At 42.5% G+C, this 144179-nt stretch overlaps 2 protein-coding genes across 6 annotated transcripts; both read left to right on the top strand.

Moving 5' to 3' along the window:
* Positions 1–1253: 1253 nt before the first annotated feature.
* LOC144600947 (factor VII-activating protease-like) lies at positions 1254–34806 on the top strand. 5 transcript variants are annotated; one of them, XM_078412841.1, is made up of 8 exons: positions 1254–1379; positions 1904–2012; positions 3059–3173; positions 4262–4286; positions 6087–6194; positions 19454–19625; positions 28287–28416; positions 34715–34806. In XM_078412841.1, the coding sequence occupies exons 3-7, from the start codon at positions 3165–3167 to the stop codon at positions 28291–28293; spliced, it is 321 nt and encodes a 106-aa protein (XP_078268967.1). In that variant the 5' UTR covers positions 1254–1379; positions 1904–2012; positions 3059–3164; the 3' UTR covers positions 28294–28416; positions 34715–34806. The 5 variants fall into 5 exon arrangements, 3 of the variants coding, with proteins under 3 accessions (XP_078268967.1, XP_078268969.1, XP_078268968.1); XR_013548205.1 differs by lacking the exon at positions 6087–6194; XR_013548206.1 differs by lacking the exons at positions 6087–6194; positions 34715–34806 and adding an exon at positions 33090–33199.
* An 18057-nt stretch (positions 34807–52863) lies between these two features.
* LOC144600833 (uncharacterized) lies at positions 52864–143901 on the top strand. Its single transcript, XM_078412723.1, has 27 exons — positions 52864–53090; positions 54296–54314; positions 63323–63421; positions 65137–65205; positions 66986–67093; positions 69633–69749; positions 72714–72830; positions 74675–74846; positions 80243–80337; positions 82023–82302; positions 85845–85987; positions 86092–86226; positions 86330–86472; positions 88395–88541; positions 96374–96478; positions 96755–96779; positions 104424–104510; positions 106593–106700; positions 114418–114534; positions 117962–118081; positions 119329–119500; positions 123633–123727; positions 128057–128351; positions 129056–129198; positions 129637–129771; positions 131005–131150; positions 143613–143901. Exons 1-27 carry the CDS (start codon positions 52989–52991, stop codon positions 143766–143768), a joined length of 3450 nt encoding a protein of 1149 aa, XP_078268849.1. The 5' UTR covers positions 52864–52988; the 3' UTR covers positions 143769–143901.
* The last annotated feature ends 278 nt before the right edge of the window (positions 143902–144179 follow it).

Below are 144179 nucleotides of genomic sequence, written 5' to 3'. Positions count from 1 at the left end.
CATCCCATTCAGTCAGCTTCCCTTTCCATTCCTCCCCCCCCCCCCCCCCCACCTCATTGACTAGGCTATTTGGCACACTTGCTTCTCCCAGCAGTGAGCTCCACATTCCAACAATTCTCTCAGGAAATACATTTTTCCTCATTGCATTCACGAATACCAATCTTAGATTGACTTTTAGTTCCAGAGTGTTGACTACGATCTTAGTTTTAGATTTTCCCCCATCTAGAATCCACATCTGCATCGACTGTTTCAAACCATTGAATTATATCATCAGAATTGTACAGCACAGAATTGAGCCCTTTAAGGCCACCCCGTCCATACCAACCATGATGCCTATCAATACTAATCCTATTTGCCTGATTTAGGCCTGCATCCATCTGCAGTTTCCTATCCAAGTACTTGTCAAAATCCTTTTCAAACTAAATTATATCTTCCTCTATTACTTCCTCTGTCAAGTTGTTTCAGATAACCACCATTTATTGTGTGGAAAAACTTACTCTTCAGGTCTATTTTAAATTTCTCCCCTCTCACTTTAAATCTGTGCCCTGGGAAAAAGACTCTGACAATCTATTCTAACTGTGCACATAATTTTATAAACCTCTATATAGTCATCCATTAGTCTTTGCATTCCAGTTAGAATAAATCCAGCATATTAAATTTCTCCTTATAACCATAAAAAGTAACTGCTCCATTCGAGGTAATATCCAGATTAATCTCTTCTGCTCTCTCTTTACTGTTACTGTTCTGTTGCGACCACATCTTTCCTGGTGACCGGAACATTACGCAATACTCCGCAAAGAATTCACATCCCCTTTTTTAAGATCTACATCTTAGGTATTGTCACCCATTCCTTCTCTCCAGAGATGCTACCTGTCCCGCTGAGTTACTCCAGCATTTTGTGTCTATCTTCGGTGTACATCTGCAGTTCCTTCCTACACTATCCCCAGTGCCATCCAATTTATCCTCTGCCCAATGAAAATCCAATCACTTGTTTAAAGGATTTAGTAATTCTGTTCCCCAACCACTTTACATGCATTGAGGTCCAGATCATAACTGAACCCAGAGCAAACAAGGAATCAATCCACCTTGTACTTTTGCCCCAAATTTTAAACCTGTGTGCCGGGACCTTGCATCATCCACTAATGGCAACAGCTTCCTCTCTTTGCTAAATAAGATCCAGATAATTTTTATTTAAACAGTGGTTAATGGAAGACTCCTGATCAAATGAACTTTGATCTTATAAAAACTATCAACAGCTTAATAATTGTGGCAGAGGCCACTTGCAGACTCTTCACATAACAGTCCCATTTTCTCTGCGCTTGCTTCTAACTTACCCTCTGAGGATGTTTTTAGCTTGGCTTGCAATGGTGTCATTGACTGTAAGTACATCATTGAAATAATTTGTGCAAGTAATTGCATTGTCCTTTTCATTTTTCAAGTGTGTTCTGTTTAAGATGTCAGTGCTTCTCAGAATATGTATTAGGAATTTGGTGATTAATTTATTAATTTGCCAGCTTTGGGTCAAAAGGTATGAAGTGGTTATTTAAATTGATAATTTGGTTACAGAAGTCAAGGGATATATATTTTAAAGTGCATTTAAAGCTGGAAATTCTGATTGGAACAGGCTGAATATTTCCTATAGGTTCAGAAACTACTCTTGGAGTAGATATTTGGTGAATATTGCCTCTGCTACCAAGATGAATTTCAGACAACTGACAAATTCTGATGAGAAAGACTCAATTGTCTAAACTTTGCTTCCAGAAAACCAGTGAAAATAGCATTGTGTGGAAAAATTACATCATATGCTTTTCCTGGGTTGGTTGACCTTTACTGTGGTTGGCAGCTTAAATGTCAAATACAACTTTTTTTCTATAGTTTTTATTTCCTTAAATTTATTTTCTAGTTAACTACTTCGTTTTGAGACTACCTGATGTGTGCAAAGATGCCCATCTAAGGTGTTGGCATTTTAGACAGATGTGCCCATGTGCTTGCTGATGCCTCCACATCAAAAGGTAAAGATAACTTCTTTATGCAAACAATGGGAACATTTCTATTCTCAAAGAAAGCCTGGACCAAGGATTGAATAATCACAAAATTATATGAACATCTGACAAACTATAATCATAGGAGTGTTTTAGTGATGAAGGTCACTTAGCATACTGGTACACTTATAATTGGCATACTTTCCACATGTCCCCAGCCACGTCCACATACGTTGGTGTGTCACACCTTATGGTGTATGTGGATGTAGACAAGTGGAGATCTAATCCTGCAATATTCTATCTTCCACATGCATAACTACACCCACTGTACAATACAGGTCCAGTACGTAATCATTTATCGCCACAAATTGGATCTGGTCACATTGCAGGCCCGATGCAATACCATGGGGGTGGCACAAGAAACTACCTTCAAGGGTTCACCTTTCTAGATGGCATCTCCCATCCAGCAGCCATTAGCAGAGACAATGATGTAAGGTGAAGTGAGGGGGGAAGCTCCTTCATATTTTATTTATGAATTCCTGCCTGCCCACATCCTGCGTGTTCCTGTTCTTGTATTTGTTTGCATCATCTTTATCCTTAACAAAGCTTGTCAAATGGCTGGGACAACTTCTGAGCCTTTCCCAAAGTTTTAGTGTGTTTATTCCTCTCTATTCTTTGAATTGTTTGTATTTCAAATTCACATCTTCTTCTACTGTAACCTTGCAGGTGGCCTCGTGATCTACTGGTCCTGCTGAGTTAGCCTAAGCATCCTTCCAAACCATCTAATTGTTTCCCTAGCTAAGGCTTGACAAGTGGCACAGTTAATTTGGCTGACAATTCCGTTTGAGCTGACACAGTCTGTTTAACCCTTACATTACAACCACATGCTGCACTTGCTTGTTAACGTTTCTAGCTCCCTGTCTATTTGATGGAGAGGGATCACCCTCATTTGCAATCTAGATAATACTCTGCCTTTTGATTCCTCCTTTCAAAGGGCACAACATTATATTTTCCAACATTAAATTGCATTTGCCAATTTCACAGGTGCTAATTAACCAATTTGTATCCTATTGCAGAGTCCAATTATACTCATCATACCTATTTTCATGTCATCAGCAATTTTAATGTGTTATTGGACACATCATTCATTAAAGATGCCGATTGTCTCTCAGATTAAACAAAATGGGAAAGGTAAGTTATTCCCACTGGAACTTCAACCCCTTTTTAGTATAGTGTGAACATGTAAATATCTGAACCAGCCAAATTCACTTTTGTATTTGCATGAGCAAAATACCAGCCCTTCCTTCTGTGTGTCTCACAAATCAAAGGAGTAATGAGCGAATTTGATAGTTTAATAAGAGCTTCATTGTTTTGTAAGAAATAAAATTATTTTTTTTACAGCTTTTCGCAGAATTTACACTTCTAAGATTTTTTTTAACTAAAAACAGAACATGTTGGAAATACTCAGCAAGTTGAGTATTAATGATGAGCAATGAACTATCATCAGAACTGGCAAAAGTTAAAAAAATAATTAAGTTTGAGCATGCAGAGAAAATGCGGGAGGGTTGGGAAAATGAAAAAAGAAGGATGGAGCTCAGGAGTGACTAAATCACTCAAGTGTTGATGGTGCCAGTTGAGAAAGGTTGGTAAAGGCAAGTGAGTAACACATAATGATTCTGGGAATGATCTTAATAGGAAAAGATGAACAAAATGTGAAATACCAGAAGAGGACAAAGAAAAAGGAAATGAATGCAGGGTTTGTGAGGTACAGGGGTGATTACCTGAAATTATTAGTGTAGGAAAATAACTGCAGATGCTGGTTCAAATTGAAGGCATCACAAAATGCTGGAGTAACTCAGCATCTCAGGGGAGAAGGAATGGGTGACGTTTCGGGTCGAGACCCTTCTTCAGACTGAAATTTATAAATTATTCAATAAATTATTCAATAAATATTGTCACAAAAATTATTACAGAAGTCGAGATGCTGAGACGTGGATGCCTTATTACAAAGAAGAATTGAAAAGGAACGTGAGTATCCCATTGCAGAGAAAAACAGAACTCCTTCAAGATGTCTGAGGGTCGCGACCCAAAACGTCACCCATTCCTTCTCTCCAGAGATGCTGCCTGTCCCGCTGAGTTACTCCAGCATTTTGTGCCTTCCTTCAAGATGGACGATTCTTTATTGCTCAGTACTCTTAGTCAGTATAATAACGTTAAAATAGAGTTAATACTCATATAACATTTTTCTTACGTGAGGATTTTGCTTTTCCTTCATACAGCAAGCCTCTTCAAATTCATCATTTGGTAAGTTCAATTTTTCTGTAGATACTAATACAAATTATCTGAATTATATGAGGTGATTTTTATGAACTATTTTGATTGAAGTAAGTTAGGCATATTTCTCACCAAGCATATCAGTATCAAAGAGACTGCTGTTAAATAGAAGCTCTTCGCAAATTTAATTTCCAGTGTTAATGAGGCTGAGAAATCGCAAAGTCAATTAGTCTCATGTCACAAATGTAGAAAGTTGTTTCTTTTAATCAAACTTTTAAATTTCTACAATTTAAAGTGCACTAACGAGGAGGTTACTGATGGCTCCCATTGAGATTTCCATCCTATTAGTAAAATAATATTACAGCTTGTTCATGATACACACCCAAAACACAATTGATTGCAAAAGCTGCAATTTTACCTGTGTGGGTGAGTTTAAGAAAGGGAAACTCGATTTAGGAATCTAAATATTATGTGTTCATAACATCAGTTTCATAGGGCAGAGGATATTTAAAGGGTTTGAGTGGTTTAAATGCAACAAAACACAGCGAGATAAGGAGCTTTAATCCAATGGAGACACAAGGAACTGCAGATGCTGGAATCTTGCGCAAAAAACAAAGTGCTGGAGGAATTCAGCCGGCACTCAGCATTTGTGAAGGGAAATGACAGATGACGTTTCTGACCTGCACACTTCTTCAGAAGGATGGAGTAGTGGGGAGGTTGCTGGAAAAGAAAGATAGAGGTGGGTTGAAGCCTAGCCAACGAGTGGAGTAACTGACAAAGCCTATTCATGAAAAGGAGGAAAAAAAGGTGTCAGAAAAGGAGAGACGATGAGGCATGGAATTATAATGCTGGAGGGAGAGATATGGGCTGAGATAGTTCTAAGGGGGGAAGGGGTAAGATAAAAGGGCAATAGGGGAGCCAGGGAAGTTAGATGAGCACACGAAGGGAAAAGGAGCAGTTTAGTTTAGAGATAGAGCATGGAAACAGGCCCTTCGGCCCACCGGGTCCGTGCCGACCAGCGATCCCCGCACATTAACACTATCCTACACCCACAATGGACAATTTTTACATTTACCAAGCCAATTAGCCTACAAACCTGTACGTCTTTGGAGTGTGGGAGGAAACGGAAGATCTCGGAGAAACCCCACGCAGGTCACGGGTAAAACGTACAAACACCGTACAGACAGCACCCTTAGTCAGGATCGAACCTACTTGAAATTAGGGCATTCAATGTTGCACGATTGGGTTGTTGACCAAACGGTATATGACGTACTGTTTCTCCGATGGGTGAGTGGACTCACTCCGGCAATGGCGGAAGACAAGGACAGAAAGTTGGGTATGGCAATGGAAGGTGAATTAAAATGGTTTGCAAGCTGGCCTTGGTGGATGGAACGCAAGTGTTCGGTGAAAGGGTCGCCTAGTCAATGCTGTCCCGCTGATATAAAATGGACACCGAATGGATATCGGGAGCACCGAATGCAATAGATGAGATCGGAAGATTTCTCACCTGGAAAACCTACTGTGGTTCCTTGATGAAAGTTAGAGAAGAGGTGCTGGGACAGCCGTTACATCTCTTGAGCTCTCAGGGGAAATTGCTTGGAAATGTGGTAGGAAGGAATGAGTGAACCAAGGAGTTGCAAAGAGGGTGGTCTCTCTGGAGAAGCAAAGAGGGATGAGGAGAGGAAGATGTGACCGGTTGTGAGATCACATTGAATGTGACAGAAATGTTGGGGGCAGTTGGAAAATTACAGGAACCTTTCTCAGACAGGAATGTGAAGATCCCATGGAAGATCCAATTATTGGGAAATGACATTAAAATAAATCTTTCAGATAATTGCCATCCAAATCCTTGCTGGAATAGTGGAACCTGTGCACTGACAGAAAATGGCTACAGATGTCATTGCCCGATACTATACAATGGATCCCTTTGTGAAATAGGTAATTAATAATGCTAAGTGCTTGTTAAAAATTGGCAATCAATTTACTGGTTTTGGCTATTTGATAATAAAATAAGGTTAACCATTTTTTCAGTTCATAGCAGTTTTCAGGACACCAACATTTTTTCAAACTCTTTTCTATTTATATTTGGCAAGATTAAATGTGCCTTGTAATGAATTTTAAAAAGATGTATCCGATTCACAAAGTGCAGTGATCTTAGTTTATTTCAGGAAACAAGTCCTTCAGCCCACCGAGTCATCATCAATCACCCGTTCACACTAGTTCTATGTTATCCCACCTTTGCACCCACTCCCCGCACACTAGAGGCAACTAGATATCAATTAAATAGATATCAATTAAGCTACAAACCCACACAACTTTGGAATGTGGGAGCCCTCAGAGGAAACCCATGCAGGTGCAGGGAGAACCTGAGATCAGATAGAATCCGGGTCTCTGGCACTGTAAGACAGCAACTCTACCAGATGCACCACTGTGCCGCCTAAATAAATAAATAGTGAAATAAAGATAGACAACATTGGTCAGTAGACTGAGGAACAGGCTTTCCCTCTACAGGTGCTACCTGATCTATTGAGTATTTCTAGCATTTTTTTTCCAAACATCAGGTCATTTTCCCTTTGTGGAAATTGGATAAAAGTTCATATTGCACTTGTTCTGATATATAAGCTATTTTATACATTATAAATTATCCTTTATCTTCATCTAAAGTCCTTCTGAGAAAAGCTACCAAGGCTGGCATTACCAAATCATTAAAAACATTATCTTGTATTGTGCTGCTGGTTGAGTACAACTGACAGGGTTCATCATTATCACCCTGTGAAACCGTCTGTGTACTGTATTTGGACCTTCCACGTATGTGCAGTTAATTTGGGAAATTCTGATGCGGCTGTCAGCAATTCAGCCCCCTCCTACTGATTGCACACTTTGTAGCCTTCTCCAACAAAAGCAAGAGGAATCAGTTGAACCAATTAGAATGTCATTGTAAAATTCCCTAAAAATATTCCACTTTATCATATGAGATCTAAATGAATTCATGTTTGTGTGTGAAGCTGTGATTTTTGGCTGGTAAATTATCTCAACTTAAAAAAAAAACGATTTCAAGTGTGTAGATATTAATTCCCTCAAGTGCATACATCATTTAAAAAAAAAATTGTCTATGATATTTCACACGTATGCTCTACTCTTTATTGTGCAGCTTGTAAAATGTTTGAACCATTAACTAAAAATTACGCTTTATCTATCCTGGCATGTTGTTTGTGAGTTTTCTTTAATGTGGTTGTCTGCTCAACGAGTTTGATAATATCACAGCTGCTTGTTCACAGGCATTCTTTTGAATTCACACCAGACTACAACAGGTAGCAGCAAAAGGTTAAACCCACGTGACAGACTTCACTAATCCCCAAGTAGGCAGGAGGGTCATCATTACCCAGCTCACCAAAAAGCCCACACCAAAAAGAAAAGAAACAAGGAACTACAGATTTAGTTTTAGTTTAGAGATACAGCGCAGAAACAGGCCCTTCAGCCAACCGGATCCGCGCCGACCAACAATCCCCGTCTATTAACTCTATCCTACACACACTAGGTACAATTTTTACATTTACCAAGACAATTAACCTACATACCTGTACGTTTTTGGAGTATGGGAGGAAACCGAAGACCTCGGAGAAAACTCAAGTGGTCACAAGGAGAATGTACTAACTCCGTACAGACAAGCACCCGTAGTCAGGATCAAACCCGGGTTGCTGGTGCTGTAAGGTAGTAGCTCTACCGCTACACCACAGTGCTGACCTTTGCTGATAGCTGATACCTTATGCTGAAAAGCTAAGCATGAACAGAAATACCTGATTTCTTAGAGGTTTATATCAACCCAACTGGTCAAAGTTAGGACCTCAACCTCTGGAGGCCAAGATTTTGTAAATTTAATGATGTGAATCAACATATTACTTTTAAAAACTTGGAAGACCTGGAATAGATCGGGTAAATGCACAGTCTCTTGCCCAGAGATGGAGAATCAAGAACCAGACAACATAGGTTTAAAATGAAGGGGGGAAGATTTAATAGGAGGGGTAACTTCTTTACACAAAGAATGTTGGGTATATGGAATAAGCTGCCAGAGGAGGTAGTTGAGGTATGTGCTGTGGCAATGTTTAAGAAACATTTAGACCGGTACATGGATAAGACAGGTTTAGAATGATATGGGCCAAACGCAGGCAGTGTAGATGGGACATGTTGGTCGGTGTGGGCAAGTTGGATCGAAGGGCCTGTTTCCACACTATATGACTGTATGAACAAGATTGAGTCTTTATGACTGAATTTGCAACACTGGAGATTTCAGCATAAATAAACAGCTGGATGCAGGAAATGTGGAGTAACTGTATGGTGTACCTACCTGGTGCAAAAGTGAGATGACCTTTCATTGACCTTGCAATCCTGTGGGGCCCACAGCCCGAAAATGTTACAGGGTGTAAAATTCAGCGTAAATGCTGGATTTGTGACACAAGGAAATCCTACTCTTGGGCCTTAAGTAAGTATTCTGCCCTTGATACAAATCTCGCTAACTACCACACTGGGTCAAGAACATTAGCTCCTGTGCCAGGTTAATTAAAAATCAAACTGCATCCACTTCTCTCTCCCATGTTGCCAACAACTTTTAGACTTTTATTATTTTGGATGCTTACAAAGAAGTAGTGAAACAGCACGGGATTAATTTTGGAAGCTTTAAAATGACTGAACCGCAAAATCACATGAGGAAAAATATATATTTAGTTGGTCTCTGTTCAAATAAAAGATAACTGTCAGCATGTTTAATATATTCTGTTTCAGAGAATGACCCTTGTAAGAATAACCCATGCAGCCATAGACTGCCTCATCATAATTGTGCCTCCTTATTATAAATGTAAATGCAGACATCCTTATCAGCCTCCAACATGTACCAATGGTAAGCTGTTGCTTCTGACTGGAAACTTGCCAGAATGTATAATCTCTATTTTGCTTCTTAAAATTAAGGCTACGTTTCAGGATTTATAAATGTACGTGTACTTAAATACAATTTTTAATCTTCCACATCCATTTGTTAGCAAAATAAATGCTGGAACTCCCGTGGCATTTTAAGATAATTTAGGAGTTAGAACTGGGGCCAGGAGTGGGTTGGTGTTACTTTTGACATCGTAACAGTCGAAGACTGAAGCAACCAGAAGTGACATGAAACAGATTTGAGGGTAAACTGAGCCACATCTTGGGAATGTAACCTTCCTAACTCTTGATGCTTCTCATCCCAAGTCTGTTATAGATTTAGAGACCATTCCAGACTACACCGCTCACTCGACAGTGCCAATTCTGACTTGAATCTGCCTCCAGCCCAATAATTTGAGGGCAAGGCTCACATTTCCACTGCTGATTATTTTGAGAGTTTGAAAGGAACCAGATCTTATTCTAAAAACCACAAACTATGCGCACAGTTAAAAGAAATAGGGGAAGACCATTTCTCAATTCAGTAAAAGCTGAGATGGGATTGGCAATGTTCATGTAATGTCTCATATGTGACAGATGAGACGCAAACTTTGAACAAATTCATGCAGATTAGCCCGTTTAAATACGTGTTCTCAGTGTGTTTTACACAGGGGGACTCTGTAAGGAAAACTAGTCTATGAAATAAGAGGAGCCACAGATTTTATCGGGATGAAAGGTGGAAGATGGTAATTGGACAGCTCCATGAAGGCGAGATATCAACTCTGTTTCAGATATGACAGCTCTTCTCAAGCAAAGTAGAACTTCCCCTGCATGCTGCTGTTTCACATAAATGGCTGGAAGTGATGTATTGAGTGACTGCTGCCTCTCTTACTGTCAATGAAGCGTGGACCTGCTACTCCAACGCTCCATCTCATCTCTTTTTTTTGCACCAACCTGCATTTAATATCACCCCAAGTGCTTTTGGCAGAAGAGATATCAGGCATTAGTGATGGTACATTATAACAGTAGTCGATCTTCTGATGTTGCTTTGCTGTGTAGTGAAGATTCTAAAGCTTAACATAATAGGTAGTCTAATGTAGTCAATTACGGATAATTCATTACCTGAGGGGAATGCAATTTGTGGACATTTAGAAAGTTCAAGAATATTCTGTTCTACCATCCAGTCAGCACTACAGGCTCATCTTTTCCTTGTAACTGTGTATATATGCATGAATATAGTTTCATTCCATCTATCCTATCAGTTCAATTTACTACCTTGAAAATAGTAAGAAAATCAAGAATGGAGAATATTTATTTGTTATCTGCATCGCATATTTTTATTTATTTTTAGATTTAGAGATACAGCGCAGAAACAGGCCCTTCGGCCCACCGGGTCCGTGCCGCCCAGCGATCCCCGCACATTACCACTATCCTACACCCACTAGGGACAATTTTTACATTTGCACAGCCAATTAACCTACAAACCTGTATGTCTGGAGTGTGGGAGGAAACCGAAGATCTCGGAGAAAACCCACACAGGTCACGGGGAGAACGTACAAACTCCGTACAGACGGCACCCGTAGTCAGGATCGAACCTGAGTCTCCGGCGCTGCATTCGCTGTAAGGCAGCAGCTCTACCGCTGCGCCACCGCGCCACCCATATGAACCACAATAATGAAATTCTTACTTGCTGTGACAGCAAAAACAATAAAATATATACAAATAAAACTGATTATCAATGATTCTAAGTGAACGAAACCACAGTGTTGCAAAAACCAAATCATGCGTTAACTTTCTAAATCCCTGTAAGTATAACCCCATTTTTAATAATTCCACCTCTTAGTATAACATGTGGGGTCCAGATATCATCTTAGCAGATCTACACTGTACTCCTTCCAAATCTAAATGCCCTGCCTATTCGCAATTGTCAGAACTGGTCTAAACACCCAAGTATGTTTGAACCAGGGATATGTATAACAGTAGCACAATTGATGTTGCACGGTGGCGCAGCGGTAGAGTTGCTGCCTTACAGCGAATGCAGCGCCGGAGACTCAGGTTCGATCCTGACTACGGGCGCCGTCTGTACGGAGTTTGTACGTTCTCCCCGTGACCTGCGTGGGCTTTCTCCGAGATCTTCGGTTTCCTCCCACACTCCAAAGACGTACAGGTATGTAGGTTAATTGACTGGGTAAATGTAAAAAATGTCCCTAGTGTGTGTAGGATAGTGTTAATGTGCAGGGATCGCTGGGCAGCACGGATTCGGTGGGACGAAGGGCCTGTTTCCGCGCTGTATCTCTAAATCTAAATCTAAATCTAAAATTGCCCTGCCGTTCAGCCCACTGGACCAAGCCAGCATGTCACTGGTCTATTTGATTGTTTTCAGTACGTGTGCATGACATTTTAATGATCCATGCAGATGGAATTCAATTTACTGATGCCTCCTTCGCTTTGCAAAATCTGTCACTGGAAAGAAACATGGAGATGAGATCTCAGCCACTCGTTTAATGCCTGAAGCTGTCTTCAGTAATATTCAAGTGTGTAGGGACACAGGGACTGGTCCAGACCATCGAACCCTCTGATTGGTAGAAGAGGTGAGGTGGTGCGCAGGTAAAGGAACTGGGCAGTCTCGTTTAGTCCTCCGAAGGAGACAGTAAGATTTATGGTTGTCTGTCGTTTGGTGCGTTGGTTGTTAATATTACAATAAACGTCTACCTCAACGTACTTCGCCTACGACTCGCCATAGTGGTGACCCCGACGTGATCACAGATCACCAAGATGTCCCATCGGGAGGCATCGACGCCAAACGCAGTCGGCGTTCATCTCCCCCCGTTCTGGGCCCACCAACCACGCCTGTGGTTCGCCCAAGCGGAGGCACAGTTCCACCTCCGGGGAATACAGGAGGACGCGACCAGGTTCTACCACCTACTGAGCGTCCTGCCGTCGGAAACGTCCGCACGGGTCGCACAGTACGTCACCGACCCGCCAGAAACCGACAAGTATGCGGGCCTCAAGTCGCTGCTGCTGAAAACCTTCGGGCGCAGCCAACAACAGCGGGCCAGCACACTCCTGCACTTACCTGAGCTCGGGGACCGACCGCCGTCGGTCCTCATGACGGAGATGATGACTCTAGCGGGAGAACACACCAAATGCCTCATGTTCGCCTCAGGATTTTTCTGCCAGCCTAGAGGGTGCCACGGTTTTCTCAAAACTGGACTTAGTCCGAGGGTATCACCAGATCCCGGTTCGCCCTGCAGACATCCCTAAGACCGCCACGATCACCCCGTTCGGGCTTTTTGAGTGGCTGCGGATGCCTTTCGGCCTCAAAAACGCCGCCCAAGCGTTTCAACGCCTCATGGATCATGTGGGTCGGGGTATGCCTTTTGTATTCATACATCTGGACAATATTCTCGTGGCAAGTCGGTCGGCTCACGAACACCGGTCCCACCTGCGCTCCATATTCCAAAGGTTGCAGGACCACGGTCTGATCCTACACCCGTCCAAATGCCAATTCGGACTATCCTCAGTAGATTTCCTGGGTCATCGGATCACACAGGCTGGTGCCGTTCCCTTGCCCGAGAAGGTGGCTGCTATCCGCTCCTTCCCCCCGCCCCGACACTATCAAAGGGTTACAAGAGTTTGTAGGCATGGTGAATTTTTACCACCGCTTCGTCCCGGCGGCAGCCCGGATCATGCGCCCCCTTTTCCAATGCCTCGCGGGTAACCCCACCGAGCTCGTGTGGTCCCCTGCTGCCGACGCGGCTTTCGCGGCGGCCAAGCTGGCCCTCGCGAACGCCACCATGCTCGTCCACCCGCGCTCCTCTGCCCCCACCGCCCTCACCGTCGATGCCTCTGGCGTGGCGGTGGGGGGCGTCTTAGAACAGCAGGTTAACGGCCTCTGGCACCCTTTGGCCTTTTTCAGCCGCCAGCTCACTCGCCCCGAGATAGCTTACAGTGCCTTTGATCGGGAACTCCTGGCCCTCTACCTGGCCATCCGTCATTTTCGCTATTTTTTAGAGGGTCGCTTTTTCGTGGCTTTCACTGACCACAAGCCACTGACGTTTGCTTTTTCGAAGGTTTCCGATCCGTGGTCGGCCCGCCAGCAGAGACACCTCACTTACGTATTGGAATTTACCACCGACGTTCGGCACATTGCGGGAAAACTAAACGCCGTGGCGGATGCCCTGTCTAGACCGGCGGTTTCCCCGGTTGCCGAGGTAAGTTCCGGGGTGGATTTCCAGGAGCTCGCTGAGGCTCAGCGCCTGGAAGACACCCCCTCCCTGTACCCCCACACCACCTCGGGGTTGCGGTTGGCACAGGTAGCCTGTGGTCCCACGCGTACTAAACTCTGGTGCGACGTTTCCCTGCCGCGCACCCGCCCGGTAGTACCCACTTCCATGAGGCGCCAGGTTTTTGACACTATTCACGGCCTGGCACATCCGTCCATACGGGCCACTTCGGCTCTGATTGCGGCTCGATTTGTCTGGCACGGGGTGCGGAGGCAGGTGGCCGCTTGGGCCCGCTCCTGCATTCCGTGCCAAACCTCCAAGGTACACCGGCACACTCGGCCCCCCGTCCAGCAGTTCACGGTGTCCGCAGTCCGATTCCTCCACATCCATGTGGATCTCGTCGGCCCGTTACCCCATTCCAGGGGCTACACCCACCTCCTCACGGTAGTCGAGCGGTTCACCCGGTGGCCAGAGGCGCTCCCGTTGTCCGACATCTCAGCAGCCTCCTGCGCGCGGGCTCTGACACTAAATTGGATTGCCCGTTTCGACGTCCCGGACGTCATCACTACCGACCGGGGCGCCCAATTCACATCATCCCTGTGGGTGGCTCTGACTCAGCTGTGCGGGTCCCGATTACAGCAAACCACCGCCTATCACCCCCAGGCCAACGGGATGGTGGAACGGTTCCACAGGCAGCTTAAAGCCTCACTCACGGCCCGCCTGTCCGGCCCTGACTGGGCTGACCAGCTCCCATGGGTTCTCCTGGGTGTCCGCACGGCTTCGAAGCACGATCTCGGAGCTTCCTCGGCAGACCTGGTCTATGGCTCGCCCCTGCGGGTACCAGGCGACGTTCTCCCCCAATGTTCCACCCCCCCTCCCTCCATGACAGCACTCTTAGCTTCACTCCGAGCGCGGGTGGGCTCCCTGGCCCCGGTCCCTGCTTCTCGTCACGGGGATCCCCCTTCACACGTCCCGCCGGCTTTGGGCGACTGCGAGTTCGTTTTCCGGCGCATCGATGCCCACCATCCCCCGTTCCGGCCAGTTTACCAGGGTCCGTTCAGGGTAGTGAAGAGAAGCACAGTCACCTTCACGTTGGAAGTGGGTACACGACAAGAGGTCGTCTCGGTGTCCCGCCTCAAGCCCGCCTATTTGGACCCACAGCCCGTCACAGCGTCTCAACCTCCTCGCCGGGGCCGCCCTCCGGCCGCGGCTCCCGTACAGCAGTTTTCCCCCTCGCTGCCCCCGTTCGGGACTCCGCTTCCCCCGGTCTCCTTGCCACTGCCGCCTCCGGCTCCGGCAGTTTCCCCTCCTCCCGCGGTGCCGGTTTCCCCGTCCCCACCCCCGGCAGGGCCCCCCTCTCCTCTCCGCACCCGCTCCGGTCGGGTGGTCCGGGCACCTGCCCGGTACCGCACCGAGAGTTCTGGGGGGGGGGTCATGTAGGGACACAGGGATTGGTCCAGACCATCGAACCCTCTGATTGGTAGAAGAGGTGAGGTGGTGCGCAGGTAAAGGAACTGGACAGTCTCGTTTAGTCCTCCGAAGGAGACAGTAAGATTTATGGTTGTCTGTCGTTTGGTGCGTTGATTGTCACGGTTGGTAATGTTACAATAAACGTCTACCTCAACGTACTTCGCCTACGACTCGCCATAAGTGAACCAATAGATGACCGAGTGGGCCATTTGCTCAATAGATGCTGCTTCACAATGCAAAGTAGGGTTTAGATTTTTTAGATTTAGATTCTACAGCTTGGAAACAGGCCCTTTCGGCCCACCAAGTCCGTGCCGCCCAGTGATCCCCGCACATTAACACTATCCTACACACACCAGGGACAATTTTCACATTTACCCAGTCAATTAACCTACATACCTGTACGTCTTTGGAGTGTGGGAGGAAACCGAAGATCTCGGAGAAAACCCACGCAGGTCACGGGGAGATCGTACAAACTCCGTACAGATGGCGCCCGTAGTCAGAATCGAACCTGAGTTTCCGGCGCTGCATTCGTGGTAAGGCAGCAACTCTACCGCTGCGCCACCGTGCCGTCCTCTGGTCATTCTATGGTCAGTCTCTGGTCATTCTATGGTCAGTCTCTGGTCATTCTATGGTAAAAAGGGATTAGCATTTATAAATACACAGTAAATTAAATACTTTGCAATTTGGCAAACATTTTTGAGAATGTTGTAAATTGCACGTCCAAAATATTTGTTTTTTTGGATGACAATATAGGTTATTCTGATTCTGATTCTGATTCTGATTCTGTTTCTGATTCTGTTTCGAAATGTTTTGCTTTTTAACTGCTATTTGTGATCCAAATCCATGCCGTAATGGAGGAACATGCATGCAAAGAGAGAACAACACAGCGTTCAAGTGCATCTGTCCAGTTATTCCGGGGAGGGCTCTGTGAAATAGGTAAGGTCATCAGTCAAGTCAAGTCAAGTCAAGTCAAATTTATTTGTCACATACACATACTCGATGTGCAGTGAAATGAAAGTGGCAATGCCTGCGGGTTGTGCACAAAAAGAATTACAGTTACAGCATATAAATAAAGTTAATAAGTTACTAAACATAGCACAAAAAGTGTCGACAAAAATTTAGTCTCTGGGGTTATAAAAGTTGACAGTCCTGATGGCCTGTGGGAAGAAGCTCCGTCTCATCCTCTCCGTTTTCACAGCGTGACAGCGGAGATGTTTGCCTGATCGTAGCGGCTGGAACAGTCCGTTGCTGGGGTGGCAGGGGTCCCTCATGATCTTGCTTGCTCTGGATCTGCACCTCCTGATGTACAGGTCCTGCAGGGGGACGAGTGTAGTTCCCATGGTGCGTTCTGCCGAACGCACTACTCTCTGCAGGGCCATCCTGTCCTGGGCAGAGCTGTTCCCAAACCAGACTGTAATGTTGCCGGACAGGATGCTCTCTACAGCCCCAGAGTAAAAGCAATGAAGGATCCTCACGACACTCTGAATTTCCTCAGTTGTCTAAGGTGGTAAAGGCGCTGCTTAGCCTTACCCACCAGTGCGGCAATGTGCGTTGCCCACGTCAGATCCTCTGCGATGCGGACTCCCAAGTATTTGAAACTGCTCACCCTATCCACAATAGACCCATTTATCTCCAGTGGCGTGTACGTCCTTGGATGTTTAGCCCTTCTGAAGTCCACAATCAGCTCCTTTGTTTTAGTGACATTCAAGAGGAGGCTATTGTCCTGACACCAGAGTGCCAGATCAGCCACCTCCTCCCGGTAGGCCTTCTCATCGTTGTTGGAGATCCGGCCCACCACCACAGTGTCATCAGCAAACTTGATGTAGCAATGTAGAACTGGGGTCACTGTTTAAAAATACATAGTTACTCATTTAAAATAGAGATGAAGTGAATATTTTTCACCCATCGATCGTGGGTCTTTGGAGTTCTCTTTCTCAAGGTCCCTTTGAATATTTTTACGGCAGATTTGGATCAGTGTCAATAAGCAGAAGATGCATGGGAAAGGATAACTGTCAGAACAGACTCGATGGGATGAAGGTCTTTCATCTGCTTCTAATTCGTATGCGTTTTTTGGGTGTTGCAATTAATATTTGGAAAAGTCAACTAACAAAGATGATGACTGCCTGGCGAGGTTCATCTTCCACCAGCCAAGGCTCAGTTGGTAGTTCTCACACATCTGAGGCAGAAGGTTGTAGCTTGAGACCTCCAAGATCCTGTGCAAAAAAACAAATCAGGTTATCGTTTCAGTACAGTGCAGGAGGAGCGCTATATTAGTGGAGGTAATGGTCTAAAATAGAAAATAGAAGCCACCAAGCTCGATGGGCCAAATGGCCTAATTCTGCTCCTAAGACTAGTGAACTAATGAAAACCTTCTGTTGATTTTTGACTGTTATTACATAGCTCCCCATATGCTGTTTCACAAAGCTCTTAACAGCTTGCAGGATTTGTTGCTGCTGGTGAAAAGAATAGTGCTTCCTGTTTCTCTTGTAAGACCACTATCTTACGGGCATTATTAGTTGGATTTCTCACTGCTTCTAAATCTTCAATGCACATCCGAGAACTCATTAGGCAGTCCTTAAAGTCACCAGCACCAGCAACTGGAGAGTACTGTTCCCTCGACCAGCTTCTTGAGGGAAGAGAGCATGTTCATAGGTTTATTAAGAGATTGGTGAGTCATGTCACCTGTAGGAGAGAGGGCTTCTGTTCAAGGGGGGCATTCTGACAGAGGCAGGAGGATTTCTAAGGGGTAGAATGATGTCTATAAATGCCTGAACCGTGAAGAAGCCTTCAATCCAGCCAATTCCCTGCAGGGGCAGGGAAGGTGGCACAGCGGTAGAGTTGCTGCCTTACAGCGAATGCAGCGCCGGAGACACGGGTTCGATCCCAACTACGGGTGCTGTGCTGTCTGTATGGAGTTTGTACGTTCTCCCCGTGACCTGCATGGGTTTTCTCCGAGAACTTCGGTTTCCTCCCACACTACGTACAGGTATGTAGGTTAATTGGCTTGGTAAATGTAAAAATTGTCCCTGGTGTGTGTAGGATAGTGTTAGTGTGCGGGGATCGCTGGTTGGCACGGACCCGGTGGGCCGAAAGGGCCTGTTTCCGCACTGTATCTCTAAACTAAACTAAAACCTTTAAACTTTGCCCCTCTCGCCTTAAACCTATGCCTTCTAGTATACGAAATAGTTCTGACTGACGACCATATTCATGCCTACGTATGTTAATATCATTAAAAAAAAAGATTATTCAATTAATATTGCGAAATTGCTTGTTGGAGTTTGCTTACTTGCTTCCTCATCTTCGTCGGGTTTTTTTGCATGTTTTTCATTGGGTGTCACCACTTTGGTATAAGTTGAAGTCATGGTAGGTGCTAAAAAAATACGTCTTTTTTATGCTCACTACCACATCTATGTTTGGGAGTTCTGAGCTTCCTTTTCCTTTCCTCTTGGTATTCAAGGGCTCAAGAAGGTTTCCATCATGGCACAATGGTACAGCGGTAGATTTGCTGTGTTACAGCACCAGAGACATGGGTTCGATCCTGACTGTGGGTGCTGTCTGTAAGGAGTTTGCACGTTCTCCCTGTTATCGCATGTGTTTTCCCCGAGTGCTCCGGTTTCCTCCCACACTTCAAAGACATGTTTGTAGGTTAGTTGGCTTCAGTGTTTACTGTTGTTACTCTAAAGGAGTTTCTTTAATGAGGATACTCATCAAACTGTCAATGCTGAGATCTTGACAAGACATCTGTGGACAAGTGGAAAGACCATGTTTTGGGTAGCGATTCTTCTTCAGGGCCTATTTTGATTCTTTGTTTCAGTGTCAGGGGCTGCATGAACTTGGAAGATAAAGGGGTTGGTCTTAAATTTGGGTGGAGCAGAGAGAGAGTTCACACCTGCCTTCTTGACAACCCCGCCATGTGCCCAGACTTTTTACTTTGAGAGCCAATGTTGGCAGCACCACCACTCTGTTGATACAAGAAGGAACTGTAGGCTGTAACAAGGGATTAAACTGGAAATATTGTTGTCAGTGGAGGGGATGTAACATTTTTTGAAGGTGGACAGGACAACTGCCAGAAGTTGTTTTCAGGGTCAAGAACTGAAACATTATTTAGGGAGTAGACTGGAGGTTTCCACGAGTAGTCAATGAAGAAAAGACCAGAAATTTGGATCCTTAATTGTTTGACCAAGTCCTTACTGTGGATGGAGTGATGTTGTTGCATGCCACTTCCATGAACACTCCTGGATGATTTGCTACCAAGTCATAATGTGGAATAGATGGAGGCACAAGAGACTGCAGGTAGAAGAGGAAAACATAAGGTGAAGTGCCACTCTGTCGTGGTGTCTCATTGATACAGCTAGCTTATGTCAAGGGGCTTTGCAGAAAGGTGGGCAATGGGTCCAGTAGGAACAGTTGAAAAGGGTCATCCTTGCATTGATTAGGTTCTCTCATGGAGATTCCTATGATGGCTGGAACTTACACCGTGCTGAACAAACAAACATACCCGGGACCATATATGCTTTTCTCTGCAAGAGATTAGGCACAAACTCAAAACCTCCTATTTCAGTATAATTTGGGTAATCTATGATTTACCTTCTCCAGGAATCGATGACTGCTGCAAAGAAGATAATGAGTCCACATACCAAGGACATGCAAGCCATGCCAGACATGGAAAGAGATGTCTATATTGGAATTCCCACATAATTCTGTCGCCACAAATGATTCTCCAGATGCAAAATAATGGAAGTGAATTTGAAGAACATAACTACTGCAGGTAAGACTGTTGTGAATGGTGAGATTTAGATGTCTAGTGCAGTAATTTTCACTCAGTTGAAAATTTTGATCACCTTCATCTGCATGTCGACTTTTCAGGACATATTCATTGAAGATTTGCACACTTAAATGTAGAAGAGAATTGAGAACCTCCTCAGAGGTCTCGCTGCCTCAGCACCCTATAGACATAATCTCATCCAACATGGTGAAACATGTTACCTAGCCTTCAATAACGCCCATCTTTTGCCAGCAGCACAGGATCCAAGGACCTTGATGACTTCTCTCAAAATTCTCATTGTCATTCCAAATTTAGTTTTGTTCAGTTTATTGTCACGTGCACCGAGGTACAGCGAACAGCTTTTTGTTGCGTGCTATCCAATCAGCGGAAAGACTACACATGATTACAATCGAGCCATCCACAGTATACAGATGAAAGGAATAACGTATAGTGCAAGATAAAGTCCAGTAAAGTCCAGTATAGTCAGTGGAAAGACTATACACGAACACAATCAAGCGTACAGATACAGAATAAAGGAAACAATGTTTAGTAATAATAATAATAATGCATTACATTTATATAGCGCTTTTCTAACACTCAAAGACGCTTTACAGGGTTTACTAAAACATAAAAGAAAATAAATAGATAAATGAGTAAACGAAGAGAAAAGGAAAAAGAAGGTGAGGTGACGGTCAGTGGTTGAAGGCAGTGCTGAACAGATGAGACTTCAGTGATGTTTTGAATGTGGTGAGTGAGGAGGAGTCTCTGACGGTTTGGGGTAGTGAGTTCCAGAGTGTGGGAGCAGCGATGGAGAAAGCCCTGTCCCCCCAGGATCTGAGTTTGGTCTGGATGGTGGGGGGGGACAGGAGGTTAGCAGCAGCAGAGCGGAGGGTACGGGTGGGAGTGTGTCTGTGGAGGAGGTCAGTCAGGTAGGATGAGGCCAGGTTATGGAGGGCTTTGTATGTCATGAGGAGGACATAGTGCAAGATAAAGTCCAATAAAGTCTGATTAAAGCTAGCCCAAAGGTCTCCAATGAGGTAGATGGTAGCTCAGGACAGCACTCTATTTGTTGATAGGATGGTTCAGTTACCTGATGGCAGCTCAGGGCCTTCATGGTCTTGCCATGCCCTATCTCCATGTATTTTTCCAGTCTCAACACATGAGCAGCATCCTCCAGCCCTCGTCCAACCTGCGGCCACTTGTTTTGCCCCATTCCTTCCACTACAGGACAGCAAGTCACTCAGCCACTCTGTTCCGTCCATCGGAAACCTCGAGCTCAGCCTTGCTATTTAAACACATTCTTTTATCTTCAAATATTCCGACAGTTTCCCCAATGTCTCCCCTTTTTTCTCTTCCCATGCTGCTTGGTTTCCATTATTTTATTTGTCTTCGTAATGTGCAATTTTGATTCTTGCAAATGATAAAACATAAATCACCACTGAGCTATTGAGTTATTTTTAATTTCAAACCATTATTCCTAGTTATTTAGGCAGGTAACCAGAAAGTACAGTATGCTAAAGATAAAATAATGTAACCTCATAAACATGATCATTAAAACCGTACTCAGATCAGATTGGAGAAGGGTTCTGGCCTGAAACGTCACCAATCCTATTTCTCCAGCAACCTGACCCATTGAGTTTCTCCAGCGCGTTGTGTCTATCTTCAGTACAAACCAGCATCTGCTGTTCCTTCCTACATCATTAAAACCTTACATGTTTATTAAACATTCCATCTCTCCGGCTATTGCATTGCCGCAAAACAGTATAAAAATGTATCTGTTCCCAAGCCAACCTTATTCAGCAGTGAATGTAGTCAGAGCTCATTCTGCCTTCACTTGCTGGTTCATGATTCCTTCACCTCTTCTTTATTAAACTACCTGGGTGGGAAATAGGGTCAATCAACTACAGAAGCGGAGAACCCTATCATCACAGCGGATGAAATAAAGAATGATTACCATGGTAAGCGCCTTTTACTTCACTGAAAGATTAGTTCTCCCTGTCGGTTTATTGCTCCTGAAGCATAAAGTGGCCCATTTCACGAGGAGTGCTTTTATCGCTATTTCAGTGGTTGTTACAAAGCTGGATGGTCCTGCAGTGCAAAAGAATTAAAAAATGGCATTAATAATGCATTTGGGATACAGCGCAATATGCTCATTTTCATAATGATTATTACAGGTTTTTCAACTCTTCTCCTAGTGTCTCTTGGCACACTACTAAAGCCCCCTTATGCATCCACTTCACTGGAAAAATTAATTTTATTGAAAGGTGGGCAGGTTTATCCAATAATAATCGGTGATTCACACTTAATGTGGTTCATAACATTTAAAATTATTGTTTATGCTAATATCGTTAATTAAGCATTGTTTAAGATTTCCAGGCTTTGTATAGCACTGGGATTTGACTGAATTCCTTCTGTACAAGATAGCGAGCTCTATCATGATTACACATCGAGTTATCCAAAGATGTTAGGTTGCTGATTGAGCATTTAATTTGGACACAGTAGTTCAGACTTGCTGATGGTGGTGTGGGGAGAGTGGGGGTGTGGGGAGGGGGGCTGGGGTGCCAAGAGAACAAAGGGACTATAATGAATACTTTGTAACTTTGTCACTGCCCTATACGTGGCGATTATTTGCATACCTTGTGTATAGTATGCCAAGCAAAGAATTTCACTCTCCCTAGGTACACATGACAATAATCATCACCATCACCATCACCATCATCATCATCAGCACAAACCATCACTCAGAAAAGATGAGCATCAGACAGAGGAAGCACTAATCTGACGGACGAGCCCTTGAGATTTTGTAGGAAGGAATCAGGCCCCTGGGCTGGTTTTCAAGCTTTGAACTTTGATCGAGTAGCTTTGCCCCCACTTCACCTCTCCGCAGCAGATGTTGGAAACTGGGTCACATTTGGTGCAGATTGAGAATAGTTATAGTGTATGTCTAGTATTCAAAAATATTTTGCAGCTGGGAGGATAAGAGAGCAGGACTTAAAGAAAATTACCACCAGAGAGGAGGAAACCACAGATAAATTAGTCCAATTAGGGGCAGTTTACAGGAGCCAATAAACCTACAAATCTACACGTCTTTGGGATGCAGAAGGAAACAGGAGCACCCGGACGAAATTCACGTGGTCACAGGGAGAATGTGCAAACTCCACACAGACAGCGCCCCAGGTCAGGATCAATCCTGGCACTGTGAGACAGCAGATCTACTACCTGCTCCACTGTACCGCACTAATTAGAGTGGGAGTGAGGTAAAGAACTCGTGGGTCTCAATATTGAATTCAACAACCTCCGGTAATTTGTTATATCTTTCCATATGTTTATACTAAAATGGCAGCACTTCGAGCACTTCTGCTGCTGTGTTTTCAGCCTGGCATCTCTCCATTCGCATACCCTCCTCTTCAAAAAAGCAAACAGAAAGAGGATTTCACAATGCCAGTCAAATTGCCAATGGCAGTGGGAGCATGGGAGGAGAATGACAATTGTAAACAAGTCAACGTCAAAATCGATGACAACAGCTAAAGAGAAGAAAGAGTATTGAGCAAAGATCTTTCTGATGCTGGATTTATAAATTCCTTCTTTCAATCTTCTTGAGAATGATGTTGAAACAGTGCAAGTTGAAGCACTGATGGACAATGGGAGATATGATGCTATAGTCCATCTCAACTTTAATAATCTTCACGACCGAGGTGCTGCGTTTCCTACATAACAACTTGTTGAGAGTACTTTGTTGGTTGTAAGACGCTTTGTGATGTCCTCAAAAAGACGTGAAGGGCACCTTACAACCGCGAGCATCATTCATACGCAGCTACCAGAAAAAAAAGACGGACCTGCTGTCTGTGTCCATCAGAAGCAGGAGCAGAAAATGGGATTGGCAAAATGTCGGCAGAGTTTTGCAATCTGTTCTGCCTGACTGGCACTTATTAATCCGGTGGAACCAATTGGAAAATCCAGACTTATCTACAGAGTTTAACAGGCATGAGATGAAATTGCAGAGCATGTGAATAATGCCTGGAGAATCGGCAGTTATTTTTCCTCTCAGGGTGTGGTTGTGGCTTGCTGTGTAGTATTCTACAATTGCCCTGAGGACTGAGAGGGTAAATGGTGTGGTGTGGAATTGAAGTCAGATGCACGGATGTGAGGTTTCCTTCCCTGCGGGACATGAGGAAACCAATTAGGTTTTTAGGCAAAATAAGTCTTCATGGCTATTTCCTAGTCAAAGCCTAATGTTCCACTTTAAGTTCGAACCACTGATTTACAAGAGCTTAGAATAACCAATTGCCTGACTTTTGCAAGAATCCTGTTTTTATTTAGCAGCTGCATAAGCTTTTCCCACCATCTTCAAAGTTTTGAATAAATTTGAGTAAGTTTCTTTGTTCCCGCACGTTCTTCAAAAATTTAGGTTTTAATGTTACATTAAACCTCTGGTTATCCTTCTCTCCAAACATGTTTGCAGTCCTTAATGAGAAATCCTTCACCTATTGATAAAAGCCATTGACAGCAAACAGCGGCAATGCCTGACTTGAAAAATCCCTGCTTGTTGGACCAAGGCGATTTCTCTATCAGAGCAAAGGGTGTAGCCATCATGGGACGGTTAATCTCCTTTGTTTGTCTGCTGTGTTGTTAATAACAGACTGCTGGAGAAACCCAGCGGGTCAGGCAGCAACTGTGGAGGAAATGGAAGGAAGATGATGTTTCAATACAATACAATACAAAATATCTTTATTGTCATTGTACAGAGGTACAACGAGATTAGGAATGCGCCTCCCATACGATGCAATAAATCAATTAGCTAGTCAGTATTGGGCCCCTTATTCAGACTGTGTTGTGAACAATATAAAAAGAACACAAAGTGCTGGTGTAACTCAATTGGTCAAACAACATCCTTGGAGAATGTGGATGGGTGATGTTTCAGGTCAGGACCCTCTTCAGACAGTCTGAAGAAGGGTCCCGACATGAAAAAACACCTATTCGTGTTCTCCAGGGATGTTGCCTGACCTGCGAAGCTACTCCAGCACATTGTGCTTTTTTGTTTTACCAGCATTTTCAGTTCCTTGTTTCTACTGTAATATTACAATAGACAATAGACAATAGACAATAGGTGCAGGAGAAGGCCATTCAGCCCTTCGAGCCAGCACCGCCATTCAATGCGATCATGGCTGATCACTCAATCAGTACCCCGTTCCTGCCTTCTCCCCATACCCCCTCACTCCGCTATCCTTAAGAGCTCTATCCAGCTCTCTCTTGAAAGCATCCAACGAACTGGCCTCCACTGCCTTCTGAGGCAGAGAATTCCACACCTTCACCACTCTCTGACTGAAAAAGTTCTTCCTCATCTCCGTTCTAAATGGCCTACCCCTTATTCTTAAACTGTGGCCCCTTGTTCTGGACTCCCCCAACATTGGGAACATGTTTCCTGCCTCTAATGTGTCCAATCCCCTAATTGTCTTATATGTTTCAATAAGATCCCCCCTCATCCTTCTAAATTCCAGTGTATACAAGCCCAATCGCTCCAGCCTTTTAACATACGACAGTCCCGCCATTCCGGGAATTAACCTAGTGAACCTACGCTGCACGCCCTCCATAGCAATAATATCCTTCCTCAAATTTGGAGACCAAAACTGCACACAGTACTCCAGGGCCCGGTACAACTGTAGAAGGACCTCTTTGCTCCTATACTCAACTCCTCTTGTTACGAAGGCCAACATTCCATTGGCTTTCTTCACTGCCTGCTGTACCTGCATGCTTCCTTTCATTGACTGATGCACTAGGACACCCAGATCTCGTTGAACTCCCCCTCCTCCTAACTTGACACCATTCAGATAATAATCTGCCTTTCTATTCTTACTTCCAAAGTGAATAACCTCACACTTATCTACATTAAACTGCATCTGCCATGTATCCGCCCACTCACACAACCTGTCCAAGTCACCCTGCAGCCTTATTGCATCTTCCTCACAATTCACACTACCCCCCAGCTTAGTATCATCTGCAAATTTGCTAATGGTACTTTTAATCCCTTCGTCTAAGTCATTAATGTATATCGTAAATAGCTGGGGTCCCAGCACCGAACCTTGCGGTACCCCACTGGTCACTGCCTGCCATTCTGAAAGGGACCCATTTATCCCCACTCTTTGCTTTCTGTCTGTCAACCAATTTTCTATCCATGTCAGTACCCTACCCCCAATACAATGTGCCCTAATTTTGCCCACTAATCTCCTATGTGGGACCTTGTCGAAGGCTTTCTGAAAGTCGAGGTACACCACATCCACTGACTCTCCCCTGTCAATTTTCCTAGTTACATCCTCAAAAAATTCCAGTAGATTTGTCAAGCATGATTTCCCCTTTGTAAATCCATGCTGACTCGGAATGATCCTGTTACTGCTATCCAAATGCTCAGCAATTTCATCTTTTATAATTGACTCCAGCATCTTCCCCACCACTGATGTCAGACTAACTGGTCTATAATTACCCGTTTTCTCTCTCCCTCCTTTCTTAAAAAGTGGGATAACATTTGCTATCCTCCAATCCACAGGAACTGATCCTGAATCTATAGAACATTGAAAAATGATCTCCAATGCTTCCACTATTTCTAGAGCCACCTCCTTAAGTTCCCTGGGATGCAGGCCATCAGGCCCTGGGGATTTATCAGCCTTCAGTCCCATCAGTCTACCCAAAACCATTTCCTGCCTAATGTGGATTTCCTTCAGTTCCTCCATCACCCTAGGTTCTCCGGCCCCTAGAACATTTGGGAGATTGTGTGTATCTTCCTCAGTGAAGACAGATCCAAAGTAACGGTTTAACTCGTCTGCCATTTCTTTGTTCCCCATAATAAATTCCCCTGCTTCTGTCTTCAAGGGACCCACATTTGCCTTGACTATTTTTTTCCTCTTCACGTACCTAAAAAAACTTTTGCTATCCTCCTTTATATTATTGGCTAGTTTACCCTCGTACCTCATCTTTTCTCCCCGTATTGCCTTTTTAGTTAACTTTTGTTGCTCTTTAAAAGAGTCCCAATCCTCTGTCTTCCCACTCTTCTTTGCTATGTTATACTTCCTCTCCTTAATTTTTATGCTGTCCCTGACTTCCCTTGTCAGCCACAGGTGTCTCTTACTCCCCTTAGAGTCTTTCCACCTCTTTGGAATAAATTGATCTTGCAACCTCTGCATTATTCCCAGGAATACCTGCCATTGCTGTTCTACCGTCTTCCCTGCTAGGGCCTCCTTCCAGTCAATTTTGGCCAGCTCCTGCCTCATGCCTCTGTAATCCCCTTTGCTATACTGTAATACCGACACTTCCGATTTTCCCTTCTGCCTTTCCATTTGCATTAATATTGTTCAACAGACACAAATATACAAAAAGAAAAATGACTTATATCTAGAGTTAGAAAACTCAACCAAATTGTCGAACATGTTCTTTCTTTCTGCTTGTGGCAGAACTGGCCATTTTTGCTGTTGTCTTTTTGATTCTCTTGCAATCACATGTCCTGGCCTGCTGGGCATGTCACCACATTAGTAACACATTGCATTGACAAAAATACCAAACTGCTCTTAATCACCATGTTGTTTCACACAATCAAAGAAACCTGCAGGTTTGGGCCCAATGGGTCCACTTGGTCTAGTTTTCTATAAACTTGATGAGGCAGGAACATTATTTTCCTTATCGGCCATGCAACATAGTGTTTTCATTACTAATTTCCACCCTGACTGCTTCATCTGATATGAGATGATGGTCTACCCTATGCTCTTTCCATCGTGATGTTCTTAAAGCTTGAAAGAGTAAATAACTGGAAGAGTTATTACAATACTATTTCAATGTTAGATCTTGCACAAATGTTGCACCCTTTATCCTTTATCTGTGCACTGTGGATGGCTTGATTGTATTCAAATATAGTCTTTTCTTTGAATGGATAGCACAAAAACAAATGGTTTTCACTGTACCTCGGTACATGTGACGATAATAACCTAAACTAAGCTGAAGCTGAAGCTACTTCTGCCATGTTTGTTCTCACTTGACAGCTTATGAAACACGGCAAGAGTGTTCCACTTGCAGTTTGTAATCCTAACACTTTCCTGCTGGAATCTCCCACTACCTATTCACTTTGTTCATTTTCTCTTGCTTTCTAAAACACATCATTGGCTTCCCTCTTTTTGTCTGACTGAGTTGCTGACAACATGTAAAAGTTTCAGACTGATTAACTACACTTGGCTGCACAACAGGAAGTGTTTGACTCCATTAGGTGGGATTACTCACTCTGATTCATTACTTTACTGCAACCATCTATGTATATATTTTTCTCTATTTCGGACTCCAACTATACCTGTTCATGTATTTCCCAGCTGAGAGCCAGTTAAGATTCCAGTACAACTGAGAGCAAAATAGGCTAAGCAGTTTTCATATATTTTCCACACTCTAAACTGTCTAATCTTAATTGTTTATATGATGTTTCTCAGCAAGGAAAAATCAAAGTATCTAGTAATTTGAATTGTGAGATAAGAGAAAAAAAAATAAATGTATGTCAATACTAAAAGAAATAACTGTCAAATATTTTGATATATTTTTCTTTTAATTAAGACCTGCATTTAAATGTGGTAATAGTATCACTGTATCCAATCACATCGACAAGGGAGTTTGCATGCAAATCTTAATCTGTTACAGGTTCTGAAAAACTGATTTCTGATAAAGAATTTGAATATAAAATAACTCGGCACAATGCCAGGAATGAGGAACCGATGATCTCGCTCAGAATATATTATGGTGAAGACACCGATGTTAATGAAAACCCTTGGTAAGTCTCCATCTGTTTGAGCAGACACATATGTGGAGGAAGTTTAGTCTATCGATGTTGGGTCCTTACAGCAGCGCACTGTATTCCTGATGGATATGTGCCTTATGTATTGAAAAGTTTGCAAAATATCCAAGACAATACAAAATCATAAGAGGAATAGATCGGGTAGACGCACAGAGTCCCTTGCCCAGAGCAGAGGAATCAAGAACCAGTGACCATAGGTTTTAAGGTGAGGGGGAAAGATTTAATAGGAACCTGAGGGGTAACTTTTTCACATAGAGGTGGGGGGTGTGTAGACCGAGCTGCTGGAGGAGGTAGTTGAGGCAGGTAGTATCACAACGTTTAAGAAACATTTGGACAGGTACATGGATAGGACAGGTTTAGAGGGATATGGGCCAAACACAGGCAGGTGGGACGAGTGTAGAAGAGACTTGTTGGTCAGTGTGGGCAAGTTGGGCCCAAGGACCTGACTCTATGACCCTATAACAATAGACAGCCCATTCCAAATATAGAAAGGAAAGGGGTACCAGAGGACTCTCTGATAAAGTCTAAAAAGGCATCTCAGTGTCAAACTGTGAACATATTGTTTTCATTACCTCCAACAAATTTTAAATTGTATTGAGGCCAAAGGAATTCTTGTCTTGTATCAGGCACTCTCATGTGTTGTTTTGCATGGTGGTTCATAGAAGCAGTTTCTATTACCCCTGGATTAGTAACCAATAATGAAGTAGTGGTGCCAGCCTTGAAGGAAGCTGCCTGCAATGACCTGGGTATCTCAGCACCATTGGCACAGTCCAGTGTGGAGAGAGTCCCAATTTTCCTGCAACAGTCAACGTGCTGAGCAAAGCAGGATGAGAGGATTTTGAACAAATTTTGTTTTAACATTTCATAAGTCACAGTGGTCCAGCAGCCAATGCTGGCCCAGGTTGGATGCTGATCTTGGCAGAGTAGACTTGATGGGCCAAATGGCCTAATTTTGCTCCTATCACATGAATTTATGAATTTATGGACTTATGTGACTGCAGTCTTCTCTGTTCTCTCTGTGATCACCTGGGTTTTATTTGGGTTTTCTGGTTTCCTCCCAAATACTTAAGATATGCTGGTAGGTTGGTTATCTGCAGTAATCACTACTTGGTGTAAGCTAATGGCAGGTAGAATCAAAATGGTGCTGATCAGCTCATATCATATCATATCATATATATACAGCCGGAAACAGGCCTTTTCGGCCCTCCAAGTCCGTGCCGCCCAGCGATCCCCGTACATTAACACTATCCTACACCCACTAGGGACAATTTTTACATTTACCCAGCCAATTAACCTACATACCTGTACGTCTTTGGAGTAAAATTCACCATCAGGATCTAAATTCTGGAAATTCAATCAGCATTTTGGGCAATACAGCTCACCCCCACCATGACACACTGGTCAATCTGAGGAGTACTTTCAGCAACAGACTGGTTCCACCAAGATGCAGGACAGGACGCCACAGGAGATCCTCCTTCCCCGTGGCTATCAAACTGTACATCTCCTCCCCCTTCTGTCGTGGGGTAGACTGACTCCCCTCGCCCCCCTCCCTCCTCAATCTTTGCACATCCCCAATCCTTTTCCCTCGTCACTTTAATTTCATGTTTCACGTATCTTGTTTAATTTAATGTATCACGTATCTTGGCAGATCAATTTCCCTCCTGAGATAAATAAAGTTCTATCGTATTGTATCGTATTAGAAGGAGTACAGCGGTTTCACAACCACCTTCCAGTCAAGCAGCATTTTTGGAGAACATGACTAGGTGATGTTTTGCAGTTTGGATCCTTCAGAGTCTCAAGAGGGGTCCGATGACTTGCTCTCCAACAGTTTGTTTCTTTTATCCTCCACTTTCTGCAACTTGTCTTGCTTTGTTTGTTGGTGACAACAAGGTTTAAGAGAATATCAAGTTGCTTTTAGTAGCTACAAGCCATACCAGTTCACCATGTTTATAGATAATTTAAAGTTATATAATTTAGAGATGCAAAGTTTTGAAACTGGCCCTTTGGCCCACCAAGTCCATCAATCACCAGTTCACACTAGTTCTACGTTATCCCACATTCACATCCTGCATACAGGGGCCAGTTTACAGACCCCAATTAACCTACAAGCCCGCATGTCTTTGGGATGTGGCGCGGCCTGGAACGTGGCAACCTCAACAGCCTGACCGCGGGAGAAGACGACAGGGGAAGAGAAAAGACATTCTGGCCTTCCATCACAGTGAGGAGGTGACTGGAGGAGACTCACTGTGATGGATGTTTCTTTTTTTTGTTGTGTGTTTTGTGTTGGTTGGGGTTGTGTAATTTGCTTATTTTATTGCTCTTATTGTTGGACTGTGGGTGACGAAATCTCGTCCAAAAGACTTGTTTTTTGGATGACAAATAAAGATATCCTGAATCCTGAATCCTGAAACCAGTGCACCCACAGGAAATCTATGCAGTCACAGGAAGAAGGTGCAAACTCCAGACAGACAGCACCCAAAGACAGGATAGGATCTAACCCTGTCTCTGGTGCTGTAAGGCAGCAACTTTACCAGCTGTGCCACTGTGCCAACCTTCCCACTTTTATAATGAAATTGAAAAGTGCCCTTTCCCAAGTTATAATCTCAATGCATTAAGTGGAAGTAATAATGAACAGAGGATATATCCAATCATTCACTTCATTGCAAATCAATCAATTAGCATCAAAGTCAGTAAATGAAATCAAGGGGAAAATGATAGAAACTAAAGTTACATTGATCACATTAAATTACATGCATGCATGGAGTTACAGGAGAAATTATTTGAACAAGACCATCAAGTGTGTATTTCCAGAATTAATCAACTACCTTTTAAAGTGTTACAGCATCAATGCTGACAGTAGCAGTTGGCAGAACTCATGTGCAGAGGAGAGAGGGAACAATTTTTGATGTTGAACAGATATTGTCCATGAATCCTATCAAGCAAACGCCGAAGCGTACAACGATATCAGCGAATATTGGTGATTTTCATCTGCAAAATGAGCTTTTATTCCTAATGGAATTATCACTTCTTCCAGCTTAACTTAAACTTGGAGGTCCCTGTGCCGAAGAAACCCGCAGTGTTAAAACAATAAGATTGGCGGAGGACTATATTCCTCCTGGAACTGAATGTAAAATATCTGGATGGGGAGGGACTCAATTAGGTATTTCAATGTTCTGATAACGTGAATTGCTAATGCTTCATCTTTTTTAATCCATAGGAACACGCAAAGCATGTCACTGCGCTAGATAAATATATTTTGTTGTGTCTCCTTTATGCAGTGGTTGTACTAAGTGTCAATCATTAATGCGGATAATAGTTTAAAACACCACACTCTGGATGAAATTCTTGGACTGAGTCATTTTGAATTTCATTTTTGTTTGCACTTCCAGCTAAAAGGGGCTGAGTGCTGAGCCATATTAATCTGTCCCTGTTGAGCTGAAAGAGGAATTCTTCACACAATCATTCCAGCTGAACCTATTAGGTCAAGTACAACTTAAAAAGGTTACCATCATTTTTTTAAAAACAATGTAATTTTTATGCATTGCTTCCCGCTTGGCACTTACAAATCTCCATTTATTTTCTTGGACTTTGGTTATTAGAAACTGCATTAATAATAATTATCTTACTCTCCTCTATCACCTTTGCTGAGACACAGTTGTGAGTCAATCATCATTACATGGTCTATAACTTGGCACTTCCTACACACAGCTCTGCGGAAGTACTTTCACCAGAAGAACTACATTATTTTACGAAGGTAGCCATTACCTTTTTACTGATAGATTTGCATTAATTAAAGAAGGAGTTAGTCTTTGCAGGGGGCAGGGTGGGAAGAAGTGTAGTCCAGATAGCTATGGGAGTCAGTAGGTTTATAATAGACGTCAGGAGTCGTGGTCTCTAGTGCCATGTGCTAATGAAAATAGGAATAGGAGGTACATAGTTCTATGAAATAGACAAAACGGGTAGACAGAGTGGTGAAGAAAGTGTTTGGTGTGGTTATCTTCATGGGTCAGTGCATTGAGTACAGGGGTTGGGATTGGGATGTCATGTTAAAGTTGTACAGGACATTGTTAAGGCCTCACCTGAAGTACTGTGTACAATTCCCATTGCCTTGCTGTAGGAAGGATATTATTTTCCAGCAAAGATACAAAAAAATATATATTACCGGGTCTGGTTGGTTTGAGTTTTATAAAGAGGCAGGGTGTATTGGGTCTGGGGGGTTGTTATACGGTGATACATAAAAATCATGAGGGGCATTGATAAGGTGAGTAGCCACTGTTTTTTCCCAGAGTAAGGGAATAGAAAACCAGAGATAGGTATACAATAGGAAAGGCTTTGAGGGATATGGGTCAACAAGAGCAAAGGGAACGAATGCACATGGCCAACTTGGATGGCATGGACAGGTTGGTCCAATTTCCATGCCGAATGACTCTATGACTCAATGACTCTAGAGGGCAAAGGTTTAAGGTGGGAGGGGAAAGATTTTATAGGATCCTGATGGACAACCTTTTTCACGTAGAGGGTGGTGTGTGTAAATGGAATTCGTTGCCAGAGGGAGTGATAAAGGCAACTTCAACTTCAAGTAAATATCTGACGCAATTACATACCCTTTAGAAAAGAATATACACCTATGATTTTTCATTTTATTACAGGGAAATATCCTAATCAATTAATGGAAGGCATGGTTAAACTAATAAGCAGGAGCAACTGTACGGCACCAGAGGTTTATGGAAATGTATTGGGAGAGAATATGATGTGTGCAGGATATTTGGACAGAAAATCAGTCGATGCCTGTGAGATATGTTAATGAGATGTTCTTTAGATTTCTTTCATTCTGCCAACACACTGGCACATTCATTTATCAAAGCGTTCAAAATGTGGCTTGTCAGCTTGCATCTGTAATCCAGATGTGGCAGCGATACCACCCTTTGTAAACCAGGATGTTCCCTTTCTCGAAGCCAATCTAGTTTTGCAAGCAGCAGCAAACAGGCTCGTTTGTCTTCGTGAAGTGGTTTGATGTGGTTTACGTGAGGCCTCTCAATGGACAAGGAAACTTACAGCAATGAAGCTGTCATCTGGTCTCGGTACTTATTAACACCACAGAGTAGACTGATAAATGTGACCAGATCTCTGAGAGAACTTGAAGGATCAAGAAACAGGTTTTTTCAATCATGACAATTTACTCCAATCTCTTCCTGCATGGTAATAAACACCTACTCTGGAACTAGCAATTGGTTTTTTTAACTTAATTTGTTGCTATCCATTTGGACCTTATCATTTTCATCATCCAAGGCTTGAAGCCAGGAATATTCTTTAAATCTCCTTTTACATTGCACCGAAGTACCTGACCCAAGAGACTATTAATTACATATAGTCCTTGGCATTGACTATCAGGGTAGCTATTTTACTGTGAGGCCACTTCATCGAAGTGTCAAATTATTTATTTAGCTGATATTCATAAATGTGAATTTCCTAGAAGTGGTGCTGGAATATGAATAGCAGCCATAAACATGGTACTCAAATTTACAAGGACTAATTATATTAACCTTGTTAATATAACATTACAAGGTTATGTAATGTTATTGTACATACCCTATGTATGTACATAGGGTATATAGGAAAAACAACCCAGATGAGATCAACTCTAAGTACAATATAGTCTTTGAAGAACTCCGAATAATCTCAATGCTATGCAGTTGAACATCTTTAAGAGACACAGCGTGGAAACAGGTCCTTTGGTCCACCGAGTCCACGCCGACCAGCGATCCCTGTACACTAGCACTATCCTACGCATTAGGGACAATTGGCAATATTACCGAACCCATTAACCTACAAACTTGCATGTCTTTGGAGTGTGGGAGTGCTCCGGTGAGCACCCAGAAAAACCCCACATAGTTTTGAACCTCCGTAAAGACAGTTTCCCCTAGTCAGGATCGAACCTGAGTCTCTGGTGCTATACGACAGCAACTCTACTGCTGCTCCACTGTGCCGCCCTTAATCAGCTTAACTCGGTGTGTCATTGCACTTGTTGGTAGGGACATTTTGTGACTTTTTAGTGACATTTTCATTTGCGCTAGACTCATTTTTCCACCATATAGTTTTCCAAAATAAATTAAAAGCAGGACCTGGTAACTCAATTAAAGCACATGCAATTGTGGCCACTTTCTTCTATTCACTTGAACTCTTAATACATAAATTGCAAGAAACATGTTTTTGGAAAAAGTAGTGATTATTCGTGAATGTTTTGCACTAATTCTGAAATATTTCTCTCTGACAGGGTGATTCTGGAGGACCATCATCTTGTGTGACAAATGGAGCCCGCTATCTAGTATGGCATCATCAGCTGAGGACATGGACATGGGCATGGAATGAAAGATAAACCTGGTGTTTATACCATTGTTACCATGCTCCTTAGCAGGATAAGAGAACATATTCAATAAAATAAATATTGTGAAATTTGATCCCAAACAAACACCTTCACTTAAAATTAAACTCTCCCCTCTGGATTTCCTCATGATTTATTCATTTTTCTCTATGAAATTTGAAAGAATATGGTTCCTTTTCGTTTGTTACTTGATTTCTCAAATGCTACGCAGCAATATGTCTCCATCTGAATAATGTTCTCGAACCACAATGGAGTCATTAGCATCATATTGCACAGAAACAGGCCCTTCGGCCCAACTTGTGCTTGCCAATCAAGATGACCCACTTGAGCTAGTCCTAATTGCCTTTATTTTGGCCATATCCCTCTTAAATCTTTCCGATACCTATCTGTCTAAGTGTCTTTTATATATTGCTATTGTACATGCTTCAAGTACCCCCTCTGGCAGCTCATTCCGTATACCTACTGGGTGTAACATTTACTCCTCGGTTTCCAATTAAATCTTTCTCTTCTCATCTTAAATCTGGTTCTTGATTCCCTTACCCTGTGTTTAAAACAGTGCATTATCACTTCCCTTTGTGATTTTATACACCTCTATAAGGTCACCTTTTAGCCGACAGGATTCCAAGGAATAAAGCACTAATTTGCCTGATCTTCTCTGGACTCTTTCCAGCTTCCTATTGCAGAATGACCAAACTGAACATAATACTCCAAATGTGGCCTCACCAACACCTTGTAAGACAGTGGCATAACATCCCAATTTCTGTACTCAATATCCTAAATGCTGAAGACCAATGCATCAAAAGCACTCTTCAATCCTTCTGCTCTACTATACTCTTTAGGACCCTACAGTTCACTCTGAAGGACCTGCCCTGGTTTGACACACCAGTAACCTTGCCCCTATCCTCAAATATTTCCTTCGAACTTTGACAAGCAAATGTTTCATAAAATCTTGACCTCAGGACAGAGAGGAAGAGAATAAGTACATTCCACAGAGGCAGAAAAACACAATTCCACTGACTCAATTCTGGGATAGAAGAAACCAATTGTTTTCTATTTGTAGTCACAAAATGCTGGTGGAACTCAACGGGACAAGCAGCATCTCTGGAGAGAAGGAATGGGTGGTATTTCTATTCTATTTGTTTCTATTCTATTTGTCTCTGATATTCATTCCATTGATTTCAATGATTGCCTTGATATGTAGTATTTTTAACACTAGTGGCAGGCTATACATTTCGAGTCACTGGTGTACATAAGATGCAAAATCCCTCATATTATGAATCATTCACCTTCGAAAGTTCCTTTGTGATTAGAACTTACAGTTTCACTGGGTGTATGCGCACAGTGTTCAGTGTAGAGCCATCTACTGTGAGCAGGGAACTGAGTGAATCAGTTTGAAGTGGATTCAATTGGTCTCAACATACTAATATAAATTATTTCCAAGTTACGTTCAGATGGAATCAGAAAGTTTGCATGCTACTCCATAGAGACAACTGAGTCTGGTGTCTGATTTTGGGATCCTGGGTAGGACAAACTGAAAGTTCCCATTTAGACTTGTGGGTTAAGAGTCACCTGCACAGTTGTATACACTCTGCTATATTTCCAACTATGTATTTGATTCAAAGAATGCAAATTATGGATTATTATCTTCATATTATTTGGACAGTTCAAGATTCCCGACTCTCTCCCACCTGACTGAATCTGGATTTTATCTGATAAGCGGATGGATGTGCTTTGACATTACAACCTTTAGAAAGCTTTTCTTACAAAATGCTACTTTTACCTCATTGGTGCTATTAAAACTAAATAGATCTTTCACAGACTATTCTCCTCTCCCCAGCAAAAATAGTAACATGGTCCCAAGTCTTATTAGCTACACTGCTTAAGCTGGATAGAGTGGACATGGAGAGGATGTTTCCACTAGTGGGAGAGTCTCAAAGCAGAGGGCACAGCCTCAGAATAAAAGGGCATACCTTTAGAGGGGAGATGTGGAGGAATTTATTTAGCCAATGGGTGATGAATCTGTGGAATTCATTGCCACAGACAGCTGTGGAGGCCAAATCAATGGGTATTTTTAAAGCAGAGATTGGCAGATTTTTGAGTAGTACAAGTGTCAGGGGTTATGGGGAGAATGCAGGAGAATGGGGCTGAGGGAAAAGATAGATCAGCCATGATTGAATGATGGAGTAGTCTCGATGGGCTGAATGGCCTACTTTGCCCCTATGGCATGAATTAACTAAATGCTTAACAGTTTCAAGATCTATCTCCATGTGTCCAGGTAATCCACAAAACTAGACAAATAACCCAGATATACGAGTTCATTTCACCACATCAGTGGGGAATTTAAATCTGGTCAATCAGGAATTTAAAAACTGGTATGAGTAGTGGGAGGCCTGGATCTGTTGGGTCGTTGTAAGGGACAAAACGCAGTGACTTTGGAGCCGCTGTAGTGTGGCTAACAAGTCTTTGAAATGGACAATTAAGTCATGCAGTCTAACAAGTTGAAGGAAAAGGCAGTAAACATGCACAAAGGAATTTCAAGTAAGTTACATTCACAGTGCATAACTTCAAAAACCCTTGCCAACATGGCTACTAAAACCTCTGAAAGAACTAGGCTGCATATAATCAGATCTTATTTTAATATAAATAAGATCTTATTTTAAATTGAGGAAGTTGCATGGGCCAGTTTCTGAGTCTGAAGAAGGGTCTTGACCCAAAACGTCACCCATTTCTTCTCTCCAGAGATGCTACCTGGCCCGTTGAGTTACTCCAGCTTTTTGTGTCTGTCTTCCCTAGAATGTAATGTGTGTTAGCCAGAGATTATTTCAGGCCCAGGGATGAGTTGTCAGTCAGAATGAACAGGCATGAGGCATACCCAATATTGGCCCGTGTATATTTCACCAGGCTGGCATATTGGCATCGTCCGTTGGATGTGCAAGAAGATTTTTTAATTTTATGGTTTAGAGATAACCCTTAGATGGGTTCTGGGAAGAGAGAACGAGTGACGGGGAGAATGAGGAGAGGAAGAAAATAATCGAGTGTGAGGGAGGTGCCAGTGAAGCAATTGGTATGGAGCCAAGTGACGCAAGACTTTCCCAATGGCATTCTTCTTCACGAAGATAGATGCAAAGTACTGGAGTAACTCAGTGGGTCAGGCAGCATCTATGGAGAAAAAGGATAGGTGATGTTTCGGATCAGAACCCTTCTTCAGTCACTTTACTACAGCACATTGTGTCTATTTTCGGTATGAGCCATCATCTGCACTTCCTTCCCACACATTCTTCTTCCCCTTGACTTCATAAAGATACTTTTCCTCAAACTTACCTTTTTTTAATAATGGCAAAAAAGGCTTTTTTTAAGAACCCTTGATGAACCCTTGATGGGGTATGGGGAGAAGGCAAGAACGGGGTACTGATTGAGAATAATCAGCCATGATCACATTGAATGGCGGTGCTGGCTCGAAGGGCCGACTGGCCTACTCCTGCACCTATTGTCTATTGTCTATTGTCTATTGAACCACAATTTACCTGAACATTAGCTCATGCCAGTCTTTATTCTGTGCCACTTCGATAAAATAAATCAAAGATGAGTGATATCAATTGAAAGTCTTGGGCAAAATATGCAAAGCTTCAAGAGAGAAATCTCTTTTATACTGATTATGACCAAGACCTCACTTACTGCAGTGAGTTCTAGGTTTTAATCAGTAAAATCAATGCATTCTAAAAGAATTTGGATAGGCACTTCAGGGTGAATAATTTGCAGGGCTACAGGGAGATTAAAGGAAAGAGCACTCGTGGGATTGCTCCATCAAGAGCCAACATGAACTCGATGGGCTGAGTGGACTCCTTCGGTGCCATAAAGATTCAGTGATTCTTTGATTATGCAAGCATCCCTATAACCATTTTAGATCTGAGCTTCCTTTGCCTTTTCTAATGAGGAAATTTGAGTAACCTCAGCATCTCTTTTTCACGAGCTTCTTAAATGCTTAGATGCTCGTTCTGTACCTAATGAATGGGGGCAACACCTTTGATTTCTTTGGCCATTATAGTCCATATTTGAACAGTAGTTAATGGATTTCTTTGTGTCTACTTGTACTTTGATCTTTACTGATATGTTGTTTATTTAATGCTTGTCAAAATGATGTAGAAATATTAACTGCCATTCAGCCTGAAAAATATATTCAAGTGCAGTCAAATATTGGCACATCCTATCATGTGAAGGCACATTTCTCAGGGCCACATATGGTGCAATTTGGATAGTGCTGAGAAAGGATTAGCAAAAAATAAAGCAATTAGAGAGTACACAGTAAGTCTGTAGCTGTGGTCTTTATTCTTTTCCAGCATAGGTTAGAGAACACATAGAAACCAAACCACCCGAACACTTTACTGTATCACATACAATTTTGTGATTTTTTTAACAATTCATGTGGGAACAAAATAAACGTGGTTAAAAAGAACTAAATTTTGATTAACTCAGGACACAAAATAGTTTTGGAGCCACATCAACGGTTTGTGGCGAACCAACTAATCTGTCCGATTAAATGTCTCACTGAACTAAGCAAACAACGTGGAAACAGGTCCATCAAGTCCACCTCAAAAGATCGATCACTCGTACATATTGGTTCTAGTTTAACCCACTTTCTCCTGCACTCTCTTCACATTTGAAGCAATTTTACAGAAGCCAATTAACCTCCAAACCTGCATGCCTTTGGGATGTGGGAGGAAACCGGAGCACCCAGAGGAAACCAATATGATCACAGGAAGAATGTGTAAACTATCTGTCTCTGGCACTATGAAGCAACAGCTCTATGAGTTTCACCACTGTCCTGCCCATGTCTATCCCTGATCTGGATCATTCTTTTCTGATCCATTTTGTTACTTTAAGGACTTATTTTCCAAACCTATAATTGGTTCAGCAATCAAACCCCAGAGTTATCCCTTAGCACGAAAAATGCTGGAAACAGTCAGCAGGAGCGACAACATTTATGGAAAGAGAGTCAACATTGATGACATTCATCAGCATTGGGAAAGGGAGAAGAAAAAGTAGTTGCAAACTTTCACTTTTTTCTCTTTATTTTCCAGTAGTTTTTGTTTCTTTTCCTATGCTTGGGTAGCAATGAAATTGATGCTTTCTCTTCCAGTGTGATCCACATTGCACAGCAATTGCAAGTTTAGATGTGGCTTTGTGTAGATATTAGTTTGAGACAAGGAGGAACAGTATAATTGCATTCATTCTGATACATTTAATCCTGGAATAAATTCCAATTGATTTTCTTACAGAGCTAATCATAGCTCTGAATTTGATAATCCATTTAGACAATTGAAGTTTCTCTGTTTATTTGTGAGAAAAGGGGTGGTACAGTGGCACAGCTGGTAGAGCTGCTGCCTTACAGCACCAGAGATCCAGGTGTGATCCTGACCTTGGGTGCTGTCTGCGTGCAGTTTGCACGTTCTCCCTGTGACTGTGTGGGTTTCCTCCAGGTGCTCCACTTTCACCCCAAATCACAAAGACATGTGGGTTGGTAGGTTAATTGGCCTCTCCAAAAGTGCCCCTAATGTGCAGGAAATAGATGCAAAAGTGGAATAACATGCAATTAGCGTGAACAGGTGATCAATAACCAGTGTGGACGCAATTTTCCATGCTGTATCTCTAAACTGAACAAAAAAGTCAAAGAGTTAACCGCACAATGAAATGATTGATGTGATAATAATAAAAAGTGTCAAAAAGCTGTGAAGCCAGTTTATTAATGGCAGTATTAAGAAATTTAATTTTAAAAGTGGTTAAATGGATTTTTGTGAAAAGTGTGTGGGCATTCTTTGAAAATGTGCGGGAGATGCATATCTGGTTTCTGGGTTGCATATCTGGGTTGGGAGCATAATTTAAATGTGATGGCTGATGGTCATAAACATCGCAAAAATTCCCACGCTTACCTGACCATCAAACTGTCGCCTCCAATCTACCTGTCAAATATCCTGACGGTAAATAAATTGGTTAAACACAAATATTTTATATTTGGTATCTTGAAATGACTTTACTTGTTTTAATATTATGTGCTTCTAAATGCATCTAAGAGAAACTAGCAAACCTGGGTCAGCATGCGACAGCGCCCGCAATAAGCAACGATACCTGGCGACAAGCCAGCTGTCGCCGAGAAACTTCACTCCGGATGATTTCTCAGCGACGCGCTGAGATCCACTACGATTCTTGGAAGACTCCTCACGATCATGCCCGCGACACCCCGGCGAACTGTCAGCGACAGCCTAGTCGCCGGCAGTCGCCTTAAAATCGCCTCAGTGGGACAGGCCCTTAACGGTAATTCTGACCTGTGATTTTCCATCTAGGAGCTGATTGTCCAGAAGAAGGTCAATTAATGGAAAGGCAACCGCGCCCCCTCCCCACCCTCCAGTCTGTGATGATACCACCAGTCCTGTACTTTCATCCTAGTTGCATCCTGGTTGGTAATGTGGGATATGTGTGCAGTTCCTCATATAAGTGACACTGTGTCTGCCATTTTAAAAGCCTCCATTGTCAGTTTTAAACATGACCTATACTCCCCTTGACAATAGACAATGAGATCAGTCTGAAGAAGGGACTCGACCTGAAACATCATCCATTCCTTCTCTCCAGAGATGCTGCCTGTCCTGCTGAGTTACTCCAGCATTTTGTATCTATCTCCCTTTGACAATTGCAGGGATGGGTATCAAGGACAGGAGATCAATCTGAGACAACAGCCTCAGGGGGACCTGTCCAAGCCACGACTTTTAGTTCTTTATTAGCCAGGCAGCAGCTTGTGATAGGTGGTCAATTGGGACATAGAGCGAGAAAGGTAACTGGCACAAAGAGCAGACTGTGCAAGCTAAAATAATTGTGGTTAGAGGTAATGAACGCATTCAAAGCTTTTCATAGTTCGGGAAATAAAAATGTTTGATCAATAGATTACAGAGTTAATTGCGTGGATGTTTGTAACCTGGCAAAGAGGAATGAAAAATGAGATTATGGCCCTTGTGAAAAAGCAGAGAAGCCTTTGCGAAAACTGGTCTTTGTATTCGGGCGCAGCACCGGCAAAGGATCATTTTTATTTATTTTTCCCAGTCTTTATTTCCTGAAAGTGCCAGGCTCCAAGATGCAAGCAAGCTGATGGTTCTACATCCTCCCCATCCTATGCACTGCTCTGCTCTTGACAGAATAACGACCTTTCCTCTTCATTATTTTTGCAATCCATTTAACTTTGGAAGTGTGAACTCATTCTGCATTGCGATACCGTGCAATGATTCCTGGGCTGGGCGGCAAGATTTACCCAGGCACCTTAAGCAAAGTTTCGCTGTGCATTTGGTCGGCGTTATTAAAATTCCTGTAGTCCCATGGGTCTCATTATATTTGTTCTCCTCCTCATGACTTGAAACAGAAGTTATGACTGCAGGGGATATCTCTGATCATTAATCACCCATCTTGGAACATGATTCTGAGTCACCGTGGCTAGTATGGTGAATTGTAGCAATAAATAGGGTCAAGGCAGCTTCCTGGGTAGGAGGCATTAACATGCATGTCAGGTTGATTGACATGGCACACCAGGTGGACATTTGTTCAATGAAAGCTTCTCCTATTAATGGATTGAGACATATGCAGCTTTCAAAGTCACACCTATTTTGTCAAGTGATTTTTACACTTGTTCAAACTTTAGAATGTCACCGCGTTCAGCCTTTGTTCCGTGGATAATAAACTGCAAGGGGTATCTGGACCGTTCATTAATGTCCTTCTTCAAACAATGGTTGACTGCCGCCTGACAAACTTAGCAGCGATCAGCTGAGACCACCCAGAAAAATCCAGTGTCAAAAACATTTGAACATAGAGGCCACTCTAGTTATCGCAGACTGGGTGATGCACTTGCTGGCAGAATGGTATAGGATTTCACAATCCAATTTCACTATCAGAATTGCCCCCTTTCCACCTTCAGGGTGGGAACTGAAATCCAACTAAGACCTTCTCAACTTGTAAAACCCATGGCTGTGTGTAGCGTATATGACTGTAATGGCACATTTAAGAACTGAGTGTAGCGTGTGGTATGACCTTGATTCATTTTCCGACCAGTCACCGCTGTTTAGTTGAGATTTACTGTACTTCCTTCACAAAAGGATGTTCTGTTCACAGCTCTACCTGTGTCAAATCGCCTACATCTGCAGCGACATAAAAGAAACCCACTGACACTACATTGGTGCCAAGTCTGAGATGCTACTGCTTGAAGGTGAGGCAGGACAATGATCTAAAGTGAGGGAAGTACACAGAGAGCTTCTGCAAGTGGAACAGTGACAATAGCAAATATGCTGGGGATGTTTGAACAGTACAAATAGACTCAGCTAATGGCCTTGAATGTGAAACATGTGGAACATTTTCTGCAGGCGAACAATATTATTGAGATTCCAAGGGAGTCGATAAAAAGATAAATGGCAGGAGACACAGATGGGGATATTGTTGGTGGTAATAGGGACAGCTACAAGTGAAAAGGTGGTGAGTCCACAAAAGCCACAAGCCACACATGACATTGTTTGAGGACATAATGGAAAGCTTGAAGGGTGAGTTTTGACAAAAGTAAGTTTGGGATCTGTAACCGGAGGGGATGATTACTGAGTATGTGGTCTGGTTAAAGATTAAAGGTGTCATTTCTGGACTTTATAGATTGGACATGGCAGGATTGCTTCGTATGCTGACTAACTGATAAACACTCGCCCAGACAATTTGATGCAGTGGATTTTGTGTTCATGTACAATGTCGTTCAGCATTGGAAATGATCTGAAGGTGGTGAGGCCTTTTCACCTACGGGGCTGTTCCAGAGCACAATGGTCTAATGAGCAAAATAAGGATGGTAGTGATGACGTCCCTTTCTTTATCCGAGTGTAATGTCATCTGATCACAGAACGTAATTTTAGCATGTGGTTGTTAGGGCAGAACATGGGAAGTAGTGGCATGGGCATCATAGAAAGCACCTCACAGACCAGTACGGTGTAACCAGCCCAGAAAGCCCCAAGACCTAAAGGAATATTTGCCAAAGTGGACTCGGGCCATTTGTACCTTGGTAAAAACAAGGTCATGGTTTTGATGATGTTTTTTCCAAAAAATAGTCTTAATTCGGAATAAAAATATATATACAGTCAAGCCTCACAATAACAGACCTCTATATACTGTAGCTGATTCCAGTTATAGCGGACTGACGTCCTGTTGCATTCCTCCCCCACCCTATTTCCGCAGTTACCCAATGAGTTGGCACCATGTGGTGTGCTACCGGCCTTGGGAGTGGAGAGAGGGAGCGGCATGAGGGTGGAGTGAGTACCGGGCCCGTCCCTGGCACACTGTGTGTGGGGCCAGGAGCTCTGTGCCTCCCTAGCCTGTGAATTCCCGTTTCTTTAACCTCCACCTCCCAACACTGCGTTTCTTCCCTCCCGCCATTTGGTTACAATTTACCCCCCTCACTCGGTTATAGCGGACAATCGGCAATAACGGACACATCCTCCCGTACCCCACCCCCCACCCCCCATAGTCCGTTATTGCGAGATTCACTGTACAAAACAAAAACTTTGCAAAAACCCTTCATATATTTTCAATGTCTCGACATTCAATAGCGCCATATGCAAATGGACAAGAAGTGCTGGAGTAACTCAGCACGTCAGGCAGCATCTCTGGAGAACATGGACAGGTGATATTTCGGGTTGAGACCCTTCTCGAGACTCGGTAGTGTCTGCAACTATTTTTAAACAAAACACCCTTGCCACCCTTGTGGCCTGGGATGATATCACTTCCCTTGTTTGAGGGGTGTCGCCCCCTGACTCTGCCCCTCAATGTTGAGCAGTGGAAGAACATTGGACTGTAGTCCTCCCCACAGTGCCTTGGTGTTGGCTGCACCATATGGGTGTAGATGGTATATGACATGAATGAGACATTGCTCATTGTAACTCCATTAATATGCTGCAGTGCTATTCTTTGGGAAACTCTGGGAGTTCTGACAGATTCCTGGTGAAATGCTAAGCACTCATAGTTGAATGTGAATTCAGACCCCTTTACTTTTTCCACATTTTGCTACGTTACAGCCTTATTTTAAAATGGATTAAATTCTTTTTTTTAATCATCAATCTACACACACTAACCCATAATAAAAAAGCAAAAACAGCTGTTTAGAAATTTTTGCAAAGTAATTAAAAAGAAATAACTGAAATATCACATTTACATTTGTATTCAGTACTTTGTTGAGGCACCGTTGGCAGCAATTGCAGCCTCAAGCCTACTTGTGTATGATGCTACATGCTTGGCACACCTGTATTTGGGTAATTTCTCCCATTCTTCTCTGCAGATCCTCTCAAGCTCTGTCAGCGTCGGGGATGGGGAGCGTCGATGCACAGCTATTTTCAGGTCCCTCCAGAGATGTTCGATCGGGTTCAAGCCCGGGCTTTGACCGGGCCACTCAAGGACATTCACAGACATGTCACAAAGCCACTCCTGCATTGTCTTGGCTGTGTGCTTAGGGTCGTTGTCCTGTTGGAAGATGAACCTCCGCCCCAGTCTGAGGTCCAGAATGCTCAGGAACAGGTTTTCATCAATGATCTCTCTGTACTTTGCTCCGTTCATCTTTCCCTCGATCCCGACTAGTCTCCCAGTTCCTGTCACTGAAAAACATCCCCACAGCACGATGCTGCCACCACCATGCTTCACCGTAGGTATGGTATTGGTCGGGTGATGAGACATTCTTGGCATTCAGGCCAAGAATTTCAATCTTGGTTTCATCAGACCAGAGAATCTTGGTTCTCATGGTCTGAGAGTCTTTTAGGTGCCTATTGGCAAACTCCAAGCGGGCTGTCATGTGCCTTTTACTGAGGAGTGGCTTCCATCTGGCCACTCTCCCATAAAGGCCTGATTGGTGGAGTGCTGCAGATATAGTTGTCCTTCTGGAAGGTTTTCCTATCTTCACAGAGGAACTCTGGAGCTCTGTCAGAGTGACCATCGGGTTCTTGGTCACCTCCCTGACCAAGGCCCTTCTTCCCCGATTGCTTAGTTTGGCCAGGCAGCCAGCTCTATGAAGAGCCCTGGTGGTTCCAAAGTTCTTCCATTTAAGAATGATGGAGGCCACTGTGCTCTTCGGGACCTGCAATGCTGCAGAAATTGTTTTATACCCTTCCCCAGATCTGTGTCTCAACACAATCATGTCTTGGAGGTCTACGGACAATTCCTTTGTCTTCATGACTTGGTTTTTGCTCTGACATGCACTGTCAACTGTGGGACCTTATATAGACAGGTGTGTGCCTTTCCAAATCATGTCCAATCAATTTTTTTTTCCACTGGTGGACTCCAATCAAGTTGTAGAAACATCTCAAGGATAATCAATGGAAACAGGGAGAGCATAAGCTCAATTTTGAGTGTCATAGCAAAGGGTCCGAATACTGATGTAAATGTGATATTTCAGTTATTTATTTTTAATTACTTTGCAAAAATATCTAAACACCTGTTTTTCGCTTTTTTATTCTGGGGAATAAAAGTGTATAGATTGATGATAAAAAAAAAGAATTTAATCCATTTTAAAATAAGGCTGTTACTTGGCAAAATGTGGAAAAAGTGAAGGGGTCTGAATATTTTCTGAATGGACTGTATCTGACAATTAACACCTACTGGGAGCTCAGAGCCTACACAAAGCTACTATTTAAAATCAGAATAAAACACTGTGTAAGGGATGTGGAAGTGATTATGAATTCAAAAAGATATGGTCTTCACCACAGAGCCTGAACAGGGACATTTAATGCAGGGGTAGGTACTGATTGGTCACAGAAACACAAAGTCTACCTGAAACAGAACAAATGATCTGCCTGAAGAAGGGTCCCAACCCAAAGTGTTGTCTGTCCAATTCCCTCTACAGATTAATTTAGTTTAATTTAAAGATACAGCATGGAAACAGGCTCTTCAGTCCACCAAGTACACAGTGACCATTGATAATCTGGTCCAAAAACATATAGGTTTGGAGGTTAATTGGCTTAGTATCATTGTAAATTGTCCCTCGTGTGCATAGGATAGTGTTAGTGTGCTGGTCGCAGTAGATTTGGAGGGCCGAAGGGCCTGTTTCCGTGCTGTTTCTCAAAACTAAACTAAACCTGTTTGCATGAGTTCTATGTTATCCCACTTTGTCATCCACTCCCTACACATTAGGGGCAATTTACAAATGTCCATTAATCTACAAACATGCATATCCTTGAGATGTGGGGTGAAACTGGAGCACCGGAGGAAACTTACGTAGTCACACGGAGAACGTGCAAACTCCATACAGACAACACCTGAGGTCAGGATTGTACCTGGCATGGTAAAGCAGCAGCTCTACCAGCTGTGCAACTGTGCCACCCACGATTTTGCCGACCCGCTGAGTTCCTCCAGCAGTTTGTGTTTTGCTCACGATTCCAAAATCTGCATGTCCTTATGCCTCCAAGTGCACATTTATGCAGCCTAAATCTATCTCCGAGATTCAGAATCAACAAGGATGGTTGACAAGAACGGTTCTGGGAAGAGATAGTGGCTGTGTTGGACAAGACAGAGCGAAGCTTACTGAGTTTCTTTCCTTCGCCATGCTTGAAGTATGAGGGTTTCCACCAAGCTTTGCTATCATGATAAGCCCCCTTCATAAGTTAGTTCACAAAGGTGAGCACCAATGCATTCAACCAAAGTCCAGCAGTAATTCCTTCCTAGCTCATAGTAGTTCGAAGAAATAATTGCAGCTGTTGTGTGCTGTGTCGAACTATGGGCTGGGTACACAAAATGGAACCTAGAGATTTATTTCTGAAGTCACTGATTTGTGGACAGACACTTCACTTTGGCCATCGACCATAAACTGCAGGCAGCAATGTCTAGGTCACGTCCAGCCCTGGTGATGGTGGTGCTGTACTGCTGTAACGATGGCCTATCCTTTTGTTATATCCCCACAACTCTATTAAGTAATGCATATTGGAACAGAATGCTACAAAGTATATGCAGTCCAATCTGCCTTATTTAGAAAAGAACAAGTGATGGGTTAGTTAGTTGGTTAGTTAATTAGGTTAGTTTAGTTTATTTGTCATTCCACACCTTGCTGATCATGCAACGAATGGGACGAAACAGTGCCTCCGGGGGCCATAGTACAATACAAATGCAAAACATATAGACAGGGGATGACAGTGCAGTACAATACGATACAGTGCAATACAATTAGACAGTGCAATACAGTACAATACATATAGACAGGGGATTAAAGTATGTAAACGGTACAAGGTAAAGCATTTAACCTAGAGTTAAAAACAGGGTCTTTCTTACTTGCTAGCTGTTAAAGACGATCTATCAGGACAGTTTAATCAGTGGTCAGGACAACCCAAATTTAGTCAAAATGGAATAGAAAGGAATTGCAGATGCTGGTTTATACCAAAGATAGACACAGAATTCTAGAGTAACTCAACGGGTCTGGCAGCATCACTGGAGAAAATGGATAGGTGACATTTCAGTTCGGGACCCTCCAGGGTTGGGTCTACGGGAAGACCCTTCAGGAAAGGTCCCAACCCAATAAGTCACCTATTCAATTTTCTCCAGGGATGCTGCCAGACCAGCTGAATTACTCCAGCAGTCTGTGTCTATCCACGCATAATTAGGGGCTCCTTTCCAGAATAGAACTTTTGTGAACAGGTGATCGATGGCCAGCGTGGACTTGGTGGGCAGGAGGGCCTGTTTCCATGCTGTATCTTTCAATTTATTCATTCAATTTTGTTCGTTTCCAATGGAAATCTATGTCATTGAGACTCAAAGTTAACAGTAGATGTAAGGAAAATGCATGTGATAATTATGCAGGCCAGCTCCCCCTCACATTATTCTAAGTAACGATGTATACATTGTGGCTTAGATGGCACTGATCCATACAGAATAAGAGCAGTTCAAATTCAGGTATAGACAAGTTTATTATCATATACACCAGGGTGCATTGAAATTCCTTGTTCCAATGAAGCTCGTAGAGTAAATAGTATATGCAATTATGATCGATAAAACAATAAATTTGATGTCTGGTGTGTGCGACGTTAGCTAACTTTTGAATGGCAGTTGAGATACCACAACTGTGTGAGGAATGCATTTGGAAAGAAGTGGGATGGTGTGAGAAGAATTGTGTGAGCAGTACTAAAGTTCTTCTTTTTGCATTTGAGGCAGCAGAAGTTATGAAGCTGCTTCTGCTTCTGCTGTCTCTGTTTGTTGTCATTCGCCTGACTGAAGTCAGTTGACAGGGCTCACCACGGGGAGGTCAAAAACATGAGCCCCAGTACAATAGACAATAGACAATAGACAATAGGTGCAGGAGGAGGCTATACGGCCCTTCGAGCCAGCACCGCCATTCAATGTGATCATGGCTGATCATTTTCAATCAGTACCCCGTTCCTGTCTTCTCCCCATACCCCCTGACTCCGCTATCCTTAAGAGCTCTATCTAGCTCTCTCTTGAATGCACTAAAGTACTAAAGTTATATTGATGTAACTTTATAACCCTTTGTTTCTTGCATCCAGCCTTATTTACACAAGTTAACATATGTAACAAACTTATGTTGGATTATTTATAATTACTTGGGTAGTACGTTATTGAATTTTCTCAATGAAAGATGCAATAGAAATGTACAGTGCAATGAAAAATGTATTAGTATTTCTCTTTCAAAACAGTCCTTCAAGCAAAATAGTTGGCTTAAGTTGGAAATGTTGGGGGTTTTTTTGGTTGTTAAAGCTATGATATATTCCTAAGCTTTTGCTAAATTACTTGAGCAGCATCAGATATCAAAGAGGAAATATTTGTGAATGACTTTAAAAGATTGCCTGAATCTACTGGAATGGGTTCAGACTAATTCTACAATGGCTTCTGTCTAAATTTGGAAAGGATATGGAAGAGATGCAGGTGATCGAAAGTGTATCAGGCATCGTTGTTGCTGGAAAGAAACATTTTGAAGATTTGAAGGATGGGGGAAGAGGAGATGATCACTGATTAAATGGTTACTTTATAAATGGAATTCTCAGCCTCTCTCAAGAGAGAGCTAGATAGAGCTCTTAAAGATAGCGGAGTTATCAATTTCTAGGTTGCTATTTGAGTTCACAATTGAAGAGGTTTGAATGTTCGGTTGATTTTGAGAGATGTAAAATAAAGTCAGAGATGGACTTTGTTGCCTTGTTCAACCAACATCCAAATGTATCATTAGTTTTCATTATGAAAGATCTTGTTAAGGGGGAGCGAATCAGAGATGGGTGTGAGCGTGGAGATGTTGCATTCTTCTGGTCGGTGAGCCAAGGTTGCACGTAACATCCAAGAAGATCACACTTGATAACATAAAGTTTTGAGTTACGCTAAGTGTTGTAGCCATCAGTGATCAGAAGACCCAGGAAACCCACAGTTGAGCAGATGGCTAGAGGATTTGATCCAGCAGAAAGGTGGACACATTGTGGATGACTATTGCATTTAAGGAAATAGACAATAGACAACAGACAATAGGTGCAGGAGTAGGCCATTTGGCCCTTTGAGCCAACAGCACCATTCAATGTGATCATGGTTGATCATTCACAATCAGTACCCCTTTCCTGCCTTCTCCCCATACCCCCTGACTCCGCTATCTTTAAGAGCTCTATCTAGCTCTCTCTTGAAAGCATCCAGAGAATTGGCCTCCACTGCCTTCTGAGGCAGAGAATTCCACAACTCTCTGAGTGAAAAAGTTTTCCCTCATCTCCATTCTAAATGGCCTACACCTTATTCTTAAACTGTGGCCCCTGGTTCTGGACTCCCCCAACATTGGGAACATGTTTCCTGCCTCTAACGTGTCCAATCCCTTAATAATCTTTTATGTTTCACTAAGATCCCTTCTCATCCTTCTAAATTCCAGCGTATACAAGCCTAGTCACTCCAGTCTTTCAACATACGACAGTCCTGCCATTCCGGGAATTAACCTAGTAAACCTACACTGCATGCCCTCAATAGCAAGAATATCCTTCCTCAAATTTGGAGACCAAAACTGCACACAGTACTCCAGGTACGGTCCCACTAGGGCCCTGTACAACTGCAGAAGAACCTATTTGCTCCTATACTCAACTCATCTTAATATGAAGGCCAACATTCCATTGGCTTTCTTCACTGCCAGCTGTACCTGCATGCTTCCTTTCAGAGACTGATGCACTAGGACACCCAGATCTCTTTGTAGGTCCCCTTTTCCTAACTTGACACCATTCAGATAATACTCTGCCTTCCTATTCTTACCACAAAAGTGCATAACCTCACACTTACCCACATTAAACTGCACCTGCCATGCATCCGCCCACTCACACAACCTGTCCAAGTCACCCTGCAACCTCATCGCATCTTCCTCACTGTTCACACTGCCACCCAGCTTTGTGTCATCTGCAAATTTGCTAATGAAATGTCAGAGTTCAAGAAGACCAGTTGATTAATTGAATTTATAATTGGTTTAGTTTATAACTAGTATAAATATGTAAATATTTAACCTCTTGCAAAACTCTATTTGTGTAAATAATTAGTCATCTATATGCTTTATTTCCTTTCTAAAGGTAAAATAATGTAGTGTTTATATGTATGTATGTTTAGGGCTGCCTTTAAGAACCGTAGAAACCATGCGGTATAACATTGGAATGCTTTTGCAGCCGCCGCTGCTGTTTAGTTGAGAAGCACAGTGCATTCAGAAAGTATTCAGACCCCTTCACTTTTTCCACATTTTGTTACGTTGCAGCCTTATTTTTAAATGGATTAAAAAAAATGTTTTATCATCAATCTACACACAATACCCCAGAATGAAGAACCGAAAACAGGTTTAGAAATTTTTGCAATGTAATTAAAAAGAAATAACTGAAATATCACATTTAGTATCACAATAAGTATTTGGACCCTTTGCTATGACACTCAAAATTGAGCTTAGGTTCATCCTGTTTCCATTGATTATCCTTGAGATGTTTCTACAAATCAATGGAAGAACTTTGGAACCACCAGGACTCTTCATAGAGCTGGCCGCCCGGCCAAACTGAGCAATCGGGGAAGAAGGGCCTTGGTCAGGGAGGTGACCAAGAACCCGATGGTCACTCTGACAGAGCTCCAGAGTTCCTCTGTGAAGATGGGAGAACCTTCCAGAAGGACAACTATATCTGCAGCACTCCACCAATCAGGCCTTTATGGTAGAGTGGCCAGACGGAAGCCACTCCTCAGTAAAAGGCACATGACATCCCTCTTGGAGTTTGCCAAAAGGCACCTAAAGGACTCTCAGACCATGCGAAACAAGATTCTCTGGTCAGATGAAGCCAAGATTTAATTCTTTGGCCTGAATGACAAGCATCACGTCTGGAGGAAACCAGGCACCGCTCATCACCTGGTCAATACCATAACTACGGTGAAGCATGGTGGTGGCAGCATCATGCTGTGGGGATGTTTTTCAGCGGCAGGAACTGGGAGACTAGTCAGGATCGAGGGAAAGATAAACGGAGCAAAGTACAGAAAGATCTTGATTGTCCATTGGCTGGAGTAAGTGACTAAGGTTAGAGGTGAAAAGGGGACAAAGGGAAAGATGAGGAAGAGTGAAATGTAAAGCTAAGGAGGGATTTGGGTAGGAAGGGAGAGGGGGAGGGAAAAGAGGAGGGAAGACAGGGATTTGAGCGTCAGGATGAGGAGAAAGGAGTAGAATGACTGGGGTGGTAAAAGATGGTAGGAGAAAATGTGTGGCGGTAGGAAAAAGAAGGGGATGCATATTTAGGTTTAAGTTTATTATCATCACATGCACAGAGATACCGGGAAAAGCATGCTATCCATTTGGGTCAGAAAATACTATACATAAATACAATCAAGTCAAACTTAAGTACAATATGTAGAGCAAAGAGGAAGTGTGCACAATGTAGCTCTCAGTATTTTGGCACCACAGTTCCATAGACAAAGACCAAAGTCCACAATAGGGTAGAGGTGAACCAGAGAGTACCCTATCTTATGGAAGGACCGTTCAATAACACAGATGCTGCCTGACCTACTGAGTTTTCCTCCAGCACTTTGTGTTATGCTCAAGATTCCAGCGTCTGTCGTTCCTTGTGCCCCACGGTCTATTTAGTATTATTCCTACTTGGGGAGGAATTTGTGTCTGACTTTCACCCATGGTATTACATGTACTAAAAACATGTTGTGGATAGATTGGGGGCTTTTATTTATATCCCTCTCTACAATCAGACCGTCAATTGAACTGGGAGATCAGTTGAAAGGAGGTGCAGCTGACAAAACTGTTAAGTAGTCAATGCTTTCACAAATGCATCCATAATAATTTTGAGCTTTTTTCCTGTTTTTACCAAAGTCAAAGTTTTTGCTTCGTAAATTATCTATGTTTAAAGACTGGTTAATAACTTCTAGTGTGTTCATATGACCCTTGACTTATGTGGATGTGTTGTAATATAAATAGCAGAAAGTCAAATGTCCAAAGTAAAGCACATCATTTTCAAATCTTAGAACAATGCCAAAAGGAATAGTTTGGTTAATGACCAGGTGCTTTTACATCTGGCTGGCTGCTTTGTCGCTTTCTGTAAGTAAGCACTTATTACACACCTGTTCAAGTGTATAACTGCAATATTTTTGTTTAAGTTAGGAATATAAGCAAAATGCTCTTTGCAACCTGCTGTACGTGTGCATAGGTCCATGACTAAAATGATACACATAACTTTCCAGTTTTTATGTGATTGATGTTGAGCATGTTGTTGAATTTAGTTAGTCCATTCACTGCAAAAAGTTTGATGAAGCACCAATTCATTATAGTGCCTCGATCTCTCTCGATGGGTTACTACACAGTTTCCTAAGTCTTTTCCATGATGTCTCTGCTCAGTTAACTCTACGCTGGATTCATTAAGCCTCTCAGTTATAAGATATCATTTTCTTGCTTGGAATTCTTAGTAAATGACATCATGCTGTTTTTATTTTTCCTGCTACGAACCTATTCCCTTATTACTGTTTTTACTTGAAGTAATAAAAATGTTACGGATACCAACTTTACAAGCAGCAGCTGAGAAAAGATCGTTGTAATTATTCAATATGTATTAAAAATGACTGGGGTTTAAGTTCCCATTTCATGAAAACATAGTTTTGTCTTAAAGGGCCACTGCCGACAGTGCAAATTTTGTGCAAACATTTCACTCAACTAACATACAAATATGACACAATGCAAATGTTGACAGAGTGATGTCATAATTTTATTGCATTAACAAGTTAATTATCTGTAAAGAGATTAAAATGGTTAAAAGAGAAATATAACCTCTCCAGTCCGCACTGTTGGTAATAAAATTTAAGTTAGGATGGGAAAAATACCATTTAATATGACATAATCCTCATTGGAGTTCCAGAGACTTGTCTTATTCAAAAGCTTTAAAGTACACATTCTAAAATTGCACTCATTAAACTTACCTATGGTTTAAAAACAATCATATTTTTGTTTCTCCACAGAAAGCCTATTGTGATTATGGTAAGTGCATTTTAACCTATTTATATTGTGTGTGTGTATATATATATATATATCAATATTCAGCAGATAAAAATTACGTTTAATAAAGAAAACGGCAGTTGACTGAGTAGATCTCGACCTTCTCCAAACATGACCTGCAATGGATAATGCTTGCGTTGAGATGAACAGTGAAGAAGTGGTATGCATGGGAATTTTCACTGCAATTTCTTTCAATTTTTACTATAGAATTGCTCTTGACTTGAATCTCATAAAAGGGGTTCAGCTGTCACATGGCAATGTGTTTAATGGCTCATTAACAACAGGCAGAATGACGCCACCATTCGTGGAACAGTTCCTACACAATTGCCGAAGGCTTACATTCCTTGGGGCATTTCATGTAAATCGTGCAAGTTAGTAATACTTGACCCCTGATCCTAAATTTCTGCATTTAATAGAATGGAACTAATGCCAGCTTCGAGTATTTTCCCCATGAATATCAATCCTCCACTACTCTCTCCTTCCTATCCCATCCCCCACACCCCAAAGATCATCTAACTTTTATTATAACAAGATTTCAGCTGAAATTATGGACAGTACAATTTATTTTCTTTAAAAATCAAACTTGCCATCCATGTCCAGGAAATTGTCCTCACTTTACGTTTGAAGGAAAATGTTTTTATTTGAAAATGCCTGATGTTTTTCAATATATGGCTCTGATTAGCCAACAGGAAGAACCCTGGCAGAGTCCATGACTAATGGTATAATTTGAACATCAGTGAACAATGCACCAATTCTTCTTCAATTCTGCTAGACCAGATGTTGTGAAGACCATATTGTAACAAATGGTGCTGATATGGCAACCATAATGTTTCTCAGTTAATGTACAGAACAAGTCAACACCTCACAAAAATTCTTGCAAAGTTTGTGACTCTAGCAAGACTGCTTCGATTCTTTACTGGTTGGGCACTGAGTAGGTGTTGGCACATTTGCTTAATATTCTGCCATCTTTAGTTTAGTTTATTATTGTCACATTGTACAGTGGAAAACATTTTGTTGCTTGCTATCCAGTCAACGAAAAGACTATACATGATTACAATCAAGACGTCCACAATATACAGATACAGGATAAAGGGTATAACATTTAGTGCAAGATAAATACCGTTAAAGATAGTTCAAAGGTCTGCAATGAATTGGATGGGAGTTCAGGACCGCACTCGCGCTGGTGAGAGGATGGTTCAGTTGTCTGATAATATCTGTGAAGAAACTGTCCCTAAATCCGGAGGTAAATTTTGTATTTCTGCAATACTATTTGATGGAGGATTCCAGGATATGAACTCAACAATGGTGATAAATGTTCATGTTAGGACTCAGAAGGGAACTGGTGTTATATCCATTGCATGGCTACTCATGTCCGTATTGACGAGAAGGCACATTCCAAGTATCTGCAACAGAGATCCGTGTTTGATCCTGACCTCGGATGCTCTCTGTGTGGAGTTTGCACCTACTCCCTGTGACCATGTGGGTTTCCCTCCACATGCTCTGGTTTCCTCCTACATTCCAAACACATGCTGGTTTGTAGGCTACTTAGCCTCTTTAAATTGGTCCCCAATGTGTAGGGAGGGAGGGATGAGAAAGTGAAATAATCAATGTGATGTGGCGGTCAAAGTTTGGCATGTGATTGTGGGGTAAAAGGCCCATTTCCGTGCTGCATCTCTCAACTAAAGTAAATTAAACTGGATTGAGGCTGGATTAAGGCGTTAGGTCTGTCAGACTATTAACAGGCTTTCAGCATGAATCCAGCAAGTAAGTAGGTGCGTGTACCATCTACATGCCTTCTCTGCTGTTTTCTCTTCATATTGGCCGGGGTAAATCTGAAATTCCAAACAATTATTTAAAGAAACGTCCTCATCTGAAGCCATAAAAAAGTATGCGCCACAAGTAGAATGAGCGAATGTTGTGGCAATGTAAACCCAGAACAAATATAATTGAATGGCCAAATGTTCAATGATTCATTGCATTAGTTAACTTGGTGCAGATTGTGGACATAACATTTTAATTAGTGGGACTCATTTCAACAACAAACCCAGGTCCTTTATATGGATTCAATAATTTAATCATAGGGTAATGTTGAATATAACTAATAACATAAGCCGTACGATTAGAAGGTTTGCAGAAACAGAATGTTGTCGAAAACAGTGGGGGATTTGATTACACTCAGATGGGAACAATGGACTGACTGTCAGATCTCTCCCATGAACAAGTGATAAACCCCTTCCACTGCTCCTGAAGAACCTGAAGCAGCACCAGAACAAGGTGAGGTCCACTGTAAGTGCCAGCTGACCTTATCATATCATATCATCTATATACAGCGCGGAAACAGGCCTTTTTGGCCCACCAAGTCCGCGCCACCCAGCGATCCCCGCACACTAGCACTATTAACACTATCTTACACACACTAGGGACAATTTTACATTTACCCAGCCAATTAACCTACATACCTGTACGTCTTTGGAGTGTGGGAGGAAACCAAAGATCTCGGAGAAAACCCACGCAGGTCACGGGGAGAACGTACAAACTCTTTACAGTGCAGCACCCGTAGTCAGGATCGAACCTGAGTCTCCGGCGCTGCATTCGCTGTAAAGCAGCAACTCTACCGCTGCGCCACCGTGCCGCCCTTGCTTCACCTTGCTTCACTCATGCCCCAACTGGAAATTCAAGGATGCCCCAAAACAAGTGTGCATACTGACTACTTGCCCCACTACCTGGTCAATGCATCGTATTCTTGGACCTGGTCATGATCATGAGTCAGGAGCTACAACTACTCTCGGGCCGACACATCCATAGCTAAGATGGAAGCTGAGCTTATCTTTTGCAGCTCAAAGGCACCACCTAAACGGCAGGTTCACCAGCAGCAGTCAACAGCTGTGTACTGAGAACCAGCTGCTATGCATTCTGAAAAAGCATGTTAGTCCCTTAATATGTAGAAAGGAACTGCAGATGCAGGTTTGTACCAGAGATAGACACAAAGTGCTGGGGTCATTCATATTACGCTTGAGCGGCTTACAACCCAGTGGAATGAACGTTGACTTCTCTAATTTCAAGTAACCCCTGCATTCCCTTTCCCCCCCCCCCCCCCCCTCCCCCACCCTAGTCATCCCATGAGTTCACATCTTTGTATCCCTTCGTTATCAGCTCTTTCTCAGCCAATAATGGGCCTTTATGGTCTTCACCTTTCCTTGGTCATCTGTCGCTGGCCCCTGCTTTGTTCTGGCCTTTTCTTACCTCCAGTTCCCTCCACTTTGTCTGAAGAAGGGCGGCATGATGGCGCAGCGGTAGAGTTGTTGCCTTAGAGCGCTTGCAGCGTCGGAGACCCGGGTTTGATCACGACTACGAGTGCTGTCTGTAGGGAGTTTATACGTTCTCCCCGTGATTGCGTGGGTTTTTTCCGAGATCTTCGGTTTCCTCCCACATTCCAAAGACGTACATATCTGTGGGTTAACTGTCTTGGTGTATGTTTAAATTGTCCCTAGCGTCTAGGACAATGTTAATGTTCGGGAATCGCTGGTCGGTGCGGACCCCGGTGGGCCAATGGGCCTGTTTCCGCGCTATATCTCTAAACTAAACTAAAATTAAACTAAAGGGTCCTGACCTGAAAGGTCACCCATCCTTTTCCTCCAGAGATGCTGCCTGACCCGTTGAGTTGCTCTAGCACTTTGTGTCTATAGTCCCCAGTGCTCCCTTTGAGATTGTGGTGTAAGTGCCATTCAGGTGGAGGCAAACCTCTTTGCACTGGGGCAGGAGTGATGCCAGGAGGACACAATGCCTACAAGACAACTCCAATGACAAAAACAATTCCTTCTAGCTGACAAGATACTCTTACTCAAGGGTCACTATTGGCATGACGTCCAGAGCAGAGTGCTGTTCTTTTTTTCTTTATTCTTTAATATGTAGCTGTCACCAGCATTATAAATAATCCATATTCCTTTGCTGATTGAGAGAGTCTGATGGGTCAGTAATTAGCTGGACTGGGTTTGTTCCTGCCTTCATGAGGTAGATTCCAATCGTGTGACTGTACTGGGACGGTATGACTAGAGTATGACTAGCTAGTCTTGGAGAGAAAGTCTTGAGCTGATATTTGACCATGTCCCGTAGTTTGACCATGTCCCGTAGTCTTGAGTCTTGAGCTGATATTTGACCATGTCCCGTAGTCTTATCTGTAATCAGGAGCTCAGCAATTTCTTTAGAGTCATAGAGTCATAGAGTCATAGAGTGATACAGTGTGGAAACAGGCCCTTCGGCCCAACTTACCCACACCGGCCAACATGTCCTAGCTACACCTGCCAGGATTTGATCCATATCCCTCCAAACCTACCCTATCCATGTCCTTTACATCGCATGAAATCAGGAACCAGCAATGGTGGTGGGCATTTGAATGTGCTGCAAAAGGAAGTAGTTAAGGCAGGCACAATAACAACATTTAAAGGATACTGGAACAGGTAATGGATGGGTAAGGTTCATACATGGGCCAAATACAGGCAAATGGGACTAGCTTGGATGGAGCATGTCGGTCAGCATGGATGAGTTGGGCTGAAGGGCCTGTTTCCTGACTATATGACGGGATGACTCTATGACCTCTGGGAGAGGCTGAGATTGCCCACTTTCACCTGAGGTTCTTGCAGAGACCTAAGCTCCCAAAGCCTGGCCTAGGTTCCATAAAATAAATAGCTGTTGATTGATTCAGATATTTACATTTCTCCTGTGTTTGACATAACAAACCTAAATGTCATAACCATTTTACGTACTGAGACTGGCAAAGCACAGATGTATATTCAAGTTTTTTGATGTCTTCTACTAAAGACTGGAGACTAATCTTAAATCTCAAAGCATTTTCGATTTTTTATTTTACATTTGAATTCAAAATATTATGAACAAAGAACATACTTCTAGCTTTGCTGGTTTTGAATCTGGAGGCATTCATTTAGTCTCTAGCCATTTATCAGAGGTATCCTCATAAACCTGAATCTATCCGAGAACTTACCCCATTGAACATTCACACAGACGAAGATTGGCATCCAGGCAAATCATACCAGATATGAGAACAACAAAGGCGGTGCAGTGGCACAGTGGTAGAGCTGCTGCATTACAGTGCCAGAGTCTTGGGTTCGATTCTGACTACAGGTGCTGTCTGTATAGAGCTGGTACATTCTCTCTGTGACTGCGTGGGTTTGGCTCTGGGTGCTCCAGTTTTCTCACACACTCGAAAGGTTAATTGACTTTGATTTAAAAAATTGTAAGTTGTCCCTGGTGTGTAGGATAGTATGGGGTGATTGCTGGTTGGTGTGGTCTCGGTGACCCTAAACGCCTGTTCCTGCGCTGGATATCTTAAGTCTAAGGTAAAGATAGTGTAAAAGATAAAATAGGCAGAGTGCAGAATATAGTGTCACAGCTACAGACAAAATGCAGGCAAAAAAATGTGCAAGGACTGCAATGAGGTAGATTGGAAGATCGGGAATTCATCATTAGCATATGAGAGCCCTTTCAGGAGTCTGATACAGCAGCGAAGAGGCTCTTGAATCTGGTAGTTCAGTGGGAGCATGGATTGTTTTGGTTACTTTAACTATATTAATGCTTTTACTTAACTTACGTGCCCAATGTGGGGTTTTAAGTGAATTTATTATTTTTTATTTGCTTCATCTACTGAAATGATTTCTATCAGTTTCTTTATTTAATATCAGTGGGAAAGCTTACTGTTGCCACAGGCTGTAACGATAATGCTGCCCTCGTCCTACTCTGCCTTGTGGAGGGGCTGGAACAGCAGTGCCAGCAGGACATTGTGGGGCATGTAGCTATTAAATGTTAGGGTGATTCGAGGCATCGTGTGAGAGGTGAAGTCAAGGTACAAGGCGGGTTTGAATGCACAATCCAGCCTGTTGAAGCAGTTTAGTTTAGTTTAGTTTAGTTTAGTTTAGTTTAGTTTACTTTAGTTTAGTTTAGTTTAGTTTAGAGAGGTATAGCTCGAAACCAGGCCCTCCAGCCCGCCGAGTCTGCGCCAACCAGTGATTTCTGTACACCAGCACTATCCTAAACTCTAGGGACAATTTTACAATTTTACCAAAGCCAAATTAACCTACAAATCTGCACGTCTTTGGAGTATGGGAGGAAACCGAAGCACCCAGAGAAAGCCCATGCAGTCACGGGGAGACTGTACAAAGTCCATATAGAAAGCACCCATAGTCGGGATGGTACAGTCTCTGGCACTGTAAGGCAGCAACTCTACCGCTGTGCCACCAGTTCCCTCACAATGTTATGTGTCCTTGTATCGCAATGCGACACCTAATCTTAAAAATAAAGAATTGCAGCAAAGTAATGAATACCTGTCCAATCCTCTAGTCTGTGCTGAACTTAACTGGACACAACTGGGTAAACAAAAAAGATTACTTCAACTCCTGAACATAATCCAGTAGCCGATCATGGAAAGTATGTACATGTGAATACTAAATAACATCAGGGTTAGGCACAGCTGTGCCTCACACAGTGTCACAGCTCCTTTACCCAGTGTATCAGATGACTTCTGGCACTTGTGGAATTGTAAAACCCAGCATGACTCACTTTCTCCAGTCTATCAGGGCAAAAAATTGAAAGTAAAGAAACAGAATGTTAAATAGAACATAGAACAGCACATTGCAGGAACAGGCCCTTTGACCCACAACATCTGTGCCGAACTTAATGCCAAGATAAACTAATCTCATCTACCTGCTCATGATCTATATCCCATCATTCCCTGCATACTCATGTGCCTACTTAAAAACCTCTTAAATGCCGGCTTCTTTAGTATCTGCCTCACCGCCACCCCAGCCAGCGCATTCCACGCACCCACCACCGCCACCCCAGCCAGCGCATTCCACGCACCCACCACCGCCACCCCAGCCAGCGCATTCCACGCACCCACCACCGCCACCCCAGCCAGCGCATTCCACGCACCCACCACCGCCACCCCAGCCAGCGCATTCCACGCACCCACCACCGCCACCCCAGCCAGCGCATTCCACGCACCCACCACCGCCACCCCAGCCAGCGCATTCCACGCACTCACCACCGCCACCCCTGCCAGCGCATTCCACGCACCCACCACCGCCACCCCAGCCAGCGCATTCCACGCACCCACCACCGCCACCCCAGCCAGCGCATTCCACGCACCCACCACCGCCACCCCAGCCAGCGCATTCCACGCACCCACCACCGCCACCCCAGCCAGCGCATTCCACGCACCCACCACCGCCACCCCAGCCAGCGCATTCCACGCACCCACCACCGCCACCCCAGCCAGCGCATTCCACGTACCCACCACCGCCACCCCAGCCAGCGCATTCCACGCACCCACCACCGCCACCCCAGCCAGCGCATTCCACGTACCCACCACCGCCACCCCAGCCAGCGCATTCCACGCACCCACCACCGCCACCCCAGCCAGCGCATTCCACGCACCCACCACCGCCACCCCAGCCAGCGCATTCCACGCACCCACCACCGCCACCCCAGCCAGCGCATTCCACGCACCCACCACCGCCACCCCAGCCAGCGCATTCCACGCACCCACCACCGCCACCCCAGCCAGCGCATTCCACGCACCCACCACCGCCACCCCAGCCAGCGCATTCCACGCACCCACCACCGCCACCCCAGCCAGCGCATTCCACGCACCCACCACCGCCACCCCTGCCAGCGCATTCCACGCACCCACCACCGCCACCCCAGCCAGCGCATTCCACGCACCCACCACCGCCACCCCTGCCAGCGCATTCCACGCACCCACCACCGCCACCCCTGCCAGCGCATTCCACGCACCCACCACCGCCACCCCAGCCAGCGCATTCCACGCACCCACCACCGCCACCCCAGCCAGCGCATTCCACGCACCCACCACCGCCACCCCTGCCAGCGCATTCCACGCACCCACCACCGCCACCCCAGCCAGCGCATTCCACGCACCCACCACCGCCACCCCAGCCAGCGCATTCCACGCACCCACCACCGCCACCCCTGCCAGCGCATTCCACGCACCCACCACCGCCACCCCAGCCAGCGCATTCCACGCACCCACCACCGCCACCCCAGCCAGCGCATTCCACGCACCCACCACCGCCACCCCTGCCAGCGGCATTCCACGCACTCACCGCCTGCTGTGTAAACAACCTTGCCCCACAGATATCCTTTAAACTTTGCCTCCCTCACTTAAAGCTATCCTCTCTAGTCTTTAACATTTCCACCATGGGAATAAGGTTCTGACCCTATCATGGCTTCTCATAATTTTATTGATATAATCACATTTTATATACTTCTGCCAAGTCTCCCCTCAATTTCCAGCATTCCAGAGAACACAATCAAGTCTGCCAAACTGCTCCTTAGAGCTAACACTCTCTAATCCGGACATCATCCCTTCTGAACCCTTTTCAAAGCCACGATATCCTTCCTGTACAGGGCAGCCAAAACTGCATGCAATACTCAAAATTCGCTTAACCGAAGTCCTACAAAGCTGCATCATGGCATCCTGACTCGTATACTCAATGCTCTGTCCAATAAAGGCAAGCATATCGTATGCCTTCTTTACCACTCTACCTATTTATGTTGCCACTTCCAAGGAGTTATGAACTTGGACCTCAATGCTGTTAAGGGTTAATTGAACCCGCATTTCATAAATGTCTTTCATATGGTATAGAGCTTCAACAAGATGCTGCGGAATTGTGAATGCCTTCATAAATGAAAGACATTTATTATTTTCCCAATAGAGTACAAAAAAAATCTTCTGTTTAGATTTCTAAAGTTAAGATGTCTTTGTGAAATAAAGTAAACATGTGAGCTAGCTACTATTTGCCTAAAGTAACAAGGTCCTGCAAAATGAATCAATTTCTGTAATCCCTTAAGTGCATGTCCAAAAACAATAATCTTCCAATTTGTGCAACCATTTCAGTAGATGGTAAATAACTCTCAACACATATTTTTGAGAATCATTGATAAAATCTTCTTCTTAGGCCATCCCTCGCGATCAAGGTTGACTCGCTTCCACTCAACTTCTGTGGGTTCTGAAGTGTCTGAAGAGTCCTTTGTGGGATCTGCAGAGTCAGCCACAGGTGGGGCAGGTGGTGCTTGGTGGAGCGGGAGGGTGGGTTGGTTGGAATGCTACGCGTTCCTTCCATCGTTTGTTCACGGCCTCCGCGTATTCCCCACAATAGACTGAAGATAGCCGGTGACTTTCCAGCTGCTCTTTCTTTCATTTGAGATGATTCCTGAGACGCAGCAGGTCATAGAGTCATCGAGCACGGAAACAAGTCTTTTGGCCCAACTAATCCATGCTGAGCAAGATGCCCAACTAAGCCAGTCCCATTTGCCCGCGCATGGTCCATATCCCTCTAAACTTTCCTGTCCATGTACCAGTCCAAGTGTCTTTTAGATGTTGTTATTGTACCTGCCTCAACTACCTCCTCTGGAAGCTCATTCCATATATACACCACCCCCTGAGAGAAAAGGTTTCCCCTCAGGTTCCTATTAAATCTTTCCCCTCTCAACCTGTGTCTTCTGATTGATTCCCTATTTCTGGGTAAAAAATTATGTGCATTCACCCTATCAATTCCCCTCTATAAGATTACCCCTCAGCCTCCTGCACTCCAAGGAATAAAGTCCTAGCTTTTCCAATCTCTTCCTATAGTTCAGGCCCTTGAGTCCGTTAACATCCTTGGAAATCTTCTCTGCATGTTCTTCAGGATCTTACCAAGGATCTTGATTGGCAGGAAGGGCAATGCCAAGCAGTTGGCACAGATACGTAGAGGATGTTTTCTCTGTTAATGTTTAATGGGAAGCCATCCCCTTATTTGTTACAGTGAAGGAATTAAAGACGACTTGGAATTCAGTCAAATGTGCTGATGTGCAAGTGTAATCTGCACACTGTAAACGCATAGTTGCGTTTGGGGGAGACCTTGGTTTTGGAGAGGAGACATTGAAGCTTGAATAGTTTCTTGCATGTCCTGTCCATTGACACCAGGAAGCATGTTGGAGGTGGGGGAATGTTCTGCACTGAGGAAGATTACAAAACAGGTTGGTTGTGATGATGCAGTCCTGCTTTGACGTCAGTCTGAGCTAGGATGAATCTGTGATAGATACATTGGTCAGGATTAAGGTTTATATATAATCAGAAAACAGATATGAACAGTAACCTATTCTGAAACAAATTTGAAAAGATTATTACATAATCTTTCCTGGATGATGGAGTTGAAAGCTTTTGTGGTCAATGAAGGCCATGTATGGTTTAATGCCACATCTTGCACTTTCCTGGAGACCTGTATTTACTGCAATGTGACATATCGCTGTTTTGATGATGGTTATATTTATGGTGTATCTCAGGTCTGCGAGCATGCTTCCTTCTTCCCACTTAAGTGTCTTGGGATAATAACCACCCCTCTAGAATTTGTTCCCCATGTTTTAGTCCATCAACACAATCTTCATCTCCTCCAGGGCTTTTGTTATTTGTAGTTGGTAGATATCTTTTACAACTTTCTGCTGCACTGGGATTGCACTGAAATAATGGCTGATGGCATGCTTTGGGATGGAATCAAGGGTGGTTGAATCAAAAACATAATCTTGTTTGAAGAGACCTTTGAAATTCTCCTTCCAGTTGCTGCCTTGCTGTCTTTGATTAGTCCTCCAATCTTTGTTCTCAAGAGGGTGGGTTTGTGTGGACAAAATTATAAATGCTCTGTTTGGGAAAGTGAGGGGTATAGGTAAAGTTAATTTTCTATATTTTAACCTAATTTTTTCGTAAAATTAATTCTTTAATGTTGCTTAATCGTAGGGGACGATCATACAGGAACGGATGATGACAGTTATCCCAGTTGGATGGAATTTTCTTACAATAATAATGGTCGGTGGACATTTATCTCAAGTTTATACATTGCAGTTAGGATTTGTGTGATTTAGAAAGTGTATATTGTTTATTCTGCATAGCACCACATAAATGATACAGTCGGCGAATTTTATAGGTTTGCATAGAAAAAGTCATAGTGTCATGTTTAATATTCTACACTTTTCTTTGCGACATACTCAAGTGCCCAAGAAGATTAGCTTCATTGGGGCCAATGAGGGCCTAATATTTCATATTATTTGTGAGAAAATATTTATAGTTTACCATGAAAATAATTCACTTCAAATTGAAGCAAGTCTCTTAAGTGGCCATCAAGGTGAGTGAATGCCAAGTGTGGTCATCAGCTTCAAACAAGTACAATTGTCAGTGCCCTCGCATGCTGCTTATCATTTCACCAAGTACCATTGCAACCATGAGCAGTGGCACTGGGACCTGAATTCTCTGCTTTCACACTTATAACGGTGTAAGTTACTGGAGTCGGGAATGCTATTTTGGAGCATCTCATTGCATTCGACCGCTAGCAGAGAGATTCCTCACTCTTGATGATAATGAGGGAAATAGTCACAGTACACATGAAGGTATCCGATCAGTTGATACCATGGGCAAAGCAGTAGCACATGAAATTGAAACCTGATAAATCAAGGTGATTTACTTTGGGTAAAGGTTGGACATACACAATGAATGTTCACACCATAGAGATTATTGAGGAACAGAGGGACCTCAGTCTACAAGTCCAAGGATCCCTGAAGGTAGCAGCACAGATAGAAAAGGTGACGAATGACGCGGATGGATACTTCACTTCATTAGCCAGGGCATAGAATGAACGAGCAGGGAGATTATGGTAGCATGTCATAAAACATTACTTAGGCTACAGCTGCAATATTGTGCACAGTTTCTGTTACCATATTAGATAAGATTGCAGCGGAATGGCTGTAGGTAAGATGCATCTGGGTGTTACTTAGGATGAAGCATTTCACCTCAGAGGAAAGACTGGTTAAGCTGGATTTGTTGTCCTTGGAGTGTAGAAGACCATATGGGAACTTGATAGAGGAATATGCAATTATACAGGTTGTAAATGAAGTGGATAGCTGGAACATTTTCTCCATAGCAAAGATATCTAAAACTGGAAGGTATAGGTTTCAGGCAAAGGCTAAGAGCTTTAGAGGGGATTTGAGGGATATTTTTTCCCCTCTGAATCTAGAATGCACTGACTGAGTGCTAGAGGCAGAACATCTGTGTTTAAGTATTTAAGTATTGAGATTAGCTCTTGAATCGCCAACATGTAGAAGGCTGCAAATGAAGAGCTTGTAAACAGGATTAGTACAGACGTGTACCTGAAGGTCAGCAGGAACATGGTGGGCTGAAAGGCCTGTTTCTGTGTTGTGTGACTCCACGACCAAACAATGCCAAGAGTATGTCATTCCCTATAGATTCACCTAAGGACAGATTGGAAACATTAAGAATAAGGTAACATTTAAGAAGGATGGAAATGTTGATACTGTTTATTAAGTCTTTCCGCATAAGAACTTTCTTGCAAAATAAAACATTTATTGCATTTTCAGTTTTTATTTCAGATTTTGTGCTGAGGCTGGACAGGTCTATGCAGGGAGAAACACCATTAAGGCTTTGGTTTGCCCTGAATTGTTTTTCTCCAAAAGTGCTGAACATTTCCAACAATTTGTGCATTTTGTACTCTCCGCCTAAGCTTCTTGGTTGACATTAAAATCAAAACACATTCAAGTGGCGTGATGATTTATTAATGAAAGGACCATTTTTCCAGATCCTTGTCTTTCAAACCCTTGCCAGAACCAGGGAACCTGTGAAACAATTGCTTCAGGTTTCAACTGCCGATGTCCTCGCCCATTCCTTGGAAAAAGATGCCAGAAAGGTAACGTGCTTTAGCTTACAATAATATTAATGAACTTTAAAATCATATTTCACAAGCTTTCTTTAGCTAATGAATACTATTTTTGTTGTGCTTGCTTTCTCTGTGGGCCACTAGAAATATAGTTGGGATAAGGAATGCAGCAACTGGCACGATTAACCCTGTGTGCCTTAAAGCTGTGCTTCAGTGCTCTTTGTATTGCATTCCCATTGAAAGCTGCTCATAATCATAAACATAACAACCATTTAATATAGTTCTGCTTTTAATATAACTTCTAATGCATTTCAAAGATGACGTCAGTTGTCAGAATGATTTGATGCAATGAAATTTATCATTCTGATCTACACGGCCCCACCTAAACTAAAATTTACGATTTGTAAAAATAGTCGTTTCTGCAACATTACGTATCTTCTGCAATTTGCTTTTGCCCTGGAACATCAGGGCTCGATGCTGCTCTGCTCTCATTGGCTTTTTCTCTTGCACAAACTGAGTATCTCTGCTCTGGATGTCTGATCTGGAAAGGAGAAAGACAGTGGAGAGAGAATGAGTAGGGAGCACATGGGTACAAGCCACGGGTCAGCAACCCATGGAGAATGGGGAAAATGGTGCACGCGGCCGATAGCCAGCTGGTCTCTTGAGTTTGAATGGAAATTCAAGAAAATTAAATTTTTCCCAAAACCAGTGATATTTTTAATTAATTTGCCCCCATATCACCAATTTCACCCAAAGTAAAAAATCTCTCCTTTGATTTTGTGAAAGGTTGGATTGCTATTTTGAGGTTTTTTGCAAGAGTTACTAAGTTTTGGGTGATTATCAGATGGATGGTTATGTTTGCAGATCCATCTTCCATTTCATGTTGGTCCCAACATTTAGCAATAGAAAAAAATGTAATCTACAATAAATTGAATATTTTCAATGAGTAAATGAAAAATCTATGGCTATTCATTTCAGCAAAGCAATACATGGGTTATAGCTTCAATAAGTTTAGGTTGGCCCATTACAGGAAGAATGTGGATGCTTTGGAGAGGATGCAGAAGAGGTTTACCAGCATGATACCTAGATTAGAGGATATTGGCTTGAAGGAGAAGTTAAACAAACTGCATTGTTTTCTTTGGAGCATCAGAGGTTGAGGGGAAACCTGATAGAAGTATATAAAATTATAAACGGCACAGATAAGATTGTCAGAACCTTTTTCCCAGAGTGGAAATATCAAAGACTGGTGAGAATAGCTTTAAAGTGAGAGGGGGAATGTGTAATTGGTGGTGCTGGAATGTGTTGCCAGGGGTGGTGGTGGAAGCGGATATGATAGTGGCATTTAGGGTTTTTTAGATCGGCACATTGAAAGGCAGAGAATTGAGGGATATGGATCACACGACGGCAGAAGAGATTAAGGGTGTCAAGGGTTATGGGGAAAAGGCAGGAGAATGGGGTTGAGAGGGAATGATAGTTCATTCATGATGGAATGGCAGATTAGACGATGGGCAGGATGGCCTAATTCTGCTCCTATGACTTATGAACTTATGAACATGATAAACAACAACGGTGATCTCTGCAATACAACACTTCCAACAAACTTTCAATATGAAAAACATCCCTCCACCACTAACCTCTGCTTTCTATCTCCGTTCTGTTTTATAGCTTTAGGACTGGGCCTTCCGACGGCCATTTTTTCTTATTTTCCTCTCATGGTGGATTTCCTAATAGAGGGGAGAAACTTGCCCTTATTTCTGTTCCTCCCTCCCTTATTATCTCCCTCGATTCTTCTGAAGCAGGTTAACAAAAGAATCACACAAGATGGTTTAATAAATGGAGGCACAATAGAACAGAAGTACATCAAGAAAGGTGATGCAACAGTCACCATGGTAACTATGGATAGTAGTCTATCAATGAGAAATTTGACCGTGAAGAAAGGGAGAACTCTCATGTAGCAAATATTCCATCAATTTAGAGTCAGAGACTTACAGCATGGAAACAGGCCCTTTGGCCCATCTTGCCAACACTGACCAGCATGTCCCATCTACACTAGGCCCACCTGCCTGCGTTTGGCCCATATCCTTAATAACATGAAACTCTCAAGACACTGACATTTAGAACAAATTCACGTCAAATGCCAGTCAATAAAATGTTTCTTGGTCTGAAGTTAAAAATTTAGTTTATATCAAATTCTACGTGGAGGGAGGAGGAACCAATAGTCCATCCAAAAGATGGAGTTTATGCAGCGATTTCCCCAGAGGACAAATAGCAACATACATATTTTACATTGTTTGTTATAAAATCTGTCCTCAATTATTTAATTCATCAAACATTAACACATTTCAGAATTGCAAAAAACATGTAAACATTTTTATAAAAACTATTTACATTTTTACATGTTTAAATTAGAATATCTTGTCTGCACTATAAGTAAATTTTATCTTTTGGGTGATAATAATTCAAAATAAACACAAAATAATTAATTTAAACATTCGTCCACTGATGTAAATCCACAATAACGTAATTGAATGCTGAACATTAGCATACATTCTGCATTTTTTTGTTTTAGTGAATGATCCTTGCAAGAAAAACCCATGCAAGAATGGAGAATGCATTATCCAATCCAACCATCCGTATTATAAGTGTAAATGCAAGCACCCATATGTATTACCTACATGCAAAAAAGGTAAGACATGTTTCATTATGAATCAAATAATGTATTGCAATCTAAAAAACAAAGTCTGTACCCTCTCATATACCGAGGATGAATTCATGATCTTCCAACCTACCCCGTTACATTCCTTACACTTTATTATCTTCATTTTCTCTGTAACTGGTATGGGACTTTATTTGTCACTTGTACAGAGGTACATGAAATTCATTTTTGTACACAGTTCAGTACAGGTATCACTATATATAAGAACATCAAAGATAAACATCTCAGTTACAGTGCAAGTGTGTAGCAGTAGTACACTGAGACAGAATACAGAGTCGCCTGTTTGGCGCCATTTTCAAGTCCTAGTTGTAAGTGCTAGATTCTTGACCTGACCATGAAGGCCCATTGTCATGGCGACGTTGCATGATCAGCCTGGCCAAGCATAGCCATGGTGGCCTCCGCCGCTGCTCCACCACTGTAGTCCAAGTGCGGTTAGCTTCTTGGAGCGGCATCTGATCCTGCCGAGGTCCAGGTTATTGCAGGGCTTCTAGCGGCCCACTCCACCGTTGAGGCGGCACACTGCCTCCCATGGTCAGTTCACTTACCGGCCCAACGTCCACCTCCTACCACTCTAGGCGGGTACGCCAGGTCTTCCGGGCGGGTTCCAGTCATTTTATATGACTTATATAAGTTCATCCTTCAGCTTCCTGTGCTCCCAGAATATAGTCCAAGCTTGCCCAACCTCTCCCTATAACTCATGCCCTCAAGTCTGGAAACGTTCTTCACTGCACTCTTTCCAGCTTAATGGTATCTTTCTTACAGAATGGTTATCAAAACTGAACACAATACTCTAAGTACAATCTAACCAGTACACATGTACAACTGCAACATAATGTCCCAACTTCTATACTTAATTCACTGACTGATGAAGCCAACATGCCAAAAGCGTTTTCATTACCTGTGTCACCACTTTCAGGACTAGTACTCCTAAATCTCTCTTCTCTACCAAACTCCCCAGGGTCCTACTGTTCACTGTGAAGGTCCTGCCCTGGTTTGACTTCCCAATATGCAACACTTCACACTTACTGAACTTAAACTCCACTTGCCATTTCTCTTGTCCACCTTCCCAGCTGATTAACATCCTGCTAAAATTATTGATAACCAGCTTCACTGTCCGCAATACCACCCATTTAGTGTCATCTGCAAACATATTATTCATGTCTTGTACTTTCTCATCCACATCGTCGATGGAGATGACAAACAGCAGTGGTTCCAACACCAACCATCAAGGCACACCACACCACACCACACCACACCACACCACACCACACCACACCACACCACACCGCACCGCACCGCACCGCACCGCACCGCACTGCACCGCACAACACCGCACAACACCGCACCGCACCACACCACACCACACCACACCGCACCGCACCGCACAGCACAGCACCGCACCGCACCGCACCACACCACACCACACCACACCACACCAGGCCTCCATTCTTCCATCACCCCCCTCTGCTTCCTACCGTTAGCCAATAATAAAATCAAAATTGGAACAATTTCCTTGATTTTCTTGTCTGTGACACCAGTCCATCTTCCATTTCAAAACTGTCTGGCTTCACTATGTTTTGTTTTCCTTATTTCCCTTTTCGGGATAAATTGCCTTCAATTTCCTTCTTGAGTTTGTAGCCTGCACAGTCAGAGACATACAGCATGGAAACAGAGTCCTCAATTCATCCATACTGATCAAGATGCCCATCTACGCCTGTCTCATTTGCCCATGTTTGCCCGACACCCCTTTGAAGCTTTCCTATCCATGTACCTGTTCAAATGTCCCTTAAATGTTGTTATTAAATCCGAGTTGGCCTTCCCACATTTACTTCCTTCTTGGATTATTTAATATCTATTTTCATATATTTAAATTGAATCAGTCTTTCGTTATGATTATGATTAATCACCAATCTGTTTATAAGAAAATAACTGCAGATGCTGGTACAAATTGATTTATTCACAAAATGCTGGAGTAACTCAGCAGGTCAGGCAGCATCTCGGGAGAGAAGGAATGGGTGACGTTTCGGGTCGAGACCCTTCTTCAGACAATCTGTTTATGATCTATTCCCTCATCTAAAGGGCCTGTCCCACAGGCGATTGTTTAGGCAACTACAGGCGACTAGGGTGTCGCCACACGGTCGCCAGGGTGTCGCCTGTATGGTCGTGAGTAGTCTCAAAAGAGTCGTAACGTTTTTCTGGTCGCCGCTGGATTTTGAAATGTTAAAAAATGTTCAGCGACTGTTGATTGGCGCCAATGTTCGTAGCTTGATGTCTCCTGACGTAGATGCTGTCGTAGGTTGTTGCCAGGTTGTCGCCAGGTGACGCAGGTTGTTGCCGGTGCTGACTTCCGTGAATTCCATTGGCGACTACCTACGTCAACCTACGTCAATCTGTCATTTGACGCGACAGGTACCGGCATCAAAACCGGAGGCCAAAATGATGTGAATTGTCTTCAGTTGTCTTCAGTTGTCGCGGACAGGATCGTAGCTTGTCACAGGTAAACGTAGGTTGACCAGTTGACGTAGGTTGTCATAGGTGCGATCGTAGGTGGACGTCCTAAGTCGCGATGATTGGGTCGCCGGTTGTCGGTAGCTTGGCTGTAGCTTGACGTTGACTAGGTGATAGGTTGTTGTAGCTTGTCGTAGACATTGTCGTAGGGGGATCCAGTCGCCGGTTTTTCGGCGACCTGCTATGACTATCACAGTCGTCGGCAGTCGCCTAAAAAAATCACCTAAGTGGGACAGGCCCTTTACTTCTCTCAATTGTCTTGAAATATCTGTTTGCAAGTTTTGGTGGTGAATGTCTGCTACCAATGTTTCTCTTCACAACTGAATGATTCCAGCTATTTCCATTCTCTTTTTTTAATTCCAGTTTTGTTTCCTGCATAATCTTTTTTTTCTCATGTATTTCTTTTTGTCAATTTTGTCTTTCAAGCAACTGCACCATGTAATCCTAATCCGTGTAAAAATGGAGCCACATGCAAAACTGGAAAGAAAAAATCCTTCACTTGTAGCTGCGCTGGATCATTCAGAGGAGAGCTCTGTGAAATTGGTAATGTTACTAATCTAACTAGTTGGAGCTGATGCCTTTAAAGTCTAAAGAAGGGTCTCGACCCGAAACGTCACCCATTCCTTCTCTCCAGAGATGCTGCCTGTCCCGCTAAATTACTCCAGCTTTTTGTGTCTATCTTTGTCTTTAATCTAAATATCTTTAATCTAATCTCAGTAAATAGTAATACAGGTAACATAGTTTCCTTTATTACTTACTATTATTCAGAAAACTGAAGAATAGAAACTTTGTTAAAATAAACAGGCAGATCGGTGGAGTAGTTTATCTTGACAGATACTGGGAACACAGTGAACCTTCAGAGAGTTGTGAATTCACCCAGAGAGTTGTGAATTTGTGAAATTCTCTGCCAAAGAAGGCAGTGGAAGCCAATTCACTGGATTAATTTAAAAGAGAGTTAGATGGAGCTCTAGGGGCCAAGAGATATGGGGAGAGGTTGGACACAGGTTACTGATTGTTGGTGATCAGCCACAATCACAATGAATGGCGGTGCTAGCTCAAAGGGCCAAATGGCCTCCTCCTGCACCTATTTTCTATGATTCTATGTTTCTAACTCAAATTTCACCGTACCTTAATTGGTACATGTGACAATAAATTGAATCTTGAATCTTGAATCTTCTATGTTTTATTTCATTGTCCATTTCTTATTGCTAATCTTTATTTTAACAATAGGTTAAATCTATAATATGGGGTAGAGTTTCACTTAAGTTATCGCCACGACATTTGCTTTCACCTACAGTGAAAGGCATTTTCCATTCACCCTCAGTAAAAATATTCCAAAGCGTCACAAGGTATTTAACTGTCATATATATTTTAGTTTAGAGATGCAGCTTGGGAACTGGCCCATCTGCCCACCTAGTCCATGTCGATCACTGGTGCTATGTTATCCCACTTTCTCATCTATTCTTTACACACTAGGAGCAATTTACAGAAGCCACTTAACCTACAAATCCTTACGTCTTCAGTTTGTCAGAGGAAATCGGTGTACCCAGAGTCTTGGACGATAAAATCTTGAGAAGAATATTAACTTTAATGAGTGGAGATGTCATGAAAAGACTCCAAAATCCAATAATCTCATGATTGATGGCCAGACCACCAGTTAACCTGGATCCGTAGATCTAATTCACCACACAGGAAATGTAAAAAGCTGCCAGATCATCAGCAGAACATTCTATAGCCTGATGAAACAATTTTAGAGCAAATATTTAACAGTAAATATCCATTCTTTCAGTGGAGGGTATCACGTTTAGAAGAAATATCCATGAGTTTAATTTAACCCATGGGCCTGTATTAAAATAAGGCATAAAATATATTAAGTTCCTTTCCATTGGAATTGCCAGCAATAATTCCTGAACACAGAGCATTTCAAAGTTTTCAATGATTTGAATCTGTAAATGCTTTGTTCTGCCCACATAGGTGGCAATAAAACTTATTCACCACACACAAGGAATTTACTCTTTATATTTGCAGAAATCACGGATGATTTATGTGTCAGATTTGTTGAAACATAGTTAGACCTGGGAAATTCTATACTGGTGCTCAAATACAATTACTTCCAGCTCTTGCTTGCTTCTTGTGCTTGGCATTTTCATACACATGACAAATCTTTCTGATGAACTTAACACAAGTTCTAGAGAGACACAAAATGCTGGAGTAACTCAGCAGGTCAGGCAGCATCTCCGGAGAAAAAGAATAGGTGACGTTTCGGGTCGAGACCCTCCCTGAACACAAGTTCTAATACCTCCAAAATTGTTTTCACAAGACAATTTATTTAAACACAGCGAAGCTCACGTTTATGTTTTATTCATTTATGCCTTCTTTTTTCAAAGCACCAAATGAATGTTACCAGAGTAATGGTGTGTCGTACAGAGGTCGTGTGAAACAGACTGAGCAGGGGAAGAAGTGCCTACACTGGAGCTCTAACCTGCTGCTTAAAGAAGCCATTGGTACTCACATGCAAACCCCCAGCAAATATGGCATTGGCGATCACAATTATTGCAGGTATAAAAGCTCAGTTGGTCTGTTTCCACCAAGATAAACAACAACATTTCAGGTCTATAAGTTAATATTTACTATTACTCTCTCTCTCTCAACTGTTGAACCCGTCATGTATTCGAACATAGACTTCTTAATCAAATATCAGATTAGGGGGAATGTTCAATATCTGACTAGAATGTTGGATTTGCCAACCTTTTTTTAAACAGCATTCAGGTGGAAAACATGATTAGTTTCAAATCCAACGTCTTTTTATTAAGAACTAGACCAAGTGGACCTGAGCGGAAGATGGTGCGGAATGGCAATCAGGAGAGGTTTGGACCCAACGGGTCCACTCGGGCTAGTAAAGGCTAAATTTTGTTCAGGGTCATCCTGATTAGGATTGTGATGGCTTCTGCAGGGATTGCCTTGCCAGGAAGCCACACAGAGAAGCAGCTGCATATGGTTTATAGCAAAACCGTTGTCATTTTAGTTTTTCTTTTAAATACATTAATGGGATTTAGCTTAGTTTAGATATACTGCATGGAACCAGGCCCTGCGGCCCATTGAGTCCATGCCAACCATCAATCACCCGTTCACACTAGTTCTATGTCATTCCACTTTAGCTTCCATTCCCGACGCACTAGGGACTATTTACAGAGGCCAATTGACCTACAAACCCGCACGTCTTTGGGATGTGTCACAGGGAGAATGTGCAAACTCCACAAAGAAGCCACTTGAGGCCAGCATCAAACCCGGGTCTCTAGCTCTGTGAGGTGGCAGCAGCACTACCAGTAGTGCCACTGCGCTGCCCTTAAATGGTAATGGTATTTATTGAACAGTCCTAATTGCCCCTAAACTGATGAGAGATTTAGGAGCCAACCACAATGACAGGTCTGGAGTCGTACAGTGCAGTTTGGATGAGGACAACAGAGCGCCTTCTTTGAAGGCCTTAAATTGTTTTTAGAACAATGCAAAGGTTTCATGATTACAGCTACTGAGCCTAGCCTTTATTTAAAAATGATAGACTCATTTAACCATTTAAATTTACATTTCTCAAGTAGCATAGAGGAAATGATAATCCAACTGTTAGCTTGGTAACTTAACCACTGAGAAACCATACTCTGTGACCTTGCCACAACCAAAAACATATCCCACCCTACATCAAACAACAGAAACACAGCACTGAAAATAGAACACTTTATGTAAAGATGCAGAAATATATCAACATGTCATCCAAAACGACCCTTGGAGAAAACTCTACGTTAGTTATCCAGTTTATTTCTGCTAAATTCTCCTGCAAAGTAAATCAAGAACATTTCAAGCAATGATCATAAGCTCCACTGTGTTTATTCTTACTTGAATATTCTCTCATTTTTCAATTATTAATCAGTTGTAATGGCCTCTGGTGCCTTTTCAAGCATCTTGAAAAGTGTTGAAGAGAAAGTTGGGGCCATCATCCAGAAAATCCAAAAATGTTACCGAGCTCCAGTAGTTTCTGGGACTGATCTAGTTAGGTAGCTACTAGACATTGCCACTGTGTTGACATCTTCAGCAGCCATTAAGAAACACAAGCCCTGATGATGGGGCGAAAAGCAACATGAAGTGTAAACTCAGCAGTGAGTTATTGAGGTGTATGAGGATACCACCTGGGAACTAACATCCCCATGCTGTGCTTCTATTTATGAAGTCAAGGCAGTGCTTAGCTAGGTTATGACAATGGTCATGAGAAATGTATTGCGTTTAGATCAAATGCACTGACCAAAAATGAAAAAAAGTACTCTTGGACAAAAGAGGAGACTTTGGTAATTATATTCGGAATTAAAGGGTTTCATCAAGTTTGCCCAAGAGAATCATGCATGTTCGTTACTAACCACAAACTCTATTGGCCATTTTGGAGTCAAGGTATGCTTTTCACATGAAAGTGGTGTCTTGGATGCATTATTGACCCTCAATTCATCACAAAATGATCATGATTTTGAATACAAAGCATCTAAGAAAGATGTTTCAATGGATGTTCTTTGGGGACTACCCTGCAAGGAAGAAAAATGAATAAAGAAAATAAAGTTTATTTTACGGAGGAGTTGACGGATGACTCCCCAGTTACAGCAATGGAAATAGCTGGAGGTGCACGAAAGACCCTATTTTGCAGCAAGTATGTGAATACGCTTTAAGCGGAAGGATAGATTCAGACACAGATCTGAATGAAACCATGGAACCTTTTCATTGTAGGTGCCATGATTCACCGATCAGTGTTGACTATTCCTTTCATTCCTCATTACCCCAAGCTGCAAATGGAGAAGCAGAAAATCAGTTTACATGGTCAGTAATATGTTAAATAAACAGTTTATGTCAGGTTGTTAGTACCTGCCATTGACTTGTAGCATTTCTCTTGAGCTTCAGAACAACAGGAGTCACAATCCAGACGAAATGCTAATAAATAGAAACTTCAGAATATAGAAAGTTTTGTCTAATCCAATTTGAATGAGGAAATGAGTAAGAGACAGTCAAAATTGGAAAAGCAGGATGACTTACCAACAAGGAGAAGAGCTTCAACCTGCATGAGTTCATGTACTGAAAATTCCCAGCAGGCCAATGATGAGACGTTGGGAAGAAAGTGAGGGTATGCAGATCTTGGATTTATCTCATGAAAATTGGAGAGAAATTTCATGAAGTCCACATTGACAGCTTAATCCTGGTGCATGGTGCAAGGGAGAACAGAAAAGAAGATTGACAATGGTTTGGAAGTGAGTCCAACTATAATTCAGGAGGGATCGACATGTGATATGTTTGACAAGAGTCAAGATGAGGTGGCAATACGAACTCCAGGGATAGATATGAAATACCAACAAAACCTGGTGACACTACACAGAGTGATGTACCCCATCATCATGGCAAAGATTACAAGAACTGGTCGCATAGTTTAATTCTAAAATATGTTAAATCAATTTATGGTTTCTTTCATTTAACAAAAAGGGAAAGTGAAGTAGTGTATTAAATATTGGTTACAAACGATGATTGATATTTCAAGGCTGTCACCGCTCTAAGTATTGTGCCATGGGACAAACTGCTGTCTGTGTAACAATGCTTTATTGAGGGTTCCTGGGTCATGGTTTGTTAAGCTCCTCATGTCTCATCTATATTAGTCAGGTTGGTACAGGGCAGCACGGTGGTGCAGCAGTAGAGTAGCTATCTTATAGCGCCAGAGACCTGGGTTCGATCCTGACTATGGTTTCTGTCTGTATGGAGTTTGTACTTCCTCCCGTGACCGCGTGGGGTTTCTCCGGTTTCCTCCCACACTCCAATGACGTACAGGTTTGTAGGTTAATTGACTCCGGTAAAGGTAAAATTGCCCTTAGTGTGTAGGATAGTGTTAGTGCATGGGGTGATCGCTGGTTGGCGAGGACTCGGTGCTGTATTTCGTGCTGTATCTCTAAAGTCTAAAGTTCAGTTTGAAGTGGACATTGCTTGAGATGAAGACCCTACTGAGAGGACAAACTCCACATCCACTCTGAAACCAGTCATATATCTGACTTAAGAACCTGATAGGTGTCTGCTTTGATAACCTGAGGACTGCTATGAATCTTTAATGTTCCACAATAGCTGACAGTGCATCTGTCTTCCTCCCTACTCCTTGCCATTCCTCGCCTGCTGCTCCTCTTTCACAACCTCGATGACTGATGACTGCAGCATTTCAAAGTGGATCTAGTTTTATGTTTGGAGGGAATGAATGGTGCAATAAGCAGAATGTTTAGCATTTGCTAATCTGCGAGGTAACTAGAGCAGACCATATCTCTGGCATCTATTCAACCCCAACAGCATGAACGTGCACAGAACCTTAGCACTCAAGTGAAACAAGAATGACACACTAAACAATATTTGATTCTGCACCAAACAGAAGATATTAGCATCCATGCTCAAGGGATAGGCTATAAGTACCACAAAAGTACAAATTATGAAAGAACATTGGAAACTTTTAAATATAGAATGGTGGCACAGTGACACAGCAATAGAGTTGCTACCTTACAGTGCCAGAGACCCGGGTTTGTTCCTGAATACAGGTGCTGTCAGTACGTAGTTTGCACATTCTCCCTGTTGCCGCGTGGGTTATCTCTGGGTGCTCTGGTTTCCTCCCACGTTCCAAAGACGTGCAGGTTAATTAAAATTGTACCTAGTGTGTAGGATACAACTAGTGTACGAATGATTGCTGGTCGGCCTGGACTCGGTGGGCCGAAGGGCCTACTTCCATGCTGTATCTAAAACAAGCAGCAGAGGACCCTTCGCTATTCAAGGCACTGTAACAGTGGTGGAACATTTAACACTGAGTTTTGTTAAACGCCTGGAATCAAAGCAGCGCAGTTATTTTAGTGGTTTTTACAACCAGGGGAGGCCACAGAAACACGAAGAGTTGGGGCCTTGGAGGCATGTGGAAGCAGTTCAGAGGACAGTAAATTTGAAGCAATACTCATCCAAGTGACAGTAAGCAATGGTGTGAGGGGTAAATTGGCCCCAATGTAATTTAAGGCAGGCAACAGATTTGGGTTGTGTTAAATTCTGGAGTAGACTCCTTTGGAATAATCAAGTCTAGTCTTGGCTACGTGTTTCAGAAGCAAATGACCAGTCCAAGCCAAAAGGTAAGTATAGATAATCTTGGTGACACTTTCAATATGTGGCCAGAAGTTTACGCTGGGTTCTAATACAATCTCATATTTGCAAACAGACTGGTTCAGCCTCAGACCTTTACCAGGAAGGGACATGGAGTATAGGTCCAGAGGATACATCACAGGACTAGTCTTACTGATAGTCATAGAGTTACTGAGTCATAGAGTTTTACAGCATGGAAACAGGTCCTCAACCCAACTCAGCTACGCTAAGCAAGATGCCCCATCTAAGCTCATACCAGTTGCCCACATTTGGCCCAAATTCCTCTGAACCTTTCCTATCCATTTTGGCTAATGAAATTTCTAATAATCCAGTGCTATGTATCAGACAACCAGTGTGGCAATTTTGATCATAAGAGTTGATGGGGAGCTAGAATGCGGTGTCAACAGCTCACATCTGAAAAATGAAGTTGTGTTTTCAGCTGAATGCTCGAAGGAGCAAGATGTGGAAAGTAGGGATACGACGAGGATAAATTATTGGAAGGAGTGGTGGTGAGGGGGACATAAAAGCTGGTTGCAGAATAGAAGCTATTTCCCTGGTGACAACTGAAGGGATAGCAGAAGAGTCAGATGCCTCATCACATGGATGGGACGGAGATGCATTGAAGAAGGAAGATGTGGTCAAGCAGACAGATGCATCACTGCATCAAACTCACCTTTTGCAAATAAACTTTTAGAAAGTTATCACTCCAACATTTTAATTAAAATCATTTATGTTATCTGCTTGAACAATAAAGATTCTTCAAAATGATGTACTTTCAGAAATCCCGATGGTGATGAAAAGCCTTGGTGCTATTTTAAGGACAGAAACAATAAATTAAATTGGGATCATTGCAATATATCTCAATGTGCTGCAGGTAGGTATTATCTCAGTTTGTTTCATGTTCAAAAATAATGATTCCTTTCCATTCGTTATATGATTCTGATGATATTAGTATTGTCTAACTGAATGAACATGAACTCAGCTATATCAGAATGAATGTTGTAATTAATCCTTTGCTGGTTACATGCTGAAGATACAATGCAAACTATTTCAAATTAAGAGGTAGAATTGAATAAAAATCCTTTCAGTTTTTCCTTAAACTGATCTCGTTAATTGGAGAATGAGGGATGTATCGGATCAGAGGATTTTCTTAAATCCCTTTCAATTTCACTTGGTGAGATAACAGCGCAGGACAAAGGAATTAATATTCTTCAATTCTTTGCTATCTGAAAGACCACCTGCTTGTTCATTTATTTGAACCCTCTTGTCAAATTGGTAACCTTTCTCTTGAGTGGAAACAACCTGCCTGTGTGTTCGAAAAAGGGTCTCGACCTGAAACGACACCTACCCATGTTCTGCAGAGATGCTGCCTGACCTGCTGAGTTACTCCAGCACTTTGTGTCCTTATTAACCAGCATCTACAGTTTTTCATTTCTGCCTGTCTGCAGGGAGTGATTGGGAATAAGCCAACAGAGCTGTACCTTTATTTCTCTTAATGATCCCTTTGTTCATGAAAGCCATGATAAATGATGGATGATTTTAAATTCATGAACAGCAGCTTCCATTCACATCTCAAGCAAAATAACTTGCTAAATTGGCACCAATTATCCTTCGGCATGCAGTTATTGGCTAATCTCATTGCTATTTTTATCATTGCTATTGTTGGCTAAACCCATCAATGCCTCTACTTCGAAATTTGCGGAGAATCGGTATTTCAGAGAGGACTCTTTTGAACTTCGACAGGTGTACTGTAGAGAGCATATTGACTGGTTGAATCACGGCCTGGTTCAGCAACTTGAAAGCTCAGGAGCAAAGACGACTGCAAAAAGTGGTGAACTCCGCCCAGTCCATCATGGGTACTGACCTCCCCAACATCCAAGGGATCTACAGGAGATGCTGCCTCAAAGTGGCAGCCGGCATCATCAGAGACCCAGACCACCCTGGCTACATGCTCATTTCACTCTTGCCATCGGGAAATAGATTTAGGAGCCCGAAAACTGTAAGGTCCAGGTTCAGGAACAGCTTTCCCCCTACAGCCAACAGACTATTAAACATGTGTAGGAAGGAACTGCAGATACTGGTTTATAGCGAAGATAGAAAAAAAATGCTGGAGTAACTCAGCAGTTCAGGCTGCATCTCTGGGGAAAAGGAGTAGGTGACATTTCAGGTTGAAACCCTTCTTCAGACACTACTATTAAACGCGCTACTATTAGACACACTATTAAACACTAAACCCTCCCAAAAGCTCTGACTTGGGGGCATTGGATTTGTCTTTTTGCGCTATTATTATTTGTTTGTTTTATGTTGTTTTTTGCGCTATAATTTTAATTGTTTGTTTTATGTATGTGTTATATATACACACACATACATACGTGTGTGTGTGTGTGTGTGTGTGTGTGTGTGTGTGTGTGTGTGTGTGTGTGTGTGTGTGTGTGTGTGTGTGTGTGTGTGTGTGTGTGTGTGTGTGTGTGTGTGTGTTCTGTTTCATTGTTCTGTCTGGGACGTACGACAATAAAACACTCTTGTCTCTCTTAACTCTGCACTGTTTCTGCACTGTAGCATCTGGAACACAGCCCCATCGACAAACGACAAGCAGACCTGCTCCCCGATCGACTACCGCTCCTTCCACGGCTGCACCCTTCCAGTGTGGAATGCCGGAGGTCGGAAATGTCACGTACAAAATCTTTGGAGGGAAAAGAACAGTACCTGGAAAATATCCATGGCAGGTGTCTCTACAGCTGAAGAATCGCATTGGAATCTATAAACCAGGACATCTATGTGGTGGAGCATTGATCAAGCCATGTTGGGTTCTCACTGCTGCACACTGCATTCTTTCACAGTAGGTATTAAAGATTGCCTTGAGTTATCTTCTTCAATAATAGCATATTTTCACATTATGTAAGATATTTCTTGTTTAGTTTCTACTGCAGCTACCTATATGACTATGAAAAACAAAATAGGCACTGAAAATTTAACGTAAACAAGGAAAAAAATGGAAACAATGAGCAAATTAGGTAGTATTTATGGGCTGATATAATGTTTTAATGTTGCAATGGCTTCTCATTGGGAATGTGATGATCTTTGCAATAAACAAATGTTAAGATAATGGAAAAAGGAAAAGTTTAGGTTTAGATTTAGGTGTATTATTGTTATATGTACCAAGATTCAGTGATAAGCTTGTTTTGCATGCTATTCAATCAACTCAGATAATACTGCACATAAATACAATCAAGCCAAACTCAGGTAGAGCAAAGAGAAAATTACAGAGTGCAGAATATAATTATCAGCATGGTAGCGCACCAGTTCCAGAGACAAAGTCCAATGTCCGCAATGGGGTAGAGGCGAATCAGATAGTGCCCTAAAATATATGTACTGTTCAGAGGTCTGATGATAGAGGGGAAGAAGTTGTTCCTGAGATTGGTGCTGCATGTGTTCTATATATTCTGCCCAATGGAAGTAGGGCGAAGAAGAAATAACTGAGGTGGTAATAGTCGGCTGCTTTCCCGAGGCAGCGTGAAGTGTAGATGGAGTCAAGAGTGGGTAGTCTGCTCTGTGTGATAGACTGAACTACATGCACAGCTCTGTACCATTTCTTGACGTCTTGGGTAGAGCTGTTCCCAAACTAAGCTGTGATGCAACCCGACAGTATGCTTTTGATGGTGCATCTGCAGACATTTGTAAGAGTCACAGGAGACATGCCGAAGATCCACAGTCTCCTGTAGGAGAAAGGAGAGGACAGAAGAAAAGGGTGGCACAGTGGCACAGGGGGCAGCACAGTGGCACAGCGGTAGAGTTGCTGCCTAACAGTGCCAGAGACCCAGGTTCAATCCTGACTACGGATGCTGTCTGTACAGAATGTGTACATTCCCCCTGTGACCGCGTGGGTTTTCTTCAGACTGATGTAAGGGGGGGCGGGACAAAGAAAGGATATAGGTGGAGACAGGAAGATAGTGGGAGAACTGGGAAGGGGGAGGGGAAGAGAGGGACAGAGGAGCTATCTAGAGGTCAATGTTCATACCGCTGGGCTGTAAGCTGCCCAAGCGAAATTTGAGGTGCTGTTCCTCCAATTTGCGGTGGGCCTCACTATGACACTGGAGGAGGCCCATGACAGAAAAGTCAGACTGGGAGTGGAAGGGGAAGTTGAAGTACTCAGCCACCAGGAGATCGTCGGTTAAGGCGGACTGAGCGAAGGTGTTGAGCGAAACGATCGACAAGCCTGCGTTTGGTCTCGCCAATAATCGGCGAGACCAAACGCAGGCTCGGCGATTGTTTCGCTATCGGGGAGACCAAACTCAGGCTCGGCAATTATTTCACTATCGGTGAGATCAAACACAGGCTCGGCGATCGTTTTGCCATCAGCGAGACCAAACCTTTCTGTCTGACCTTTCTGTCATGGGCCTCCTCCAGTGTCATAGTGAGGCCCACCGCAAATTGGAGGAACAGCACCTCATATTTATCTTGGGCAACTTACAGCCCAGCGGTATGAACATTGACTTCTCTAACATTAAATAGCTCCTCTGTCCCTCTCTTCCCCTCCCCCTTCCCAGTTCTCCCAGTCTTCCTGTCTCCACTTATATCCTTTCTTTGTCCCGCCCCCCCTGACATCAGTCTGAAGAAGGGTCTCGACCCAAAACGTCACCCATTCCTTCTCTCCAGAGATGCTGCCTGACCTGTTGAGTTACTCCAGCATTTTGTGATACCTTCGATTTGTACAAGCATCTGCAGTTATTTTCCTATTAAACAGTGATTGGGTCAAGAGCAGGAAAGATTAGAAGGTTGATGGATTAAGAAAATCAACTGTGATTCTGTCCAGAAACAGGAATGAACACTTCCATTATAAAGACACTTGAACAAACTAATTTTGTTTAGCCTACAGAACCAGCCTGAAGCCTTCAGATCAGCCATATACGAACATCCCAGTCATTATGACATGTTTAAGTTAGTGTTGAATAAAGTCTGTGTCAAACAAGATGACTAATTCCACCTTGATGAAGGTCGAACAAAAATTACTAACCGTTTTTCCTTCCATAGATCCTGCCTGATCTTCTGTTACCAATATTTGTTTTGTTTTATGTTAATTCCATTGTTGCCAGGCCATGATCCACGGACTGGAACCTAGAGTGTTAACAGACGAACAATAAATCACTTGGCCAGGAAAATAAAAATAGGAACAAAAAGAAGGAAGTAAGGTGCATCTAAATAGCAAAAGAAGAACATAAAGAGAATGTTAACAGGGAAAAGGGGCTCTAAAAAGTTGAAAGGGAAAAGCAAAATAAATAAATAAATAAACCATTCAGATCGAGCCACTCACACAGGACTTCATTACTCACTTAGCCCAGTTATTGCAATTTCCAAAGCCAAATTAAGAGTTAGTCATAGAGTCATAGTTATACAGCGTGGAAACAGGCCCATCACGCCAACTTGCCCACACCAACCAATATGTCCCATCTACACTAGTTCCACCTGCCTGTGTTTGGCTCATATCCCTGTAAACCTGTCCTACCTATGGACCTGTCTAAATGTTTCTTAAACGTTGTGATAGTGGTATTCTCAACATAGCGGTAGTTGATGTTCCTACGGCAGGTCCCTAATTAAAATCAGGCCTAGATCCACTTAGCTTCTGTGACCAAAGACTGCCTGATGGCTACCAAAAGGTTGACATATTATAAATGTAGAAACAAAGAACTGCAGATGCTCGTTTGTACCAAAGATAGACACAAAGTGCTGGAGTAACTCAGTGGCTCAGGCTGCATCAGTCAGATTCTGAAGAAGGGTCCCAACCCGAAGCTTCACCTATCCTTTTCCTCCAGAGATGCAGTCTGACTTGCTGAGTTACTCCAGCACTTTGTGTCTATCTATATATTTTTAATGTAGTTTGTTAAACTTACATCATGAATTGCACCAACTTAAAGCTACTTCAACAATATCTCTGATGCACTGTGATGTCTACCAGCCAGAAGGATAAGACTAACGTCGCCAGTGGAGTTTCTTCATGGAAAAATCTCCTTCCAAATGCCACATTTTCAAGACTTAGACAGTTGCTTCCTTCACCACTGCTTGATCTTGTATCCTGAAATGCAGAGTAAAATTCTCAACTTGTGGACCAAAACTATTTCAAGGAACCTTTGACAACTTCTCATGGAATCCTCCCAACAGGAAGCAGTTGGAGGGTCCTCAGTTACCTACTACCAGTGAGAAATCCAATGTCCAATCTGAACCTGAATTAGACATTCCAAATGATACCCCAAGTAAAAAAATTAATTGTCAGTTGAATTCATTCTTCATATTGGAAGTGTGCATGTAATACTGCTTAAAAGCCCTGTTTCGTAATCGTTTTTTTTTGTTAGAAACACTCTCTATTTTCTTCAAACCAATATATAGCGCACAACCTAAAGACTTCCGCTTACAACTTGGTAAACAAGACCTACAGAAAGATGAAACCCATCAACAGAACTTTGATGTTGAAAACATCATTGTCCATGATAATTATCAAGAGACCTCCATGGGATTATATAATGATATTGGTAAGCAGGCTAAGGTTCTTCACCATTAAGTTTCCAATTTCTTCCCCTTGTAAATATATTGGAGCAGCAGCAACATCTAATGGAAATCACCCTTTGCATTCCAGCGTTATTGAAGATCAAACAAGTCAACGGTCATTGTGCCAAGGAAAGTAAATACGTAAAAACTGTATGCATGCCAGAGAGTGATTTTCAGTCAGGCACAGATTGCCATATCTCAGGATGGGGACAAACAGAAACAGGTCTCGTGATAATTTTTGTACTTTCTCGTTAAATTTGAGGAAATATTCTAAATTGAGATTGCCAGATTTAACATATATTTTCCATTTATTGCCGATTGTACAGAGGCATCTTCCAATCAGTTGTTGCACACAAAGGTGAAGCTGATATCTGACCAACACTGTAAGGACCCTCGGGCCTATGGAAACGCTATCAATCACACCATGTTCTGCGCAGGAAGTCTAGACGGAAGTGTGGATTCATGTCAGGTTTGCAATAACTACATTACGGATTGTGCGGCTTGCTTCCACTAGTGAATCTAGTTCTCCCTCAGATCAAGTCAATGCAACAGAAGCCCAAATTTAAAGAACTGGTGTAAGAAAGAGGACTTCAGATTCATGGTTCAATGTGGTCAGTTTCAGGACACGTGGATAGAAGGATTACACCATGGCAGAGTTGTGGGGTGATTACCCTCACAGAGATCAATTAATGCTGTAGGTTAATTGGGTTCAAATTGGCAGATGGAGTGAAACAAAGAGGGGAGAAATGGACTGGAAAAGATGAGAAACAGTTTAAATTACAGAGTATGATAAAGGTGCCTCTCCTGCATTGGTGAGCCCCTCTCCTCCCCCACTCCCCCCCCCTCTCCCCCCAACTCACCCCTCCCCTCACCTCTTCCCCTCCATCCCTCCCCTCCCCTCCCCTCCCCTCCTCCCCTCCCTCCACCCCCCACACCCCCTTCCCACCTCTCCCCCCTCTCCCTCTCCCTCCCCCCTAATGTTGCCTCTCCTGCATTGGTGCAGCAGACCCTCCTTCCCCACTCCCCCCTCCACCCTCCCCCCCTCGCCCTCCCTCCCTCGCCCTCCCTCCCTCCCCCTCCCCCCTCGCCCTCCTCCCCCTCTCCCCCCTCTCCCTCTCCCCATTTTCCCTCTCCCCCCTCCCCCCTAGGGTTGCCTCTCCCGCATTGGTGCAGCACCCTCTCCTCCCCCACTCCCCCACTCCCCCCTCCCCTCTACCCCCACTTCCCCTCCTTCCCCTCCCTCCTCCCCTCCTTCCCCTCCTCCCCGTCCTCATCTTCTCCCCTTTCCCCCTCCCCCTCCCTCCTCCCCTCCCTCCTCCCCTCCCTCCCTCCCCCCTCCACTCTCCCTCCCCTCCCCCCCTCTACCATTTTGGCTGCAGTTCCCTGGCAGCCATCTTATATAAGTATAGGCGCAGATCCGGCAGCCATCTTACATAAGTATTGGATCAACTGGCCCCGACTGTGCATGCACGCTTTTTCTTAAACTTTAAAATGTGTATAAATTTAAAAATATAACACCGATTTCAATGAAACTTCTTCCATTAGCACTAAAGGGACGACGGTGAGCAAGGTGGGCCTAAAATTGTCGTGCTATTGTGTACCATTTTGGCTTTAGTTCAGGGACAAACAAACAAACAAACAAGAGTTTTAGTAAAGAGATGGGCCAAGCACAGGCAAGTGGAACCAGTGTTGATAGGGCATGTTGGTCAGTGTGGCAAGTTGGGCCGAAGGGACTGTTTCCACAATGTATGGAATCTATGGCTATAATGTTTGATAGGAAGAAACAGTTCTTGAACCTGGAGGTAATTGATCTCAGGTTCCTGTCCCTTCTTCCCAATTCTAGCAGTGAGAAGACTGTGTAGCAGGGTGGTTTGGATCTTTGGCAGGCTTGACCAACATGGTTGCACTCCGACTTTGAAAGGGCTTTAAATCCCATGCGGACAAGTGAAATATATCAAGTGGGCCATGCTTCATTGGACGAAACAGTGGGAAAACAGTTTGACGAACAGTACTCAAAATATTGGGTTTGATAAGTTATATAAAACGGAAAAGAACATTCAAGAATATATACCTGTAATGAGTTTAAAGGGGATTTAATCCAATGGATTGGAATACAAAGGAATGGCTTTTGGGCTATGAGGAACTATCAAACAAGAAATGGTTAGTGTACAGCATCAAGATATTGTTACAGGAAGAAAGGAAGTAAAGGTTTAACAATACATTTCCATTCAATGATGCCAATTACACTAAATGGGAATGGCAGCATTGTAGTCTGTCTCCACAATTTTTTAAACTTCAGATGGCACAAATCTTCAAAATTTAATAAACTTATTTTTTCATCTTTAAACAGGTTATTATTATTAATATGTGCATCTGCTTTTACACATTCAGGGTGACTCTGGAGGACCACTGACTTGTATGAAAAATGGCCGCCACCAGGTCTATGGAATCGTGAGCTGGGGGGATCGCTGTGGAGTGAAGTATAAACCTGGGGTTTATGTACGCATCACTGCGTTCCTTAAGTGGATTAAAGCACGAGCTACCTAAGTTTCATAATACTAGGGATTATTGTGGAACCCAAAAAAGAAGTTTGACATTGGTATTTAAATATACATTATTCCTGAAGAAACTGCATTAAGGACATTAAAATGTGTCATTACCACAATGGCAATAAGATCACTTCCACCATATTAATACCAATTCTGCTTTTGATTATTATTAATTATGTATGCCTGTAATATTGTTCATTATTATGGAGAAGTATAACTGTAATCCTTTTTTTGTGATTGCATTTGTAAAGTGCCTTTAATTTTGACCTACCATAGTATAATTTTGATCTACAACACTCACAAAGCTTGTCATTATTTCATATTTTAATAAACAAATCAGAACTACAGACTTTCTTACATATAATAATAGCTTTGTCATGTATTTTGCAATAAAATACAATATGAATATATATAATTGATAAAATGCATTTATTCAGTTCTATCAATCCTCAAGTAAGTGCTTTCAGCCTTATTCAATCACAAGAATTAGAGTTGATGAGCTTTACAGCATGGAAAAATCCTTTCATCCGTGCCTACCAAGTTGCTTAACAAGGTTTGATCCACTTGCCTGTGCCTACCAACCCACCTTCACACCTTTCCTGTACATGTACCTGTCCAAGTGTCTTAAAAGTTGTAACTGTACCCACCTCTACAGAGACTTGTCAGAATTAGTGAATAATTATGGTTTTCAAATATGGCCATTCGTAAATCAGATATCAAATACCTCTAGTATTGTCAGTTCATAGATCAAAATATACCTTCTAATTTGGTTACCTTAAAATTTTATACTCATTATTTTACCCTAAGTCATCACACTTTCTGCCATGCACAGAGTAATACATTTTAAAAAGGCACCTGTTTTAAAGAAATTATTAAAGGTTTAAATTAAATAACCCTTAAAAATGGACACCGTGATTATAGTGCAGTTTGTATTGATGTGATCATTGAAAAGTAGGCAGGGTGTCAATTTTACATTGCTTGTCCATTGCCAAGTATGTCTTAGTGTAACCAGTATTCTTCAGTCTGTTCATTGCTGCATGCTTTAGCAGAGATCCCAACAATATGAATGCTCAGCAGTGTGTGAAGCCAGCCTGCAGAAAAGGGAGTGGATTATGGTTCTGGAGATGCTGTGGACAGCATTGCCAGGTGTAGAGTTGCAATCTCCTAGATCAATGCATGAAAAAGTTCCATGAGTTTATTGATCTCACACGAGTGTTGTAGTCAGCAAATGCACCTTCAAAAGTCGCATTTTACTCGTTACACAAATAACTTCATCAGCGAGTGAACACATTACCCATTTATTGCTGTAGGCAGTCTCTTTCAATCAGACCTCGTGTCTATCGCTCACATAATTCATCTCAATCACACAAAACGAGCACTTGAAGCCCACACCTCCCATGTTACATGTCCTGGCGACAACACCTAAACAAATTGCTTTACTTATTTCTCTCTCTCTCACTCAGAAAAATGGAGCAAACAAACAGAAGCCCTTAAGAAGCTCGATCACCCTTTAAGATTTAAGGAGCATCCAACATATATGAAAAAGCAACTAAAATAAAGAAATTATATGAAAAGAAACTCGAAACACTCAACATGCCAGAGAACACCTATGGGACGAGAAGCAGAATTAAAATTTCAGTCCAAAAACCTTCCACCAAAACGTTTATTTAGCCTGAAACATTACCTTTGTTTCTCTCTCCACTGTTGCTGCCTGACACATATTTCCAGTATTTTCTATTTTATATCAGATTTCAGGCTTAGACGCAAAACATAGATGTATGGGAGCAACCAGCAGAAATTGTCCTGCAACTATCCTGCAAGTAGTTAAGGATTTTTTTTTAAACAGCATTGGTGGGGGTGTTGGCAGTACTAGAACTCAATGCTGCTAAGTGCACATTCAACTGTGGTCGGTTAAAGCAGTGAACTAGCCAGAGAAACAAGCTCCACAACGAGAGTGCTGGGATCAAATTAAAGTTTCATGCTGATTGCAATCATAATTTAACTGTTCTTTATGCTGCTAACCAGGGGTGCACAGTGGCACAACTGATAGAGCTGCTGCCTCACAGTGGCCGAGGCCCAAGTTCAATCCTGACCTCTTGTGCTTTTTGTGTGGAGTTTGCATGTTCTCCATGTGACCATGTGGGTTTTCTCCTGCTACTCTGATTTACTCACAGACCAAGAAGGCCTGCGGGTTTACAGCCTTTATAAATTTCCCCAAGAGTGTAGGAAGTGGATGCAAAACTGGGATAACATGGAACTAGTGTGAACGGGCGATCAATGATCAGCGTGGACTCAGTGGGCTCAAAGGCCTGTTTCCATTCCTTCATCTTTCAATCAATTCAATCAAACTCCAGCTACATGCATGCTATACCTACATTAGAATTGGCATGATTTAAAAGGCTTCTGCTGGGCCAAGGAAATGGCTACTTTAGTGCTTCATTTTGTCTTCTATCAGTTTAAGTTATTGGAAGCTTTAAGGCATTGATTCAAGGTGGCAGTGACGATGGACATAGGGATACAATGGTGCTGGTAAGTGGATTGGGGTCTTACAACGCGTGCATACACAAATGCTCTGAATGTTACGAGTTCTGCTGTGGGAGAAGCCCCTGGGCCATGAAGAGTGAATGCGGGTGGATGTGCCTGGATCGGGGCATCGGTGGAGTGGGCCACTGGAGGCCGAGTGTGCAGATTTCGACACGGCCCACAGTGGCATGGAGTGGTGGAGCTGTGGTGGAGGGCACCAACAACTTTGCTTGGCCAGGTGATCACGCCCGGATAATGGACCTTTATGGCCAAGTTAACAACTCTACATTTATGACAACTTTAGACGAATCATGAAACATGGTGCCAATACATGGCGACTCTTGTATACTATCTTAGTGTACTATGCCTATACACTTCTACTTAACTACGATTGTGCTTATGTATAGTAATATTTTTACTGAACTGTATGCAAAAAAAGCATTTTACTGTAGCTCGATATATGTGACAATAAAGTATCATCAAACCATTGATGGAACCACGGATAAAAGACATGTTTATAGGTTATTTAATGTATAGTCCAATAGTTTAAGCAGGAATGCTTTTGACCATGACCACATCCATTTCAATTCTGTCAAATGTGTTTCTGTCCCAAATTTCAGTTCCCAAAGAAGCCAGAGCTAACAGTGACGAGATGATCAGAACAAGAAGGCAGTCCTTAAATTGAATACATCCTCTTTGCGACATTGATGGCCTATGGGTGTTTTTTTTATTTTGCTGATGGTACCATATAACAAGATGGAGCAAATATTTTTATTTTCAATTGGTGTCAATAGACTTAGATTCAGGATGATTCCATAGAGGGTGAGCAATTGGTTCTATTGACGTGGCCACTGAAATGCTGGAAAGGAAAATCCACCTTTCAGCTAGAGCTTGATGGGCAATCATAGAAACATAGAAACAGAGACAATAGGTGCAGGAGTAGGCCCTTTTGAACCTTCGAGCCAGCACCGCCATTCAACATGATCATGGCTGATCATCCCAAAATCAGTACCCCATTCCAGCTTTCTCCCCATATCCCTTGATTCCATTAGCCCTCAGAGCTATATCTAACTCTCTTTTGAATACATCCAGTGAGTTGGCCTCCACTGACTTCTGTGGCAGATAATTCCACTAATCCCATAAATAAAAGGTGAAATGGAATTTCAGAACCTTTGCTTCAATTCTTTTCAATGATATTAGAGAGATGCTTTACAAACATTGTCACAGCTCTTAAGGGGGGGAGGGGAACAGTTTGTTCAACCATGCTGTGACTCAGTTACAAACTTGTATATCGGATAGAAACGTGCCAATCCGTATTGATCCAATGTCACTGTACACTCTTACCAATATTTTCATGTAATTAGATAAAGGGAGAAAATGCACTTGTATGTTTCATTTTAGCCTTAGATTCTAAGCACCAAAATCAGTGTTGCGTCTGAAGAGATGTGCAAGGTGTCAATTTGATCATGTTCTCAGCTGTCTTGGCAGTGGAGTTTGTGTCAATTACATCAAAATGAAGGAAAGCAGCAAAATCCATCAGTTTCAATGTAAGCAAATCATTTTCTCAGAAATATATGCACTTCCGTTAAAGACAGACTATCTGCTCATTATTACCACATTGCCAGTAGTAGCTTAGCTGTTTGTGGAAATTAGTTGCCATGTTTCCTACATTTCAGCAGTGACTATACTTTAAAGTACCGTAAAAGACTTTGTGACACCCTGGCATCATGAAAGACGCTATATAAATGCAATTCTTTCTTTCTAGATTCTTTTATATATTATTGTTGCTGTGAAGACCAGATAGCCTTTATCTTGCTTGTTGTTACCTTAAGAAAGGTTTAACGCAAATACACTCAGACACAGTTGGTTATACCATCAAAAATGCTTCTGAAATGACAGCTCAAAGACAAATCAGATTTTGCCTGATCTTTATCTCCTTTTGAAACCTTGGAGAAGGAGACTAAACCACACTCGATAAACTGAAATATGATTCTTTGGAAGACAAAACTGTGACAATCACACAGCTTGGTTTCAATCACAAAGAGACACAAAAGATTGTTGTATTTGCACCAAATCAATCACTCACTGCTGCTAAAGAATAGGCCAGAACTGTTCTGAGGATTAAATTGCAGCATTTAATTCAAAGAGGGTGCATTTATTGTGCTACAACTTACAGTGTTAATGCAAGTTGATGATGGTATCCTTTGTGCTGCTCAAATTACAGAAGCTGAATTTTGTCATGTCATGTCATGTTGTAATGATCATATAATGGGCTGGGCCTCTATCATTCTGAAGATTGGATATCATTGATAAAGTTATGATGATTAGCTTGATAACTCTGCTGTGAAATGCCTAAATTCCAAGCTTCAGGTTCAGCATGATTTCCCTGGGTACTGGATATCAATAAAGTGACCTGTTAGTTATGTATAATAATGCAGAGATTTGTTAATTAGTTCAAGTGTGAACCAAGAATTCAGTGGGAATTGGCATGATTGCACAGTTGTAATTGTAGTAACCACACGACAGTGATCCGTTTGGTTGAATTTCATAATGTTTTTATTTCTGCATAATCAAAGACCATTATAACAATAAAAAAATGATTAATTCTATATGACTGTGCAAGAATGATATTACTTCAGCTTAGTTTATCGTCATATACACCAGGGTGCAATGAAATTCCTTGTTCACATGAAGCTCATAGAACAAACAGTATATGTGCGGTAATGTTAAATATAACAATAAATACAACAACTAGTGTTATCAGAAAAGTGCAAAAAAAATTAAAGTACAATAATGAATTAACTGAATGAGGTAGAGTAAAGAGTAAGAGTGTATGGGATGAGCTCAGAGACAGATTCATGGAATCATACAGCCCGGAAACAGGCCCTTCAGCCCAACTTGTCCATGCCGACAAAGATGCCCCATCTGCACTAGTCCCACCTGCCTGTGTTTAGCCCATATCTACCTAGGTCTTTCCTATCCAAATGTTTCTGTTAAGAGCTTATTCAGTATTATAGTTGGAAGCTGAATTGAAATCAATGAACATCATCCTGACATAGGTGTTCTGATTGTCAAGGAGTCAGAGCTGAATATAATGCAAGGAAGATGGCGTCCTATATGCACCTATTTTTTCTGAACACACATTCAAAACAGGTCTGATTTATTCAGTAGACTGGAGCAGATATGGGGCTTTACCAGTTTTTCAAAGCATTTGATTAGGATTGATATTAGAACGATTGGGGTAGTCATTGAGACAGGTTACTTTGCTTTTCCAGGGCACAGGAACAATGTAAGTTTTCTTGAAGCAGTTTAGGCACAGCAGACTGTTGAAGCGAGAGAAGGAAGATGTCAGAGAAGGCTTTGGCCAGTTGATTGGGACCCTTTTTCGGAACCTGTCCAGGGACTCCAAATGGGCCAGTCACATCCGAAGAAATTACCCTTGTGTAAGCATTAACTGGCATTAACCAAAATTTTGAGGAGCCCATAAAGGACTTGTGTCGGCAATGCCCTTTGCAATACCTTCCCTGCCTCGATCTTCCTTTCACACTGAAGATAGACACAATGTGCTGGAGTAACTCAGCGGGTCATGCCAACCCTATTAGTCTTGCAGCTGTCTGCAATCTCCTGGCACATTTGATCCACTGATTCCCATTGACTCCTTTTGGGCTTACAGTATAATGCCATCAATGAGCTTGTCCCCTTTTTATCTCTCAGCACCACCCATCTAGCATAACTGATCAATCCTTCAGTAATGTCATCTCAGACTATGCCATGATGGTCTCCTGGACTCAATAAACCAACTTCCTCTCTTCTTTTACCATGACCTTGTCTGTAGCACTTGTACCCTCTGTAGGAAGGAACTGCAGATGCTGGTTTAAACCGGAGATAGACACAATATGCTGGAGTAATTCACCGGGCACAGCATCTCTGGAGAGAAGGAATGGGTGACGTTTGGAGTCGAGACCCTTCTTTACACTGGTCTCATGAAGAAGGGTCTCGACCCGAAATGGCACCCATTCCATCTCTAGAGATACTGCCTGTTCCGCTGAGTTACTCCAGCATATTGTGTCTAGTACGTACACCCTGCCGTTCTTGACTCTCATTAGCCAGATTTATGAAGAACAAACCTTAGATAATTATAGATGGCAACTATACCCTCAGTGAGATAACTCTAGCATCCTCTGTGGTTTCTGTTGCACTGATCTTTCCTTACAATGTTGTCACATGTTTGTATATAACCCCGGTATTGATAATTCTATTTCAACGGAGGCTATTATTACGTGTACTTTCATGATATCCTTGACTTATCAAGGATCAGTTGGCAAGAGATACCAAAAGACATGGTCAAAGTGGTGCACCTTGAGAAAGCTTTGAGGAAAGCACACAGAAGTGATTATGTGGAGGATTTCAGGGAGACTGGACATGCAACAGAGAAAAACACAGGAGCAAGAAAGCTTTCAGCGGATGAAGGAGTGAGACAATGAAGCACAAGAAAAAGAGCAGTCATTCAGTGCTGGAGTAACTCAGCTGGTCAGGTAGCATCCATGGAGAACATGAATAGGTGATGCTTTGATGGCAGTGGAGTCCCAACACAAAACACCACCTTGTCATGTTCTCCAGCGATGTTATCTGACCCGCTGAGTTACTCCAGCACTTTGTATCTTCTTTTTTGTAAACCAGAGTCTGCAGTTTCTTGTTTCTACAAGGAAAGGAGCAGCCTTGGCATGGAGGACATAGTAGAAACTGAGCCAAAGATATTGACCAGGAAGGGGAACTTAATTTTTTTTGTGGAATTTCAGTGTTTTCCTAAAGACTGCCATTAAAAATGTAATAACCGCTGTCTCACGAACATCTTCCCAATTTGCAGTTCTCTATCTGAATAGTGTCCACATTTTGATAATGTGACAAGGAAATAAATGTTTCCAAATAAAAACATTAAAATCCCTTTGCCTAATTCTTTAACAGAGATGCATGCATGCATGTTAAAAATCCCGAGGATTATCTGCAGAAATACACAAAAAAAAACAAGTTTTCAAAGGAAACTGGAGCTGCACTAAACTGGACCTGGCTTATCTTATCTACGCTAAGTTTGTCAAACAAACGGATGTCTGAATATTAACTGGATTGTGAAAATGGACTGAGAATTACTTGCGTGATTGAAGTGTACAGACCCTCTGACTATTAAACATTAATTTGCATTTAGTGTTTCAGTGGAAATTTTTCTCTGTGTCTCTACACTGACCATTCAACTTCCAGTAAACTGGTTGTTTAGCATAAAGTGAAGGTTGCTACTGTTAGCAAACAACAACCAAGTCAGGTCTAACTGTTATATATGTCGGTATGGCCAGGGGTTTAGCTTTGGTTTTGATTTGTGTGATCTGGCATACAGTTGTACCATTAACAGTAAGTAACGTGAATAAATATATTTTTCATTATCTCTGCTGATTAAAGTAGTGTAAAGTCAAATTTTAAATATTTGTGTGTTTCTTGAATGTTCTGCAATTTTACATCAATATTATATGATGGTGTTCATAATAGTTGTCTTTATACGATAAATGGATTATGAATCCATTGTTGGTTGAGGTTTTCCTGTTTGATTTCTATAAATTATAGACTGTCATTGCTTTCTGTTGAACTTTTTTGAATGAAGAAAATCTAATACTATTTCCTCTTGTCCAGAGGCCCACAGATTGGTACAACGATGGTGAGTAGCAATTTATTGTTCACTTTTTTTTCTATCAATGAAAGGATTAAAATTGTTTTAAAGGAAGTTATAAGTGAGGAAATGACATTTACACAGGGAGTCAGAGAACTAATCATAGTTCAGCAGAATCCATACTCTAATTAAGCGGAGTGCATATTATAAAATTGCAGGGAAAAAAATGGTCTACAGCCGAAGTATTCAAGTAGAAGTATTTGCATATTATAATGAGAAAGATAATAAGGTCCAATTGATTACACTTAGTCAAAGGAATTCATTAATGCTGCATGCCGTTCTGATGTTATTTATTCAGATTTGTTATTTTAATTACTTCTATTTTTGTGGAGTGCCCTTCCATTTTTTTCCTTCTGCCAAGTAGATGTACTTTGCAAGTTAAGGAAAATACTAAATCTTTGAAAGAGTGAGTGGTAGAAGACAGTGACCAAGAGACAGCAATGGACGCTTTCTGAAGGCATAGCATTGAAGTTATAAGGGGAAAAAACACATGGGATCCACGTGACAATTAGGTGCTTCGAATTTGCCTATTGTTTAGAGATACAGCACGGAAACAGGCCCTTCAGCCCACCGAGTCCGCACCAACCAGTAATCCCCGTACACTAATACTACCCTACACACACTAGGGGCAGTTTTAAATATTATACCAAGCCAATTAACCTACAAACCTGTACGACTTTGGATTGTGGGAGAAAACTGAAGATCTCAGAGAAAAACCACACAAGTCATGGGGAGAACATACAGACAGCATCCGTAGTCAGGATTGAACCTGGGTCGCCGGCGCTGTAAGGCAGTAGCACTGCAGCTGCGCCACCGTGCCACACCATTTATTGTGTTTTAAAAGAGAGTTTTATTGGGCAGATTCTTGCTTTATTTGTTTCATTTACTGAAGGTGTTTTCAACCAATGTAGTGATGGAGTGATGGAGTGGTGGAGTGATGCAGTGATGGAGTGATCGATTTCTACTGCCCGATCAATACATGTGAATGCACTGAAAACTGATAGCTAAAACCTCAACTTGATAACTGGGAGGGTTTTGGAAGATTATTCGTCTTCTGTAGATCAGAGTTAGGGTGAATAATTGGTGGCACAGTGGCGCAGCTGGTAGAGCTGAAGTGTCACAGCGACAGAGACCCGGGTTTGATCCTGACCTCGGGTGCTGTCTGTGTGGAGAGTGCACATTTTCCCTGTGACCATGTAGGTTTTCTCCTGGTGTTCTGGTTTTTCCTATTGGTCTTTTCTCCCACAGCACAAAGATGTATGGGTTTGTAGATTAATTGGTCTTTATAAATTGCCCCTAATGTGTCGGGAGTGGATGAGAAAGTGGGGTGACATCGAACTAGTGTGAGTGGGTAATTGATGCTTAGCATGGACCCTGTCGGCCGAAGGGCCTGCTTCCATGCTGTATCTCTAAAACGTAATAGAAATGGAACTACAATGGGGGTTTCTATCTCATGAGATCTGACACTGAGAAAAAAAAACTCAGAAAATTGTTGATTTAGTTTCATTTAGTGATTTAGTGAGAATTTATTCTGAGTTGGTGAAATTGTAAGTGCACTACAAGGAACAAGTAAATGTGTGATTATGTTATACCAGGAAAGAGAAGATTAATCACCAAATCAATTTCAACCTTAGCCTTCCCTAGGCTGGGCCTGTCATTTCCCATATACTGAAATCTACTGATATTCTATTATGTTAAAATAAAAGAGAAAGGAATGTCAGTCAATTGTGGTGACTGGAATTATTTAGTTTGAGTTTAGTTTAGTTTGGTGATACAGCGTGGAAACAAGTCCATCGGCCCACCGAGTCCGCGTCGACCAGCGATCCCCGTATACTAACATTATAATACACACCGGGGACATTTTACAACTTTGACCAAAGCCAATTAACCTACAAACCTGTACGGCTTTGGAGTGTAGGAGGGAACCGGAGCACCCGAAGAAAACCCTCTGGTCAAACAGTGAATGGGGACAGTTAAAGGGTAAGAATGTAAACCATGGAACACAGAGGTTGGTAGGTATATGGAATGAGCTGCCAGAGGAGGTGCTTGAGGCAAATATTACAACAACGTTTAAAAGACATTTGGACAGGTACATGGATAGGAAAGGTTTAGAGGTATATGGGGAAATGTGCACAGGTGGGACTAGTGTAGATAGAGCACCTTGGTTCGTATGGGCAAATTGGGTTGAAGGACCTTTTTCATGCTCTATTACTCTAATTCAACTCACCACAATGTCGATGTTGGACCAGGAGTGCAGATTTGCAATAACATAAAGGTAGCCTGGAAAGTAAGCTCCACAGACATAGGGAAGCTACAGAGGAATTTAGGTAGTTTAAATGAGTGGGCAAAGCTCTGTCAAATTAAGTATGGTAAGGGAACATCAGAAAATGTCAATTTTGGAAGGAAGAATAAAGAAAAGCATATTATCTAAATGTCGAGATTTTTCTAAGATGCAGAAGGAATTGAGTATCCTAGTAGTACCTGCTTTGCAAAAGGCAAGTTTTGAAAAAAGTTAAGAATATGAACAGAAAGTTAATGTTGATTGTTGGCAAATTAATGCAAAAGTAGGGATAGTATGCTTCAGGTATATGGGATGTTGGTGAGTCCACATCTGGAGTAGCACATCGAATTTTGGTATCTTAATTCTAGGATGGATGTATATGCATTGGGTGCAGTCCAGCGAAAATTTGCAAGACTTATACCAGGTGTAGATTGTTTGTCTCATGGGCAAGGGTTGAACACGCTAGGTTTATGCTTTACAGAAGATAGAGACTTGATCAAAATGTATAAGAACCTGAAGGGTAGATGTGGAGAGGATGATATGAGAAAAAAACAAGAGGTCGCTGTTTAAAATGAGAACGCTGAGCCCCCTGCGTCCACAGTAGCAGCAGGCCTGGTTCACTGCCACAAAGAAAAACCCAGCAGTGGCGGCCTGCAGGGGCAAGCCTAAATGCCACCGAGCTCGGTCCCAAAGACTGGAATCCCCTCCCCCTCACCTCTATCTTTCAGTCTAGAGATTGGCAACAGGAGGCTCCCCGGGACACAAAGATTGTCAGGCGAGGAGAGGGGTGCTGGTCGAGGGTGACGGAGCAGGCCCTGCAGTAGCCTGGGGCTCACCTGGATCGGGAGCCACTCCAGTACATCAAATGCATGGACCAGACTTTGGATTTTTTGTAAATGCTGCAAAAATATGCCGACGCGTGCATGTGTGATCGATGCAAAAAGTATTTCACTGTGCTGTGCACATGTGACAATCAAGCACCATTGAACCATTGCACTATTGAATAAGACAGAGATGAGATGATATTTTTTCGCTCAGAGCATAGTGAACTTTTGGAAAATTCTTCCTAAATGACCAGTGGAAGCAGAAACATTGAATGGTTTTACACCTTGAGATGCTGGATCAGTCATGAAGTTTTGAATGGTGGAGCTTGGTCGATGGGCTGAATGATTATTCCTGCTCATAATTTGCATGTTCACATGAATGTTCGTAATTGCCCCATGCCCCAAAAACAAATCACTAGGCGTGCATTGGCAATGGGAGTAAACAGAATTGCAGGATTGAAGAGATATCAGCAACTAAAAGGCCACATTTAGATGCTTAGGAGGACACAAACTGCTGGAATAACTCAGTGGGTTGGGCAGCATCTCTAGGGAAAAGGAATCGGTGATGTTTTGGGTCGGAGCCCTTCTTCAGATTGAAAGATAGAGGTGGATAAGGGGTGGGGTTCTGGAGAACAAATCAAGCCTTTTCCCACCTGTTGCCCCCACAGAGTAGCTTCTGCCTCTTGAAGATCATATGGAATGGAGTCAGATTGGAGCACTGTGACAGTCCAGTCTATCTCGGTGTGTCTTGATCGATCTCTGACCTACCAAGCACATATCACCAAGCTTAAAGGAAAAGTCAGTTCCAGAAATGCTCTTCGTAGCAAGCTGAGTACCTCAAGCTGAGGAGCAAATTCTAAAACCATTCGATCAACAGCTCTGGCTCTCTCTTCTCCACTGCCGAGTCTGCCTGCGCAGTATGGGAGCACTCAGCTCATGCAAGGAAGATTGATCCTGTGCTAAACACAAGCTGTCGCTGCATCAGTGGATGCATGAAACCTACCAAGACTGACAACATCTACCTCCTCTCTGGCATTGCACCTCCTGGAATCAGAAGAGCTGTAGCCAGTCAAAAAGAACGTCTCAGACAATCAGAGGATGAAAGACACCCCCATCATGACCACCCTTTGCTACCTCAGCGTTTGAAATCACACAGATGTTTCCTCTCTTCTGTCCATCCCCTGGACTGCAGTGCATTGTCCAGAAGGCTCAAACTTTGGGAAGAGAGACTAGAGAAATCTCTGGAAGACATTCACATGGCAATCGATCCCTCTGAGAAACTCCCATCAGGTTCCGACCAACCGTGGATAACCTGGCGCAGTCTCAACAGACTGCGGACAGACATGGGGAGGAGCAAATCGAACATGCTGAAGTGGGGATATACTGAAGACGCGGCAGACTGCAAGTGCGGACGGGGCCTCCAGACTATGGAACATCTCCATGACACATGCACTGTAAAGGATCTTGCAGAGGCCAACGACGTGGCACTAAAATTTGCTCGCTATTGGCAAACAGTTGTGTGATGACACGAATAAATAAATAAAACCTGTTGCCCCCCATCCCCTCCCCCTCACCTTTATCTTTCAGTCTTGAGAAGGGTTCCGACCTGAAACATCGCCTATTACTTTTGTGCAGAGGTGCTGCCTGACCCACTGTGTTACTCCAGCAGTTTGTGTTTATCTTCCAGTATAAACCAGCACCTGCAGTTCCTTTCTCCACACTGAGATGCTTTGGGGTCTGCTATCATCATTCCATTAAACAGAAAACAACTCCAGGATTTTTACATATGCAGTCTCTGTCAGTGATTCCGCTGACTTCCATAGACTACACTATCTACTTTTGTCCAACGGGAAATCATGAAACATGGTGCCCTGCATATCTTCAATGGTTTCAGCAGTGTCTGGGTATTCCACAGTACAGTACAGAGGCTCTACCTCCAGAGCTTTCAGACAGGCTGCACAATCTGTCACTCCATGAACCCTGGACGTGTTCTAGGTGCACCTTATCTTCCATTGGAATGGATTTACTTTGGTGGTTTGAATCATCTTAAGAAGTATCTGATGAAGAGACCCGACCTGAAACGTCACCTATCCATGTTTTCCAGAGGTGCTGCCTGACCCACTGAGATACCCCAGCAGTTTGTGTCATTCTCTGACTGTCTTAGTATGTCAGGCAACTGAATGTATAACAAATGTAAGCCAAACTTACTGAACATAGAAAATAGGTGCAGGAGTAGGCCATTCGGCCCTTCGAGCCTGCACCGCCATTCAATATGATCATGGCTGATCATCCAGCTCAGTAGCCTGTACCTGCCTTCTCTCCATACCCCCCTGATCCCTTTAGCCACAAGGGCCACATCTAACTCCCTCTTAAATATAGCCAATGAACTGGCCTCAACTACCTTCTGTGGCAGAGAATTCCACAGACTCACCACTCTCTGTGAACAGTGAAAGGCCTGGATAGAGTGGATGTGGAGAGGATGTTTCCACTAGTGGGAGAGTCTAGGACCAAACGGCACGGCCTCAGAACAAAAGGACACACCTTTAGAAAGGAGATGAGGAGGATTGTTTTAGTCAGTGGGTATTTTTAAGGCAGAGATTAGTAAAGGTGTCAAAGGTTCTGGGGAGAAGGCAGGCAAATACGGTTGAGAGGGAAAAATTGATCACCCATGATTGAATGGCGGAGTTGACTTGATGAGCCAAATGGCCTGATTCTGCTCCTACGACATATGAACTGCTTAGCAAACTACCTGCCTCTTACTAACTAAATTTATGTGTATGTAATCTGTCACATGAAAGTTTTAAAATCTTATGGATAACCTAGTCCCTCAAATGATGTGCTGTGTGTCCACTATATTGTCTGATTACCCCTTTGCCAGAAAACTATCCATTTCAATCTTTAATACATGCAATTAGTGAGCATCCATGGCTCTCTGAGATAAAACATTTTCAAAGATATACTATCCTCTGAATAAATACATTTCTCACTGGTATAAAAGGATTGACTTATTATTCTGTACCTTGGACATTTAAGGGTTTTTTCAATCTGCTTATAAATGATATAAATAGCATCTGGATTTAAAGATGATGGGATTTCCATGTGCCATTCAGCTCAGTTGCATGCAGAACTGTGTAAAAGAACAGAGGAAGGAATAGATCTCTTCCACATAGAAAGAAAATTCCAACAAGCTACAATGAGCTTTTGGAAATTTTGTATCCCCAAATGTAATCTTCTTTTCATGAACCAGTATCACATACAAAATAAATGAACATTGTTAGTTTTTAAAAACTCAACAAAATTGTAGAATGTATGAACTTAGAGAAATCAGCTAAAGTAACTGCACACAATATTACAGAAATATAATCACGAGCAGGTAAGTGATGGATGTGGTATGAATGATGTCTCTTGTTGCAGATGAGAGAATAATTTACCTAAAGGCAGGGACGTGTTGTCAAATGCAAAAGTCTTGAGCTTGCTGGCACATTTAGAAGATGGATGCCAGTCTTCCTAGGATACACCAGCATTTATGTTGATGAGTCGTCTCTTAACTTGTGCGTCAGGTTCAAGTCAAACTCACTGAACTTGACCAATCTTGTAAGATCATTCAATTTCCTCCCCTGAATCCGTTTTTTTATGAGTAGTACATATGGCACCAAGCTCCACTGTTATGATGACCTCAGTCCTAATGCATCTACTTTTACCTGTGTCTTCCAATTGGTTCAGTAGTGTGCTGGGCTGAATTATATAGGTCTAAGCCTCTGCCCACAATAACAGCTTGCAGTGCCATCACACCTGCTCTCATCTTCTCCGGATGAGGATAGACTCTCTGCTAACTTGGAGTCTTGCTATGTCCCAGACTCCAATATTGTGGCAAAACTGAGAGAAGGTCCCAAGAGCACATTCTGAAAAGCCACGCACCCAGGAAACTCCCAAAAGCCCTGACAGTTGGCAAAGCCTCTTCACTCTAGGCCGATCCCTGCAGCAACTTTGACCCAGTGCCACCACCAGGTTAATAGGCCTGAAAGGCCAATTAAGAACTTTGAACTTAAAAATGACAAGATGACTGGAAGCTTGGTGACTCTTGTCTAATTGTAATCTACTATTCTCACACTGTTGTACCTGGGTATGATTATGCTTATGAAATATATTATAAAATATTATTAAATCATATGCAAAAAATTGAATTTCACTGTACCTAAGTACATGTGATACTAAAAATTTGAAATGAGAATACTTTAAAAATCATCTGCAAATGTACATTATCAAATCATTAACTAAATTGCTAAAATTTAGAAGAAAGCTCTAAAATTCCCATTGAATTCAATCTGTCTCGGCAAAGGAGAGACAATACACCAGTGTATCACAGCACCAGATTTAATCCTGACCTCTGCTGCAGTCTGAGTGTTCACACAATCTCCCTACATATCATATAACCATATAACCATATATCCTCCATTGTTTAAATGAATGTGGTATCCAATTGTGTGCACGTCAACTAAAGACAATTAACTTCTACTCAACAAACAGAGGAGGATGAAGAATCTGAAGATCTAGATGGCGTCGATGAACCACAATACCTGACTTCAAACTGGACGTTCGAGGATTCTGAAGAAGGTTTTTACAGTTTTTGAAAAATCCTTTTTTTTTGTGATCATAGAATGTAACATCTGATTGACCGTTGTTAACTTTGCCATATGCAAATGTCACATTTAATTACCTCAGCCTTTGCATAATTTACAAAGTTAAACATTTTCACACAAAGCAAATACTCCTTTGATGTCGTTCTTTCTTTTCAAAGCTTTACATAACCTTTGACTAGGGCATAAACAAGGTCTCTCCCACATGTGTATGCACCCCCAAGAAAATAATGATCTAAGTTATGTTGTGAATAATGTCTAAAGGGTAAACAAATGGTATGAGTTCCATGGCATAATTTGTGTCTTTTTTTCAACACCACAGTGGCCCAAAAAGGTTGAGTTTTAGTTCTTATCTCGCAAGGCTCCCTCGTATAACTCTTATGATTATATTGATTTGCGAGATATTGATCATTCTTCCTGGGCAGCTTCAGTAAGTTTTTCATGACTTATAAATGTTGGTAGCAGGCCTAAAAATTATTATATGATTGGAAAAGGTCTCTCTGGTTCTATGGAGACCAATACAACAATTCCTTAATGGGGCCACTGGGGACCAACAACATTATTGTGTTTTCTTGTGAATTTATTTTAATGTCAATCTGAAAGGAGAATGAAGATTGCACCTGGCACACAGAGCAATGGAGAATTGCCACCCCATCTCGTCCCCAGCTATCCATCTCACTCTTCCTCCTGTCTCCTGAAACCTATGCCATAGAAGTTACCAGCACAACAGCCACTCCAAGATAATCCACAGGAAACCAGCAAAATGTACTGAGATCCAAGGTCCACCATTTCTCATCGGTTCTGCCACTCCATCACTTACTTCAGTCTGAAATCAATCCCAGACAAACATCTCCCCAGCACATCACTCTTACCAATGACGTTTGGAATCTATCTCCAGAGCCTATTGGTCTCAGATCATTCACAGGGACAAGACAGTGCAGCCCTTCGACTTGTTCTGCATGGTTTAACTCCAGCACAATACTGGACGGAGTTTTGAAAATGCTCAGTGTCTCAATCAGACTTCAAAGACTTTCATAATTTGGAGCAGTGTAAACTAATGGGGCACTGTCAATGCTCTCAGGGCACCTCAGCTCCGCTAAAGACTGATAACTGTACACCCCTATTCTATTTTCAGCAACACATTGCCTGCAGTAAAACATACTGTAGCCAATTCCTTCCTGCAGCTATTCAGCTGAGAGAGACAGCAGTTTACAAGCTCTGTCGCTGAATTATCCGTACTCAATATGTCCATTTGAGAATGGACCTTTAAGTAAGATGACAGATATATCGGTTTTCCTTTCTCTACTAGATAATCTTAATAGTACCCCAGAGTGTGTATTCATTGCAGTCTAAGTCTTTGCCATGTATTTTGAAACATTATGCATCTGTTATCCTTGGAGTCATTTTGTTATTTCTTCGTGGATTGTGGCCTGCATTTATTATCCACTACTAATCAACCGAAAACTGAGGCAGTTCAGAGTTAACCACGTCGATGAGTTAGACTCACAAGGACACAGACCAGATGAGCAGTTCAGGCAACATCTGTGGCAAGAGATACAGAGTCTCAATCATAAACTCTGTTTCTCTTCCCACCATTGTTATCCGACCTCCTGAGTGCTTCCAGCACATTCTATGTCTATTTTGAATTTTCAGCATCTGCTGGGTTTTTGTTTTTCATTTTTCCAGGACCGGCAAGTAAACAATCATTCCTTGAAGAATATCAGTGAACCAGAAGGGCTTTTACAACAATTCTAAAGTTATAACATCGCCATTGCTGATAGCAGTCCTTATTTTCAAAATTATTCCAGATTTTTAATGTTATTACTTGAATTTAAATTACCTATCTGTCAGGGTGAGAACGAAACTTTTGTACAAAATGCAGAATGCTAATCCAATAATTCAATATTAAGTTTCTATTATCACCTGTATCGTGGTAGAGTGAAAAGCTTAATGAAATATTATGTTACCATATCTTAACCTTAATAGACTTGTCAGTGGTTTGTACCAATTATAAACGGATGAAAATAATAAAGTAATTTTGTTATTTACATTTTTCCAGATCCTTGTTTAGCAAATCCTTGTGAAAATGAGGGGACCTGTGAACCAATTGGCACAAATTTCCGGTGTCACTGTCACCCCCTTTATATCGGAAAGTTGTGTCAAATAGGTAATGGTTTTATGAAGCACTTCTTTTCTTTGGCCAATTTTTCTTTTTTGGTATATTTAACTTGTAATACTTAATAAACTTATATTTGGGCGGCACAGTGGTGCAGCGGTAGAGATGCTGCTTTACAACGACAGAGACCCGGGTTTGGTGCTGTCTGTACAGAGTTTACACATTCTCCCTGTGGCCTAGGGGGATTTCTGTGGGAGCCCACGGACTCGGTGGGCCGAAGGGCCTATTTCCACGTTGCATCTATATCTGTATCTCTAAACTAAAATAAACTAATATTACCATGCACTCCAGGAAAACACAAAGAACAAAAAGTTCCCCAAAGGGAATCTAATGGGACATGGGGTATATTCTCAAAAGAATGCAGAAAAGAATGATGCATGTTAGGGTCTAATAAAATGTAAAGGAGATGCAAGCTAACTGATTCCTTATTTTAATGATTTCTTCATTGTTTTGAATGACATGTTTCAAATTTAGCGGCTGTAGTCATTGAAGTGCTTTATTTCAATAGTATTTAGTTTAGTTTGGAGACACAGCATGGAAGCAGGCCCTTCGGCCCACCAACTCCACGCCGACCAATGATCACCCGCGCACCAGTTCCACCCCACACACCAGGGACAATTTACAGAAGCCAATTAACCTACAGACCTGCATGTCTATGGAATGTGGGAGGAGATTGGAGCACCTGGGAAAAACTCACATGGTTATGGGAGAACGTATAGACTCTGTACAGCCACTACCCGTAGTCAGGATCGAGCGTGGGTCTCTGGCACTGTAAGGCGGCAACTCTACCGCTGCGTCACTGTGCCGCCCCTAATTAAGGAGTCTCAACACAATGAAAAGCCAATTTAAGAGACAGTGAATAAATGTTGCACATTTTGCCTGCAATTTACACAATGCAGAAATGTCAAAGAAAATTTTAATGGATTCCTCCTTCACAATTGCAAAGGTTACAGAGGTAAGAAACAGATATGATAACATTTTAAAGGAGAGTGTAATACCAGTGACTCGATGGGTGGGAAGAGTCCGAGAACACATCCTCGGAGGAGGAAGAAAACACAAAATGTTGGAGTAACTCAGCCGGTCAGGTAGCATCCCTGGGCAACATTGATAGACGATGTTTCCCTTCTTCCGACTGATGGGGAAAGAAAGCTGGAAGAGTGGTAGGAATGGGACAAATCAGGGCAAGTGATAGGTGGATACAGGTGACAGGGATTGGCTAGCAGATGGGTTGGCAACGTACAGAGATAAAAAGGAGGCAAAAGGTGAGATCAGAAGAGAAGAGGCATGAATTGTTTTTTTGTAATGGGTGATAGCAGATCCTCTGATGGAAGCAGCATGTCCAGAGTTTCCCATGCTCGGGCACCATCGTGATGCCAGAAGAAAGGATGTAGGGGATGAGGATGGGGGAAGAAGGGAAAAGGAGCAAGATAGTGGGAGCAATTTGTGCATCCGGGAGGGGCAGAGGGAGAAGACAGTATTGGAATGCAAAAGGGAGTTAAAATGATTAGCAACTGGGAGATCCAGCAGGCCTCGACAGTAAGTATTCAGTGAAGCAGTCACCTACTTTACACTTGGTCTCACCGATATAAAGTGGCCATGTCAGGAGCATCAAATGAAGTAGATAAGGTTAGACTCAGCAACCATTCTCCAAACACGCATTCAGTCTACCAAGGCCTGCTAGATCTCCTAGTTTCTAAGCATTTTACTTCCCCTCTCCATACCCATACGGACTGTTCTGTCATGGCCATCCTCCATTGCCAAAGTGAGGCTACATGCAAACTGGAGCAACAGCACCTCATATTCTGCTTGGGTAGCTTACAATCCAACAGTACAAACATTCAATTCTTAAATTCTAGGTAACTAACCAAGAAACTCAGACGCCTCTTATTTCCTCTCACACTATCCCTCTCTCTTTTCCCGTTCCCCCCATCACCTTTCACCGACATCCTTTCCTCTGGCCTCACAAGTCACATCATGCCACATCATTCAAGAGAGAGCTGGATAGAGCTCTTAAGGATAGCGGAGTCAGGGGGTATGGGGAGAGGGCAGGAACGGGGTACTGATTGAGAATGATCAGCCATGATCGCATTGAATGGCGGTGCTGGCTCGAAGGGCCGAATGGCCTCCTCCTGCACCTATTGTCTATTGTCTATTGTCTATTGTCTATTGTCTATTGTCTATTGTCTATTGTCTATTGTCTATTGTCTATTGTCTATTGTCTATGCCTCTTCTCTCCTTATCGCATAATATTTTTCTCCCCTTTTCATCTTTAGTTTTTGTCCACCCATCTGCTAATCAACATTTCTCAACTGTATCCACCTATCACATACCTTGTTTTGTCCCACCCCCACCGCTCTTCCAGCTTTCTCCTCCTTACTACAATCAGTCTGAAGAAAGGTTTCACCCCAAATGTTGTCAAACCATGTTCTCCAGAGATGCTGCCTGTCCCACTGAGTTCCTTGAGCACTTTGCGTTTTCTGATCAAGATTCCAGCATCTGCTGTTCCTCACGTGCAGTTGGAGAAGGCAGGGCAGGATAATAAACCTATGTTGCCCTGGGATCCATAAATAGAGGCAAGGCATACAAAATACTGTAATTTATGGTAAATATTTATAAAACATATGAAGACCCAACTTGGTTATTTTCTTAATTTCTTGGCATCTTATTTTTACGAATGACATGAATACCTTGGAAAGGGTATAAAAATATTTACATGAAGTTGCACCATGTAGTGTTTATAGTGGTACAAAGGGGATTGATTGGGCCATTGGGTCTATAATGACTCCTGGGGAATAATCCCTTTAGTCCTATTCTCTATCCTTATTTGCCTATTCGTTTTAACTCATACATGCTCGGCAATACCCCTTTGATTCTTTTTTTGCCATGTACAGTATCCTATCAACCTACCAGCGACCTCCTTACCAGCCAGAAAGGGGAAAGGGATTTGTTGAGACAGTGGTTGGTAGGTGATAGGTGAAAATATAAGGAAAAAGAAAACGTAGGCAGATGGTGCAAAGGTTTGGGAAGGTGAGCTGAGGAAGATGAAACCCAGGTAGGTATGTATATGGGTAATGGATGGTACATGGGGTAGCACAGTGGCACAGTGGTAGAGTTGCTGCCTTACAGCGCAAGAGACCCGGGTTCAATCCTGACCCCGGGTGCTGTGTGTGACCGCGTCGATTTTCTCTGAGTGTTCAGGTTTCCTCCAACATTCCAAAGATGCGCAGATTTGTAGGTTAATTGGCTTCTGTAAATTTTCCCTAATGTGTAGGATGGAACTAGCGTACAGGTGATTAATGGTCAGTGTGCAGTGGGCCGAAAAGCCTGTTTTCATGCTGTATCTTTAAACTAAACTGACAGACGGAACCAGGGTGTAGTGTTTATGTAACGAGGGAAATGGGGAAAAGGGATGGAAAAGGTGGGGAGAGAGAGAGAGAGAGAGAGAGAGAGAGAGAGAGGGAGGGGGAGAGGGAGAGGGAGAGAGAGAGAGAGAGAGAGAGAGAAAGAGAGAGAGAGAGAGAGAGGGAGGGAGGGAGGGAGAGAGAGAGAGAGAGAGAGAGAGAGAGAGAGAGAGAGAGAGAGAGAGAGAGAGAGAGAGAGAGAGAGAGAGAGAGAGAGAGAGAGAGAGAGAGAGAGAGAGAGAGAGAGAGAGAGAGAGAGAGAGAGAGAGAGAGAGAGAGAGAGAGAGAGAGAGAGAGAAAGAGACACACCCTGGGTGAAATGATCGGTCACCTGAAATTTAAAAATTCACTGTTCATAGCCGAAGAAAGGCTACCTCTCTTGAGGTGCTGTTTTTCTAGTGCATTTGGCATGGCAGTGGCAGTGGAGAAGGACACAGATAGATGGATTAGTATGGGAATGGAAAAGGGAGTTAAAATGGCCAGCTCACCCCCACTAGTTAATGACCATGCACTACTGAAAACATCACATGTTTACTCAATCTAAATCCATTCTGATATTAAACACCTCTGCCAAATCTGCGTTTACCCTTCTCTACTCTTAGAAACAAGGTCATTGAGGACGTTTCACCTCAGAATTGAATATCACCATCCTCCTTGACTCTTACATGCAGGGACTTTCTCATTCGCCAGAAGAAACCACATCATTCAGATATGTTGTATTTTGGGCAACGGGAACTTATCAGCACAACAAACGACACAGTAATGATGTAAAGTAAAGTAAGATTGGCCTCAATACCTTTTAAGTAAATCTCATTTGCAGAAAGTAACCACTTGAAGTTGCGATAGTCCACGATTCTGTTAGTGGATCGTGAACTTTAATAAAAAGCAAGGAGTCCCCCTATTTTTCAAGTCATCGGACAACATGGCCCCTGCTGCAACTGAAACAAAATTTAAACAAATGGCATTGATTTTCTTGTATGTGACATCAGTGAATGTGACAGCGTTTCTTGACTCTTCTTTTTGCCATTTGAAATAAGGACGTGGTCTCCAGTACTTCAAACTTTGCCTCATGTGACCAAAAACAAATTTGTGAAACTATGTTCAAGGTTATTGTATTTATTTAGTTTTCTAACCCTGGCCTTTGGTAACTCATTCCCAGCTGTTGCACTTTAAGTGCTGCAGGCAGTCAATCCACCCTCCCTACTTATCCTGAATCAGCTCTCCCTTATGCCTTGTACAAAAATCACTGTGAAATTTTAGAGTGGGTATTAGATGCAGTTTTGTCAGAACCACTCATCCTTCCCAGCACACATAATGTTTCAATCAGTTCACTTGATCTGAGTCTATACTTGATTTGAGTATATATGTACACATCAAAAGTTGGAAGATGGAACTGACAAGAGGTGTAATCATTTTTCTCTTTTTTCAACCGATGTCTGCAGTAAGTATCTGCGGTTCAGTGCAAATCACCACCTTCATTCCCCACACCCCATTATCCCCAAAATACTTGAAGCCTTACCTCAGAAAAAAAGGTCTTGCAACAACAGTAAATACCTGTTCATTTTCCGTCTGAGTTACCCTTGCAGACGTGGTATATGCGATGCTGAATAGTGATCTGTTTATATTCTATATTCTCGATCCTTAATGTCATTCCGTTCTAAATTCTCATGATCTAGAAATAGTTTATTTTCACTGTGGATTTTATACTAACCTAATTGGCAAAAAGGGCAAAATGTCCATTCCACCCACCTAGGCATTTAAATTTGTGCTCTACTAAATTTGATTTAACATTGTTTATCCTGATCCTTTTCATATTTCAACCTGTCAATCACCACAGTATTACACAGTAGATCAATGGCAGAATGTTCTTAAGATGACAATAGGTTATGTACTCCACATTTTTGATTCTCTTTGTAGATAGCATGATCTGTATAACAGAAAATTCTGTTTGAAGGAAAATAACATGCTTGCCTGAATTATATTTTTGGAAATGTTTCTGTAGTTTGAAATAATCAGAAATATTAAGAAATAACCTGAACAATATTTATTAAATCACAACATAACAAAAGTAACTCAAACCTTCAGATTTGACAGGTACTGATTAGACCTAATGCAACGGAATACACCTTTAACCTAGAGCAGGGCAGTTGGACCTTGAATGAATGACAGATAAAATCTATTTTACCTCATTTATATAAAGGCACGAGCCCATCGTAAAGGGAGACTGACACAAGATTCTATAAAAGAGATAAATAAGCTTATCCAAATCACTGACTGGCCCTTTGCCCAATTCAGAGGAAGGTTCTCAACCCTAAAAGTCAACTGTCCATTTTCCTCCATAGATGCTGCCTGACCTGCTGAGTTCCTCCAGCAAATTGTTTTGTGCTCAAGATTACAGCATTTGCAATTCACGTGTCTCCAAATTTACATTTATACAGTGCTTTTCACATCTCTCTCAGGACACCTTACTTCACACCCAATGGGAATTGTGGTCACTATTGTAATGTGCGAAATCAGTCACCATAATGTGCACAACAAGCTTTCAAAAATAGCAACGTGATAATAATCTGATCATCCATTTCAGTCATGTTCAATGAGGGAGGAATGTTAATCAAGGATAATTTACAGCAAAAATAAGAATAGTTTATTAACTGTGTTTATCTTTGGAATGTGAGTGAAAACTGGATTGGCAATATATAATCCCCACAACTATATGTCCAAAGGACAGTGAGGACTCAGATATTGGTGTGGAACTGGATTCAAATGTAGGCCAGAAACGTTTATGGAAATTGGTCATCTTCTCTGAGGAACATCAGCAGCCAACTGAGCTTTTAAAATGTTTAGGTGCTATCCAGTTTTCATATGCAGTATTAATGTGTTATATTCAACTCTGATCATTCTGAAAAAGATTGTAAAATCGCAGCCAGTAGAACGATTTCACTGATTAGAGGGTTTACATTTCTTACAGTTCCAGCTGAAGAGAGAGGGGTTAGCTCTGCAACAATTAATACCAAAATAATGAACAGTACACACGCCTAGTTTGAAGTTAAGTTATACTGGGGAGAAATTTATCCTTGCCTGGCGGTGTCAAATACATATAGGTACATTGTCCTCTGGCAGTAGTCACCTTACACATTCCATTAACTTCAAAGCCAACGATGATCAAAGATGATTTTTCTTCTGCCTCACTAAATTTAATAATCTAGTTAATAAGAAGTCAAGAGTAGAAAGTCAATAATTATTATTTAAGAATATGTAAGGAAACAACGAGTAAAGTTATAAACCAAAGTGGAAAATAATTTATTTTAAAAAAATGGAATATCTTTGATTTTTAGCATCATCCTCTTCCTTTTGTTTATATTGAAAGTACAACAAGATGATCTTGTGTTAAACATCAGAGCACACGGGCTTATTGCTTCTTGTTAATTTGATTTAAAAATAGACTCAATGCACTATGGAGATTGTGGTTCCAAATTTCAACAAAATAAAACTTGTCGTTAGGGCACTGAAGTGGCCGACTTGGTTCTGTAGCTGTTTCCAATGCACATGTGTCCACCAGTCAGGATGGTGTGCAAGATGCAGGCACATGCAATGCTTCTGCACACCAGAAGCATGCTGAGGAGGAAGATACAAGGCAACACACAATACCAATTGCTGCCAAGTTATATCTCTTCCGCTCATCCTATCTTTCCAACAAGCACAGAGCGTCCTCTGTTTGCATCAGGTAGATTGCCCCCCTCCCCCATCCCCCCCCATCCCCCCCCACCCCCCCCCCATCCCCCCCCACTTTTGCATTGTTAGCGGCTGTTCACGTTGAACAGGATGGTTAATAAAAAGATGACATAGGATGCAAATACATTGCTGAGGTGATTTAAAGCTTCTAAAATGGTTGATAATGCATTGATAACCTTCAGATTGTAAGATTCTCCATTTAATAGGGTGGAACATGGAACTTTGCAGTGAGGAAACTAATTGGTGATTACAACACTATTTAAGTGCATTCACAAGATCTATATTGTGGTTATCTATTTCCCTTTAATGCAACAATAGCTACTCCTCATAAGTAATAATTTGGTTGTGAAGCGATTGGGCCATTGTGAGAATTTACTGTATAAATGCGAATTCTGTCTGATTCATAGCCCAATATTAAATTGCCTTGAAACCAATTAATTCTATGCGTGTGGAAGTGATATTATTTCTTACAGATTAGCCCAAGTGAGAATCACATTCTAATTCACACCAGGGAGAGAGAGGTAAGTGAGGAGGAAGCTGGGCACATTTTTAAATATTTATTCTTTAAATTGCAGTGAACAATCCCTGCAAGACGAATACTTGCAAACATGGAGAATGCATCCTAATGGCTACACCACCATACCACAAGTGCAAATGTGACTATCCATACAAGCCACCAAACTGCAGAAAAAGTACAGTAACCAGTTCTATTTTTCCACTGCAATTGGTCCGACTGTTTTCGTTAACCATAAACAGTTCTTCTAAAAAAAATGTCATGAAATCAGCCAGGACACAACCAATAAATGTTGGCAGATATCCGCGCATCTCAACAGGAGGTTTGGATCACAAGATCAGCCAGTACTTTGAAGCACAGTGAGGCAGAGTGCATTAAAAAAAATGCTTCAGAATGCATCAATGGGGCAAGGAGAAGGAGTTACAAAGTGGTTAAGGAGAAGGGGATGAAGGATTGATCCTACTGCAAAACTAACTTAAAGTCAATTAAAAGATTAAGCAAGCCAAAATAAAACCTGTAAAGGAATCTAACAGTAGATGTAAAACACAATGCAGACTGGTTCTGATAGTAATTTAAAAAAAGCTAAGGTACTAGTGTGGAGAAAGTTGAAACCATCAGAGACAAATTGCTTTCGAATGTGATGGAGGGGGATAATCAGATGATGTAACACATCTTAACGCATGGAATTTTAGATAGATTTATACACAGACTAATATTTCACGAAAATGGCAGATGGCTCAAGGGCCAGGGGTCAACGAGTCAAAGGATGCAAACTGGGAAAATGAATGCTGGGAATGTGAGGGAGTATTGTTTTACACAGACAGTGGTGATGTTCTGGAACTGAGTTATGGTGGAAACAGAGTCGATCATTGCTTTCAACTGGGAATCAAATGGGAAATAATTTGTTGAGTTCTTGGGGATGAAAGAAAGATTAAGAAGAAAGATTAAATTAATTTCTCTGCAAACAGTTGACGTGTATTTTACAGGCTGAATGTTTATTGTACCACATATTGTGCCATATATAGAGGGGGTATGAAGGGTAGTGCACAAGGATGGTTCCACTGATGGGAATGTCTAGAACCAGAGGGCACAACCTCTGAATAAAGGGGTATACCTTTAGAATGGAGCTGATGAGGAATTTATTTAGTCAGACGGTGATGAATCTGTGAAATTCATGACCACAGATGGTTGTGGAGGCCATGTCATTGGGTACTTTACAGTGGAGATTGATAGATTTTTGATTAGTAAGGGCTAATCAAAAGTTACAGAGAGAAGGAAGGAGAGTGGGGCTGCGAGGGGAAAATAGTTCAGCCATGATCGAATGGCGGAGTAGGCTCAATGGGCTGAATGACCTCATTCTGCACCTGTGTCTTATGGTCTTATGGAAAGCCATTGCCGACACTCCCGCCAATCATTCTCAATCCTGCTACACTTAAATAACAGGCAAGCACTTAATACAACATTAGTTATGTTTGCAGATGACTGCACATCAAGGAATAAACATGATGTTTTGTCACTAGTCTAAAAAATGGTAAATGAAGCTCTTGGTTTCAGCTGTTCACTCATCAAGGGCTCAAGAGTGACGTGACTACCCTTGTGGTAAGGCAAGAAGGGCTGTGTTAGAGTAACTAAGGTGTAGTTAAGCTCCAAACAGGACCAAGATGGCATGATTAATTCAGAAGGTGACAGTCTATTCTCTTTGTGACTTGCTCGATGATTCTGTGGAATTCATTGCCACAGATGGCTGTGGAGGCCGTCATTTACAGTGGAGATCGATAGCTTTTGATTAGTAAGGGCGTCAAAGGTTACCGAGACATGGCAGGAGAACGGGGTTGAGAGGGAAAAATAGTTCAGCCATGATCAAATGGGTGTACTTTAGCGGATTGTTAATGGTTAATGAACTACCGTGGTTATCTTCTGGAACCAGGAAGAAATGACTTGCAGGTAGAGATATTGTTTCTACGCACATAAAACTCCAAATCCCCAGGAGATACAAAGGCCCAAGGCTCACTCCAAGGTGGTCCCTGGGGTTCATATTTAAAATTGATGAGCTGTGGATGTGATCTGGATGAGTTAATGCAGAATGCCAGTTGGAGATGTGGACTTGCTCCTTGTGCAGGTTCTGCAAAAGCCAGAGGCAAGCCAGAGGAACAACAAGCATGGAGAAAAAGGCTGGGTGACGGTCATGGCCTTTTCTTGCCTCCAGCTCTTCACCACCCCCTACCCCTTACTTTCAGTCAGGATCCTGGCCCGAAACGTCACCCATCTTTTTTCTCCAGAGATGCTGCCTGACCCGCTGAGTTACTCCAGCATTTTGTGTCTTTCTTTACTCCTGGACACTGCTTGTTGGTAAATTGTTAGCCGCAATTATAGTTGAAGTCAGACCCCAAGAGGCTAAAATGTGCTCCTGTTTCTATGCGTACTGTATATCACATGTGGAAAACGTTTGAAGAAACCAGTTTTGCAGAGGGTGCACCCTCAATTGAACAACTGGACAGGCACTTCCACGTATGATACTTCACAAGACATGCTTCAAATCCCCATCATATATTGTGCATATAGAATGTCATTAAATGAGCAGCTCATATAATTACAACACAGAAACAGGATAGAATCATTGTAATTTACGACCTTTACTATCAATGAAAGAAGAAGGTAGTAAACTATGCGGGAATTAGAATGCCCTTGAGACATGGTTTATAAACATGAAAACAGCATCCTCTGTAGGTTGTATTTTAAAAAGATCAGTGCTGCCACTCCTCAGTAAATATGAGGGCTCGTTGATATGTGCACCTCATTGCTGCAGTTGATTGTGGGGGCTTGGAGACATCATTCCCACTGGAACATCCTAACATCATCACCTCCTGCCACCCTCCTATTTTGCCATCCCACCACCCTCACCCACTCACTCAACCATGCCACCTCATCTGGTCTCCATGTATAGAAAGTACTTGCCACCTGCAAAGTGCACCTTTACCGTGCAGCAAATCATGATTTCTTAAAGCGAAGATTTCCCCATTACATGATTTGTTTGCAGTTTCTGATTTGCAGCAATGTTTAACTTATCAAAAATGCTTCAGGTTTAATTTCTAAGCCGAGAAACTAAAGGTGGAACATGGTCTCGAAGATTTTAAAACGGGCAGCACAGTGGCACAGCAGTAGAGCGCCAGAGACCCAGGTTCGATCCTGACTATGGCTGGTGTCTGTTTGGGCTTTATATCTTCTCCCTGCGACCGTAAGGGTTTTCTAAGGGTGCTCCGGATTCCTCCTGCATTACAAAGACGTGCAGGTTGGTAGGTTAATTGGCTTCTGTAAATTGTCCCTAGTGTGTAGGATGCGAAAGTGTGATAACATGGAACTAATGTATGGGTGATCGATGGTCGGCGTGGACTCAGTGGCCTGAAGGGCCTGTTTCCATGCTGTATCGCTGTGTATATTTTTCTCTGATTGGGGGAAGGCATGGAAGGTGGGGTGGGGGTTGGTTAGCATTTGGTCAATTTTACCTTCATGTCAAAGTGTCAAAAAAACAACAGCTTTTCATGCGTCAAAAAACGCATGGAGAATTGATACCACTTTATCAAAGTGTGACAGCAATCTGCTCTTAGGAGTTCACACCTGTTCAAGAAACCCTTGCAAACACGGAGGAGATTGCAAAAAGGGACTATTAAGGAGTTCTTTTACCTGCACATGTCCAAAGGCATTCACAGGAAGATTTTGTGAAGTTGGTAAGAATTTTTTTTTTCCCATTTGTATTCAATGGATATTCTTTTGCCTAGGAAAAAACTGTAGATGCTGGTTTAAATCGAAGGTAGACAAAAAATGCTGGAGTAAACTCAACGAGGCAGGCAGCATCTCTGGAGAGAAGGATTGGGTGACGTTTCGGGTCAAGACTTCTTCAGACTGATATCAGGGGAGTGGGCAAGACAGAGATAGAATGTGTCTTCTTTTCTTTTCTGTTCTGTACGTTCTGTATATATCAGGGATGTAATGGTGAGGCTCTATAAGGCACTGGTCAGACTGCATTTGGACTATTGTGAGCAATTTTTGGCTCCATATCTGAGGAAGAATGTGTTGGTGCTGGAGAGAGTCCAGAGGGGGTTTACGAGAATGATCCCAGGAATGAGTGGGTTAACATCTGAAGAGCATTCAATGGCATTGGGCATCTACTCACTGGAGTTTAGAAGGATGTGGGAAGACCTCATTGAAACTTTGTTCATGCCCCTCAAAATGTTATATAAATTTACAATATGATAAGATCTCCCCTCAACATCTGATGCTCCAGGGAAAACAATCCAAGTTTGTTCATCCTCTCGTTTTAACTAATACCCCATATTCCAAGCAGCAATTTGGCAAAGCTCTTCTGCACCCTCTCTAAAAACTCCACATCCTTCCAACCAGAAATGCACATCATACTCCAAATGTGACCTAACCTAAGTTTTATAAAGTTGCAATATGACTTTCTGACTCTTAATATCCTGACTGCTGAAGGAAGTGACACCATACATGTTCTTTCTCACCCTAACTGCTTGTGTTGCCACTTCCAGGAAGTTGATTTGGATCCCGAGATCCGTGTGTACGTCAAGCTGTGAAGGTTCTTGCATTTACTGCATTCTTTCCCCTTACAACACCAAATTTGGCTTTATAACTGTTAAGTCTATTCCACTAGTACTGTGTTCTATAGGTAAGCCATTTCTGAATCCAAACTACCAAATCACACATTCCAAAGAAGTGCAGGTTTGTAGGTTAATTGACTTCCGTAAATTGCCCTAAATGTGTAGGATGTGAAAGTGGGATAACATGGAGCTAGTGTATGGGTGATCAATGATTGGCATGGACTTGTTTCTATGCCATATCTCTAAACTAAACTCTAACCCTGAGTTTTTGGATGTGTGAACTTTACATGTGAGAGGGAAATGAATATTCTCGAACATTTATCTGTCTACATGTGACCCTGGGTTTTAATCTTCTACAGACACGAATGACTGTTATGAGGAAAATGGTGAAAACTACCGAGGCAATGTTAGTGCAACGGTACAGGGGAAAACATGTTTATATTGGAGTTCGCACTTGCTCCTAAGAAAAAATATTAATATTCTTGGGGAGCAAGCCGAAGAAAATGGTCTTGGAGATCACAGATTTTGTAGGTAACGATGTACCATTCATATTTCAAATGTAGTGATCACAATGCTTAAACTCAACCCTAAATTTGACCTGGTGTAACATCTTTAATGCTCTGGTCAATGCCTGCAGGACATGGCTCATGAGAAGCTCACAAGAGCAAATGCTTTAGGAAGAGCTTTACTGCTTGTGTTGCCACTTCCAGGAAGTTGATTTGGATCCCGAGACATGGATTTGTGCCTGGAAGGTCATGTTTGACTAATCTTCTTGAATTTTTTGAAGAGGTTACCAGGGAAATTGATAAGGGCAAGGCTGTGGATGTTGTCTATATGGACTTCAGTAAGGCATTTGACAAGGTTCCACATGGAAGGTTGATTAAGAAGGTTAAATCGTTGGGTATTAATAGTGAGGTTGCAAGATGGATTCAACAATGGCTGAATGGGAGATACCAGAGGGTAACGGTTGACAATTGTATGTCAGGTTGGAGGCCAGTGTCTAGTGGAGTGCCCCAAGGATCTGTGTTGGGTCCACTGTTGTTTGTCATTTACATTAATGATCTGGATGATGGTGTGGCAAATTGGATTAGTAAATATGCAGATGATACTAAGATAGGTGGAGTAGTTGATAGTGAGGTAGATTTTCAAAGTCTACAGAGAGACTTGGGCCTTTTGGAAGGGTGGGCTGAAAGGTGGCAGATGGAGTTTAATGCTGATAAGTGTGAGGTGCTGCATTTTGGTAGGACAAATCAAAATAGGACGTACAGGGTAAATGGTAGGGAATTGAGGAATGCAGTGGAACAGAGGGATCTGGGAATAACTGTGCATTGTTCCCTGAAGGTGGAATCTCATGTGGATAGGGTGGTGAAGAAGGCGTTTGGTATGCTTGCCTTTATAAATCAGAGCATCGAGTATAGAAGTTGGGATGTAATGTTGAAATTGTACAGGGCATTGGTGAGGCCGAATCTGGAGTATGGTGTGCAGTTCTGGTCGCCAAATTATAGGAAGGATGTCGACAAAATGGAGAGGGTACAGAGGAGATTTACTAGAATGTTGCCTGGGTTTCAGCACTTAGGCTACAGAGAGAGGTTGAACAGGTTGGGTCTTTATTCTTTGGAGCGTAGAAGGTTGAGGGGGGACTTGATAGAGGTTTTTAAAATTATGAGAGGGACGGACAGAGTTGACGTGGGTAGGCTTTTCCCTTTGAGAGTGGGGAAGATTCCAACAAGGGGACATAGCTTCAGAATTGAGGGACAAAGGTTTAGGGGTAACATGAGGGGGAACTTCTTTACTCAGAGGGTTGTGGCTGTATGGAATGGGCTTCCGGTGGAAGTGGTGGAGGCTGGCTCGATTTTATTATTTAAGAGTAAATTGGATAGGTATATGGATAGGAGGGGATTGGAGGGTTATGGTCTGAGTGCAGGTAGATGAGACTAGGTCAGGGAGAATGGTCGGCATGGACTGGTAGGGCCGGACAGGCCTGTTTCCATGCTGTAGTTGTTATATGTTATATATGAGTATACTCATGTACTAACATGAGGCAAAAGCTTCCAAGAGTCAAGTCAAGAGTGTTTTATTATTATATATCCCGAAACAGAACAATGAAATTCTTAGTTGCAGCAGCATAACAGACATGTAAACTTAGCACTCTATCAGTCAGAGCTTATTTGGAGGTTGTTCAATGGTCATCGGGCTCATGAGCCATATGACCCACTCCTGCTTTTATTTGTAATGCTCTTATAAAGATATGACAGGCACTCCACTCCCAATTAAAATGGTCTTCGCAAACAAGCCCCCTCGCTCATGATTGGCTACTGAGATCAGTTAGATAGACAATAGACAATAGACAATAGGTGCAGGAGGAGGCCATTTGGCCCTTCGAGCCAGCACCGCCATTCAATGTGATCATGGCTGATCATTCTCAATCAGTACCCCGTTCCTGCCTTCTCCCCATACCCCTGACTCCGCTATCCTTAAGAGCTCTATCTAGCTCTCTCTTGAATGCATTCGGAGAATTGGCCTCCACTGCCTTCTGAGGCAGAGAATTCCACAGATTCACAACTCTCTGACTGAAAAAGTTTTTCCTCATCTCAATTCTAAATGGCCTACCCCTTATTCTTAAACTGTGGCCCCTTGTTCTGGACTCCCCCAACATTGGGAACATGTTTCCTGCCTCTAACGTGTCCAACCCCTTAATAATCTTATACGTTTCGATAAGATCTCCTCTCATCCTTCTAAATTCCAGTGTATACAAGCCTAGTCGCTCCGGTCTTTCAACATATGATAGTCCCGCCATTCCAGGAATTAACCTAGTAAACCTACGCTGCACGCCCTCAATAACAAGAATATCCTTCCTCAAATTTGGAGACCAAAACTGCACACAGTACTCCAGGTGCGGTCTCACTAGGGCCCTGTACAACTGCAGAAGGACCTCTTTGCTCCTATACTCAACTCCTCTTGTTATGAAGGCCAACATTCCATTGGCTTTCTTCACTGCCTGCTGTACCTGCATGCTTCCTTTCAGTGACTGATGCACTAGGACACCCAGATCTCGTTGTACGCCCCCTTTTCCTAACTTGACACCATTCAGATAATACTCTGCCTTCCTATTCTTACCACCAAAGTGGATAACCTCACACTTATCCACATTAAACTGCATCTGCCATGCATCCGCCCACTCACACAACCTGTCCAAGTCACCCTGCAAGCTCATAGCATCTTCCTCACAGTTCACACTACCACCCAGCTTTGTATCATCTGCAAATTTGCTAATGGTACTTTTAATCCCTTCATCCAAGTCATTAATGTATATTGTAAATAGTTGCGGTCCCAGCACCGAGCCTTGCGGTACCCCACTAGTTACTGCCTGCCATTCTGAAAGGGACCCATTTATCCCCACTCTTTGCGTTCTGTCTGTCAACCAATTTTCTATCCATGTCAGTACCCTACCTCCAATACCATGTGCTCTAATTTTGCCCACTAATCTCCTATGTGGAACCTTGTCAAAGGCTTTCTGAAAGTCAAGGTACACCACATCCACCGACTCTCCCCTGTCAATTTTCCTAGTTACATCCTCAAAGAATTCCAGAAGATTAGTCAAGCATGATTTCCCCTTCGTAAATCCATGCTGACTCGAAACAATCCTGTCACTACTATCCAAATGCTCTGCAATTTCGTCTTTTATAATTGACTCCAGCATCTTCCCCACCACTGATGTCAGACTAACTGGTCTACAATTTCCCATTTTCTCTCTCCCTCCTTTCTTAAAAAGTGGGACAACATTAGCTGCCCTCCAATCCACAGGAACTGATCCTGAATCTATAGAAATTGGAAAATGATCACCAATGCGTCCACAATTACAAGAGCCACCTCCTTAAGTACTCTGGGATGCAGACCATCAGGCCCTGGGGATTTATCAGCCTTCAGTCCCATCAGTCTACCCAACACCATTTCCTGCCTAGTGTGGATTTCCTTCAGATAAGTTATTGTGGGAAGGACCAATAGTTTTGACTCAATATAATAGAAAGAGAACAAGTTGGAAACACTCAGTAGACCAGGCTGCATCTAAGGAAAAATAAATAATAAATGTTTCATGTACGCAACTTGAAATGCAGGTGTTGCCACAGATGCTGCCTAACCTGCTGAGTGTTACCAGCATTTTCAGTTTTTATTTCCAGCATTTATAGCTTTTAAAAAATATATATTTTGCTGACTCAATATTAAGTTGAAGGTGGTGTAGAATAAGGATGCAAATGCAATCATGTTCAGCTGAAGTTTGAAGAAGGGTCTCGCCCCGAAACGTCACCCATTCCTTCTATCCAGAGTTGCTGCCTGTCCCGCTGCATTACTCCAGCATTTTGTGTCTATCTTCAGTGTAGACTAGCACCTACAGTTCCTCCTTAGATATGTGCCTTATTCTGTCAGTTAAAGCATGAAGATTGGCACAATATGCTGGAGTAACTCAACGTGTCAGGCAGCATCTCTGGGGAATAGGAATGGGCAACGTTTATGTTCGGAACATTTCTTCAGACTGAAAGATGGAGATTGATCTTGAGAGGAAAAAAAGAGAAAACATGAAACTGCACCAAAAAGGGTGAATATTAATTTTCATTGTGTTGTCCACAAGTAAAAATGGAGGTGTACTAACTTTATCTTTGATCAGGAATCCTGATGATGATGATAAACCTTGGTGCTTTTTCAAAGAACACAATGGAAGACTGAAGTGGGATTTTTGTTCAATCTCTCAATGCCAGAGAGGTGAGTGGAGCTCAAACCTTTGTTATGTGGAGGAAGGAACTGCAGATGTCTTTGTTATATTGTGAATGACTGACCAGAGCTGGTCAAAAGTGCATTATTCGCTGCTTCCTTGCCTTTTGTGCGTCACCTCCCACGTTTCTTTTTTGTGTAAGACTGCCTGTCCCTACGTAGCCTCGTGTACTCCCTATAATCTAAAGTGAACATGCATAGTCAGTGACAGGAAAGATACATCAATGATATTTTATTATCGTATGTACCTAGGAACAGTGAAATTCATTGTCTATGAATACAATACCCAATGTACGTAAGGAGTCACCACGTACCTGGCGCCAAAAAAGTTACAAAAGTACTGATCAGAGTCCCAATGGTCCCTCTTTGTTCTTGGCGGACACCCCCTACCCCCCCCCCCCCCCACACATACACCCTACACCTCCTCAACACCCCCCACCTCCCCCCCCCCCGCGGCTTGCTACGGGTCGCTGTCATTTGCACCATCACAAATGCAGACTGACGTCGAAAATGCAGCTCGTCCTCCCAACGAGGGGGGGGGGAAGGGTGAGTGCATGAGGGAGGAGGGGGTGGATAAGGGGGGATTGAGGGGGGGTGGAGTGGGTGAGTGGGGGGGGGAAGGAGGAGGGAGGTTCAGGGGGGATGGAGTGGGTGAGGGGGGAGGGGAGGAGCGGGGTTGAAGGGGATGGAGTGGGTGAGTGGGGAGGAGTGGGGTTGATGGGGAATGGAGTGGGTGAGTGGGGGTGAGGGGAGGAGGGGGTTCAGGGGGGATGGAGTGGGTGAGTGGGGGGAGGGGAGGAAGGGGGTTGAAGGGGGATGGAGTGGGTGAGTGGTGGGGAGGGGAGGAGGGGGGTTCAGGGGGGATGGAGTATGTGAGTGGGGGGGGAGGAGGGGGTTCAGGGGGATGGAGTGGGTGAGTTAGTGGTAGCTTGTCAGCCCACAGCACCCCCCCCCCATTGGCCGCCACTCCCATCACTGGCGGGTCCTGCCCACGGCGGTCATCGTGAGCCCCCCTCCCTCATTGGCCGTCACTTGGGCGGGTCCCATTGTGACGTCATACGCTGAACATTGCCAAGCGTCAGTTTAATAAAGTAATTTTTTAACTTTAAAATCTCTCTAATTTTAAATATATAAGACCAATTTGAATGAAACTTGGATGAAGGTGTCGCGCCATCATGTGATGGGGGCACAAAAATAAGGTAACATCACAGGCATGGGCAAACAAATAAATAATCACACAAACATAAAGTTTTAGTCATATATAGATAGATATATAGCCTTTCCATGTATTTAAAGTAATTGAAAAATAATTGTTAAAATTATTCTAAATAATTTATTAATAAAACTGATGTTTATCAGTTCTCTATTTAACTGCATATATTTTGACATGTAAAATTTTGAAACATGTACCTGCTAATGCAGTGCAAAGGGGAAAGGATAGGCAGTTTGAAGAATCGTGCTAACTTCAGAAAATCAACAGCTCCTGAAGGACCATGCCAGTATTGAGCCTGGAACCTGATCCAGATAAACCGAATCATATTACCTTTTAAAAGATCATGGGAAAAATGTAGCTAAGTTTTAGACACAAAATGCTGGAGTAACTCAGCGGGACAGGCAGCATCGCTGGATAGAAGGAATGGGTGGCGTAGAGAGAGAACAAGTTGGAAACACTCAGTCGACCAGGCTGCATCCATGGAAAGAGAAATAATAAATGTTCCATGTACGAGACATGAAATGCAGTTGTTGCCGCAGATGCTGCCTGACCTCCTGAGTGTTTCTAGCATTTTCTGTTTTTATTTCAGATTTCCAGCACTTGTAACTTTTAAAAAATATATATATTTTGCTGACTCAATATGGCAATGGAGCTAATCATTCGAGCATCACAATGGGTAGTCGGAGGAGAACGCTGTACATGGATGACATGACCACAATAACAATGACAAAAGCATGCACCAAATGCCTGCTGGATAAACTCCAGGAAAATATCAAATGGACACGAATGGAGATTAAACCCAGCAAATCCTGCAGTATTTCCAACGTCAAAGGCTGGCTCACTGACGAAAGGTTCCGCATCAATAACGAGACAATACCAACTGTCCTGGAGAAGCCTGTCAAACGCCTCGGGCGAAGGTACACCGCATACCTCAAGGACGCAGAGCAGGTGGAACAAATCAGGCAGGATACAATCAGTGGCCTCAAGCAAATCAACAACACTGCTCTCCCAGGGAAGCTGAAGCTTTGGTGCCTTCAATTCGGTCTGCTGCCCCGACTCATGTGGCCAATTACCATCTACGAGGTCACTCTATCCCATGTCAACCAGCTGGAGAGACTGGTGAACTCACAAGTGAGGAAGTGGCTTGGGCTACCGAGATGCCTCAGCAGTATAGGACTCTATGGGAATGGAGCCCTCTCACTGCCAGTCTCAAGCCTGGTGGAGGTATTTAAATGCGCCAAAGCAAGGCTGGACATGACACTAACAGAATCCCGGGACCCAATAGTAAGAGGTGTCGCTCCAACCCTAGTAACTGGGAAGAAATGGACTCCAGCAGCAGTGGTACTGGACGCAAAATCCGCCCTCCAACACCGGGACATAGTGGGCCATGTCCAACAAGGCCGAGGGGGCTTTGGCCTGGGAGCAATGATACCTACCTGGCAAAAGGCTACTCCAGCTGAACGTCGGCACCTGGTGGTGGAGGAGGTGCGCCGCCAAGAAGAAGTAGCCAGGTGTGCCAAAGCTATATCTCAAGCCAAGCAAGGCCGCTAGATGAGGTGGGATGGCATTGAAAGGAGGAAGATCACATGGAGTGAGCTGTGGAACATGGAGTCAAGTATGTTGAGCTTTATTATCAGAGCCACATATGACGTCCTTCCCTCTCCCATAAACTTAAATCTTTGGCTGGGAGAGGATCCAGCCTGCCCCCTGTGTGCAGTTCCAGCAACCCTCAAGCACATCCTGGTTGGTTGTAAGACCAGCCTAACACAAGGCAGATACACCTGGCGACACAACCAGGTGCTGAGGTGTTTGGCAGCTGCACTCGAGTGCAAGAGGGTTACCACCAACGCCATGCCTATCAATGCCCAGATAACATTCCCGCAAATACCATCCTTCATCCGGGAAGGAGAGAAACGGAAGACTACCACCTCACCTATCAACTTATGCCCACTGAGCGCAGCCAGAGACTGGGAGATGCGGGTTGACCTAGGCCAGAGGCTTTCCTTCCGCAGCTACCAACCTGCGACCAGACCTCGTCCTCTGGTCCAACTCCTGTCGGCGTGTTTTCATCATTGAGCTGACGGTGCCCTGGGAGGAGGCTGAGGACGAGGCATATGAAAGGAAAAGGCTGAGATATTCCAACCTTGCAGTAGAGGCAGAGGAGCGAGGTTGGAGTGTAAGAGTGCGTCCAGTGGAGGTGGGGTGCAGGGGCTTTGTAGCCAGTTCCACCGCAAGGCTACTGAGGGAAGTAGGAGTCAGAGGGCAGGCCCAAAGGAGGGAAATCAAAGAACTTGCCAATGCCGCCGAATGGAGCAGTCACTGGCTGTGGCTGAAAAGAAGAGATGCTGTCTGGGCTGCCACGTGACCATCTAGAGGCTAACCATAAGTCACACACCCAGGTCTGATCACCCTGCGGTGGGCCTGCCTCGGCTGAGGGTGTCTTGTGATAAAAGGTCGAAACACCCAGTGACATTGAGGTACACAACTGAAGATGTGTCTGAATGGTAGCAATATCACCTAGTGGTCACCCCCAAGAACAACACCAGTCAATTGTAGTGTAAACCTTAGGGATTGTAACATCTAGTCCTACTAATCAATCTGAAGTTGAAGGTGGTGTAGAATAAGGATGCAAATGCAATCATGTTCAGCTGAAGTCTGAAAGAAGAGTCTCAACCCGAAATGTCACCCATTCCTTCTCTCCAGAGATGCTGCCTGTTCCGCTGAGTTCCTCCAGCTTTTGTGTCTATCTTTGGTTTAAACCAGCATCTGCAATTCCTTCCTACAACATAGCTATGTTTTAGGTTCCCCATATCTTTTGCACAGTTTCAGCTTTTGCACAATGTTTGGTTGCAAAACTATCAGAAAGAGAGCAAACAAAAGTAAAAAGATCTTTCTCCCTCACAACCCCACCAAATAAAATCCCAACTGCAATCCAAATAAAACTTTGTAATGGTGACGTACTTTGGGATGACATCGAGATAAATGATGAACTGCGCCTTAGCACAAGTCTTTGCATTGTACCATAAAGCCTGGTGTTGGCTTCTCTGTTGGCAAACTATTAGAATCAAAATCATTAATAACTAATATGCATCTTGTGTTTGATGTAGAATCTACTCCCACTTCAGGAACTGAGCATATTGCTGAAACTGAGCCTACCGCTGAAACTGAGTCTCTCCCGACAACAGCACCTCAAACATTTGAAAGCTGTGGAGAAACAATGGATTTCAGAAGAACTTTAAGTCGCATCTTTGGTGGAAGAAAGACAGTTCTTGGCAGGCACCCATGGCAAGCGTCTTTACAACTAAAAATTCGTCTTGGTATTTTTGAGGAAGGACATCAATGTGGAGGAACCTTGATTGCACCCTGTTGGGTTGTTACTGCAGCTCACTGTTTGGAGATAAGGCATGTGCTTCAATACTAATAATAGATGTAACAGGTAGTGTGAATGAGAATTGGATAAGATAAAGGAAATACGACAAAGCCAGGGTTTCTATAGTGATAAGCTGTTGATGAAGTTTATCAAGTTGATTGAAGGAATGTTAAACAGATGGCAAATAAACAGAGCAAGGTATGTAACTACTATAAAATGCAGGTCAGAGTAAAATGCAGGTCAAATTGGTCCTCAATCTGAAGAAGGGTCTCAACCCAAAACATCACCTTTTCCTTTTCTCCAGAGATGCTGCCTGACCCGATGAGGTACTCCAGCATTATGTGTCTATTTCCCGTGTAAACCAGCGTCTGCAGTTCTTTCCTAGTCAATGAATTAAGTGATAGGTCGTTGGAAGTATAAAATAATAGATAAGTGTTTCCTTCAACATGTAAGGCAGGAATTAAGGCAGAGAAAATCTAAGAGCAAATGGCAAAGAACAAATAATTTAGAAAAGGGAATTAGATAATCCAGAAAGACGAGACAACATAAAATAAGATTAGATATATTATTTGACATTTTGCTTTGATGTCATTCATTTTTCTTATAACATTATCTGCCTAGAAAGCTTAGTTTTTTTCCCCATGGGTTAATATGGAAATGACTGTTTCATTAAAGTTCATTTGTGTACAAATTCCCTCTAAAAAAAATGTTTTGTTTCTACCCCTATGATTTGCAGCATACAAGCCAAACATTATCAAATATTACTTGGGAAAAACAATTTAATACTTACAGGACTCAACGAACAGATTTTTGATGTTGAACAAATTTTTATACATCCGGATTATGCAAACACGGTGCACGCCTTGTCCAATGATATTGGTGAGGAATTGTTTACATTCTATTCTATTTATCTCTCAGTGTGATAGGATGTTATATTAATTGGATGGCTGGAATCAATAGAATATATTTTTTAATATTTCAAATGTTCAAATTCAGTCGTGCATTTCTTGTATTTTTATATCCCAATGGCATGTGAAATTCCAATATCATTACCTCTAGAGTCAAAGTTTTAATCATAGAGGCAGATTAACCAAATGAAATTCATTATTAATGAAGTCCACAATAGAATTGTATTCCACAATCTGTTTGGATTAACCTTTTTTAAATTCTTTTGTCCAATTCAAAATGAAGCATGAAATTTCACCTGCAAAGATTTCCAACAGAATTATAAACAACTCAAAAGAGCAATTCCCACCCAAGATGAATTTGGGAATTTGTGTGTGAAATCCTAACATCGTAATCTTATTTATCTTTCAGCTTTATTGAAGTTGAAAAGTGTGGATGGAATGTGTGCCAAGGAAACCAAATATGTTAAGGCAGCTTGTTTGACAGATGACGATTTGCCTCTCTCCTCTCTGTGCTACATTTCAGGATGGGGTTTAACAGAAAAAGGTACACAAATGCATCATTAAGCCCTCATGGTAGGTTGATCCAGAAGATTAAGATGCATAGGATGCAATTTGGGTTCAGAACTGGTTTACTCATAGAGGACTGAGGGATGTGGTGGAAGAGTGTCATTGTGAATGGAGGGCTGTGACCAGCAGAATTCTGCAGGGATCTGTGCTGGCATCTCTGTTGTTTGTGATATGTATGTATAGAAGAACAACTTGATTAAAAATGTAGCTGGGTTTGGCAAGTAAGTTTGCAGACAACACCAAATTTGATGGAATTGGTGTCATTTGATGGAATTGGGGAAGGTTGTCAAAACATACAGCAGGACTATAGATCAGCTACTCAAATGAACAGAAAAATGGCAGGTGGAGTTTAATCTAAGAAGATGAGAAGTGTTGCACTTCAGAGGTAAGGGGAAAGTTAAAGGCAAGACCCATAACAGCATTATGTACAGTGGGATCTTGGGGTCAAATAGAGAGAGTAGAAAAGAAGGCATATTGTATACTTCTCTCAAAGATCGGGACATTGAGTATATGAGTTCAGAAAGTAATGTGGTAGTTTTATATGACTATGGTTAGGCCGCATTTGGAGCATTGCATGCAGTTCTGGCCACCACATTGCAGGAAGGATGAGGAGGCTTTGGAAAGGGTGCAGAGGAGGTTTACCAGAATTAGGTATGGATTAGAGAGTATTAGCTATAAGGAGCGGTGGAGCAAACATGGATCATATTCTCTGGAGCATCAAGGTGAAGGGACGACACGATAGAAATATATAACAATACTAGACCAAGTGGACCCGTTAGGCCCAAACCTTTCCTGCATTGGTGCAGCACCCTCTCCTCTGCCCCTCCATCCCCCTCCTTCCCCCCCCCTCCCCCTCACTCCCCCCTCCACCCTCCCTTCCCTCTCCTCCTCCTCCCCTAAGGGCATAGCTTTAAAGTGAGCAGGGCAAAGTATAAAAGGGATGTTCAGGGCTTTTTTGTTTACACAGATAGTACTGAGTGCCCGGAACAGGCTGCCAGGGCCGGCGATGGAGGCAAATACGATAGTGGGAATTAAGAGCCTTTAGGATAGGCACATGAATGTACAGGGAAGGGAAGGGAAGGCTAAAGATCAGGTGCAGGCAGAGGAGATAGGTTTAACTTGGTATCATGTCGGCACAAAGGGCCTAATAAAGAAGGTGAAAATGCGATGCTTTAAAATCAAATACCCGTATGCAATATTTTCTTTTCAGGAAATGCTTCAGATTATTTATTGGATGCAAAAGTAAAACTAATCTCTCAAAGTTCTTGCAATCGAGTTGTGTCTTACAATGGTGTCCTTGACGAAACCATGCTTTGTGCAGGGAATTTAGAGCGAGGTGGAGTGGATTCTTGTCAGGTGAGTTGCACCTTCAACCTTTATTCTCATTGCTCGAATGATCTTGCCTATTTCTGATTAGTTTGAAATAGATTTTCCCCACAATCCCTACAGAACTCCACTGGTCACAGGCCTCCAGTCAGTCAGAATAACACCCTTCCAAATAACACCCATTCAACCAGGATAATAATCTTGACTGATTGCTAATTTTTGAAAAGAGTTTAAAGGTAAACATACCACGGAACATGGCAAGGGTTAACTTTAATTTACTCGGTGCTGCACCACATTATCACTGACTCCAAATGTTTTCGTCCTTTTCGTAAACTGCTAATAAGAAAGGCAAACAATGAAAGAAAAACATTCGTAGGGTCTCTTTTGATAATATCTAAAACCTTGTTAATATGAAAATACCTATTTCTTTCCTGAAAGTGTAAATCATTCAAAGAGGATGATAATTTTGTTCAACTTGCAGCTACTTTTTGAAAATCGTTCAATAGAGTTCATTATCTAAGGGAGCAACACAACTGATCATCCCACTATCATGTCTGACCTTTTGACCATCCTCGTTAACCCAATAGTACTGAGGATGAACATGATATATGTATTAGATTAACATATGATGAGCATTTGGCAGCACTGGGTCTATATTTGCTGGAGTTTAAAAGAATCAGGGGGTACCTCATTGAAACGTACAGAATAGTGGAAGGCTTGCATAGAGTGAATGGGGAGAGGATTTTTTCCACTAGTGGGAGAGTTTAGGACTAGAGGTCCTAGGCCTCAGAATTAAAGGACGTTCTTTTAGGAAGGAGATGAGGAGAAATTTCATGGTGAATCTGTGGAATTCTTTGCCACAGAAGGCTGTGGAGGTAAAGTCAGTGGATATATTTAAGGTAGAGATAGATAGATTCTTGATTAGTACAGGTGTCAGAGGTTATGGGGCGAAGGCAGGAGAATGGGGTTAGGAGGGAGAGATAGATCAGCCAAGATTGAATGGCGGAGTAGACTTGATGGGCCGAATGGTCTAATTCTACTCCTATGACTTATGATCTTATGATAAGGACATCTGGCATCAGTGTTGTAGCTCCGCAGAGAGATAAGGAGCAAGAAGAAAAGGATAATACCAAACTCAAAACTCTTTGTTCTTAGAAAAATACAGAGTTAGAACCATGCACTATAAGAACATTGGATCAATGCAGATGGCAAATGTTTGTTGAAGGATTGAAGGCATTAGATTTGGAAAGATATTTGAAATGCATAGTTCCAGCAAGTCCAGAAGGTATGTTCATAAACACATCAGCAAAGAATTAAATTAAACGCATAGATACAGAGGGCAGACTTATCAATTAGCAGGGTAATTTGCAGAGGCAAAACACAGAGGTCTGCAAAGGTGTATGAATGTCATACTGCACAGTGACCCAATACGTGTTTTTTTTATTTTGCAAGTGATCAGAGTTGCATGATTCCATTGCAAAATATAAGTCCCTTTCACCATTTGAAATGATTCAGGTTAGGTCATCTGGGAAGGGTAGAGAGGTGCCAGGCTTGTCTGCTGTGGTCTACCCCACATTTATTGTGAAGACCTTTGCACAAATGACCCAAGCATCAACACACCACTGGACACCATTCCATATGACTAGGAATCATGTGCATTAGTAAGTTATCCACACAGGAGACAAGAAGAACAATCACTACATTGAAAAACAGGCAGGACAGATTATTGGTTTCGTTTAGTGATACAGCATTTAACCAGGCTCTTCGGCCCACCGAGCCTGCGCCAACCAGTCATCATCCGCACACTAATTATATCCTACACACTGGGTATAATTTACAGAAGCCAATTATCCTACAAACCTTTAGAGTGTGAGAGGAAACTGGAGCCCCGGAAAAAAACCCCACACAGTCACAGGAAGAATGTACAATCTCCATACAGACAGCATCCGTAGTCAGGATTGAACCCGGGTCTCTGGCGCTGTAAGGCAGCAACTCTACTGCTATGCCACAGTTTCATTATGTAGTCATCTTCCAACAAAATTTAACTGTGTAGAATCCATTTTTTTAAAAACACCTTCCAATAGATTTTTCAAGCCAAGATGCTTTACTTTACTGCGGGAACTTGTGGCAAAAGAGTTTTGAGAGAAAAATTGGTAAAACAGGTCACTCAGAACTAAACTGAAGGCTTGCAGGATTAATAGGATATGATAGACCAGCTGCAAACATCTTGTGAGACTGCAGTTTATGATAAAAGGCCCAAAGAGTCGACACAACTGAGCCACCAATGTGTAGTCTGGCTTCCATTACGCACTACAGACTCAGTCTTGAGACTGTAGGAAATTCACACTTAAACTTACAAATTATCCAGTGCTGAGGAACTTTCATCAAGTAGAGCTACTCAAGATGCCAGGGACAGAGTGTAACCTGGTAATGATTGAGCAAGATAAATGTTATGCAAAGATAAACTGCTGGGGAAACTCAGCAGATCAAACAGTATCAGAGGCAAAGAGTGAATCAACTTTTCAGGTCTAGACCCTGATCAGGAATGAAGCTTGAGTCCTGATACAGAGTCTCGACCTGAAATGTCTACTATCCCACTACAAATGCTGCTTGAGTTTCTCCGGCAGTTTTTTTCTGTGCTTCAGATTCCAGCGTCTGCACTCTCTTGTTTCTCCAAGGTAAATGTTACAGTATTTGAGATGGACCTGTAGCTGAGGTCAAGAAATGCAACCTTACTGTGGATAAAAGTCAATCAATGTGCCAAATTGCCACCCCTTTTCTCAACGCCCATTCACTTGAAACAGCCCTGATGCAGCAAACTCCAGCACCTGTTATGTGACAAGAGCTTAGCACGGACAGGATCCAATGCCCAAGAAAGCAACTGGACTTTTACTAACAAGGGAGTATGGCCAGGAATTAATAGTAGCTCTCCTGCTTCCTTGCAACCTGGATTCATTTCAGCTCTTCCGATCCCACATGATTCCTCTTTGCAAGGAGGTTTAAATTCAAGCTCTTCAATCTTGTGTATAAATATGCAGGCATAGAACTCACAAAAATCAAAGAGGCCCAATTATATCAAAATGTTGCATTAAAGATGCACTCTCAAGTGACGGGCAGTTTTCAGCTGTAGCATATCCCAGCCACTGAAAAATTGGATTGCTGTGCAGGCAAAAATAAATTGATATAAAAGTTACATTCTTGATATGAAGGCTGATGTGCTTGCAGAGGTGTAGTTGCTGCCTGACAGCACCAACGACCCGGGATAGATCCTGACTACAGGTACTGTCTGTATGGAGTTTGTACGTTCTCCCTGTGACTCCATGGGTTTTCACCGTGTGCTCAATTTGTTTAGAGATACAGCGTGGAAACAGGCCCTTTCGGCCCACCGGGTCCACGCCGACCAGCGATCCCCGCACATTAACCCTATCCCATACATTTTTTACATTTACCAAGCCAATTATCCAACATACCTGTGCGTCTTTGGAGTGTGGGAGGAAACCGAAGATCTCGGAGAAAACCGAAGCAGGTCACGGAGAGAATGTACAAACTCCGTACAGACAGCACCCGTAGTCAGGATCGAACACGGGTCTCCCACATCCCAAAGACATGCAGGGTTGCAGGTTAATTGGCTTCTGTAAATTGCCCCTAGTGTGCAGGATGCGAAACTGGGATAATATAGAATTAGTGTATGGGTGATAATTAGTTGGCGCGGACTCAGTGCATCAGTTCCACACTGTATCTCTAAACTAAGCTAAAGATGGGAGCTTTATTAAAATATGAAAGGTAAAGGCTCATTCTTTGTTGTAGAACTCCAAATTGAGTATTATGGATTCATTCAAAGCCTATCAATCTTAAACAATTCTACTTAACAGATAGTGTAAGTGAGCAACAAACCAAAATACTTGTTGACGGCTGTGATTAATACATTTGAGATGCATATTGCCTTTTGCAGGCTGCATCCCTGGACTCTCAGACCTGCTAGCTCAGTCACTGGTGCACTTCAGACCAATGAGGTCTCATCAGAATTGAATCCCCTAGGGTAAATTCCACATCCTAAAAAATGGATTTAATAGGGATCCACTCCTCCATCATATTGATTTTCCAAGATTACCGGGTGAATATCTTGGAATTTTCCATTCTACACCTTTATGAGATCATTACACTTCCCAGGTTAATGACATCCTTCCTGTAGCAAGATGGCCTTAACTGAACACAATACTCCAAATGCAGCCTCACCAACGTCTTGTACAACTGTAACATACTGTAACATCCCAACTTATATACTCACTACCCTTGCTGATGAAGACCAATATACCAAAAGCCTTCTTTCAATGATACTTTATAAGTCACATGTACCTTAGTACAGTGAAATGCTTTGTTTTGCATACAACCCAGTAAAATAATGTGGCAGACTTCGCCTAGGCAGGTACACATTTTGGCGCCGAAACAAACCTATCTATTTACCCGATATATTTGTGACACCATTTTCACGGAACTGTGTATCTGTACCCTTAGATCCCTCTGCTTTACGGCACTCCCCAGGGAGCTACCACCATTCACTGTGTAGGTCCTGTCCTGTTTGAATTCTCAAAATGCAATCCCTCACACTGACCTGCATTAAACTCCATTAGACATTCTTGAGCCCACGAGCTCAGCTGATCAAGATCTCACTGCAAATTTTGATAGCTATCTCAGAAACACGCTGTTGAAAATACCTGCTCCATTACTACAATTAGTACAATTTACTTACTCTGAAAAGGCCTTCAGTTCTCTTCAAAGACAGTGTAGACCACTATACTTCCCCTCAAAGGCTCTCAATAATCCTCATAATTAACCCATTTGTTTTCTAGCATAAGTAAATAATTTTGGCAGAGCATGGTGATGTTATTCTGCATTAATGTCCTGTAAATCGCAGCCTATTCCTTTTGAAGAAGCATCTACAATATTAATGATACGAGGCATGGTTCTTCAAGAAGTAGTTGTACGCTGACACCTTGATGTAATTATACCTGCCCCAGAGCTACAATCTATATGCTTCTTGCCTTTTCTATTTGTTCTTTTCATGTAAACCACTAAAAAATGCATTGATTCAGACCTCGTTATACATGGACATCTAACTCTTGGCTACCACCTTCACAGTTCTATCTCACTGAGAAGGGAGTGAAAATAATGCTCATAGTTTTCACCCCCCTATCCCGAATCCTCAGCATCCTCTGGTCATTGACTCTTTCTGGAGCTCTGAAAATCATAAAACTGACCATCATTATTTTTTGCTATGAATCCTTTGAGGGTTTTAACATGATATTTATTGTATTTCAAGTGATTCTACACCTCGTTCATTCTTACAACACACTCTGAGCTCAAAATATGCCGTTAGCAATGCAACTCGTGGACATTTGTTTCCCACAAAGCTTTGGGGATTTCTATGGGGAGACCGGCCCCTTTTTCTGAGTGAGCTCCTGCCCATTGTCAGCTCATATGATCGTAAGTGATAGGGGCAGAATTAGGCCATTTGGCCCATCAAGTCTACTCTGCCATTCAATCATGGCTAATCTATTTCTCCCTCCTAACATCATTCTCCTGCCTTCTCCTCATAACCCTTGTTACCCGTTCTAATCAAGAATCTGTCCATCTCGGCCTTAAAAATATCCATTGACTTGGCCTCCACAGCCTTCTGTGGCAAAGAATTCCACAGATTCACCACCCTCTGACTAAAGAAATTCCTCCTCATCTCCTTCCTAAAAGAACGCCCTTCAATTCTGAGGGTATGACCTCTAATCCTAGACTCTCCCACTAGTGGAAACATCCTCTCTATCCACCCACTCTATCCAAGCCTTTCACTATTTCAATGTTTCAATGAGGTCCCCCCTCATTCTCCTAAACTCAAGCGAGTACAGGCTCAGTGCCGTCAAATGCTCATCATGCGTTAACCTACTCATTCCTGGGATCATTCTTGTAAACCTCCTCTGGACCCTCTCCAGAGCCAGTACATTCTTCCTCAGATGTGGTGCCCAAAATTGCGCACAATATTCAATGTAATCCAAGGTGTAACAGTTGTGGTGTCATAGGGTTGGCTGGTTGCCCCCCTCAATCATAGTCAATAATTCTTAGAGACAGCAGGTCAGAAAGTAAAAAGCACCACTTTTGTACTGTAACCTTTAGAGATACAGCGTGGAAACAGACCCTTTGGCCCACCGAGTCATAAGGCCATAAGATCATGTGAGAGGAGCAGAATTAGGCCATTTGGCCCATCAAGTCTATTCTGCCATTCAATCATGGCTGATCTATCTCTCCCTCCTTCTCTTGCCTTCTCTTCATAACCATTGTTACCCATTCTAATCAAGAATCTGTCTATCTCTGCCTTAAAAATATTCATTGACTTGGTCTCCACAGCCTTGTGTGGCAAAGAATTCCACAGTGGTGCAAAGAATTCCGCACCGACCAGCGATCACCATACACTAGCTCTGGGGGATAATTTACAATTTTACCGAAGCCAATTAACCTACAAACCTGTACGTATTTGAAGTGTGGGAGGAAACCAGAACACTTGGAGAAAACCCATGTGGTCACAGGGAGAACGTATAAACTCTGTACAGACAGCACCCATAGTCAGGATCATAGAAGCATAGAAAATAGGTGCAGGAAGAGGTCATTCGGCCCTTTGAGCCAGCACCGCCATTCATTGCGATCATGGCTAATCATCCACAATCAGTAACCTGTGCCTGCCTTCTCCCCACACTCCTTGATTCTGCTAGCCCCAAGAGCTCTATCTAACTCTCTTTTAAATTCATCCTGTGAATTGACCTCCACTGCCTTCCGTGGCAGAGAATTCCACAAATTCACAACTCTCTGGGTGAAAAAGTGTTTTCTCATCTCAGTTTTAAATGCCTTCCCCATTATTCTTAAACTGTGGCCCTTGGTTTGGGGCTCCCCCAACATTGGGACCATTTTTCCTGCCACGAGCTTGTCCAGTCCTTTTATAATTTTATATGTTTCTATAAGATCCCCCCTCATCCTTCTCAATTCCAGTGAATACAAGCCCAGTCTTTCCAATCTTTCCTAATATGACAGTCCCGCCATCCCGGGGATTAACATCGTGAACCTACACTGCATTCCCTCACTATCAAGGATGTCCTTCTTGAAATTAGGAGACCAAAACTGCACACAATACTCCAGATGTTGTCTCACCAGGGCGCTGTACAACTTCAGAAGGACCTCTTTACTCCTATACTCAAATCCTCTCGTTATGAAGGCCAACATGCCATTAGCTTTCTTCACTGCCTGCTGTACCTACATGTTTACTTTCAGTGACTGGTGTACAAGAACACCCAGGTCTTGTTGCATTTCCCTTTTTCCTAATCTGACACCATTGAGATAATAATCTGCCTCCTTGTTCTTGCCGCCAAAGTGGATAACCTCACATTTATCTACATTATACTGCATCTGCCATACATCTGCCCACTCACCCAACCTGTTCAAGTCACCCTGCAACCTCCTTGCATCCTCTTCACAGTTCACACTGCTTTGTGGCATCTACAAATTTGCTAATGTTACTTTTAATTCCATCATCTAAATCATTAATATATATTGTAAATAATTGCCACTGCCACTCGCCACTGCCTGCCATTCTGATAGGGACCCATTTATTCCTACTCTTTATTTCCTGTCTGCCAACCAATTCTCTATCTATGTCAATATCCTACCCCCAATACCATGTGCTCTAATTTTGCCCACTAATCTCCTGTGTGGGACCTTATCAAAGGCTTTCTGAAAGTCCAGATATACTACATCCACTGGCTCTCCTTCATCCATTTTACTTGTTACATCCTCAAAAAATTCCAGAAGATTAGACAAGCAGGATTTCCCCTTCATAAATCCATGCTGACTTGGACCAATCCTTTTACTGCTATCCAAATGCGCCGTTAATATTTATTTAATAATTGACTCCAGCATCTTCCCCACCACCGATGTCTGGCTAACTGGTGTCTCATTCTCTGGTTTCTCTCTCGCTCCTTTCTTGAAAAGTGGAATAACATTAGCTTATGGCGGGTCTGGAGGCTTGTTCTTTGTTAAAGAAGTTTATTGCGGCAGCAATATTCGATTACAAAGTATAACAAACTAAATTACAGACAACCATTAAATCAAACTGTTCGCTTCGAAGTTCTCTTCCCACTGACTGTTTTTGGGCGCCAAAACCACCACCTGACCTAGCTGGCCAATCCGAGGGTTCGACTCACAGGACCAATCCCTATGGTCGCTACAAGCTACCCTCCAATCCACCGGAACTGATCCTGAATCTATAGAACATTGGAAAATGATCACCAATGCGTCAACGATTTCTAGAGCCACCTCCTTGAGTACCCTGGGATGCAGACCATCAGGCCCTGGGGATTTATCAGCCTTCAGTCCCATCAGTCTACCCAATACAATTTCTCGCCTAAAGCAAATTTCTTTCAGTTCCTCTGTCTCCCTAGATCCTCTGCCCTCTAGTACATCTGGGAGATTGTTTGTATCTTCCTTAGTGAAGACAGATCCAAAGTACCTGTTCAACTATTCTGCGATGTCCTTGTTCCACATAATAATTTCATCTGTTTCTGCCTTCAAGGGACCCACATTTGGCTTTACTAATCTTTTTCTCTTAACATACCTAAAGAAGCTTTTACTATCCTTCTTTATATTCTTGGCGAGCTTACCTTCGTGCTTCATCTTTTCCCCCTGTATTGCCCTTTTTGTTACCTTCTGATGTCCTTTGAAAGTTTCCCAATCCTCTGGCTTCCTGCTACTCTTTGCTATGTTGTACACCTTTTCTTGTAGTTTTGTACCGTCCCTAACTTCCCTTGACAGCCACGGTTGCCACTTACTCCCTTTAGAATCTTTTTGGAATGAAATAATCTTGCAACTTCTGAATTATGCCCAGAAATTCCTACCATTGCTGTTCCACCGTCATTCCTACTAGGATCCATTTCCAGTCGACCTTGGCCAGCTCCTCTCTCATGTCTTCATAGTCCCCTTTGATCAACTGCAACACTGACACTTCTCACTCTCAAATTGCAGATTAAAACATCATATTATGTTCACTAGCTCCTAGCGGTTCCTTTACCTTGAGTTCCCTTTTTAAATCTGGTTCATTAGACAACACTAAATCCAGAAAAACCTTCTCTCTGGTGAGCTCCAATAGGAACCCAGGTCTCTGGCGCTGAAAGGCGGCAGCTATACCACTGAGCTAGTCTGCCGCCCTTTTTTAACTCCATTTTAAAATAATATACAAAATGGTAAATAAATACTGGGACATACGCAACATTAAGAAAGAAGCTGAAATATCATAAGTGAGCATTTTAAAAAAACATTAAAATTAAAAAACCCTGAGGACAGCAATTAGTCCGTGATTGTATATGCTAGAATACATAATAACAGAGTACACTGAACTCTACTTTTGAAATTTTGTTTTATTGAAATTAAGGGTAAATCTCAGAAGCAGAGTTCAATAAGCATCTCATTGCATTACATATCCAGCAGATGCAGCAAAATCAAAATTTTGCCCTTATACTGAATATTTTGATGTTTTTGTTCAGATCGAATAGTTTCCTTATGCACAAGTTATTGCTCAGTACAGGCCACTAAAAAAAATATTGGTTCACATAAAACAATGTGTAAAGTTCCCCGGGTATTTTGCAGAGAGACTAGTTCATAAACAGCTTACATGAAAGTGTCAACTTTAGTGATTCCTCTTGACTGTGGTAGAAAAAACCCCACAAACAGCGCAGCTAAGGGAGACTCTGAATTTATTGACAACAGCTTGAGTTTCTCTGTCAAAGTAGGAAATGGCAGAAATCCCAAAGTTGTTGTCAGTTCTCCTAGAATAATAACAGCGAGCATCAGTAGCCTTGCGGTCATTATTGCTCCAAACTCTGGTCCATTGTTTTCTAACTTTGAGAGGTTCTGTGGCTCACTGAGTCTCATTCACTCTGGCTGGAATTTGCCTTCAGTCTTCAATTGTGAAAATTGATGTGAAAAATCTATTCAATATGTTTCCCATATCCTAATCATCTGTAATAGTTTTACCCAATTTATCTCCTAATAGGCCCATCTGGTCCATGACCTTTGCTTTACCACAAACTTGGTCCTAAAGCATTTTTGAGTACCTTTGGCTACACTATGTAATTTGCCTATCCTTTATGCTTATATTTTTTTAATGCTTTCTTCAGCTACATACAGATGCCTTTTGTATGATTCCTCTAACTCCTGTTCATTATTTTATATGAGGCTTTAAAAATGTTTATGTGCTTAATTTTTAGTTTCAATCTAGTTACTTTCTTAAACCATTAAGTTTTGTATTTTTGTCTTGTTACTGTACATAAACCTATTTTGGCTCTCGCCTTCTATCAGAATGTTCTCCTTTTTTTGTTTTTTTAAACTACCATTTTGTAAGTAAGGACATTTTGTAAAGTGCAGATTGTCAATAAATCTGGGGGGAAAAAAACAGAAAATGCTGAAAGTACTTAGCGGGTTAGGCAGCATCCATGGAAAGAGAATCAGTGTTAATGTTTCAGGTTGCATAATAGAACCCTTCACCAGTACCTTTCTGACAAAGGATCTTAGACCTGAAACATTAATTCTGTTTCTTTCTCAGCATACGTTGTCTGACCTACTGAATGTTTCCACTGTGTTCTGTATTATTTCAATCTTCCGCAGGACTTCCTTACCTTTTAAAATAAGGCACAATATCCCAGGAACTCTCAGGTTTCATGGATAGCAGCATGCAATAGACAGCTAGGCCATCTCATAACCAACAGATCAGTCCAAAGCTCAGCTGATCTGCAACCTCTAACCTGAGCGATGCAGGACAACTGGATAACTAATGGGAGGAGGAGCCTCCTAGAACACTCCCTTCATCAGTGAAGGCAGATCCCAGCATGTGAGTGCCAGAGGCAAGGTGGAATCACTTGCAACCATGTTCGGCCAGAAGTGTTGAAAATGTGATCCATGTCAGGTTCTTTCGGTAATCCCCACCATTACAGAACTCACATTTTAGCCAATTCCATTCACTCTACATGATATCAAGAAAAGTCTGAAAACATCACTGGGCAGCACAGTGCCTCAGCATTAGAATTACTACCTTAAAGCGCCAGAGACTCGGGTTCGATCCTGACTAGGGGTGCTAGTATGTTCTCTCCGTGACCACATGGGTTTTCCCCTGGTGCTCCCTTTTCCTCCAACACTACAAAGATGTACAGGTTTGTAGGTTAATGGCTTCAGTGAAAATTCTAAATTATCCCTCATGTAAAGTGTGTAGTAGTGTAATGGGGATCGCTGGTTGGCGTGGACCTGGTGGGCCGAAGACCCTGTTTCTGTGCTGTATCTCTAAACTAAACTAAACTAAAAGTCTAAGAGCATCAGAAACAGTCAAGGCCAAGCAACAAGCCAAACGACCCTGTATTTCAGAACTAGTTATGTTTCTAGCCAAGTAGTTGCATATAGTTACACACAAGCACTGATCAGGTATATCCAGTTTACAAGTGCAGAATAAATCCAATGTGACTCACTTCATCTACAACAGTTTGATATAAGAAGTCAACAAAACTGTTATCAAGCTGCGGTTGCTCACGGATAACTTGCTCTCTGATGGTCAGCTCACCTATTACCAGTTGAGCATTTTCTTGGCTCCAGACCTGATCTCAGCCTTGATCTAACCGAGGATAAAGGAATTAAATTGCAGAGATGAGATGAGAGTGACTGCTCATGACATGAAGTCAGGACTGTGCCACCAAGGAGCCATGGAAAAACTGAAGTCACAGTCCCTTTGTCTGAATCCTGAAATTCCCTGCCCAACATTATTGAGGGAGTACTTTTACCAAAAGCACTGTAGCAGTTTGGAAAGGTATCTCACCAGCAACTTCTCAAGAGCATTTAGGGATGTGCAATGTAAGCTGGACATTCCAGAGTCCTCAAAATCCTAAAAACTGAATACATGTACAGCAGGTAGTTTTGCAACATTGAAGAAGCATTTAGATAGGTACATGGATAGATTAGGTTTCGAGGGATATGGGCCAAACATGGGCAGGTGCAACTAGTATAGATGGGGCATGTTGGTCGGCATGGCCAGGTTGGGCCGAAGGGCCTGTTTCCACGGTGTGTGACTCTCTGACTCTATAATAATAAAAAGCTAAAAGGGTGGCAGCTCCAGTCAACCCTGGTTTGGTGCTGACCTCCATTGCTACAATTACAACATTTAGAATGCACTTGGATAGTAACATGCCGAGGAAACGTTTGGAGTGTGATGGGCCAGGCGCAGGGAAATGGAACTAGCTCAGTTAGTCAAGTTGATGGGCATGGACCAATTGGGCCGATGGGTTTGTTTTCAGGCCGTGTAGCTCTGTGACTGATTCAAACTGCAATCAGCAAAAGCCAAAAACTTAAATTGCAGAGGAAGGGAATAAATGTAAATAAATAAGAGAAAAATGGATTGATGCAACGCTGTTCACTTTGCTGCAGGGTGACTCGGGAGGACCACTGACCTGTTTGAACGACAGACGTTATCAGCTCTATGGAATAGTGAGCTGGGGGGATCGCTGTGGAGTGGCGAACAAGCCTGGTGTTTATGCTCGTGTCAGCACATTCCATAGCTGGATTCAAGGAATAATTCATTAGATTTTACTGTTTCAACATGCGAATGAAATCAAAAATTATATTTGGTAGCTCAGCTACAGGTTGTGTTGCCCACCCTGTGTATTAATTGTTAATAAAATATAACTTTCAAATACCCTGAAAGAAAAAGTGTTTGGCCATCTGATTTCTTTTGATAATTCAGGTTAACCAAATTGCTCGTAAATCCTTCCCCACAATGTTCATATTGTATTAAGTCCCAAGAAGCAAATTTAACAAGTCAGCCCTGTATAATAGAGATTTGGTGTCAAAGAATGATATGAAATTGGAGATAGTGACTGCAGTTATTGCATTGTTAGGTACTTCAAGGCCTTGACTACTGGAATTAAATTGTCTTCCAACAATATGGAACGTCTCTCGGTTTTTTCGGCAGTGTACATTGGCAATCCAAATTGC

This window comes from Rhinoraja longicauda, chromosome 16, assembly GCF_053455715.1.
Source record: "Rhinoraja longicauda isolate Sanriku21f chromosome 16, sRhiLon1.1, whole genome shotgun sequence".
NCBI classification, from domain to species: domain Eukaryota; kingdom Metazoa; phylum Chordata; class Chondrichthyes; order Rajiformes; family Arhynchobatidae; genus Rhinoraja; species Rhinoraja longicauda.
The sequence above is the reverse complement of the archived record's forward strand: the minus strand, read 5'-3'. Positions and strand labels throughout refer to the sequence as shown.

Excerpts from the sequence above, each read along its gene's own strand:
- LOC144600947 (XM_078412841.1), top strand. Across the intron at positions 4,287-6,086 it reads CTCTTCAAATTCATCATTTG|ATAATTGCCATCCAAATCCT; the intron begins GTAAGTTCAATT and ends TAAATCTTTCAG. Across the intron at positions 6,195-19,453 it reads TGGATCCCTTTGTGAAATAG|GAATCGATGACTGCTGCAAA; the intron begins GTAATTAATAAT and ends TACCTTCTCCAG.
- LOC144600833 (XM_078412723.1), top strand. The coding sequence starts at position 52,989 with ATGTTGTGGATAGATTGGGGGCTTTTATTTATATCCCTCTCTACAATC. Across the intron at positions 82,303-85,844 it reads GCACACTGCATTCTTTCACA|CGCACAACCTAAAGACTTCC; the intron begins GTAGGTATTAAA and ends ACCAATATATAG. Across the intron at positions 131,151-143,612 it reads GTGGAGTGGATTCTTGTCAG|GGTGACTCGGGAGGACCACT; the intron begins GTGAGTTGCACC and ends ACTTTGCTGCAG.